The 144179-nt window shown below is 39.6% G+C and overlaps 2 protein-coding genes across 3 annotated transcripts; both read left to right on the forward strand.

The window, feature by feature from the left end:
• The first annotated feature begins 5554 nt into the window (after nucleotides 1–5554).
• Nucleotides 5555–109411, forward strand: ZNF385A (zinc finger protein 385A). 2 transcript variants are annotated; one of them, XM_053455961.1, is made up of 9 exons: nucleotides 5555–5712; nucleotides 36659–36818; nucleotides 75423–75565; nucleotides 85440–85550; nucleotides 94940–95102; nucleotides 105444–105728; nucleotides 106459–106637; nucleotides 107313–107408; nucleotides 107938–109411. In XM_053455961.1, exons 2-9 carry the CDS (start codon nucleotides 36809–36811, stop codon nucleotides 108157–108159), a joined length of 1209 nt encoding a protein of 402 aa, XP_053311936.1. In that variant the 5' UTR covers nucleotides 5555–5712; nucleotides 36659–36808; the 3' UTR covers nucleotides 108160–109411. The 2 variants fall into 2 exon arrangements, with proteins under 2 accessions (XP_053311936.1, XP_053311937.1); XM_053455962.1 differs by lacking the exon at nucleotides 36659–36818.
• A 16108-nt stretch (nucleotides 109412–125519) lies between these two features.
• Nucleotides 125520–131082, forward strand: GPR84 (G protein-coupled receptor 84). The gene is made up of 2 exons (XM_053455964.1): nucleotides 125520–125606; nucleotides 129675–131082. The coding sequence occupies exon 2, from the start codon at nucleotides 129703–129705 to the stop codon at nucleotides 130810–130812; it is 1110 nt and encodes a 369-aa protein (XP_053311939.1). The 5' UTR covers nucleotides 125520–125606; nucleotides 129675–129702; the 3' UTR covers nucleotides 130813–131082.
• The last annotated feature ends 13097 nt before the right edge of the window (nucleotides 131083–144179 follow it).

Below are 144179 nucleotides of genomic sequence, written 5' to 3' on the forward strand. Positions count from 1 at the left end.
TGTGTGGGGACCCAATCAACACACAACCCCCTTCCCTGAAGCTGCCTGTGGCAGCTGAAAACACGATTGCTGGTTTTCCTGCAACCGTGTTTTCAGCCTACAGGATCACTCCGTTGGAGTGATCTCAGGCTCGGGGGCGGGCTCGAAGTGGCTGTGCTGTCTGCCCAGACTCCTGGGCAGACAGCAGCAGCGCCCCCGCGTGGTGACGCAGGGGCAATTTTTTGTAGATGTAAGAGGCTGACAAACGCCTAGGCGCCTGGGATTTGTCGAGCCCTGGTATATATATATAATATATATATATATATATATATATATATGGGATATGTGTGTATGTTATTACAAACGTCTATGTATAAGTGTGTGTCATCATGAATGTCTATATGAAAGTTTTTGTATGTTAACCGTGTCAAACTGGGATATCTGAGATTACGGTGCAGGAAAGGCCTTTTTTGAACCATTTTTTACCATTACAAGGAGACAGGAACAATCTCCAAAACATGCCCATGTATAAAGTGGGTGGGGACAGTAATATCCAGAACCATTGGCCGTGGCTATAAATGTTTTAAGAAAATATGTGAAAAAAATTTTGTTTTTTTTGTTCCCATATTCCATGTGCTTGCCTATACATTTGTTATGTTTTAGTTCTGGCATTCCTTTGATATATTTGAATATGTATATGCAGTATTTGAGTTTGGTGGGTAAAACAATTATTGTTTGCGCTTACATTTTCAAGCACTTGCTGAACTAGGAGTTCTAGTTAAGAGTGGAAGGCATAATTATCTCCCCCTGATTACCGCAAAACAGCACATGGGATTTTACATCTCTTCCATTCTAATGAGGTATGTGTGTCGAATACTTTATCAGCCCACATGTCCTCACAGAAATTTGGGATACTTTACTTTGCAGATCCTAAGCCTCTTTAGTGAATTAGTTCAAGGTGCCTTCTATGGTTTGTGTACTTTGTCTCACTTAATGGTATGATGATCATGACACATAGACACTCCTTGGTCTCATCATTTTTATTTTTAGATATTCTTTTGCCTTTCCCATCCATGTTTCCATTTTCTTCTACCACTTTTCCTTGAAGGCTGTTCCACTCTATTCTACCACTCTTGCAGTGAAGTATGCTACACATAAGCCTATAGTTTTAGACTATAGATGATAGTTTGTCTGCAGATAAGAACCACTTGGCCCATTTTGATGGGTGCAACATTAATATTAAATTATATTAAAATATAGGCACAGACAGGCATGGTGACAGTTTTATTCCCCACTATGATTGTTTTAAGGCCAGCTGTAATAAAATATATGATTGAACTGATCAAACATGTTTGTTTAAACAGGGCTGGTGCAAGGAGTTTTGTCACCCTAGTTAAAAAATAAATAAATTATATTTTGCCTTGGCCCCGCCCTCTGTAAAATAGCATTTGGGGCGGAGTCATATGAGCGCATCATACACATGATACTTTGACAGCATATACATTCAATCACTACATAGATCAAAGATTGCGCACCCCAAAGGCCAACCCTAGGACTTGGTCCAGCACCCAGGTTGCACACACAGTATTTGTCCCAGCACCCGGATCTCCTCTCATCTCTCTTTAGCTCTCCCTTTTCTCCCTCTCTCCTCTTTATTTCTCCCCTTTCTCTTAGATCCCATCTCATTATCTCTCCTCTTTATCTCTTCTTGCTATCTGTCCCCTTTCTCTTTATCTCTCGTTTTTCTCTTTATTTCTCGTCCTGTTACTCTTTACTTCACTCTTTTCTCTATCTCTCACCTTTGGGTTTATCTCTCCTTTTTCTGTTTATCACTCCTGATCATTCTCTTTATTTCTCCTCCTCTTTCTCTATTTTCTCCCTACCCCACCTTTCTCTTTTATCTCTCCATCTTTTCTTTTATCCCCTCTTTCTCAGTAGCTCTTTTATTTTTCTTTATCTCTCCTTTTTCTCATTAACACCATCTCTCATGATCTCATCTCATCTCCTCTCTTGTTCTCCTCTATCTCCTCATTACCTACCTTCCTGAGATCCTGTGGTTGAAGTGCAAGGCCTCTGTTTCACTGCTATGTTGCGGTAAGCACGGCTTCACTGCCGAGCCAGGGGTGAATCCAGAGCCTAACCCCAGGAGGCGCCTTACGAAAAATTACTGCAGTTTTTTTCTGAAGTAATACTTCAGTTTGTTTGTAGAACTATGCTGTTTTTTGGACCTGAAAAAACTGCAATACTGCACTTTTACTGCAGTATTACTGCAGCTATTGCATCAATTCTTAATTCAATGGCTGTTCATTTTTGCAGGTGCAGGTAGTGAACAGCAGAGTGTGTTGGGCAGTCCATAAACATCAATAAAGTCTATAACGATGTGCCTTTTATGGACATTTTATCTATCTGACCTCATTTACACCCCAACTTATTTAACATCTCTTATTCTAATTTAAAAAGTAAAAACCATGCATTAAATGCAGTGCTATGTGGTGATGAAGTGTGTTCGGCCAAACACATCTCCTCCATGGAAAATAGCAAGGGGGTTGGAGAAGGTATAAATGCATATGAAATGGTATGGGGGCAATACGTACATTTTAAAGGAGCCTCCCAACTAGCATTTGCATTAAAGCCCATGATTTTGAAATGGGATGTTTGTAGATCAGGTATCCACATGGGACCGTGTAGTGTATATATGGTCATCCCGTAGAAACTATAGAACATGTGTTTTCTTTTCCTTAGACACTCAATGAACTTTATGAGCAATTTCTCAATACATCAAAGAACATAAAAGGGGTTATTCTATTGATTTTGACCTCATTATTATGTTGGAAGGTCCATACATATAAAATGAATTGAACTGTACTTATCATAATTGAATTGTTCCTCATGAGATTCAGGCAATAGAAATATTACATTTTTCTTTGTATTTATATAGACCTTGGATGACATTCTCTTCTTTTAATTCATTAATGGATTTTTCTACATCTTTTAAAAGTGACTTTATTGTTGATACCAATGTTGCGTGGGGGGTTGTAATGTTTAGCATTATTACCTGTTATTAATGATTTATCCCCATTTCAGAGTGGGTACTGTTTTAATTTGTATAATTTTTTTTTACAGATTTGTGGGAATGGTTTACAGGTATACAGTGTCCTTTCTCTTTAACCTCTTAAGTGCTGTGAGTTCAGACACATTTTTACTAATATGAGACCAGGTCAATTCTTGTAATTACATTTAAGAAATGCCTAGTTTTGTCATACTTCATATTTTAATGTAACATTGTGGCATAATGATAAGCATTTATGTAACTAAATAACTTTTAATTTATGAACATATTTCTGGCTGTTTGTATACACATTATTGTGAGCTTTAGATCTGTAGAACACTGCAATGAACTCATACCCAGCAAACTTTCTGATCTCCTAAAAAAGGACATAACAGAAAAATCAGTACGTTGGGATTTCCATATAAGCATAAGGCTTCTTGTATCTACGTTTAAACACTCAAGACTTTGTCAAGTAATGACATGGCAGCCCTACTTCTCCCCAGGGGAGGAAAGAGTGCCACCATCTCTAGGGACCACTTAGCTAACCACGTATGTTGTACATGGTTGATATTCAAACACTTGAAGGTGTTGTTTGATTATGGACCAAGGCATTACTTCAGATGCTAAATAAACTTTAGCAGAACTAAATCATTTTTTCCTGATGGTTCAACCATACATGTAATATTTTTGGCAAGTGGAGCCAACAATATCTGATGTGTTGTGGTACTGCAAGGTGTCCTCTTCATGATCACTAAAAGCGATAACTGGAAAAACATCTGTAGTTTAGTGAGACATTGTAGCCAATTGGCAACATTCTCTTACCTCCCCTCAACCAGGGCAGATTTCTGTTGTGGGTGTGCATGCAAGACCTCCTTTATTATTATTGTTATTATTAATACACATATTCAAGGGTATGACGAAACTAGAATTGACAGACTAAGACAAACCGATACATTAGGTGGAGAGTCCTTTAAGGAGTGATGGTTAAAGTTCTCTTATTTTGCCCTGATGTACTGTATAATGACACCAGTCCTATGAGGGGAGCTACACATATTTTTCAGCTTATCAAGAAAGTTAATTGGTATTTACTGTGATGGTAGTCACAAACCGTCAATAGAGAAACAGCATATTATAAGTAGGACATTGTTATCATCTGGGTATGTAAATCTAATACATTGTTTCTATGCAGCATATTATGTTGGCCAACACAAAAATAATAATTGCCAACATTCTATGCTGGTCCAATGAGCAGACAGAACAGAATATGGCAGTGACAGAACTCCTGCTGTCTGGACTGCCCTGAGAAAATCTGGATAGTTGGATGATGATGATATGCGTTGCCCAGCTCTATTGCAATCATTCGAGAAAATCGTTCTATTTTTGGTATTTCTCATGAGATTCCACATATGAATATTTAATACATTTCCTTAAGAATGCTCCATGCTACGCTTTTTTTTAACAGAGTCAACAACATACAAAATCCATATGCCTGCAGAACAAATTGTCCCAAGTGACAACCATAGTAGGAATACATTACATTATGTTTTGCTGAGAAAAAGTGTAGTGCTAATGAATACATAAGTTAAAATATGGTGGGTTACGTTTCTAAAAAAATATTCTGGTTCAAAGTTTGAACAGTACTTGTATCATCATAGCAACTTCACAATTGTTTTTGCGGATTGGATGCTTCTATTAGTTATACTACAGTGTAGGTCCGGTTTGGTTTCTGTGGGCGCTATTGAAGTTACAATACCTGCATACCAAATTTGGAAAACAGCTTAAAAAATAATGACCCTGTTATTTTTAAAATCAATGGAAATCCATGCCCATGAGGTGCTTTCCAATCATAACGAATAAATGAATATATTTGGGGTGATCATTTTAGCTGCTGTAGTTGTACTTATTATTCTATACAAATAATATGGGGAGAATGATGGGGTCTGCACTGTGTGGTAACCAAAGCTTATTGGGCATTTATGGGGGGAAAAGAAGGAGGTGCTGGAGGTCTGTGCGTATATATATATATAATATATATACGGTATATATATATGCATGTATGTTTTGGTAGAGGAGACAGAAAACACATCCAGAAAATCCTCGAGCCATTGAAATATAAGTGTAGTGAATGAGACAAATTATTCAAAAGTCCCGCTTGACCATACCCCTCTCCCTCCAGTCTCTGCAGAGGCTTGTGTTTGCAAAACATGTGCTACAGGGATAGATTTACCAGTGTCAGCGAAAGTCATCCTGGAATATGCTTAAACAGCCAAAGGGGAGTCTCTACCCCAGCAGCACACAGCTCCTTCTGTGACATCTCTGCCCTCACAACTGCCATGTCAGCTGGGATCAAAAATTCCCAACACAGCCTCTGACCCCCTGGGATATCCAATACTTCTTCTGTACTGAAAAGGGAACACAGCACGGGCAAGATCCTGGGAAATTCATAGCGCTTGTGACACAGAACCTGACTTGCTGATCCTGGACTATGCCCAACATCGAAATCATAAGACACTGAAACGTGGACACCCCAACACACATCGCATTAACACACTGGAGCTGAAGTCCTGTACTCTGACTGCGAGCTGGCTCCACACATAGTGGTTTAGAAGTTCAAGAATGGTTCTGTCCTCGGTATATTAGCACATTGAAAGGCTTTGATTACGACAGAGTGTAGCCACCTACAGGTAACATTCTTCTGATTCACATATGCATGCAAGGCTTATACCCTTCTTTCCTATTTAAGCATCTAACATTCTAATTCCAATTTTGAATTTATACCTCAATTGTTATTTGCAAATGTGATTTAAATCCTTCCCTTTTCATATATGTTTAGTTTTTTCATTTGTCAGTTTTTTCGCATGGTTACTTCTGCTTTTTTGGACATTAGACAAATATAGAGAAGAATGGTCCATTGTGCCATCCTGGTGCATTGTGATATATTGTAGTGCACTGTATTGAGTGTAATCTCACGGTTTTATACAGGTGTGAAATTGCCGACACAATTTTTGTTACAGATGGTGTGACTATACTTTAGGAAACAAAAAACATGTAAACTTAATCTTTGTTATGGAACAAACTATTTACAGACAATAATGCTAAGATCCTAGCATACTTAATTATTTCCTCCAAATGATATTGTTCCACAGTATTGTTGGGACATTATTATTTATTATTATTTATTGTTTTATATAGCGCCATCAAATTCCTCACTCGAGACAACGGGTGAGGAGATTATTGATATCTGCTTGGGGCAATTTAAAATTGGAGACTGCCACAATATTGTGTTTGTGTATATATATATTAAATCCTTCCCTTTTCATATATATATATATTTATTATGAATCTATGGATTTACAGTACAGTTGCTCGTAACTGATGTTATGTTCTGAGCCACTAGAGGTCAGTAAAGCATTTTAAGTTTTTTAACATCTGTTTCAGAGGAAAGTTAAACCCCATATCAGAGCAGCAGCTTGTTAATAGGCTATTCAAGTGAAAGTACAGGGGCTACCATAGCCCTGTGTCTGTACAAATTACAGGGATGATGTTCCTTCAGAGGTTCTCTTGAAGGATCGTACTACCTGTGCAATTCCACATCTGCAGCTCTTCAAGGGGTATAATTTACTTAAACTTATGTAGACACATTCAAAACTCCGAATGTAATGAGCTGCAAATAATGACCTGGAATTGTTGGATTTTCTCGTTTTCAATTCTGCCTTTTACTAAATTGACAATGAACGGCTGTTGCCCATTTCTCCTCTTACTTAAAATCCCCTTCACCACTAGATTACAGATGATATGCCATTGCCCTGTGAGCGTGGTAGGCTGATGAATCCAGCAATTGTTAGGATGTAGCAAAAAGCAATCATTATTCCACCAAGAAATACATTTTAAGAACTAGTTATCATCCAGACAAGCCAGGGACTGTAACACATCCCTTGCCAGTTACATTTAAATATTTAGGTTTGCAAAAGGCCTGTAGCCTTACCCCCACCGCCTTCCATCTTTCTGTGAGAAGACCTGTCCTGAAAGCTCAAGAACAACCTGTCCAACTTAGATCTACATTAAAGATCTTGAGACAGGGCTCATCAGAGGAGCCGGATTAATTAATGAAATTCATTACATTTGAAAGTATTTTGTTTGGGGTTTGTAGAGTCACTTAGTTTGGGGTTTGGGGTTTGTAGAGTCACGAAGCTTAGAAGACCTTAGAGGTCCCTTCTTCATGTGTCACATATAATGTCCCTCCAAATGTGGACCAAATTCTGGCAACTATGCAGTTTGCGTTCAGCTGGGAATTTGTTACTTCGCCACCTGCTGTGTTATAACTGATATAAACCTGCGTCCTTTCCACGGGAACCTGATGTATTGCTAATACCGCCTCTAACTAAATATAATAGCATTTACATTTATCAATAGATTTCTAAATGTTTTGCCATTATTAGCACACTGCTTTGTCCATTTAACTTGCTTTGTGTCTGACACAGCTCACTTGATCCCACTTAAGCCTGCCTCATGAGACTCACTTTGTGATGTATGACTCCACTGTTAATGGCAGCTTAGTGGGGCGATAACATAAACAAATTAGATCATTTGGATTTGAACCTTTTCAAGTGTCAGATTAGTGCACAATATAAAATATTAACTGCATTTTAATGCACTATATGTGTAAAGCAGTATGTATAAACTATTATACAATGAACAATATATACATTTGGTAAAAATAAGGTGTGCTTGGCAGTCATTGTTCATTGTATAATAATTTATACACATTGCATATATATATATATATATATATATATATATAAATATATATATATATATCATTTTTTACCACTGAGCATGACACAAAGTATGTTAAAATGAATTATTTGTGATGTCGTATAAAAATAATAATTTTTTTTATGCTTACTTTTTCTCTGTCTGAGAATTATGTCAAGCTGAATTCATTCCACTAAGACCGTTTGCAATCATATGGGGACAACCCCTTTAATTTTGATTTTGTTTCTCTCTTCCCCTCTCATATTATACTGCGGGTTAAGGTGCAAGATAACATGGTGAAATTCATGTTTGATCTAACTTGCTTTTGAAAATGTGTTTAATTCAGTTCTTTCTAATGGTAATAAAGTATGGTTCAGCCTACTTGAGTTACCTGTTAGAGAGAGGTCATCAGGGCTGTAGGAAGGGGGGGGCGAGGGGGTGCACAGCCGTCTGATCAGTAGCTGCAGCCTGCAGGGCTGTGATGAGGGAGCACGGAAGCCGTGGTCTGAAGTGACGGACCTCGTGCTTCCAAAATTTGATGGAGGATAGAAGATGAGAAAGGTAAGCAATAGAGAGAAAGGGGTGTAAGGGCAGTGTATGTGTATATATGTATGTGTTCATGGGCAGGTGTGTGTAAGAGCAGTGTATGTATGTGTAAAGGCAGTGTGTAAGGGCAGTGTATGTGTATATGCATGTTTATGGGGAGATGTGTGCAAAGCCAATGTATGTGTATATGTGTGTTAATGGGCAGGTGTGTCTAAGGGCAGTTTATGTGTATATTTGTGTTTATGGGCTGGTGTGTGTAAAGGCAGTGTATGTGTAAATGCGTGTTAATGGGCAGGTGTGTGTAAGGGCAGTGTATGTGTATATAGATGTTTATGGGAAGGTGTGTATAAAGGCAGCACGTATGGGTAGATGTGTGTGAGGACAGCGTATGTGTATATGTGTGTTAATGGGCAGGTTTAAGGACAGTGTACGTGTATATGGGTGTTTATGGGCAGGTGTGTGTAAAGGCAATGTGTATAGGCAGGTGTGTGTAAGGGCAGTGTATGTGTATGTGTGTTTATGGACAGGTGTGTGCATGGGCAGTCATGTGTAAGGGCAGTGTATGTGTATATGTGTGTAAAGGTAGTGTGTAAGGGCAGTGTAAAAAAAAATAGCTGGGGGCACAATATTTTTTGACTTGTAGCTTGGGAGACAGCTACTGCTCTTGGGTCATGTAGGACTAATTCAGTTATATGCAGAATGTTGGGTATTTTTAGGACCCATTCAGCCCTTTAAGTGGTGTTGTCATCAAATATATTAATCAGCAGAGCATTAAAAACTTGGATGGTGACATTCTAACAAGCCATACAGCAGATTTAAAGATAACGTGATAAAAGATAGGCACACACATCTGCAGTGTCTTCTGCCAACATGATATATGCCAGCGTGGAGTTGAGCTCCCGTTTCTTTTTTTCTATTTTATAACCGGTACAGAAAATATTAAAACAGGAGGAGGTTTAGCTGCGTACCTTACGTAAGCTAGGGAGAAATATTTTACTACAAATAAAGGGTGGTTCATTATTAGTGCATCATTCTCCCATTAATCATACCCCAAATTAATATTTTATTGCGAAAAATATTTTATGACTTTGTTATGATAAACAACCTATAGTTAGTTCCATAGATCTACCTCACTTTGCTAAGATACAACTATAAATTGTTGGCTCTATATAGATAAATGGGAACACAGTTACTGGTTCTTATTGTCTTCCCATTCACATCATCAGAGCCAGATCAATTCATCCCCATCCAAGCAGTCCTCTCCTACTGTCTCACTTCCCCCTCAACCACCGATTAGATTGTAAGCTCGCAAGAGCAGGGCCCTCTTTGTTATTGTATGTTTTATAGTATGTGTTTCTAAATTGTTCTTCTGCGGCATCTGCCAGCGCGTTATAAATAAATGTAATGTAATGTTCTCTAAATGTTACCCTGACCGCACATGCAATGCCTCGTTTATGGCTTCTCAATCAGTGGTGAGCAGTGGTGTTAAGTGAAGCAGGGAAGCCCGTGTCTCCGCCGCTCATGTTGCCTTACAGAGGGTATGCCTTGCTTCTCACTGAGATGCTCCTGCTGATGGTGGGTAAGTAAGATATTTGCTTTAGTTTTTCCTTTTAATTTGCTTTATTGTTATTTATTGTTTTATATAGCGCCATCATATTCCTTAGCGCTGTACAAAGGGTATACAGGACATAGCAATATGACTTACAGAAACAACAGGTGAGGAGAGCCCTCCTCAAACCAGCTTACACAAGTGGGTCCTGTTTGAGTAGGGGCATCATGGCAATAAAACATCTGCCAATGAAAAAGTGGTAGACTAGATGGGCAGATGGTTCCTGTCTGACATCAAATTCTATGTTTCTATAAAAATTAAAAAAACAACCACCACTGTAAGTTATATATATGGAATGATCACAAAACTTTACAGTTGACAGTTCCTTTTTAACACCATGTTTTTATACTGACAGTGCAAGTGTCATTGGCAGCTGAGACAATAAAAGAAAAAGTAGTATCATTATTATTATTATTTATTGTTTTATATAGCACCATCAAATTCCATAGCGCTATGCAATGGGTAGACAGGACATAACAAGTAGTATGTAATATAACAAATTGACTAACAGAGACAACAGGTGAGGAGGGCCCTGCTCAAACGAGCTTACAGTCTAGAGGTTAGGACAGTGTTAGGACATCTGGTTTTCCATTGCCATATACTTCGTTTGGTCCAGTATGACAGTGTTCTATTTACCTTCCACGTTGCCATAGCCATGACTGTGCCCACAGATGCCCCCTTCGTGGATGATGACATCACTGGAGAATACGAGGATGTGATGTCACATTGTTGCGTTCCATATCTTAAATGTGCACATCGCCTTTTACTGCATCCTTTGGTGACTTTGCCTCAGAGATCCCTCTTGTAACTAGCCCATTGATCAGTGCCCCACCAGGGGGCCTGATGGCCCAAGAGGAGATTGTGCCCATGTGGACCTTCTGCCCTAGTCAGCCCAGGCCAGAATAGATCACTAGTTTAAAGGGTAAGCACCTGGCCCTCCTGGAACTCAAATCATGGCTGTAACTAAATGTTATGCCATTTGCCATATGGTGTGATGCATCAGGAGTTCTAAGCAAATGTATAAAAAAAATACCCAGTGCTAAACGGGTTAACCCTGCTCTAATTTCAGTAGACAGATTACTTTTAATCAGTTGAAAGAGAAACCTGACATTTCAATGATATTTTTCAAACTGCACCTTTTCCACTTGGATTAAATTGTGAGCATAATTAGTGTGATTGCCAAATTGTTCTATGCTCAGGGGATAGGAGCTCTGGTGGTGCTCTTTAAATATTATCGATTTACGGAACTGGCAGCCATGGGATTTATAAACAAACCAGGATTTTGAGTTTTACTTCCTATGATTTTGTACTTACCATGTTATTTTACATCATACAAACCTCAGGTGTTGACAAGAGGGCCCACCTAAACTATAGCTGGTAATACACACAGGAAGGGAAATTGGGATTCTAGACTACTAGCTGTCGCCTCTCTTTATTGAGATAAAGACTTCATAACATTATATTTGTTCACATCGCACCAACAGATTTTGTAGCGCTGTTACAATACAGTGAAAGTATTTAAGTGACAACTAAAACAATATACAGCAATTATAATGACATTAACATATGTTAACTGCCTTCATTCTTCGTGGCATACTTTCTATAAGGTGCTGGAAACATTCCTCAGATAGTTTGGTCCATATGGACTTGATGGCATCATGCAGTTGATGCAGATTTGTCTGCTGCACATCCATGATGCGAATCTCCCGTTCTACCACATCCCAGAGGCCGGAGATGATGTGAGCTTTGTGACATGGTGCGTTATCCTCCTGGAAGTAGCCATCAGAAGATGGGTACACTGTGGTTAGAAAGGGATATACATGGTCAGCAACAATACTCCCTTACACCATTACACCACCAGCTTGAACCATTGATACAAGTCAGGATGGACCCATGCTTTCATGTTGTTTAAGCCAAAGTCTGACCCGGTCATCTGAATGTCACAGCTAGTGTCTGACAGCCCCTCACATTAATCCAGAGCTCGCAGGCGGCACAGGTTACAAAACATTAAGTAGGTTTATTACAGGATGGGACCCAGGGTCCTACCACTTAAGGGAGTTCTTCCTTTTCATTATTTTTTAGAGAAACATGAACAAAAAAAATGAACACTGGGTTATTTCTAAAGTCTCCTTCCTACAGGCTAATAAAACTGTCATATGGATTTGTGAGATATAACACTGACAAAACATGATGCATTCATGGTGGCCAGTAGGCAACACCTGTCTATGAGTGATTTAAATAAACGTACAACAGCTGATAAGACTGCGTGTTCTATGAAGCTATATTAGGGATCAACCTCTTTATCACCTTGCATCTTACTTAGCGTTAGCGTGTATTGGAAGGCGATTTCGGTTATTCTTCTTCTTGTGCTTTTCCACATTCAGTCTCTTTGTATCCTTTTTTTAAAAGGTACACATAAACTGTATGATTCATTTTATGGGTTAATGTCACATTTAATAACCTATAATCTTCATGGGAATGGATACCCCAGATATTATTGGTTATGTGTAGCAGACATCACTGTGGGACGCCATATCAGTCATCAGTATGTTAATGTAAGTACAAAGCTCTTCATTAGAGCTTTCATTATAAGAGGCAGCTTAGTTCTTGAGTCGTGTGTGGGTCAGGAGAAAAATGTCCTCTTACATGGCGGCAATCAGCACAATGAAGGCCATAAATATACACTTATGTAAAATTAATCATGCTAGATTTCCACTGTATATATTTGGAGTATCACTTATTGCTGAATTTTCCAGCTCGGACTCTGATTTCCATGTAGTGTCACGTGGCAATGGAACTTCAGAATTATACAGTAATACATTTGCTTGCTGGAATTCACTAGAACAATGTGCAGATTATTGTTACTGCTATATAAACCTGCTTGACATTAATTTAAAGTAAATAGTTCACATTTAAATTAGGAACAAGTCTAATTAAGCTAGCCTTAGGGATAAAGGGATACTCATGTGTTTCACGCAGCCCCAACATCAAGCTCACTGCCCCTGCTATCGTATTCCTTTTTGCTTTTGCACCACTGTTGGCTGCCTTAAGCAACTAATCCTCGTCAGGAAATATTTCTGTTAAGGTTGGTGGGATGGTTTCTATGCATGGAACTGTGACTCGTGGCAAAAACGGTGGTGAAGAATACACCGAGCATGCGCTTTGGTGAGCAGGAGGTACATTCGGCCAAACACTCCTGCGAGCTGGGGGGCAGAGAACTAGGCAAATGAATGTATAAGGATTCTGCATAGTCCTTAAATATATTTGGGGGGACCAAACACAAATGTAAAGGTACTACTCAGCTATCATATGCATAATTATGATCTTTTATTTATGTAGTGCAATATGTGGGATAAAGAGGTTCCTGCTCAGCATTAAAGTACTTTACCATATATAATTGTGGGCCATAACAAAACTTTATGTAGTGCAATATGTGAGATAAAGAGGTTCCTGCTCAGCATTAAAGTACTTTACCATATATAATTGTGGGCCATAACAAAACTGTCACCACTGAGACATTGCTTATGACTGCCCTGGTGTCAGTGGGAACTATGTGTGTTGGTTTTAAACCGTGGCTAACAAATATAGCCATCTATAACAGTGTTGCGTGAAGAAAGTGGAGGTTCAGAAGTTGCCTTCCAAAGTTTCATTTTTTATTGTTGAGTAAGCTCCAGAGAAGCAGCCTTTCATGTTTAATTCCATAATCTTGAACCAATGACAACAACCAAGAAGACAGAGCAGATGCAGCTAAATGCACACACAGGTATCAAAAAGCATTGGATTCAGGACCTGGAACTGTGGAAACATCACCGACATCAACAAAAAAAACCCTAGTCTCATTTCTGTAGGATATCCATGTTTCTTCATTGCTGCTTGTTACAGGCAAGTCTCCCCACTCCGCAGACAGATATAGTGCAATATGTTATTTTGTTTAGTTTTAAGATCCAAACAACGTAACAATCCACTACTGGTTGTACATTTACTTATGTTTCCACAAATAGAATCAACACCTAGCCTTAACTTTTACTGGGAGAATTTGTGATGTGTATTTAGGGCTCTTTGTTTTGAAGTAGTTTATCCAAGCAGTACGAGTGATATGCACGTTCACACAGTTCCCCTTCCAAACATTATTCAATTTTTACTTTTACTCACTCTTCACCCAAATGTTGTCCTGAAGTTCTGGTCCTTCCCTGAATATGATGCAATAACAACTCATAGACCCCTGATCTATTAAGTCCAGAGTGTGAAAAGTATCCCGTCCTAGAACTAATCAACTATTAAATAAATTAGTGTTCTTGAATAATGAAGAACAGATGTAATTATGAAAAGATTGTGACTGTTAACATTTTACTAATCATATGTAAAAATGAATAGTGACAAATTATAAAAAATCAATGATATTCAGCACTTTAATTGATACATCAAATGCACACCTCTACATCTGTTACCAGTTCCATTCAATAATATTAACGTTCTTTCAATTAATTTGTATTGACGACCAAATGTTTATATTGACATCTACTCGATGATCAGAGGTTCTTGAGATGCAAAGGAGTAGACTACCTATTAATGTTTCTTTTAACATTTCTATTGATATTTCTTTTAACATTTCTATTGATATTTCTTTATATAGTAACATACCACACGGCATATAGAATATCAGCACTTAAAGGCTTGCAGAAAGTGCTGTGTGTTGAGGTCTATGGGAGCTTGACTTCTTTTCCTGATCTCTAGATGTTGGTTTCCCCTAGGAATTATGGTACAGTTGGTTCAACAAAGCATCGAAATTCTATCTTAAGGTCTTTGCTTTAAAATCATAATTTGATGGGTGGGGTGGATGCTTGCAATGCAGGGAACAAATGGTATGCAGTGTGTGCAAATAAAAATAGTTGTGATATTCAGTGCGGTCCATAAAATATCACACATCAGCCTCTTCACACGCTGTTCTGCCTCTCACGGTTTCCCTAGGAAGCCCTGACACTGATGCTGATTTCATTACATGAGCAGCTGTAGTATTGTAAACTCATTAACAGTTTTGTAAATAGGTGGTTTCAGAGGCTTTAAATAGAATGGAGTTATTTGCGGTGCAGAGTAGAGCGACACGTGCCTTTGGCTCCAACTGTCAACCACAAATTTGTGAAGGTCCCTAGGAGAGCATCTCTGGACCCTCAATCTCAGTATAAATCCACATTAAAATAAAAAGTGTCCTCGTTATGTAATGCTGGATGTATACGTAAGTAGAGGGCCAGGATCCTTTAGTTTACACTGTAAGGGGTTGTAGGTTGTTACAGTGTGGTTCACTATGATTTACGGCAGTCAGGGGTTTAAGGCCAAACCAAACCTGTCTTGTCAGTTGTTAACCCAGTGTCGTGGAATGTGCGTTAGCGTTATACATAAGTAACAGTAGCATTCGGTGTGGCCTAAAATGCCTTTTTTCTGAAGATGTGCAGCTAAAGCCCTCCTAAGATTCTGGCTGACATGCGGAGGAACAAGAAGTGAAGGTGTGAGGGGTCGATCATTTCCCTCAGGTCACACCACCAATTGGCCTGGAGTCCTGCTTATAGGATCACCCTAGGCCTGGACCATATACTTGGGACAGGCAATCCCCCCGAAAAGTGGCGCCCGACACCACTGAGCGAGGCTGCTGGCAGTGCGTACACAGTGTCCGTCGGGGAGTGTTTGAGACGCAGGATGACGCAGGGGGACATAAACCGCCTAGTGAGGCCTGCAGCAGGCCCTACAGAGAGTTCTATATCATTGATAGCAGTTGTCTACACTAGAAGTATTACCGGATTTGCTCAATTATAAGACGACCCACCAAAATTAGAATATTAATTTAGGAAAAAAAGAAAGCCTGAATATAAGACTACCCTATAGGAAAAATGTTTTACTAGTAAATATTAATTCACATGTAAACTATTTTTCATATTTAATAAAAACTATGATTGAGAAAAATGATTTTTTTGTTTTTATTTGCCTACCTGCCCCCCAGTTTTGCACATCTGCCCCACGGCTTGCTACTCTGCCCCCAGATATGCCTTATATACCCCTATATGCCACTCAGCCCCCCAGAAATACCTTTTAACCCCCTATATGCCACTCTGCCTACAGGAATGCCTTACATCTCCCCATATGCCACACTGCCTCCCCAGGCTTGTTCCTCGTACTTCAGGCTCCCTGGTGTCTACTGGGGGCAGCGCAATGCGTATAGACAACCTCTGCTGCCTGTTAGTTCTGCCGGGGCTTCTATGAGGGAGCACCAGCATGACCTTCCGGTGCTCAGTCATAGAAGCCCCGGCGGAAGCGAGGAGAGGAGGTCTCCTGCAGAGCTGCGGGGGATCTGGATCTTATAGTCAGACCTCTATTTTTCTGAAAAAAACCTTGTTTTATAATCCAGCAAATACGGTATTTTATTTTAATACTTCTAGTTTTTTTATGTTTGAACTGCATGTTACCTGAATGTTATTCAATTCTACAAACCAAATTGGATTGCTACAGCCTGCAATAATTAGGTTATACCCCTTTATTTTTGTTGACGCATGGCACTTCTGTCTCTAAAGTGAAATTATGACCAGCTAAAACCAGTGTTATACAAGAGCAACAGCACTCCGACTAAACACTGATTTGAACTTTCTGAGATTCCTCTGACAGAAAAATATTCCTTTACTGAAAGTGTAGTGGATACATGGAATAGCCTTCCAGCAGAAGGGGTAGATGTTAATTCAGTGAAGGTGTTTAAGCCAGCATGGGATAGGCATAAGGCTAAGCTAGATATAAGATAAGGCCAGGTACTAAGGAAAGTATTCAGAGGTTGGGCAGACTGGATGGGGCCGAATGGTTCTTATCTGCCGTCACATTCTGCATTTTATGTTTCTATATCACAGAGGAAGTTCTTCCAGTGCACAGCCACTAAACAACAGTCTAAACCAAAGAACGCCTCCAAGCATTCTGAGGGGTCACCTCCTAGATTGCGACATGTTGACAAGCCCAGTAATGCCACCCTCAAACACCTTCTTAGATAGCAAAGAAGAAGTTATCAGGGCTATGTGGCCAACTACAGATTATCCGTGGATAATGCTAGCCAGCAAATACTGTACAGGCTAACTCGGCTAGAATTACCGCATTGAAAAGAGATAGAAAACCTCAAGCAGTCATCTGGAACACAGAACACCACCACCCAGACCCTGCTAGACTAAATTGACAAAATAACTTAAGGTTCATACGCTTGCCAGAACAATGATTAAATCCATGGTTGCTTTACTATATGCAATTCAGGTGCCATTAAATCAAGAAATACTTTTACAGGTTCCAGCAGTACCAGATTTGTGTTTTTAATCCATGTGTTTAATCGTTGTTTTGGTATAAATGATGCACTTGAAAAAACCATAAACAACAACAACAGCTTACACTACACTACTGATTGTGTGCCCTCTGAAATGCACCACGGTGATGGTGGCAAATTTGCTGTTTATGGTGCTTCAGTTTTTAGTTTATATAACAGGATTTATTGTTCGTGAACTTCATTGCACTTTATAAACGAGGATAATTTACTTGAATGATTTTTTTGGCAGATAAGCAGGACTGTCTTGTTCATTAAAGGTTTGGGGGGAAGGGATGTGTTTTCCATCCTCGATGACGACGTTGAAGAAGATAATATGCCTGAAGGTCAGTGTGTGCGGTTCTGGCGTTACGGATCTGAGCAGAGAAAATCAATCACGTTATTGAGTAGAACTGAGAAGAGAGGATATGGGTAATGTTAGATGAGAGACAGGTCCATTCTATATCAGCCATTACTTCCTGCGCTCACACACCCGACTGCCAAGCACATTGACAAAATAAGGTATTTTATTACCAGAATTGACTTCTTTCAAAGAAACAATTGCCCACGTGCCATGTGTTCAAAATAAAGTGGTTATTCCTTTTCCTATAGGCCTGCCGCGTTAAATAGGTCTAACTTGTATATTTCAGAGATAATCACGTTTTCATGGTTACTTTCAACTTGCGTCAGTGTATCTTACGTATTTAGTATGCTTATGGTGAACAAAAAATGGGAGACGTTCTCCACGATAGAGAATAATGTAAGCAAAATCAAATATGCTTATGTCCATATGGGCGAAAACAATCCGGCTCTGGCCTTGCGACATGTGCATTTTATTTGACATGTAGTGAATGGCCATATTGCAATGTGTATTTTATTTTACATATGTGAAGCACAAACAAATCACTACCAGTTTATAAAAAAAAGACGTCCAAAAACTAAATTCCAATAGTTTTTTTTCTGTAGGAGAATGATTCTAGGGAAAACTTCCTGGAAAAAATACTTTGTTTTCCTTCCTTTTAATGTGGGACAGGAGGCATTAAATATGAAGCTGCTGTTTGCCAGAGGAAAGGTGAAGAGGCCTCCTACTAGCTCACAAAGTACTTTTTGCATGCGATGCAAGCACTAGAAGTGGCGGGCCACGTGGTGGTGCACTGTGTGACTTCTCTGAGTGATTTCCTTGATGCTGCTCAGCCAACACTAGCTGTCTGATTGCCCTCTAAAGAGAATGAAGCATTTTCAACCCTGCCTACAAAAACACTAGCAGGCCAAACACCCCTATGGGTGAATGCAGCTTATCCTGAGCTAGGATTAACATGTATGTATATTTGTGGAAACACAGCTTTTAAGAGTGGGAGTACTTGGAAGATTTACTGTTCGCCAAGAATCTCCTGGCTTTCAGAAGTTCCCAGGAGTGCTTTCTGCTGTGCGTAGCCCTGGAAAGCAATGTGTGAGAAATACGGTGCCAGAGTTGCTGAGGGTTTCCCGTGACTTGAGGAACTTCTCAGCATAATTTGATTGACTATCCTGTCTCATTTATTAGGTTAAGGCGGCTGACTGCTCTAATTCAAGCTTAGTGCTAGGATATGCCTTTATGGGTGTCTCTATCGGACTGTTTCAGACCCTCAGGAGCAGCTTGGGAGCTACCTAGAGCAGCCAAGCTGCCCACTGCTGCTAAACTTCATATAACCAATTATCTTATAGTTTCTACATCTTTGTTCATTTGTTTCCATTGAGTTTTCTGAGACTGAATTTACGGTGATGTCCCGTTTTCTGCCTTTTTCGATAACCGTCTGCTAGAGGGCGCTAATGCTTGTCTCAAACATTATCCACCGAAATCTGGACTCTAATCCTACAATGTAATCTTAGATACAGCTCTTTGTCCTTCATCATTATCTTGCTTGCTTATCAACATGAGAGTAATTCAGTGTTTTGTGATTTCAGTCATATCTTAACATCATCCATTCTGCCCTGTGGTAACATTACTAAATCTGATAACCACCCTGAAAATACCACTGGCTCTCACAATCACTCTGTCCTATTACCACTAAGTAATTTGAAGTAAAAGGGTAATTATCACACTTGTTTATTTTACCCATACTCTACCGCATAACTTACTCTAACTTTAAATGGTCACTCAAATCCCTCTCCTTGCGTCTTTCACCCTTCACCGAGATTGCCAGACTGTAAACTTTCAAAAGACAGTATGCCTTAACATATGTTAAAAGTGAAAATATACAATCTGACAAAAAGATTAATGTTATTGCTAATTTGATCACCACCATTTCAACCACTGTTAACACCAATTAAGGTTTGCTGCATAATGTGTCCTGGTAGGCCTGGACTGGCTGACCGGATATAAATATAAAATATAATGTGCGGCTGGACTTATGTCATTTGTTGGCTGTTGGCTTTAAAGTGCCACGGCCCATCCCCAGTGTGGCCCTGTATACTAATGTAGAATTTATATCACTTAGATCCCTAGTTATTGAGTTATACATTTACCCTTCTTGTTTTTCTGATTAATTTTACTTTTATTTGTACAAGAGAAACTTTGCATTTTTCCCACTAATATATATAAAAAAAATTATACATAAACAAAAAAATGTAATTCTGATGAATAACTGGTTTCACACCCATTGGTCGTTGTGTGAAAATTGTTTATACAGATCAGATCTATTTTAACAAATCTATATATTAATATACATAAGGAATATAACATGGTTTCAGTTTTACTCTTAAGTATCTGGTGTGTAAGCAACTCATTACAAACAATGGAGGGCAGCTCATAAAGATTTGTAAAGAAAAGAAAAATATCAAGTATCCAAACGTTAAAGGATTCCATTACATCTCAGAAATAAAACATGACGAGACAGCCCCAGTTTACTACTGTCTTTTACAACAGGACTAAGTTGTCTCTCTACCTTAGTTACAGAATAAGTGCTTCCCATCTCGTTTTAAAGATCTTCCAAAAAGCAGAACCTTTATTTTATATCCAGAGTAACACGGCATTAAATGTTACAGATGAATTTGTTGTATATAAGTTGGTGACAATAAAGTGTGATAGTCTGGAGTGACTTAGCGGTGCTTGATTATCTATTATGGAAGATAGACTGTAACCTGCTATATACAATATACATTGGAAAAAAAAATAGTGTTATTACAGACATTTGGCGAGTGACTACATAGAATCTTCATGATAGGCTTTGAAAGTATCCATGTTACAAGGAGTCCCAGGGTCAGAAAGGTTTCCAGGTATGTAGTATAAGGGAACAGAACATGGTATCGTCATTGAGTAGTAGGCTTAAACCAGAGGTCTTTAAATCATTTTGAGTAAGGTGATGGGAACTGAGACAAGTAAAAACTTGGAGATGTGAATGCAGGCCTTGTGGAGGAGGGGAAATTCCATAAAATACATTTTAGGTGCCTCTTTGGCACAAAAACTACTTGCAAATGAATGAGTAGGAAGGCAGATGGGCTCACCGACCATGAGCAAGATATATGATTGTAGAAAGGGAAAACCAGTGATACCACTGAATTGAAGATAAACCTATGATGCTCATTAAACCAATTCTTTATATTTCAATCACCACCTGAAGCTACAAATAAATACTCATTAATATGATGCAAATGCATTATTAACATAAAGTAATGTAAACATTCACCACCGCTGCTTATGGTTCCCGGTGACCTCTGGTGCCTCATCAGATGATGGAGAGGAACGCAGATTTATCATATTATGCTTTTGCATTCCCTTGTTTGTGTGAAACCAAACGCGTAAGTTATGTTTGTCAAGGGCCCCGTTCCTATGTTCACTTGGGACCCAATCATCTATAGCCACTCATAGTTATTTAGAACCACTGATGTATATAGATAGTACTCAGCAGGCATTAAATGCGTTGTTAGTTTGACTGCAAGAATAAACTGATGTGCTCCATTGTTGCATCCTTTAAAGGTGCTGTTCCATTAACTCTGATGAATTTAACACTTCCATAACCAAATGCAGAATTTGAAACATGTTTCCTAGTACTGATACATGCCCAACTCTTCACAGAAATAATTATTTAATCATATATTTTCCTCATTTATTTGTTATCGGACACAAAAGCTGATGCCAATAGGTTGCTGCCATCTATGTGATTTTTCCGAGAAAAGAATAAAATGCCAGATCTGCTAAGTTTTAATTGCGTACCATGCTAGAGTGTGCAATTATCTATTTCTTTTTTAAGTGCAGCATAATATTTATGTCTGAAAATAAAATGTTTTGGCATGAGTTTTAAATCTGTTCATGGGATTTTTTGTATACGACAGATACCCACCTTTCCAGTTTTTAAAACAGGAATAAATCGTATAATAAATTGTATGATTTACAGCAGCTAAATAAAAGACGTTTCCATTCAAACGTGTTATTATTCTTTCAATCTCCCTTACATTATACTGCACACATTTTGCTTAACTGCTTCATTAAAAATCAACTGTGCCTGTCACGAAGAAACAACTTTACGTTAATCAGTCATAAAATTTATGAAGTAGAGTTTTGTTATTTTTTTTTTTTTATGGATCAGCAATTTTAAAGATTTATTGTAATAATATAATGAAGCCACCCTTCCTTGCCATTGCAAACAGTAGCTTGTAAGTGTGCATGCATGCTTATCATCACCTTCCCACGCTGCAAGATTTTATCTTGTCCAGAATCAGTTATAAAACGAGTAGAAATGTGCATGTTGGCAAAGCAAAATCAACTTCTATCTACATTTAGAAGATTATACCATGGCGAAGCATCATAATGGATCAGATACGACCAGTCTCTCTTATTATGTTTATTAAGGATCCAATTGATTCTGATCCTAATGTTTAAGTGTTGATGCTAAACAAAATCACTAAATATTAAGGCAATGGGATCTATGTTGACTGCTAGTACAGGGGTGTCCAGCCCGCGGCCCTCCAGCTGCTGCAGGACTACATCTCCCATAATCCTCTTTCAGCTAAGGGGCTGGCAGAGGAGTATGGGAGATGTAGTCCTGCAGCAGCTGGAGGGCCGCAGGCTGGACGCCCCTGTGCTAGTATCTATGACTATGTTACTGAAACCTGCTCCTGTAATATGACAGGGCACAGATCTAAATGAAACCATCATAGCTGTAAACCTGATGCACCATTTGGTTCCACGTGAAAGGTCACATAATAAGAAATGGCATCCTTTGAATGACCCCAATGATAGCGTATGAGCCCTTATAGGTTTGACTACTTACCTGTCGTCTACAATTCTAGATAACAGTTGACAACAGTAGCATACCTAAGGGGGGTGAGGGGGGATGGTCCGCCGGACCAGTAAAATCTGTGAGAGAGGTAAGGGGTGCACAAGATTGAATGGGCCAGTGGGTGAATGAAAGTTAGTGGGTGATTGAATGAATGAAGTTAGTAATGAGTAAGTTAGTGTTTAAGGGCGAGAATGGCACAGGTAGGCTGATTAGGGGCAGAGGTTTCACAGGCAGGCTGATTGGAGGGGCAGAGGTGGCACAGGCAGGGTGATTAGGGGGGCAGAAGTGGCACAGACAGACTGATTGGGGGCAGAGGTGGCATAGGCAGGCTGTTTAAGGGGCAGAGGCCTACCACGTCAATGTCTTGCTCAGTGGATAGTGGTGGGAATTACGCTGCACCATATCTGTTCAGTAAATGTTATTTATTTAAATTAATAATTTAATATAATAATTCCAGATTTCTATCTTTTCCAGTTGACATACAATAAAACATTTATGAAATAAGTATTCCTGCCAACATAAATTTTTGGTGTGTGTGTGTTTGGAGGGAGGGGGCTTCCACATACAGGATCCGCCCCGGGGGCCCAATACTCAAGGTACGCCCCTGGTTGACAATTAAAGATGTTTAGAGTTTTGTGCTTCGTACATTTCTTTAGATACAATTTAAGTTCTAGACACCAAAGAGTAGGCATAGATGGGTCCTATTTATGAATTACCACATGAATTGCAAAATAATAGCACTTTCATTCTTAAAGGGTCAGTTTACTAAAGAAAACATGAAAAAAACACACTTCACAATGAGGGACAGATAAAGTCTAAGGTAGAAGCTACCTGCTTTCTTGGTGGTTCAATGCAATGGAACCCTTTAGCTATCATAAGCATTAAAGTCTGTATGAAAGCCAGAGTTTTGCTTTAATGCTTTTTCTTCCTTGAACAAATTCTAACCTGTCTGCATTAGCAAAAGACCCGGCGTAATTCACTCCTATGGAATGACAATCGAGTAGTTATATTACGTTCCCAGATAATTCTAGTGACATTGCCCATAAACATTGTCCCTTTATGATGTTTGGTTTAGGTTCCTCGGGAACATGACAAAAAAAATTATATGTATCACAAGCAATGTTCACACTGGGAATCCAGCTGCGGATATTTGTGTCATTAATCCACTCTATTAGTCTTCTTTACCTGTCCCTTAAGCTTCATAAAAATAGCGAAAGGATGTTGCATTGGATAGAGATGTATACACCAGCATCATATTGAATTATTTGGCCGTGGCAGGGAAAGAGTGTCACATCAGTTTGTGTCCTCTCCCCAGTCCTGCCAGCTGGCGACTGTGGTTAGTAACCAGGATCCGGAAACCTTCTACTGTTACACTCTTTCTCCTCTTTACATCCATTAAAGTCAGGACTGGTGATGCTGACAATAAGGTAGGACAGCAAATTAGTAGAAAAGCTATTGAACACAACACTGACTCCCGTAAATTATTAATGGCCACTGCAGCCTAATCAGTAAGATGAGAAGCTGGGCAGCAAGGTGATAGCCCAACAAGGTCACTGGACCCGATGTGAAAGCCAGCACAGATACATCTTATAGAGATATGCTATGTATTCATACATTGAATGCCAAGAATTAGCCCCAATTAGCAGCTCATTCCTTCACCTATTCAGTCCAGGTGGTGACAAGGAACTACTCTGTGTGTAGGGTGAGCTTGGGGGCTCCAACATCTCACAGTGGGGCCCCCGGCATTTTTTGTTATGCCACTGCCTAGAATATTGTATATAATATGATATAGATATTCCGGAGAGTGCCCAAACTAGGGCTACTAAACATGCCTTACAGGCTAAAATTCTAGAAGACTCAACGGTTTCAACATGTTTAATTTGCTGGAGAAACTGAAAGGGGATCTGATATAAACGTCAAAACAGAACAAGTAGTTATTGCAGAGCTAGAAAGACGTGACAGTCTAAATGGTCAAAAGGCTAGATGTAAAGCCAAGAAGTGTTAATTCACTGCGTGTGATGAGTAAGTGGAACAGCATTCCAGCAGAAGTAGTACATAGTAATCCGGCAAATGAATACACAGTAGGGATAATGCCATGCTAAACACAACTTAAGGTCCAAGTTAAGGTCCAAGTCCAAGGTTTAACAGCAGGTAGAAATTGGGTAAGATAAATTGGCCGAACAGATCTTGTCTAAAATAAAAACATCTGCTTCTACTCATTAAAAACAAACATGTATATATATGATTTATATTTAATGTACCGTATATATCAAATGTTAACAAGAATATACGAGTATACAAGAATATATATATATATATATATATATATATATATATATATATATCCATTTTCTATCTCCCTGTTGATTAATAATACACATATCGCCCTGTTCCATGTTAAATCTACTCTTTTATTTTTTTTCTGGTATCTGCTAATATCATAGATCAAGGCATAAACTCTAACATTATTTCAGTTTTTTTGTTTGATTTAGTATTAAGACTTTTTGTTTCTCTTAGACAGGGCATGTGCTGATTATGCTCATTTCACTGCACCAGTTCCAAAAAATTTGGAAAGATTTCATATAAATAAAATTAGAAGGAGAGCCAGAATGAGCATCAATCTGCAATGCTATCAAACACATTTTGGGTATAATCCACCTGTATCACATTCACTGGCATAAAAGAGGCTTGTGGGATTTTGTAGGTAGCATTGATCTCGGGTGTCCAAATGGGAGAATTTGAGCCTTCACTATTTCTGTTCTTCAAGGTAAATAAACTGTATCTCACGCTCCGGCTTACAGAGATATGAGTTGGAAATTGGGAAAATAGCCTTCAAGGATCACAACACCTGAAGATAAGTGAATGATACTAGATTAGACTTTTTTTGCCTAGAGATAAAAGAACTGAAAATGTTTTTCTTATCTACACAAAGGCATTTTTTGAAAAACACCCTTGAGATGTGACCTCTAACCCTCCCAGTGGAAGGGAAGAAACCAAACTTCTGGCTGGGAAAAGGCAGCATGTTTGGTGTAGTTATTGCTTACAAGTTGAATTTGTTCTGTGTATAAATTGTGGTTTTGGCACTAATTCTGGAATCGGCACTGCAATGTCTCTACAAATTAATTATGGTATTAAATACACAGTTTGGAACAGACTGCAGTCTGCATGGCAATATCTTCTTCACAAAGGAAGGGTTAGAGTGGAGCGGAGCATAAGTCTATTTTGCATTTGCATTGGTGCTGCAAGTTGAAAATATTTTATTTTTTTATTTGTTTTATAAAATTTTCAGAATTTAAGGAAAAAAACAAGGTGGATATTGTCCAGAAGTATGGAAGTTTTGGACGGTATTTTGTTCACCAGTCATCCATAAGCCTGTGTGTGTTGAGCCAGAGCACAATAGGTTTTAAGACCTGAGGTCTATGTGGTGAAGAGTGTACTGTCCTAATCAGCACCAGATATTTCAGCAATTAACCCAGGAACGCATTGTTCCCACAAACCCATAACTTCATGAAATATATTCTTTATTTTTTTCGGCGATGTTGCTATATTATTAAAAAAAGATGAAGAGCCCAGCAGAAACAAACGCTTCCTCTGTTGTACCAGTAGTTTAGAGATTTGGTCCTACAGCAGGACAAGGCTGGGAAACAAGTTGGCCTCATTGTCCCCAGCTCGGCCATGTGATTCTGGTGTCACATTATAACGGCTACTTCCATGACATCACTGTGTGGCTAACATGGAAATGTACCTTTATTCTATATTGACTGCTTAGTACACTTTGTCTTAAGTAGTTATACAGAACTTCTCCATGTATATATAACGTACATTTCACACAAAACTTTTTGGGCCAATCCTACGTTCCTTAAACTGTCCCACTTTGAGTGTGATGATGAGTGTGGTGTGTAATTACTTACCGCTGTTGTTTTCTTTCATTGAATGCAGTCAATGCATTATTCCTGAGGACATTTAAATAAACGTAGCTAGCTGTTAAATGGCTCTTAATCGCTATCATCTATCACATGTTCTGGAATGACCCCCTCAGGTTATTATTGTTTCATTGGCATTAACTGAATGAATGTCCTTGCCTGCCTTTCCCCATCTAGCACAGTTATATCATCAAGCCCCTTAATCCATCCCTGCATCTTCCTGCCATTAGAGGAAGTCCCTGGGGGCAACTGTAACAGCAGATAACATGATATATCTTCCCTGATATTAACTTGCGATAACACTAAACCCAGCCTTCATTAACCTCTGGCTTACCTGTGTGAATCCGGGGTCCCTTCCTGTTACTTTGTGTTAATTATTATTATTATTATTATTATTACGGGCTCGCTATGGTGTTGATCCATAAATAAGGATAAATCTGTTTCCGAAGGATGTTGGACTACGGGGAGGAACTAAAATAACCACAAAAAAGATGCTCACTAAGCATATAAGTGTAGCAACTGACTTTCATGTTTTATAGATCAAAGTTGTTTTTGACATAAGAAATAAGATCCAGGAGTGACATAAATCTGAAAGCTTTCAAGAGACTAAAGAGTCATCTTTACAATAATATTTAATAGGAGTGGTAAAGATACGGCTCACTCTGCGCCAGAGTAAGAAGGCGGAAGGAAATAGAAATGTTTGGTCCTCTTAAAAAATCTGTTGGAAAACAAGGGGCCGAGGGGCACTCGTAAGATGCAACTAAAAATGCGAAATAAAAGGAAAATAAATTCAAAGTTAATGAGGTTCTCTTATGAAGATACGACGTGAACACCTGCTAGGGACAGAGAGGCGGAAAAGAAAACTTGGCATTGAAGTGAGACAAAAAACAGTTCAGAAGATAACAGGTCCATGTAACTTGACTACAGATGTTTTCGGCAAGGGGGAGGACTACACAAAACATACAGTATTTATATATATCTATATTAATATATACATTGCATATGCATGTTGATGTACATCTTGGGGTGTAGAACACTGAGATACACTCTTTCCTAGCAGAGTTTCTGAGCTCCTACAGAATAGGGATATCAGGGGAGGAAGGAAGAACGTGGGTTGGGTCCTGAAGAAGGACACCTGAAAGTTTTACAGTAACCGCCTTATAGCTACCAACCTATATTTTTACATGCGTTCATGGCACAGAGTTTCATAAAAACCAGTTCTGCTGCCAAACGAACTACCACTCCGCTGTGGAAGACATGTCACAGCAGGCTCCGTAATATGTCACGTCTAATTAACATAACCTTTAATTGCGTGATGATTTTTCCCTTAAAATTCTTTACAGCGCACACCCAAAAATAACCAAATGAGGAGGATGGATGCGTTCTGACAAGAATATTAATCACAGGAAAGTTATCAAGGTTTATGCAATGTCGAGCGAATAGCCCATGTCTGCCTCCGCTCCGGCAAATACCTTTTTGCCTCATTGCTTCTTTCTAGGGTCCTGGTATGTGGCTCCCTCAGAAGTGAAAGGATTAATAATACTGCAGCGGTGGGGTCACCTTGACTGATGCAGACACAGCAAAACCACAGCCTCTATAGAAGAAATACTGCAGACTTAACCCTTGTCTTGCTGGGACTAGAGAGTCACAACCCACTGCTAGCATAGAATGTTTCTTTAAGCCTACAGAGCAACACAGATTATTACATCAAAAGCAGCTATAAACTGCATGGTATATACTCTTTTCAATACATCAACTCATGGAGCAGTTATTGACTGAGAAACATATATAAATGAAATAATGCATTCGGTAATGTCTATATATTATACAGTCGCAATGTACCCTATATAGAATAAAAATGCTATATGATAAAACTGAACACACATATGTCGCCGGACCATTTTCTACTTCGAAAGGATCATAAGGTGTGCTAAAAAATCACTATTTTAATTGTTTCAGTGTAACCCATATATCATGGATTAAATGAATGTGTATTTTAATATAAATGCTCTACATAAATAGATATAAGGGGATATATGTACTTTAAATGAAAATATCATTATAACACCGCTCATCTGTTCCTTTACAGATACATTAGCCGGTTTACTGCAATATCGTGGTGTTACAAATATTCTTGGCTCTTGTCTCTTAGAGGAGAGACTCCGCAGTATTATCTCCTGTGTTTTAAGCTTCTGTACGTGCTTCAGATTTCAGTATCAGATAACCCTGGAAAATCACATCATCCTCCTGTGCCCGAGGTTTTTGTTATTGCGTCTGACAAATTATTCTCATAGAAAGCTTAGCCTGTGAGTGGTATAAAGTTGGCACATTTCATAAACAATGCCTGATCCAATGTGCAGTACTGTCAGAGGCGTATGTTGGCTGGACGCTGCCCTAGGTGTGACCCAAGACTCCACAATTGCCGTCTACTAATGCTGAACGTCAAGATATAACATCCCAGTGCAATGTATGTGTGTCCACGGAGTAAGGTCACTAAGGAGGGTGTGCCTGCCACCCTAGGCAATAATGTGCCACTGAGTACTGCACTCCAGATCAGGAGACCTCTAATTGAAAGAGTTTGTTCCTTTTGTAAGGCACATTACTCTGGGGACATGGTCGGAAGCTGCTACCAGACCGCTATCCCCTGGTGCACATTGGAGATCTCTAACACCATCTCACTTGTCTAACATGGACATTAGTGTAACGTGCATTATCAAGCCATTGTTCATGGCCACATCTCCCCCTAAAAAGGCATATACAAGATGTCACTGACACAAGTGGTCAATGTTAGCTGCACCCTTTTGTTTCTCGTTAGCAGTGATAAATGAAACACGGTGGCTTGTCAGTAATCTGCATTGTCTGATGGATGATATGCATTGCAGTGAAATATTTGGGAGTAAAATTTATGTCCAGTCCGGTGTGGATGAAAGGAAAAGCTTGGATAAGTCAAAAAAACCCTAAATGCTACGGCAAGTATGGACCAGTCTTGGAGGCGACATCCTAGTTCCTGTATTATTTCTCCTTCTTCAGTGCATGTGATTAAAGTATGTACTTTACCAGGGGTTTGCATCTTTGATGTCTAGCCATGCAGTATGAATGTTGTAGAATAAGGACTGCTGATTTGGAGAGCTTCCACTCGCACCAGAAACAAAGCCAACCACTACAATCTATAAACATACCCAAGCGACTAGCAGTCTCTATAGAGTGACAAGAATAAAGAAGAAGCCAGATTGAAATGTGGTGAACGTCACCAAAGCAAACAATAGCATTTATCTGAACAAGAATAGCTTATGACCCTCAGACTGTATGTGACTAGTGACACAACCCCTGCATTTCATGAGTTTTAGTAGATAGATATTTGAAGCTTGAAATGCCAATCTGGGTAAACCAAACAAAAGAATAAATGTTTCCCCCCTAAACAATCACAAATAGGCTTATCAAGCCATTGGTTTCTAGATTCAGGTTATGCAAACAAAAGTGGAAACACCTACGCAAGGTCACACAATACTGCGTGCTTTGTGATTACCTGCTCGTAGTCTAGTGAAATTTCAGCTTTCGGTGTCATGTTTTAACCGTGTATTGTTATTTGAGTACAAAGCTATATATTAAGAGTTCTTGCAGAAGCTATGGCAGAAAGTGTCTTCCATAGCTGGGTGAAGGAACCTGAACAAAAAAACCCTGATCAAACCCTGCCACAAAGAAAGCCCTGAAACGCTTCCGTTATAGCTTTTTCTAGAGCTGTCTGAATGATTGTGAATGTTACTAGAGTCGTATTCCCAGCAACCACATGATCCTCAGCAAAGATTCATTCAAATGCTAAAACCTGGGTGGGAGCTCCTGAGAGCAGCGCATGGAGTCAGTGTTCTAGATCCCTCAATGGATGGGGTGGCACCATGGGAGAGGTGGAACATGTTCTGTGTGACGGATAGAATCTGTATGCATTTTGTTGATACTACTATATCAACCGCCTGTCATAGTGTCAGAGAAGTGTTGTGTTTCTGACCACCAAAGGAGTCCTTGTCTTACTAGTGGTACATATGAGAAGTCCTCTGTTTTAATCTAACTAGAGAGCAATAAAGGTCTATGTGAGATGACTTAGTAGGGATCTACTAATCTCTGCTGCAGAGAGGAGACATGATCTGGTTATTATTTGCAACAAAAACATGTATTACCATTTAGGTTACAATGTTGAATTGTCACATTAACAATCCAAATCTTCAGCAATTGTAATACTGATACACTGTGTGACGGTTGCTGCGAAAAAGATCATTATATCTGTATTTGCATATTCATATTTGTACAAATATCACTTTTTATTAGTAAATAAGCAGAGCAGCACCACCAAACCTTTGTATGAAACTATTTGTGCTTATTATAAACTCTTGAAACTAAAGCCCTCTTGTTCCAGCTACTGACGTCACCCTTTAGTGCAATGAAATATGTGAGCCCTTAATAGTAATAGCACTTAACGAATAGTAGATTCATGGAAAAGACACCCTGCAGTGGTGGTGGGAGCTGAAATCTGAGGTATGTGTGGGATGTATTGAGAAGAAGAAGTAAAGTATGGTTTGTGTGCTGAAAGCTATCAAAAGTTGACTTTAAGTTGACCTGGATTTCCTTATAGCCTATGTATGTTTCAAGTGTTTAGCAGATCGTTTGATGTCAGTAAAAAAAAAAAAAAAGTGAAGTGGTTTGAATTTTAAGCCGTTTCCTTTGTAGCGTGACTCCAGTGGATTATTTAATCTGCACTCCAATGCAGGCGGCGTCTGGGCATGTAAAAACACACAGCTTTCTGGGTACTTGCGGCAAAGCATTACAATAGAGTTCTAATTAATGGAAAGAGGTCTCGTGTAATTGGAAGGAGCAGCATTCTCCAGCTATTTAGCAGACAGTTACAGTCACTCTGCTGTTATTAAAAGTGTTTTTTTTTACAATATTCAGCAGTTTCCCAGAGTCTGCGCTATCTGAAGAGCGAAGACTGTGATCCCCCATTTGGCTATTATCCAACGTCTCGATTGGTACCCCCCCTCACAAGAAGGATGGGCGAGGGTTTTCGTGAACTAGAGGAGGGCTCATGTTTCTCTAACCTGGTTCTGTAAATATGAGTGAAGGTTTATAAACACAATGTGGCATTGCTTTATCTTCTAGAATGCAGTTTTTGCAGAACTAGTAAAATGTTTTCCAGGGCCTTTTTATATTGATTGGAACCCCCCTACCTACATTCCCTAGTAACATGGACGGACTCTGCTTGTTTGCTTGCAAGTGGTGGGTGAAATATATATATATATATATGTGGCTGGGGGGGTCACTCAATGCAGGGGTCACATATACTTGCTGAATTGGCTTTGCAGATTAGGAGGGGACTGTGCAGTCTTCTGACCCTAGCGTAACTCCGCATTATTCCACACATAATATGTAAATCGCATAGTTTATGAATTGTGCAGGTCACTCGAAACGGGCGTGCAAATGTTGTCAAAGGTAGTGGCTTTGGGCTGGGGGCCGACTGAAGATGTTGTGCTGTCTGGGTCTAAGGATGAAACTCGGCCCCTCCCCCAACATACATTTAAAAAATAATTAAAAGTAAATATGTCCGCATCAAAGTCATACAAATAAATTAAATCAAACAGTATTTTTTAATTCATCTCTCCATTTTCTTCCTATGTCTCCCTTTTTTCAATATCCCTCTTTTCCTTTGCCCTTCTCTTGCCCTTTCTTCCCTTATCTCTCTTCATCTCTCATTATATCTCTTCTTTTCTTTATCTCATCTCCCCCTTTTTTATTTTAGCTCTTCTTTATTACTCCTTCTCTTTCTCATTATCTCTCCCTTTTCTCCCGATCTCTCCCTTTTCTCATTATCACTCCACCTTCTAATTATCTCTCCCCTTTTCCCCTCATCTCTCTCCTTTCTTCTCATCTCTCATTATACCTCTCCTTTCTGTTTATCTCATTGCTCTCTTTTCTCTATCTTTCCCCTTTGTCCTATCTCCCCCCTATTCTCGTTATCTCTCCTTTTTCTCATTATCTCTCCATTTTCCCCCCTCTCATAACTTCCTCAAGTCCTGTGGTGAGACCTTGTGGTCTGTTCATACAGACCTCTCTTTCAGTGCACGCAGCTTCAGTGCTGAGCGCTGGGTTATGACATCATTTCCCGACGCCTGGCATCAATAGCGAGAGAGCAGTGAAACAGACCTTGCACTCCTTTTATTTTGGGCCGGTTACAGGGAGACCAATGATCTCCCCAACGGGCCCTGGTCCTCTAGCGGCATGCAGTCCAGTCCTCCTCTGGAGAGAGCTGGCAGGGTGTTAGACACCACAAATTATGGGGGATGGACACCAAATCCCCCCCACCCAGGAATGATTGGACCAGGGGAAGCTGCTCCTTTTGCCTTGTGTTAAAGATAGCCCTGGTTTTCCACATGGAGATGAGGAGAATTTTTGTTTTGTTTTTGCATATACAGTATTTGTAAAAACTATTAGGTACATCAATGTGTTAAGGTTGTTGTAGAAGTTGTTGCAGAGAGAATTACCCATACTCAAAAATGTGAGTGTCCTGCCAGCAAACCTACATTTTACAATACAGTAGAATAAGAGAGAACGCATTAGCAGCATAATCGGTTTCTGGGCAGCCCTAGGTATTTTGCCCCAGCCCAAAAAAGTTTAGAGGGTCTCTTCTCTAATACAAGTGATGAAAATAATAATTATATATAAACAAAGGCACATAACACTCATGACCGCTATATTTTATAGTGTAATAACTTCTTTGTCTCACCGTCATCCATTGGAGAGCCCCCATAGACCAGCTACATGCTTGTATGATAGCACCACCTCTGTTAAAGGGGGACTCTGTGATAACTGATTTTAGGAATTTAATCGTGTCGATAGGTTTAAACACTTACCTTAAAAAGTTGAGTTTCAATTATTATAAATAGGTTTATTTATCTTACCAAACTGTTAAATGTAAGGTTTTTTAGAATGTAAGGTTTTTTAGGGGAATGTCAGAAAAGAGTCCAGAAGTTATTCTCACTAGTGAGATTCAGACTTGTGGGGCTGTTTCGAAAAGTCTTTTAAGACAAGTCTCGAAAAGTCTTTTTTTTAAGACAATATCAGCTCTACTTTTGGATCTGTGTTTTGTATTAAAGGCAGAGATTTAAGGGTCAGCCAAGATGCGGAGGGTATGCCAGGATTGGAGTTTCCGTTTCATTCTTGGTGCGATTGTAAGCCAGTAGATTGGTTTGCACAGTGGTGCAGGAGATGAAAAATGGCGTGTGAGGAAAATAAGCCTCGAAGCAGTTCTTCAGATCAGCTTTTATCTTCTCCAACTGTCTCCAACGCAAAAAGTTGGAGTAGACAAAAGCTGATTTGGAGAAAGTTGTATAAAATATGAGATGGTCAATAAATATTCAGTTTTTTTCTGTATCCTTGGGATATGGCTCATTTCTGCACTTTGTTTTTTATGCAGTGTTTACAGGGCAGGGTGAGAGTTATGAGAAGTGAACAAGCTGGAGTTAAATAATTCAGTGATAAATAATTTGGGCTTTACATGTAAACTAGCAGCTGATAACTGCGTGGTAAAAAATGATCATCTTGAATATATGTGATGCAATGTTTATTCTGCATCACAGTCCCTTTTTTATACCTAACCCAACTGCTGTTGAATTCTGCATTAACTCTAAAGTTCACCCTACCTACATAGGAACATGACTGTACCCAACTTGCTACTGCGATCCTAATCAACTCAAAACCCAAATCCCCATTAAAGTTCATGGAAATCAGGTTTACATAAACTTGTGCTCCTTAAAGTAGAGTGAAATAGCCAAATTCTGTCGGCTGCATAGTCCTTAGTCCATAGTAGTCCTACTGGCCTAGTGATTTTCACACTGAGGGCATTTTATACAGGGTATTATCCCAATAATATCCAGGACAGATATGATTTGTCAATAATTGACAAGTTGGCCCTAGTCTGGAAAATCAGATTCAGATTAAAACTTTAGAAAAGTATTGTGTAAAAAAGAGAGGTTGATCTAATGATTTATGATAAAGCAAACAGGGCATCTGCAAATAAAAAATGTTACAGCATGAATAAGAGAATGGAACACCGAAAGGTGTGTCAGTGAGACAGAGGTTAGATAAAACTGGAAACGAGTAAGCGAAAGGCTAAAAAAGGTAGTCGGATGTAAATCCCTAATCAATAACTCTCGGTTAAAAAAAAAAGGAAGAAAGTGAAAGTCAACAAAGCTATGGAATTTCTGGGCAGCAGCTCCTCCAGATCCTGCTGCATTTCTCCATTCATGGTCCAGAGCTGAGAGACGATCCAGTTCAGCATCTCGAACGTTTAGTATTCCGGGCACTTGTCACTGACTCACTGGGGGGAGGGGGTTTGGTGCACTGGCTGAATGGGAGGCTGGATGGGAGGCTGGAGGGAGGCTGAGATATACAGAGAGCACGCTGGAGATCGGTATGAATTGAGCCATGGCCATGATGAGAACGTCGGAGTGGGACACACAGGGTGGCATAGTGGACGCAATGCACACAAGTCTCGGCAGAAATAGTTCTAGGGATAGGTCTTATATAGAGTTGGCCAGATGAGAGAAGGGTGAAGGCGGAGTGCTCTTAATGGACATGGAAAGAGGGAACACTTTTATGCTTCATGGGGGGTAACGAGATACCAATAGAAGAAAGCTAAAGACCCGGCTAACTACACGGGCATTGGCGAGAGAATGCAAGCAGCAGGAGAAACAGGGGAGAGGTAATAAAGAGGTAGATGCACATGGCTAAAAAGAGGTAGATGTAATTACAGTAAGTCAGAATAAAGAGGGGGCACCATCTGATCGCAGGGCTGTGACGTACAATGTATGCATTATTTCATGCTTCAAAGTAAACAATGATAAATAAAATAACATGAAACTGCATGGGGAATGAGCCCAGGGAAAGCAGAGGGAAGTTTAGATAAAGGAATGTGTTGGGGGGGGCGATTATCCAGCAGTAAAAAGGAGGCAATATGTTAGGAACAATGAGACAAAAAAAAAAAAAAAAGAGTATGAATTAACCATTTAGTTGCTGGAAGATATCGTGCTGTTCAGCTGCCATCCCTAAGAATCAGCAAACCAAATGAGCTAATTAAAACAAAGGTAACTTGAAGCTTTCTTTTTGAACTACAACTCTGGTGACTTTGAACGGCAATATATCTGGCTAGGGTTAATAGGAGTAGTTATCTTAGAGCTGGAGAACTGCAGATTTGATGGGTTTGCATGGAGACAGAAAAGTAAAATTGTAAATGCTTGAGTAATGGGTTTGCAATGCCAGTGAGCAATGCGCTAAAATATGGAAAGAAAACACGTAGATGAGATGGGGAAGCCCTCTATTTCCTCTATACCCTTCTAATATTCGTTTTTGTTTTTTATAACAAGTTTGATTATAGGGCTGTTTTTCCGTATTACATCCTTTGACAGGTTGACAAGAGAGAGAGGTCTTAGTTCCGTCAGCTCAGTTTATCCCAGGGCTATACGGATAAGGTGCTGGCTGCATTCTCCTGTTACATTTCCTGCCAGGAAGAATTTTAGGTGGATAAGGTTAGCAGATTCCAATGCTAAAGGAAGGAGAAGGCAAAAGAGTTAAATCTATAGCATTACCAGTCCCCTCCTTTACACCCCCCCCCTTGGAAGAATAAGTTAGCCAATGGGAGGGAAGCACAGGTGAGACAGCCCTTCCCCTTACCTGGCACAGAGGAGAACAGAGAGATAGGAGAGGTACAGGGCGTCCGTCTGTCCCTCCCAGACTCTCTCCCTCTCCTTTTGGGAGTTTTCAGTTTTGTCCTGGCTCTAGGGTGGGGTACTGGGGTGAACCCTGCTCGGAATTCTGCCCAGCGCATCCCCGGCACACAGGAAGGAATGAAGAGCCGGATTGTGAAAGTGTCCAAAAAGTCTCCAGCTTGCCTTACTTCTGCAGCTGCCTTTGTGCTGGTATAGTGCAGCCATTCGTTAGTAAGAAATAGGGAAAAATACAGGATTTATAATCCCCTGCATGATTATTCCATCCCCGCTCCTGGACACTGGCCTGGCTTGTCAGGATTATTTTTAGGACACTTGTGCTTTAGAAATACACAAATCTTTCTCTCTTTTTTTTTTTTAATCCTGCACTCCCCCCCACCCTCCAGCCCGGGGCTTTCTGCTGCACAATCTGTCAGAACCCTAACACTTCCTCTCCTTTTCTGTGCTGGCGAAGGGCTTTTTCCACCGCTGCCCGAAGAACAGATCAGATAGTTCAGAACTGACGGAGAGAAAAAAAAGGGACTGAAAAGAGAATTACCCCTCCTTACAAGATCCAAGGGAACCTTTTCTGCCCTGTGCCTATCATACCCTGTGAGCCGAAGTCATGATTTTAGGTAAGTGAAAATATTTTGAAAACATTTTCAATATTTACCTTTTTTTTAAAAATATATATATACATTTGTCACATTGTGCCGTTTTGTAACTAGTAATGACCTATATTTTTGCCAATGTCCTACTTCGCTTGACAAGCCTCTCATCTGTAACAGAACCTTTTTTTGTAACAACTCACTGATCTTATGCGCTTTCCTGCTACTCTGCCCGTGTCGGTCATTATTCCTCCGCCGTTTTCATTTCTTCTGCTCTATTTCCATTTCACAGTCCGTTCTCCGTTCTCTTCTGCCTTTTCTCCAACGGTGTATTCAGGATAGTGTATTCAGAATGAACCAGGGGTTCCCACTGCATCTCTTTAAGCACTTGAGGAATCACTTTTATTAGTCTTGGAACCGGGCGATGGAATTTTACTTCTCTGAATAGAACCAAAGCTTTTTATAGCGTAAATGTAATATCCAGGACAGATGCTTCGCTTATCCTTTACTTCCATAAACATAACACCCCCACCTCTTCTGTAAGCCTTCTTCCTCATTTACCGCTTTGGTTCAGGATGCCATGCTGCTGGCTTTCCAAGCAATGCCATTTGTAAAGCACTCTTGTATTGTTTAAAGGATATTATTCTGCACAGTAACAGCTCTAACCATTTCTCGCTTACAACTGAGGAAATAACGCCCCCCCCCCCCGCTTACCCTCTATTACGGCTTAAAGCAATGTGTTACGGAGGCATAGCCCTAGATGATACATACGGAGAATACATACGCTGTGTTTTATCAGCTGCCGTAAGCTTTGTGCTGGCTGGAAGTGTATTCCGACTGTCCGATAGAAGCGGATGAGACCCCCCCTTGTAGAGGCAGCACCTACTGTGTATGGGGGTTGTGCGTTCCTCGGTAGCAGATGGATAAACACTATGTCCTGGTGTTACGTAATAACACTTTTAGAAATAAATGAACAAAGTCGTTCAAGACTTCCACCCCCTGTTAAATATACTAAAAAAAAAACCCTGCAGTGTCCCCTGCAGTCTAGCAGTGGATGTGTAGGTGCCGCAGTTTTTGGCCAACTGCACATTTCACCAGGGAACGGAGAAATGTCCTGTAACGGACCCGGCCCCACGTGTCCGTCCTCACCTTGGCCAGCGACCAGGGGGATGCTTTTTGTGGAGACGCTCGTTTTAAGCAGCTGTGCCTAACTAAGCTGCGTCGGCTTTGAAGGAAAGAGGCAAAGCTTCACCACTAATAAGGGAGGCACTAGATCTCAGACGCAGGCTGGATTTCTCACCGGCAGAATACATGCAAACTGCAGTGAATTGGATACCATGTTCTCTGACCGACGTCAATGTCGTGGTTATTATTTATTGTGTTTTATAGCTTTTACCTTTTTCATTATCTTATCAAATTTTTTTTCAGTAATATTACATAATATACTGGATTTACATTTGCTCATGCACTCTGCTTTGGTAAAAGAAGCTTCACTAAGCCTACACACGCTTCTTTGTTACATAAAGGGTTAATGGGTTTACTGGTTGCATAGAATAATTTTTCCATATAGAAATCGATATGTAATAGAATAAAGTCCAATTGTAGCCTATAATGTGAGCCAATGTGGGCATGAGACGGGACATTGTCTGGCTTGTGGAAAGTCTTCCACTTTAGTCTTTTTGTCCACGTAACCATCTTCATAGATGTAGCAAAAGCTGCTATTGTCCCAATCCAGGTGATTCATCAAATAATAATAGACAGAACTGAGGAACAGGGGATAGAAAAACTCAAAATTCAATATATTTTGTCTTTTGACGATAAGACTCTTGAATCAGGTTCCCTTAAGAGAACTCAAATAAATGTATGCATTCTATACATGTAAAGTTACTTTGTATTCATTTATGCAGGGTGGGAGTTGGTAATTTCTAAATTTATTATATTACGGCAATACACAGCAGTGATTACTATAATTATTGGACATGCAAGAGAGAGAAAACATACCCTGTCATTCACATTTCCTAATGGGTTCACATTGTCCCTTGGCGTGTGTCACTGACATGTTGAAATATAGACACAGGGACAACATACTAACCTTAACTCCTAAACGCTCAACGCCACAATAACGCATTTAACCGATGATCGTATTCAAAGGTTACACTACTATGTAAGTAGATGCTAAGAGATCCTTCATCCAAGGAGCCAGATGAAAGAATCACTGGAGGAACGTATTCAATAACATTATAACAGTAATGCAGATATGCTACATATTTAAAGATGCTGTCCCACTTAGACAAACACACAAACCCATCAACAGCCCATCAATGCCTAATTTTGTGTCACATACCAATCAGATTGTTTCTACAAAGGTTTCAGTGCCTGTAACAAGACCAGGAATTATGTTATCAAAGCTGCATTTAGTGATATGAAAGTTAAGTTTCACAGAGTAGGTGGAAAGGCATCTTGTGTTGTTAGGGGTCCAAAAATCCCTACATAACCTGTAACACCAAACTTTTAATATTATTGTGCTGATTTTGTTTCCCTCACTACCAACTAATGATTGAAACCAAAACTCCCTATAAAGCTAGTTAGCAAAAACTAAATAAATCTTTAAAAATATGCTAATTTTTGTGGCTGGCGAATAAAAAAACTGCCCAACGTGCGCTCCTCCTGTATCGGTACCAGCTTTGTCAGCCGGAATGATCAGCGAATCAGCAGCCATATTAAGCACAAAGAAAGTATTATTTAGAAAACCCATTAATGTATTGTGACAGGTACAGCGACCGCTGGCATCTCTTTTCCTTTGGTAGGAACGTATTGACTAATGACTAAAGGAAAGAACTGCTCTGAATTGGACATTGTTGAAATTAAAACAAAGAGTCCACTTTGATTTCAGCAGAAATGATTTAAAATAGATAAAATAACCCCTCAAAAAATGATGGCTAATCACAATTAGCTACCCCCCCCTGTGAGTTTGCGTGTAACCGTTGATCATGTTAGGGTTTTTCTTTATATAACATCCAGGTTTGCAAATAAGCCTCCCAAGCAGGGTCATGTCCTGTCTGTGACACGAGACTGGATGAATTGCGTATAGCCAATAGCCAATATGAGGTGGATACACCATATCTTCATTTAGAGCTCAGTTGAACGTAGTGATGTCATGAAGAACAGGGGGTTCTCACACATCAGACGGGATGAGTGGTTCTACATCTCAATATGATGGGGTCTTCCACCACCGAGAGGAAGCGGGCTGCATTTTAGTTGGTTGTAAATCAAATATTGTTCCTGGGCAGCTGCTGTTGGTCAATCATTTGTAAGATATCCAGGTACACCCAGGTGCACTTCAACTACCAGGGAAAATCTTTTAAACATGAGCTATATAATATACTATTGTTTATGATCATAAATGATTGATGAGCTTTGCAGTTTTCAAAGTTTAACTTTTGGCTACGCTTCCTTGTGGGATGCGGGTAGGAGGTCCTGCTGACGTTGGTGAGCTGTCCCGCTCACACATGTAATTGTTAGAGGGAAAGGGGGCGAGGGACAGGCCACGGTGCATGACCCAGAGGAACGGCGCTTCAACCGGAGTCTCCGGGCGAAGCCTAAGGAGTTTCCAGGTATGCCGATTACTTTATGTTCAAAATTTGTTAGTGGCAGCCATCAGCTGTAAGTAACCAGTAAAAGCTAAATGCTTTATTTTCATGGATGCCCCCACAGTATGGCAGCAATGAAACACAGCTGAGACAGTGACGTATCCTGGCCCAGGCCGACTAGGGGAATCAACCAACCTATTTATGCTATGGAGGCTGCGCTTGCATTAAAAGGCGCTCGGTGTCTTAATGCTTTTTATTGGATTTTTGATGCCAACCTTGGAGGGGGGCAACCCCAAAGGTAAATACACCACTGCTGAGACCAGCACATAAAAGATACTTCTCCTTAAAGCGAAAGAATGTTAATGCAGAGTCAGGTGTGTTAAAGTTGCTATAAAATATGCAAAATTCAATGTGTGACACTTTTTGGGTTTTGTATTGAACGTTAATGAAGTCTATATTATGCTGGCTGGTGCCCATCCTTGAGATTACTGGGAGAGTAAAAACAAATTATCCTGGGCCAAAGATAAGAATAACATTGCATTCGGCTTTTAATCATATACCAGACCCTGTTCATGTGGCTGTGCCCTAAGATTGCCAGCTCATAATGGTAAAGGAACCTACAGGTCAATATTAATTAGTTTTTGCATACTTCTTAATAATCTGGCAGTGTGTTCTGTGCCCAGAACGTGCAGATGAAGAGAACAGAGTGTGTAACACACGTTGGTATTGTGATATTCCTACGTTTTTTTCCATCTTTCTGCACTATATTGTTTCATAGCCGTGGTGATCATTCTACTTGAAGAAAAAATGTGTGAGAGGTGATCTAAAACGCTCTTGAAAATGTTGACATACCTTATTAAGTGAAGGAGAGGTTAGAACACAGGTGGACGTCAACAGCCCTGCGCTAACTAAAACTAAACATTTCCAAAAACAGGTATAAAGCAAGGGCACGTCTTCTGCCAAGTGGAGGAAGTGAGAGCGCTGCGGCACATAACTGTGGGCTCTTGGATTCCTAAGGGGAAACATCCTAAACCACACCTTAGAAGAAGATTGAAAGGCCCTTTCCTGTAATCCAAGAATCTATGTAGTTCTCTCAGGAGTGACTCTTCCAAGGTCATAACCTTGGCTGATGATGGCGTGGATTTTATTGGGACGCAGAATAAAATGCTAAATAAAAAGAAACAATGTATCTGCCTTTAGGTGTATTGTAAAAATCGAGCGGACCTTCCGGGTAAAACTCAGTCTTCGAGATCAAATACATTTCTCTGATTACCATATAATTGAGCAAAAAGAGAGAGCATTGGGCTTGATTCAATGGCCTGTCTAAAATCCACATGTAAAGATAAAGATTGCTTCTTTTAATGGTAATTGATGTGTTGTAGTCAAGGGCTGAAGTGACGCTGGTATAGTTTGCCTACGTGTGTGCAGTGTTTATGTCTGCTTTCTATCGTGTGCTAAACGTCTTTAAAGGTGCTTTGTGGATTCTAGACAAAGTTTTTTAGGTATATGCAAAAATGTAGCCATTTATGTTGCGCAAACTCTCTCACATTGGTGAGTAGTAGAAGTTGTTTAGTGATGATCATTATTTTGGGTTTATTTGGAGAGTTGCAGACCATGTATGTTTTAGCCGTTGCCACCAATAACGTGTTAACAAGAAACTGAATCAAGACTATTAAGTAAAAACAACTTTACTGTTCATAATTTAATTGTAAAATATCTTATCTTAAGTAATTATTTGCAAAACAGATATTTGCTAGAATTTGAAGTACTGAAATTTATCTGCATCATAAAATTACTTGTCTAGCTATGTTTTTGGTTTAGTTTGGCATCAAAATTGACAGAGCAGTAAATGTAAAGGTGTATATCTTAGTGTTGCAATGTTAATTAGAGGTCTGTAATAGGAATTGCATCATCAGTGGTGAAATGAAATCATAGCTAGTGCCATCACACTCTGGGAATTTTTCCTATCCTCTATCCTAGAGGCAGACCTGCAGACTTATGACGTTAAATGTTTGGGTTGGCCCTGATATTGCTCTAGTTATATTTCGTTACCTCTCTGATAGAAGTTGTGAGACTTGTATATCGTGTACTCTTGGGAGAAATGACTCTTAGCGTTGACCGCGTATTTTGTCACTTTTCTCAAATCCCACATTTATATAAACACTATACATGTATTCATACTGCGGATGAAGACGTTATAACTTCCGGTATGATTATCCTCGGTTTACTAGGTTGCTGATGGTTGTTGATTGGTTGAGGCAGTCTTTGTTGGGGTATACGAAGAGAAGGGAGAGCACCTCAGGACAAGAAGTTGCTTAAACAGTGCTTTAGTGCCACGTTAAGACACAGATCTCTTCTTCACTGACATAAAATAGTCCTTAACAATTAAACTTAAACAAAAAAGTAATAAGTAGTCTTGATAAATGAACTTAGGTATGTTCTAAACGCATGAAAAATATATACTAGGTTGGTAAGTTAAACATAAATTCCATTGTCTGTAGTTAGCGGTACTGCTCCTATTGGTGCCATACAATACAATTCCTTTAATGTATGGTGATATATATATATATATATATATATATATATATATATATATAGCTTCCCTGGGGAAGTGTACAGGACACTTGTCTTTATTGGATCTGATTAACTAAACAGAGTTAAAATGAAATTCATGTCACCGCATTAACTATATATCACAAATAGCCTGCAAGAACGTCCCTCGCTTACAGGTCATAACGGGCAAGTACGTAAAGTGAATAAAATGCATATTTACATATTTAAATTAACTGAACTTGCTTTTGTTCGTGGCTCCCAATTATTAATTGCTTGGAGCCGTATACCCAGTAAAGGTCATACGGTATTTTGGTTTGCGACATTTGTACATAGGCAGATGTGTCCCTACGGGAAATGCGGTGACCGCAGTAATATCTCTTTCCCTTGTACTACGCTGGACTTGAAACACAGAAGTGGGTTGTTTTCCATGTGAACAGAATGTTTTTTTTTTGCAGTTTCTTTCCCTATACAGCTCCGGAAAGAAACCTGTAATTGAGATCTGATTTAGCTGAAGAAGGCCCTTACTGAATATTACTTGAAAATGAATGGAATGTCATGGATAATGAATAAAAAGCAACTTTTACCGGTGACATCCAAAAACTCCAGTGTCCAACATAACATTTCTACAATAAAGAGCTACTGCAATATAAAAGCAATTCCAATGTAAAGGAGCGTCTGTGCATAAAACCGAAATATCTGCAGTACAGGTGTTCTAGTATACCAAGCAAGAACAAAAAAAACATATTTTAGGTGTTTTCTCTCCACGTGACCAAAAACATTATCAAACATGAGCTAAATTAGGGCAAAGAAGAAAAAAATAATGATGTTTAGTGCTTTGAAAGTTAATATGAATAATGTTTAAGATGCTCTTTAATTATAAGTGGATCCTGTAAAAAAAAAACATGCTTTCTTATTAAATGATACCAAACACTGAGAAAACAGCATCTGGGTAGAGAATTACCAGTTTACATGTTTTGTTTTTTTTTAAATTCAAGAAAGTCCGTCTTCTAGGAATTGTGGAAGTTGCATCATGGTTCATACGGAGCGGAATTTATATCCCAGGTACAAAGATTACCGATGACGCCATGCTTTAAACATTTAAAATAATTGTGTAAAATGTGTTTTAGGCAGGTCATGGCAGGAAAATGTGGATAACAAACAAGCCTGGGTGGAAGGTGGCTGACTGCTGGTGGGATATAGGCAGGAGTGTAAAATAATTGTTACTGTTATATGAAGTCTTTTTAGAGTGGGATCATATAGCATGACTTTATTTGACCCACCTATGGGAATTCCAGTACATCCTTCTTACCTGAGGATGGTCTTGCCTTTTGAATTTGTGGTCATTATTCATTGCAGGCACTCACATGCAGGCCCGGACTGGCCATCGGGCACACCGGGCATTTGCCCGGTGGGCCGGGCCACGGCAGGGCCGCATTAACTTAGGGGCTGATGGAGCTGCAGCTCCAGGCCCCTACCCTACCTACCGGGTCCGCCACTCTAAGGGGCCGGGAAGTCCCCACCAAGGCCGGCCTTACGGGTCTGCGGCCGCACAGGGTATAAATTAAAACATCGGGGTTTTTTTTACTTTATTTAACATCCTCCATGTTAAATAAAGTTTTTTTTAACTTTATTTAACATGGAGGATGTTAAATAAAGTTGAAAAAAAACCCCGATGTTTTAATTTAAACCCTGTGCGGCCGCAGACCCCTAAGGCCGGCCCTGGTGGGGGCTTCCCGGCCCCTTAGAGCAGGACCGGCCTTTGGGGTGTGCGACCGCACAGGGCGTCACACTCTAGGGGGCGGGGGGCGGTCACCACCAAGGGAGCGGTATCGGAGGTCTTTAACAGACCTCCGGCTCCCTTGAGTGATTTTAACCCCTTCGCGACCTTTGCCGGTTCAGGACCGTCATGACAAGAAGGTCACTAAATGACCTTTGACGGTCCTGAACCGTCAAAAAGTTAAATAAGCTTAGAAAGTGATCAAGGATCACTTTCTTCGCTTAAACGGCCTTGCTGCAATGCCTCGATGTCGAGGCATCCAGCAAGGCCGAGATCGGCATCGGGGGCCATGTCTGGCCCCTCCCCGGGGCGTCAACAGCCGCCATACATTGTATGGCGGCGGACGCCCGTTTTAAAAGCGTTTAGGAGGCGATCAACGATCGCCTCCTAAACTTAAATGGTGTCGCTGGAATGCCTCGATCAGGAGGCATCCAGCGACACCAAACACTTACCTTTAGGTGGGCTGTGACCGCTCCGGAGAGCGGTCACAGCCGCAGCTGCCGGTGATCTTCGCCATCAAGTAAGATGGCGGCGGCCCGGGAACTACAACAATAAAGACGAAAAAGTTCGCTAGAGGGTCTCCAGACCCTCTAGAGAACTGGCTCCACTTGCTGGTTGAATACAGGTACTGCATTCAACCATGCAAGTCAATGGAGCCCAGCTTTCTAATCACTATGTGATTAGTAAAATATTCAAAAAAAAAATAAAAAAATGGAAAAAAAAAATGTGCTAACATTTAAAAATAATTATGCAGTGATGTCACTAGATGAACCATCCAGTACCAGCACAATGTGTAAAAAAAAATATAAAAAAAGTATTAAAAAATATAAAAAAATAAAAAAATAAAGTTTATTATTTTGAGCAAGTGCTAAAATTTCTCAAAAATCTCAGAGTTAAAATAAAAGCACTTCAAATACCCAAGGGGTGTCTAATATATATAAAAAAATGGCTGATGGGGTAAATTGGAGTGGCCTAGCTCACAGATAGGGCATAGGTACAGACTGACCAAAATGGAGAAAAAAAGCGCACTTCCCAAATGTGGCATTTTAAATCTGAAACAACCCGACAAACCCATGCATGTCGGGTATCACTGCACTCAGGAGATGTTCCTGAACACATATTGGGGGGTTGTTTGACAGTGACATATACCAGAACCTGTATATCTATAACTAAAGTACAATTTGTGTGAAAAAAAATTACTATTACAAAGTTTGACAAAGTGTAGTTCTATAATTGGTGCATGGAAAGGGTTAAAATAACAGCATTCGGAATACCCTGGGGTGTCTAGTTTTCCAAAATATATGGTTTGAATGGGTTAAATTGAGTTAACCGGCTTCAAAGATATTCCAAAGAGGAGATGGAGGCAGAATGACCAAATGACCACCTGGATTACGCATGCCCCAAAAGTAGCCTTTTACCAGCCAAACAATCTGACAAACCCATGCATGTGGGGTATCGCTGTACTCAGGAGATGTTGCTGAACACACATTGGGGTGTTGTTTGATAGTGACATATACCAGAACCTGTATATCTATAACTAAAGTACAATTTGTGTGGAAAAAAAAATAAAAAAAATTACTATTACAAAGTTTGACAAAGTGTAGTTGTATAATTGGTGCATGGAAAGGGTTAAAATAACAGCATTTGGAATACCCTGGGGTGTCTAGTTTTCAAAAATATATGGTTTGAGGGGGTTAAATTGAGTTAACCGGCTTCAAAGATGTTCCAAAGAGGAGATGAAGGCAGACTGACCAGATTTGTTAAAAAAGATTTGGAAATCATAAAACGCTGCTTGTACTTATTGCCCTATAACGTACAAAAAACAGCAAAAAAACATAAAAACATTGGGTATCTCTAAACTCAGGACAAGTAGTAGAATCTAGTTAGCTAGTTTTTTTACTTGCTTTTTTAGGTGAGTAAAAGATTTTTCAAATAAAAGTCATAAAATGTCTTTTTTTTCAATTTTTCACCATGTTTTTTTTATTTTTTTTATAGTAAATAAGATGATACGATCAAAATAATGGTATCTGAAGAAAGCCCATCTTGTCCTGAAAAAAACAATATATAACTTATGTGGGTACACTAAATGGGTGAGGAGAAAATTACACCTGAACACAAGCACCACAAAAGTGTCAAAACAGCCTCGGTCCCACAGGGTAGAAAACGAAAAATGAGCCCGGTCCTTAAGGGGTTAAGCCGGGTTGAACCCGGCTTAAAATCACTCAAGGGAACCTGAGGTCTGTTAAAGACCTCCGATACCGCTCCTATGCGAACCTGCTCCTCCAGCGGCGGACATTACTGTCCGTCTCTGGAGGGGTGCCGGGTGCCGCAAGTTGGCACCCCCTGATGAGCGGCACCCGGCACCCCTCCAGAGACGGACAGTAATGTCCGCCGCTGGAGGAGCAGGTTCGCATAGGAGCGGTATCGGAGGTCTTTAACAGACCTCCGGTTCCCTTGAGTGATTTTAAGCCGGGTTCAACCCGGCTTAAAATCACTCAAGGGAGCCGGAGGTCTGTTAAAGACCTCCGATACCGCTCCCTTGTGATCTGCGCGGCAACAGCTGCTGTGCGCCGGGATCTGACAACAAACCCCGGCGCACAGCAGCTGTTGCCCTCTGAACCGGAAGAAGACAGAGAAGACAGAAGAACTGAAGAAGAGGAGCGAAGAGAAGGAAAAGGAGCTGTAAGGAGAAAAGAGGAAAGGTAGGAAAATATTCAGTGAGAGTGGATCAGTATATGTGTGTGGATTGGTATATATGTGTGGATTGGTGTATATGTGTGGATTGGTATATATGTGTGGATTGGTGCATGTGTGGATTGGTATATATGTGTGGATTGGTATATATGTGTGGATTGGTGTATGTGTGGATTGGTATACGTGTGGATTGGTATACGTGTGGATTGGTATACGTGTGGATTGGCATACGTGTGGATTGGCATACGTGTGGATTGGTATACGTGTGGATTGGTATGTGTGTGTGGATTGGTATACGTGTGGATTGGTATACGTGTGGATTGGTATATATGTGTGGATTGGTATAGGTGTGGATTGGTATACGTGTGGATTGGTATATGTGTGGATTGGTAAGTGTGTGAGAGTGATGGGTGTTATGCTGTACCATTTCCAATGTCTTTTTCATGATCTAATTATGCTCTAAAAGTACATCATAACTCCCATCACTCTATACTGTTCCATACAGTGGCAGAGCTGGGAGGCAGAGGCCTTGCACCCCCACCGCAGGACTCCTGAAAGGTAAGTGAACTTCAAAGAGGGAGAGGGTAGATAGTTAGGAGGGGGTAGATAGGGAAAAGGGCGTGAGACGGGGGAAAGAGGGTAGATAGGGAGAAGGGAGTGAGAAGGGGTAGATAGGGGAGAAGGGAGTGAGAAGGGGTAGATGGGGCAGAAGGGAGTGAGAAGGGGTAGATAGGGCAATCATACTCCTATCATGCCAAGTCTGCGAGTACATCCTGGAATCTGGGTATGCCTGGGCATGATAGGAATGTGATTGCTGTTAACAATCATATATATATACATATAATATTGTTTTTTTAATTGTTTTGTCCTATTTTGGTGTGTTACTTACTTTAAATTAAAGTGTTAGATTTTTTTATGGTGTGGGGAGGTCATTTCGGTTTCGGACAGGTAAAAAGGAGTAGTCCGCACAGGGCGCCAGAACACCTAAGGCCGGCTCTGCCTTAGAGTGGCGGACCCGGTTGCAGTTGCGGCGGGCTTAAGGGGCTCTGCCTTAATGCGGCCATATTTTAAGGTACTAGCCTGGAGCTGCAGCTCCATCAGCCCCTAAGTCAATCCTGCCCTGCCACAGGCGCGGTCGCAGTTGCTGCTTGCTCTGGCAACAAGGTAAGTAGGGTGAGGGAGGGGGCTGCAGTGAGAAGGGGCAGAGGGGGGTTAGGTAGTGAGAAAGGGGGAGAGGGGATAGATAAAGGCGGTACATATTGATAAGTGGGGAAGGGGGTTACATAGTGAAAAGGGGGAACATAGTGAGAAGGGGCAGATAAGATGATGAGAGGGGGTAGTGTGAATGCGTATGAGAATGAATGAATAAATGTGTGGATGAATTGTGTGAATGCGTATGACAATTAATGAATTCATGTGAGGATGAATTGCTTGAATGATTTGTGAGACTGCATTAATGAATGTGTTAATGATTTGTGTGAATGATTAAATGCAAGATGGTACCATGAAGGGTGGGCTTTAACAATAAATAAATAAATAAATAAATATGGGCTGCTCAGGCTTAAATGCCCGGGCCTATTTTTTGTCCCAGTCCGGGCCTGCTCACATGACAATCGCAGTGTTGATTATGTTTCGTGATCCTTTGGTTGGTGGGTATGGGAAGCATTTCGAAGCAATAGTAACAAAATAAATAGTAACAAAATAAAAGTTATTTCAGGGATCATTTTAACCCCTTAATGACAAAGCCTGTACACGTACGGGCTCAAAATGCATTGTTTTCAATGGCTTTAGGGACCGCCCATTGTCCTTAAGGGGTTAACCTCTAAATACACCATATTGACAAAGATGTTTCTTTGTTAAGTGCTTTATATATTATACACGCATAAAAAATACAATACTATACTATATAAAAAAAACTCTGCATAATAAAACTAAAAAAACTGCAGAATATAGGATATCCCGTTTTCAGCTGGTTTCAATGATCCTTGTTGTGTCTTATAGCCTCAAGAAAAAGGAATAAGCCTGTTTTTCTTGTTATATGGAATTGTAGACAATAGCTAGTTGTAAATAACATAATATCCATATTAGCATCAATATAGATTCAGTACCATCATTAGACTAACTGTGACCTCATCATGGAGTGAAATCAGTGATATCTTTAATTTTACCATTTTGGAGAATAAATATTAAGGCAGTGAAGTTTTTTCTCCCTGTTTGCACAGGGAACGCACTCGTTACTTCTTTTACACCAGCGGTAGGGGTAAGAGGATGCAGAATGCTTAGTATGGCTTATTTGTGCCCTGCAGACAGTCACAGACATATGGATGTGCACAGAAGTCTCACTGGAACCAGTTTCGCCTGATTAAATTTCCCCCCCAACTCCAGTCTAACATTTAATTAAAGAACACAATGAACAGACTGCATTCCAGCACTGATAAAATGAAAAATAAAGCAGCCCAGACAAAGAAAAGAAAGGAATGGATGAGGCTCCTCGTTTAACCCCTTTTCTGTCTGCTTCAGTGACAATGCAGACCTCACCTCAATGTACTATTGATAAATACCCTAAGTTAGTAAGAGGCAGCAACTTCAGAATAGAAGGTGCATCTCAACTCTTCTTTCAACATTCCAATTTAACTATGCATCTCAAAGAACGTACCACAGCAAGTCTGTAATGGTGGAAGAACTGAGTTGGCCCTTGTAAAGGTGTAGCATATGGTTGTGTACATCTCCTATCTTTACTGGATCCAGAAGTGCAGTGTGTGGTAGTGTGTATCCAGCAAGTAGCTGCATGGTACCTTATTATGGAAGTATTCAAAGCGGACTCTATGGCATTTATGGTGGTGGAACAATGTTTGGCCACTGGATCTAGAACGTTGGATCTTGGCTTTGTCACCTCCATAACAACGCATGAAGCATGGCCCACTTATCTTCCTGGAGAAATATTTTTAAGTTCGTCCTCCATTCAGCACATTCGTTTTACTGCTAGAAATGCTTACCTATCCTTCAGCCCTTGCTGGCTGATAACCTTTTAAATAAAGGTTCTTTGTATTTTATTTGCAACATTTAACAAGTACATCATCAGAAATAACAAGAAAATAAATGAAGAAAACAAACTTTTGCTTGAAACTTGTTTGGCCAAAATGATATTTGAATGGACTTATGTCTTTAGTTGAACTGCTTTCAGGTAATTCCATGTTAAGCAGCCCTGGGAGTGGAATGATTATGGGAAATCACTGCCATTCATTATAGAATTCTCTTGCATTACAGACAAATGCGAACAGTATTGATAGTACAATAAGGCTGACACATTCAAAGGAATTATTTAAACATTTACTTAGTGGGTAGGACACTGGTGAACCTTGATCACCTTTTACATTCTGCATTCACGGTTTGTTAGGGAATTTAAACTGACCTTAAGAGTACTAAGCATGTGTTGTTTTTAAACGCCTTTTTCAAGAATTGAATGATAAAGCATTAATGCAAAATAATTTGTAGAAAACTAAGCAAAACCACGTCATATATTTACATAAATGACTACCATATTCAATTTCTGGCTTTCAGTATATATATATATCCGCCGGGATTCATACGCAAGTACTGTATCTTTGTCTATTAGACAGGATAAAGACCACAGTTTGTGTTTAGTGACCCAGATAAATATTCTTACATTGCAAGCGGTTAATAATTCTGCAGCTCAGAACACGCGAATCGCAGTGCCAAAATAGGGTTGCCAAATCAGCCATATTTTCATGCAATGCTGGCTGCCTTTTTGTATGCGTTAGGTAACCGTCGAGAGGTTCCCATCACAGCCCCAGAAACCAGTGCTTTCTATAAATCTATGCAAATATCTTCTACCGAAACACAAAATATTTCCTTGCAACCTCGAGCTGATTTTTATTATTTACTTATTTAAAAAAAATGTTTTTTTTCGAAATATTTATTGTTAAAATAGAAAACGTACTTATAACCATTTTTCAAATATATTTTCCCAAAGTTATAATTTATTTGCAGTTAAGATGGCAGGGAAAAGTATATAAGTTGGTGATGTTTTATTTCAACCTGTATTGAGTCTTTGCCTTTGCATAGTTCTGGAAAAGTGTGAATGGTCCAATCTGCAGGGAGATCCATATGGCTGTTTTGGAGATATGACCACTTTCAGGTGGGCTTATTTTACATACAATCCCCGTTGTTTCGGTGCAAGAAAGACTAGCAGAATTCTATTAAACTTGACGTGACGGTTACATCCCTCAGCCCTGGTAAGGTGTCTTTAGCAGGTAACTTGGTGCTCTAAACGTTGCTTTCTCATCATTAGTCATGTTGGGTTGGCTGCTTGGTAGCTTGTGACTAGCACACGATCATAGTTATTACAGCTATATACAGTTATAATAGCTGAAGAGCTCCTAGTTAGCTCCCATTAAGATACACAATATGGTGGAACTCATGTCACGTAGCAAGGTCTTGTATTCAATCTAAAAGCCATTATGACAGGATGGACCTGCTTCTTCAGCAGCTGGATACCCCACAGGATGGCTGGCTCATGGGAAATATTAAACCCCCATTTGTTTATCTTCCCCTATCCGAGCCTCATGCTGAATTCATTCAGTGTTTGCGAAGCATTGACCTAAATCTCTTCAGACCTAAACAGAAAGAGACACAAGATGAAAAACGCTCGTGTGGGGGAGGGAGAGATACAGCTGGAGGCTGGGGTTATGTAGGGGAACTGAGATAAGGATAATACTTCTTTGGCATTCTTTCTATGTGGAATCTGTTATCAACGGAAGGTGCTTTTCAAGCCATACCTGTGCAATCTATCATGGCCATTGTGTCTAGAAATGTAATTTCACAATATTTAATAATATATCTTATGGACTGGAAGGACCACTCATGGAAGCATTATAGGCCATGTCACTGCTTTACATAAATGAGTGTACTTCAAAACAACCCCAAAGAAGCTTCCATTTGTTGTTTGGAAGCTTGTAAATTTGAGAACAGCTAAAGCAAGGTCCCTTCCTATCACATAAATTATTTTAACACACTTGTGTATTGCTATGAAAGGCTAGACACTTGACAAATGGGGCCAGATATTTTTATAGGTCAACTTGTAAAGCTGAAACTCAATGACACATGGAACACCTGTGTAGGAGCCTCATATATATATATATATATATATATATATATATATATATATATATATATATATATATATATATATATATATATATATACGTGTGTAATTGCTGCAGTGTTTCTCAATCTTTACCAAAACTATACCCAACTGTTTCAGAAGTGCTCCAAGGATTACACCCACTGCAGGCTCTCTCGCTGCAGATCCACCCATTATATTTCATGACCCTAATAAAACCCAGCCCTGAAAAAATAGATATAATTACATATCAGCGCATTATACTGTTGGATGTCTGGGAAAGTTTTCTGTCTGCTCATGCTTGATCTTCATTAATTGTTGGTATGTACTCTATTAGTATTCAGTCGCGCCACTGGATTTTCATATGTTGATCACATCAATAAAAGCTCATTGGAGATTACACTTTGGGGCATTTAACAAAAAGCTGTTTACACAGTGAGGGTATTATTTAAATAGTGATAAGTGAGAGGGTTATTTTGTTTCGACTGGCATCAAATCTTTGGTACTGTTCTAACACACCTATTGTATATGGCACCCTAAAGATCACAGAAGCAAATTGATGATTTGATGGCAAAACAACTCTACATATTTTAAAGTCGATAAAACGTAAAATGGTTTCTACGATCTCAATTCATGGACCAGCTTATAGTTTTACATTAACATTAGTGACAGTTCCGTCTGAAGAGTTTACTTCTTAAATCTGCTGATTGATAAGTAGGTCGCTTTAGGAGTGAAAAACCAAACCATATTTTACAAAGAATTGCTGTTTTTCATTTATTCATACAGGATATATTTTGGGGGTTATTGTTTGGATTTTAATGACACCTTTAATAAGATTTCTTTAGGCAGTCTCTGTGATTTACCTTGATGTATTGTGAAGTACAGAATGAATGGGCGAGGACATAATGCAGTGGAAGAAAAAGACGCCTAGGTGTGTCCTGAAAGTCAGGGATTAATTATTAGTAATTATTATTCCTACTTGTAGGTCACACAATGCCAGCCTGTCCTCTTTGAAAAAGAAAATGTGTGGACCTTATACAAACAATCATTGCAGACAACTATGTTAAGATGAATTGTTACATATAATTTGATCAGCTTTGTATTGCGTGCATGTCTGTATACAGTATGGCCATACATATCCTACAATAAAAGGGGTTGTATCTGGACTGGATCCTTTCTGTGTTCACTCGGCTTGAGCGTGTGGGTAAAAGAAGTAAGCCAGTTTCTTCTTATGTTGATGTTTATAATTGGAAATGGTGTGACTTGTGCCTCCAGATCCAACTAAACCTTAAGTACAGACACATGCCCAGTGCAATGCATTTCTTCATACACCCCTCTTTTTAGGGAACTTAGGCACATGCCTAAGACATGAATTTGCAAAGGGTTGATGATTTATAAGTGGCTCCATGAAGCTGCTTGTTATGTATAAATGCAAGAAAACGTTAATCTCTACCAAATCTGCCGGGAGGCGGTTACACTCATCCACTACTATCCTCTAAGTGCAGTAAAACTTTCCAACTTTATACTTCTTTCTTACAGCTTTACATTTGTCCTCTTCAGATAATGAAGAGAACTTTCTTAAATAAGTGCTTCAATATAAAAGTATTGCTGTAATGACTAGAACAGTCGCGGGGCAGTTATGTGCATATTGCCGTGGCTGGGTAGGAGGTTGTCTTCCCAGCTATGGGGTTAAAGGCTTAAAACAAATTCCATTTTTTTATACTGAAAGAATAATCAGAGCATTATAATATCTGCATGATTGAACAAACATCATTTCGGGCTGACAGAGCATTTCATTAAAATCTGGATTTTCACACGCTTCCAGCTCTAGATGCACATTTTGGATTGAACCCAAAATCATGTTATAAAAAGTATGTTCTTTTTCCTCTCCGGAGAAAAACTGTTTGTTTGTTTTAAAAAAAAATTTGAAGCTTGAAACTTGAAGGTCAGTTTTATAAAATATTGAGATTCTGCGTCACTGGTGGGGCTAACGTTAGATGTACCGGATATAAAGTATTGGGTATGCACTAAAATTAACTTGACCAAAGCTCTCCTAAACGTATAATACCTCCATAAGAACCCAGAACTTACAGACTGCAGACTATAAAGGTCCTATAGATTTAATAAATAATAATATATGTTTATTCCTAAATCTATGCAGACCTAAAGAGTTCAGATGAGTTTAGTAAGAACCTGAAAAGTGTGCAATATACTGAATTTATTAATTTGTAGTTTCCTCTACCTGCAAAGCCAAAGCCCATATAGATCATTATAAGGACCATTTTGTTCTGTTTCATTAGACACAAAAAATGCTCAATTATATATAACAGGGGTCTCCAGCCTGAAGCCCTCCAGTTGTTGTGGGACTACATCTCCCATAATGCTTTTTCAGCACGGAGGCTGACAGTAGTATGGGAGATATAGTCCCGCAACAGCTGGAGGGCCGCATTTTGGAGACCCCCGGTATATAGGATTCAGAAAAGCATGGGAAGCACTTACTTTAAAAATGGTATTCCTAAATGTTTAAAAATGTATTGCGAAAGTGAGCAGTGATATCCCTACACATATTGAATGCATAATAATTCTGACGATAGAGTTATTGAATAACATGGAATCATGGGTCTGTACAGATGGTAACCCTAACGATATAAAAGGTTTTACGGTGTTGCTGAAATTGCAGTAGAAGACAAACTCTGTGAAAGTAGATGAACTGTCATGGTTGACATCACAGCTATCGCTCCATCACTTTCCTGAGCTCCAGCAGAGCAGCTACAAGCAGGCATGTCTGCAATCATACCTGCCCTAGCCTGCCCAGTCTACCTCTTTAACTATTCCTCTCTTTGTGTATGTGTCTGCTTATACATGTTGCTTTCTTAGTCTTTTTTATTGTCTACAGCCAAAAGGCTTTTTTGTTTTTTGTTAGCTTAGTAACCTTGGCCCCCTTGTAAGGATTAAGATCTCCAGTAAAGACATGCAAGCCGGAGCACCTGAGCCAGGTGGTGAGGAGACGTACACAAAAATATATCCATACACACAGCCCCCAGGCACTGCTTTCTTTGTTCTGGAGTAGACTTAAGCATTTGTATAGAGCAAATGTTAGCCCCTGAGGGAGCAAGTGACTGAATTTTAACACTAAATAGAAAACGTTGGATTTTTTTTACTGTTTTCACTGGCATTTTGTAATGTTCCAAGGCCACAGATCCTGCATTTTATGGTAGACTATGTGTCCACAGCCCATGACTGCCGTAATGCTGGTAAAATATAACTATTAATGTTTTTAAAAATGCTAGACACTCAGTAATATAAATCCCTCAACTATCAGGTTAAAAAACAATTACAGGGTACAACTAAGCCGTACATCCTAGGGGTTATTTACAAAGGCTGTCCCCAAAATGTTAAATTTATAGAGAATGAATAATTTAATAACTCTTCGCGACCTGCATTCGGCTATCAACACCCAGTAACAGGGAATAAGGGCTTCCGCCCCCTGGACTTAGGTCTTAATACTCTGCTGGTGTGCACGGTGCTGGTATACATGCATGAGTGTGAGTATAGATCATGGGAAATTATCACCAAACAACCCTAAACATGAGCCGTTTCATTGGAGGTTTTATTAGCTGTATGTCATTATATCGCAGAGAGACACAGAACTGATTAAAGTTATAGAGAATGATAATACTGAACACAATTTTTGTTCTGGTAGAAAGCAATTGTGTGACCAAGCAGCAGATGAACTATGAGTTATGTGCAGCAGCCAGACTACGGGTTTGCTGAAAAGACAGTATATATATATAAAAATATATATATCATTACATAAGTTATGGTGGGTAAAAGGTGATGGAAACCCTTCCACTTAAATTTAAGGGGGTAGTAGAAGTATTATTACACACTCATCCACACACACCAGACAAGCCAGAAGGCTTGCTTTTCCCTCAGAAATCTCATGGTGCTTTCACAACCACAGGGGATTCTGGGTAGGCGCATGCAAACAAGGTTAACAATTATCACCTTTGCCTCTATATCCACTTTATACATGGATTCCTTGAAAGTAATTGCCTGCTGTACAAGACAGCTTTTAGACAAAACTCAGGAAGAGTGCCTACCCAGAATCCCTTGTGGTTGTGAAAGCACCATGAGATTTCTGAGGGAAAAGCAAGCCTTCTGGCTTGTCTGGTGTGTGTAGATGAGTGTTTAACAATACTTCTACTACCCCCTATATATATATATAAAGCAGCACTGAAACTGTATTATCCATCTAACACCCTCGATAGCTTTAGCTTGTAAGGTCTAACAACCAGGGTTCTTTTTTTCTCTGCTAAAATCTGTCTTTGGGGTCTGTTCACTAAATGGAGAGTCGAAAGGAGAGTTGTGTAGTAGTTCCTATACATCATGAAGGCAGTGAGCTTTTGCTACAACAAGAGCTTGGTTGTTAGACCTTGCAACCTAAGGCTATCCAAGGGATAAATATAATAAATAATAAAAATATAATAATAATAATAATAATAGGATTATTATCGAGCCTAGGATACATTTGTTAAAGCCTGCTGATGCCCATTTTAAAATTAGAAATTGTGATCGTGTGGTCCTCACGTTAAGCACCTGGCACAGATATCCAGTGCTGGCTTAGCCTTTCTCATGCTCTTTGGACACACTCCAACGTTTGGACATCTGGAAAATCAATTTCATAAAACGGTGAGCATGTATTACACGTACTTATAGCAGAAGTGTAATTCTGAGTAATATAAATTGAACACTAACTTATGGGGTTTCATTACTGTTGAGTAAACATTATTCATTGCACAATTGTTCTTGTCAACATACATTTATAATACATGTACTATTTGATGTACTGCTACATATAATATGTTCGTATAGTAGGTAGCTGAATCTTCCTTTTCATACAGATGTCACTTTAATAATGGCAAATGTAATTAGTGTCAAGGAAATTTATTTGATCCATGCATTGTTCTAGGTAGAATAATTGCAGATCTCTAAGCCATAATATATCTGATAATGCTTTGCTTTGGTAGGTTTGTAATAAACACATTAATCCCCACAACCAGAAATGATATGTTCTTCAAGCCACTGAAATCCAGTTGGCCCTCAATTTAATGAATGTACGAAAATCCCTGGGAATGTCCTACGCAGTACAAAATTAAAATATGGTTACTCTCATTATATCATTAACTGGCTTCTTAAAGGCATCATTTCACCATATATCAGTAGCTTTAACAGAAGAAACTGAATTTGTGTTGATTGTTCTTCTATGGTTAGCCATTAAAAAGAAATGAACTAGGTTCTGGAGAACAGGCAGTGGTGATGGTACGTTGGGTATTAGCTACACCTCGAAACAGTGACATTTAACCCAATTTTATCGAATAAAGGGTGGAGATTGGACTTTATGGGTCATAAACGTGGCATTTCCCTTATTGACATTTAATTAAACATTGTGAGAAATTTTACCGTGCAAAACACACAACAATCTGCATCAGGACTGATGTGTTCCAATACTTCTCAAACAGTTTTTATGAGAACAGAAGAAACGTGCAGTCTGAGAAGCACAATTTAAGCATACATATTATGACAATTTAATCTCTGGCTAGCCGAGAAATTGCAGGCTATGATGAACATTTTAAGGTAGAAAGAGAGTCAGAGGAAATTGTCAGACCATTAAACATAATTGACCTTCAGAAGCTTCATAAAACATCATACTGAGCAATATATTTTATACAAAAAAAATAATAATAGTGCACAATTAGTAAGGATATAGAAAATGGATCACCCATTTAATGGGAACAGGTAAAAATGACCAGAATAAACTATTTTATTCTGCTCAGTAAACACAAAGTTTTACACTAAATGGAGAGTTGAAATTCAACCCCTTGACTTCACCATATGTTATGAAGAGTCCACATAAGTAAAGTTCTGCTGTAGGAAGAACTTTGTTGGCCCTGGGTAATGTATAATGAAATCACTGAGATTTCTTAAAAGTGCCATAACCCACTGAATAATGCATTATACAGGACCAGCTTGGCCCTTTCAGCTTGGCTTGCGAGTGTTGGCCCTTCGTAACAAAGAGTGAAGTAAGAAAATTAAAAAACACAAATCTTCTGCAGACTCTCCTTCCAATGGTCCTCAGCAGCCCCAACATCAACACTGAGCAGACAACTGGGGGTAGGCAGCCCCAGGCTTGTGGCAAATGCCCCATAGAAACCAACAACATTAATAAGTATTGTCAATGGCACTGGAGTCCTTGTATGAAAATGTTCGGGGTCCTGTAGATAACCAGACAGACCTATAACTGTAAGGAAAGTCCCCCTGTCCTGCTGCCTAGCTGTCTCATCTATAACACCATTACCAATTGTCTAATAGGTTACAATCAACTAGTCCCCTTTCTGTGCTCTTTTTGTAACAGAATATTACCTGTTTCTGGTGCTTAGAATAGAACATTTCTTTTAACAAGGCTTGCTGCTCATTTTGTATCTTTCTTGAGTCAATGTGAGTTTGAAAACTCTAAAGGAGAAGGATTAGGTGATAGTTATACCAAAAAAGGAAAATGCGACTAGTGAAGACTCACGTTTTAGAGAATATCACTGTAATTATTCGTGGGGAAATCTAGGAGAAAATGAGTAGTTCTGACAGATGCAGAGTCAGGATCTACATCATTATAGGTTCCACGCTCCATTTGCCTACATAATTTGATGGCTTCTTGAGTCAGGGCCAAATTGAAGCAACATATTATTGTTTTTATGGTGCTTGATCTATAGGGGCAAACAGATACAAATGGTATCTTATTTGCCTATCACCTCAAATGATGAAGGAAGAGTTAATTGGCTTTCACAGGCGCTTGGTTTAACCTTGTCTGGAATGCACTATGAGGGGGCCGATTCCCTACTGAATAGGTTCCTTTATACCTCCTTTCCTGGCAGCAGCCTGGCCTCAGGGGAATGGCTCATTTAACATTATTGAGAATGATGGGTTCCCACAGTAGCGTTTTGTCACGGAATAAAAGAACATGCATTTTTGTGGATACAAAATTAGACTGGAGGTATAATGCTTAAATGTTTACGTTCCATCCAAAATATAGATGCTATACCCGTAAAGCATTACACATATGGCATATGGACTATTACTTGAAACAAGATCTCTGCCAAGACACTTATCAAATCTAAGGACACTAGGGGAGACATAAATCCAGTTGTTGGGACTGTTGGCAGCTATGACACACATAGCTGTATAAGTATCATGCTAACTCAGCCTGTAAAAGTAGTTGCATTGTGATTTATTTGTAAAGCTCTGACACATTTTACCTCACAGACGCGCAGTGATTGGAATATCCAATTGTATGTGGTGGTTTTACGGTTACTATAATGAAGAGGCCTGGTTGATCAATTAACCCCTGTGGTACCAAATAGCACCTTAATGTGCTAATGACATCATCGGCCATACCGCTGACATTTCAGGTGTCCAACCTGGTGTGACTAGAGGCAGGGAGGAGTCAGACCCGGGACTAGGTCGGGCCAGAACTGGCGTCAGAGGAGTTACCACCTGCTCACCTTTCCCAAAGAGCCACATTGCAGAACGTTGGCTACAGACCGTCTCAAGGAGGCCACGTGGAAGCTGCAAATGAGGCATTTGCTGTCACATCACAGGCCTCCATAAATTATACAGCTCCCTGAACAGGTCGGGGGGGGGGATGTCGGGTCAGAAACTCTTCAACTGGGCCATGAGCTAGTAGGTATCATGCGACAGCTATGTGGGAGAGCAGGGCAGTAAAAATCATGACCGTCCTCCAAACATCATAAAATAAGAAGATGCAGAGAGTTGACAACTAACCTAAAGTTAATTTGGCCTGTCACACTCACCTGGTGTAACGTGGCCGTGACTTTACCTGTCATATATATATATATATATACACACACAATACAATGAGAGAGTCATTAGTGTTACATGTCACTTCCTCCCACAGTTAGCAGTGAGACAGTCTGCCTCTCTCATAGCATGGCGAGCCTCATTAAGAGATGACTTATTTTTGGAAATAAATAATAGATGACATATTAAGAGGAGTATTATTCAAATTAGTTCTACATTTAACTGCCATAAAGTCTTGCTCGGTAAGGCATTTTAAACAAACGCTTAGTTTTATATATATATATATATATATATATATATATATTCGTATACACAGCATGTCAGTGCTTCTATCACAATATAAAAGGTAATTTTAGCTACAGGGAATATTTCCCTAATCGTGACAGCTCCAGACAACCTGTGCTTCGTGGTGACGTGAAATGACGTGTATTAGTGGTGTAAAACATACGCTAATCTACTCTAGCTGTTCACTATAGGTTTAAATCATCTAAATCATACCGCTGCCGGTCACTTGCTGGTAGATTCCCAATGTTAAGCTTTAATATTAGTTAATACTACATATCAAAGTCTGTTAAAGTCAATCAAACACTTCATGAGTCACTGACTTTGTTCGGAAAAATATATACAGCAGAAATATTTTTATCTAAATAGGATCCAAAAAATGTGTTGACTTAATTATCACATGGGCTCAGCACAGACATACATTTACGTAGCGCTTTACACTAAATGTTCACTCGAAATAAGTGGCCTATTTTTAAATAATTTAAAGGCACTCAAGAAACCTGAGCTGCTCTTCCAGAAAAGCAAAGTAACTGCTCCCTTCGACCTTATAATCTTATTTACAAAGACAAGCAATACCTAAAAAGACATTAGCCTTTCCGTCTGTCTATGCAGTTCTGGACATGTCTCTTCTCTCGCAGGTGCTACCTGTCCATAACTAGATCACAGGGGTGCCAAGCTCACATCTGTGAGACCACCCATGCCGCAAAGAAGGCACTTTAATAAACCCCGTCCCATGCGTTCTTTAGATGCCATTTCACCTTGTGCACAATAATCCTTTGAACTGACAATGAGATCGATGTTTTCTATCCCAGCTGTTCCACAGCTTCTGTTCTAATTTAATAAAAAGCCTTTAAAAACTTTAAAGTAAGGAGATATTACACATCATATGTAAGTAGGCATCAGCGTGGGACCATATGGCTATAGTATAAGTACTCAAAATAGTTGTGTGTGATTAAATCTAAAGCAGATAATTGCTTTGAGATTAGATGCCTTTCTATACATAGTCTTCAAGTCGACTGTTAATTGTTGCAAATATTGCTCTGATGATGTGTAATAAGACTTCAAGTGAAAGCAGAGGTTTCATCATATAACTCAAGTTAGTGATATCACTACCGCTTGCTGGGTCACTGTCCATCATATGTCTATAGCTTTGATTGATGGAGATTTATAAGGGTGTTTTTTAGCTCATAAACAGTAAACCAAGGGAAATGCGTGGTGTGCAGCTGCAAGTTTAGAGGATGCCTGCCTGTGATGGGATGGGCAGTCCAATTCTAGGCTAGTCTTTGACACGCACTGAAATATATTATCGGTGTCGGAGGTTTGTTAATGAGCTAAGGGAGCAATCAAATATGAGCAGATGCAAATTATATCAACACGACTCAGGAGTAGGCAACATCTGTCACGCCAACTGCTGCTGTGTATAACTCCCACACTGCTCAGCCAGCCAAGCTGGTCGTCCATAGCTCCTTGTGCCTGTAAACTGTTTCAGCACAACTAGGGCTGCAACCATCTCAATGCTATTTCCCAGACCTTTTATCATGTAAGTGCTAACAGTCTGCATATTTTGATTAATACTGAACTTAATGCTGAGATACGATGCTATACAGAATGCTGATGGATTAGTATGAAAGATTTTTTATTGTTTTCACTGTGTGCTGGTCAGTTTGTTACTTTGTATATAAGTCAACAGTAAAGGGCATATGCATTACGCAATACAATGTATATACTAAAGTTATTCACTTATAGAGCAATGTAGAAATATCTAACATTTCTTCTGATCTCTAGATACACATCGCAATAGAAGCATTGCTTAAATACTGTTGAGGGTTTCCCTAAACTGATATTAAACGTGCCACATGTGTCTTTTTTCTTTTTCAGGAAGCTGTAAATTATTTTGACATTGTACAGCACTGTGGAATCTATCGGTGCTTTGTAAATATGTGATATTAAAATAAAAGAATTCTTAAATTTCCCTTTCCTGGTATCTTAAAGAAACCATCTCACATATATGCTATCCATGTCTGTTGAGTTCTTTATTCTTTATGTTTATTCCACATACACATTCATACTCTTTATACAATGTTTATGTTGACCCTCGCTCTACAGAATTTCCCTATTCTTCGCACCCCCTTTTCCTGCTCACTGCTACCCTTTGACTCCCCTACTTCCCTGCTATATGTTCTCCTTTCACATTCTTTTCTGCATTGCTGAAGAAGTGTCCTAGTTTGTCAGAAATGATTAAAATAACTTCCACCTCATTACGCCAGGCAGCAGGATCCCAGAGTGAGGGGGTTAGAAGCATCGGATGAGAGATCCATGCAGTGCCTCTTTCTGCAGGTTGATGCGAATGCATGTGTGTATCTGAGTGTTTACTTGCAGCTCTGCATCGTTTGCATCATTTGCACCCGCTGATTGCTGCTTCCATTGTAAAGCTGTCATGTTACTTATGGATAGTAATGAGTAATGTGTCTCTCTAGTTAAAGCCAGCAGCGAAACTATAGGACAAGAGAAAAGTACAATATATTTAGGTGTTCCTGCTCCCTTGTGTCCCATTGACATCAGGTGTACTTTGTGTTACTCAGGTCGTCTGTTGAGTGTGATTAGAGGTGGACCAACCACAAATTGTGTGCACTGATCATGTGGGCATTGTGCAAATCCTGCGTCTTGTGTGGCCTGGCTTTCTCCTCCAGTGAAATGGCTACCTGCACAGACCGTGTAATGGCTTGGGTCAGTGCTAGTGAAGATGGGTGCTGCTGAGATATAATGATATTACCGTGTCTAAAATGGAGTACAGGTCAAATAAGTATCATCTCACTAAGGACACTAATATCTAGCTGCTGATTCTGTGTGAAGGAACAGGAAAAAAAGCATCCCTAGCAAATGTTTTCAGGAACATTGCTATATTTGTTCATCTTAGTTTTATAAAGAGAAATATACTACCCCTTAGCTGCCTTTATATTAGTGTCAGTTAGTAATATTAAGGACCATCAACTGTTAGGTGGGATACATAGCCCCAGATTGCCACCAAAATGTCCATCAGATGGAAGGTGAGGGCATTTTAAATGGGATCTCCATTTACTGTCCAGCCATAAAAAGGTTCTTGCATTCAAAGCTGCTCTGACCCAATTGCGTATTATCACACAAGCACTACATTTTTTTAAATCTGTACATCAAAGGATTATATGATGTGTTTTATAACAGATGTACTGATGTTTATGTAAATCTAATTAAAAGGCAGCACGGTGAGTACTAGAAGTAACATAGGTGTCAGCTCACATGATCTGCAATCTGGATTACCAATGCAGGAGTTGACTCTTCTTGATCACCACTAAAGTAAATAAAGTGGCAAAACCAGAAGCACAGTGGTTGATATATTTCTGCATCCTACATTGAATGGATGTGTGTAACCTACACTAGGCTCGCAGCCCATTCATTGAGACCGTGCAGGATAGACGAAGGTGGGGACTTGCCCTGAGATCTGAACGTCTTTGGGAGCTGGGTAAGATGTGGTAATGACGCAACAATGGACTGCAGTCATCGGTTACTTAAATATATTTTACGTGTTGGGACCTTGTGTCGGAAAGGGATTTTCAAGGCTGGTTTTGGGGTGTGTGATCCTATAGAGCGCTATTCTGGTGGAAATGAAAGCACAAAGTGTGTAAATATATTTTCTATATTACAGATGCTGGAGATCTTTTATATGTCATGGTCTCCTTACTGGACATCTTGTATAATTATGGTCTTCTAACTAGACATCCTTAATAATGTTATGGCCCCCCTGGCCACATTTAGTTGTCTATTTCTGTGTTAAATGGTTTCTTAGTGCAGGAAGAATCTGTGACATGTTCATCCTATCATTGGATAGAACACATAATAGCCAACTGAGATATCTCTCGGAATTACAGGACATGTGCCCACAATTGAAGTCTTTGTTGCAAAGTAACATATAACCTCTCCTCTGAAAAGACGGAGGATTCATGAAGCACTCTCCAATCACAGGTGCTGAAAGCTAATGCAGTAATGGAATTCAAAATTACCTGCACCGCACAGAGCCTAATCCATCAGCGTTCAGAAATATGGAACTGGAGATTAAAACGGAGTCTTAGATTTCAGGCTGTGCTGGGGGACAGCGCAGATTACCTGGGTGAACCAGTCAAATTAGATCAGTTTCTGTTTCTCTATGTAAATTAATAAGTAATTTCAGGTTGGGTGACAGCTGTGGACATGATTTGCCTCACTTTTTTTTACTGCACCTGGTCGAAGCTTTTTAAGAACAAAAGACAAGGGGCATAAAAAGAGGAACCGGGAAACGAAAGATTGCATAAGAATAGCAATAGACATTTTGATGGTAACAGATTCTGTGCCAGAAAGAAGTATGCTTGTAATTTGTCTAATGATGTCACTGTGGTTGAAGAGTACCCCTGCCATGAGCTTCACAAAGTAGGGTAAGGGTTGATTGTTGATTGTTGCTCAAGTGTCTTCAAGAGGGTGATTTATTTTCCAAGAGCTACTGCCCTAGGGATGATAGGGCCAAATCAGTCTTACTCAGCCTGATAGATCTGCTTGTGCTATAATCAGAGTAATTCATGACCAATATCTAAAATATCTGACTACTTAATAAGAGTAACAGTGCGTAGCTATCCATTCATATTTAGACTGCGTTTCCTATCACCTAAAGCCACACAAAAGCCCAAAAGGCTTCCCAACTGTCATGGGAACCATCCAAATGGCCACATGGCATAAAAAGATTGGTTATAGATGAAGCACAGAAAGAATTCAACCATGTTACTGCGTGAGTCAAGACTGGGCTGCGTCCTAATCCAAATGCCGATTATGAAAGTATTAGTACAAAAATGAAGCCATAGATCGTTTTTTTCCATATCCTATCGTCTTACCTTATTCAAGAATGTTGAAGAATACCATGGCGATATCCTGCAGTTACAAATAAATAAAATTACTATTGAAGCTACCAACTCAATTACCCTTATCAACTACAGTGGGCCATAAAGAAACATCAGGGTTGTAGACATTGTGATTCTATTCACATTTCTATCCGAGGTCAGTGCTTACATAGCCCAGCAACATTTACTGCTGTGTGGTGATTAAATTAGGTCTCTACTAATATTGTGATTTGTACTAAACACAGACCACATTCCTGAGGATTATCTGAATTTGTAACAGATTCAGTTCTCATTTGTCCCCAGGCTCCACAGCTGTCTTCCTACGACGTGTCCCAGATCCTGTAGGTCCAAGACAAAGATTCAGGGTCGCTGAGAGACACAATGTGCTGATGTGCAGCATTTCTCTCGTTACAGCGCCGGCCATGCTCCTGGAACGACTAATCTGCTATGAGTTACAGGAGACGTGATGTTTAAAATTAAAATGTATCCAAAATATAAACTGCTTGTTCTATTATAAAAAAGAATGTTAAGATCTCATGTCCTTGCACAGGTTTGGATAAATGCCATCGCTTGTTCAAGATAAACCAGTTTGCTTTGTCATCGCTTGTAAGGTGCTACAAGTATCTCATAATATATATATATATGTATATATATATTAAGTACAGTATATACATATATAAAGGCGCTTACAGGACTTTCATAAACAGTCTTTTATTTCAAATGACAAGTGATCGATGTTTCAGAAGTCCACCTAGCGGAGCTTCTAGTCAAGCAGCACAGAGGCAAATGATATTTGCAAGACACATCAATATATATATTTATACATGTGTGGGAATATTCTGTTATCACCTTCATGCGTATCTCCTCAACTGCTCTCTTTTTATGTATGTTGTGTGTATTTAAGATTACCTGCGCCTTACTTAGTATGCCACTTAATCTGAAGAAGACCTTTATATACCTGTCATACTTGTATGTGGTCTATAAAGTAATTAAAAGTCAGGTTCCTGAATCACTACGTTCTTGTTCTAAGATCAAGTGTGACTATTGTGTAACAAGACTGATATGGGAAAATAAAGCCTCACTAAAGTACAAAACCGAGTAAGAAAAGTATTAAAGCGTTGTGTTAATATTTTCAGCTCCGTAGGAGTTAAAGCTAAAAGCAATGAGCAAGCAACTAAGGACTTAGCAAAGTTTAATGATGTACAGAACACTTCTCCAGGTCTCCTGTGACCTTACATAACCATTGGGTTTTTTTGTTAACCCTTTATCTCCCTTAGCAGTCTGATAGAATGTTTAGCCAATAATGTGTATTTTCTTGGCAGCTTCACAAGGGAAAATCATTTTGCCTACAGTGACAAACATCACTAGAAAACTAACACATTAGGGATATAAGCTTGCAAAACGTAGGGTTCTCTTCATCTGTGCTAATATACGGATCTTAATGTGCGTTCATGTTATTGTTATTTTTTTATATTGTCAGTTTTAATGTTATTGGTAAGTTTGGGTTTCACTCTTTTGTGATTAAATCTGCCAGAACTCTATAAAAAAAGTTCCCATTATAGCAGAATTAAAGGCTGGATGATGAGTCTAGAGAGGTCACAGTGATCCGGTAAATTTCCTATTCATTCTTTCAGAGGTGTGCCAACTAAATTTTAATTTCCGTCTCAGTAAATCTTGTGAGGCACCACCGAATCAAAAAAACATTTTCCAAAAAAGTTTTTTTTATATTAAACCAAAGTTATGGTCTGTAAGATGGCATCCCAGGGGAAGTCTCCTAATCCAATATTGTCCCAAAAAGGACTTTTTATTTGTCAAATGTAATTACATGTATTATGTCAACGTCTATGTGCCAGTTCCATTGCCAGTTTTATATTGTATATGACCCTAACAAAAATATAACGAAACCTCCTAATTACGAAGACAAATTCCCAAAAAGTGTTGATAGCATTGATTCAATGCATGTAAAACCATCTCACTTCCCCCTCAATGACCAAATAGACTGTAAGAGCAGGACCCTCTTCTCCTTCTGTACCAGTGTGTTTTAATGTGTGCTAATGATGTCATTTTAAATTGTCTTTGTTGATTATGTTCTCTGTCCCCTATTGTAACAGCATTACAGAATCGCTGTATAAATAAATGTAATTTAATGTAATGAACTGATCAAGGCACCTAAAAATGAGTGGCGTAAACTGTAACGTTGGACATTGACGACATAGATGGAGTGGTTGGAGAGACTCTTTCCTGGTGTGTTACCTATAAAAACCGAGTGGTCTAAGAACACACCTGATCTACTTTATGAAGAATTAGTTGTATATGTACTCACAGACGAGATTAGCATTGCGATCGGTGATAAAGCACCCTCCTGACATCAGTAATCCTGCCCCAGCAATGGCAGCAAGAATGAACTGTCTGGCAATGGTTAATCTGTAGCCCAAACCACAAATTGCATTCTGTTTAAAATTAATAATCCCAAGAGCTCCATTCTGCAACAGTTATTACCAGCTGATGACAAAATGCTGCTTGCAAAGGTTTGTTATTTTCAGCGAGAAGACAAATATCCAGCCTGTAATTACTTAGCCCTGGAATTAGTAAAAAAGAAGGTTATCTAAACGGATCCATACATCCAGAAAACTGCAGGCTTTTCAAATGAAAGTGCTTTATAAGGAGGCACGATCGCTATACAAACTACTGCGACCGATCCAATGCTTTAGTGTGTGGCTACTTGCTACAATAGTCTAGCTGGGCAATCTACGACTCGCGGGTGTTTCTATCCAGAGGGTGGCCATATGTGAATAAACAGTCTCTAGCCTTAAAACGCTCGGGTCGATTTTCATCTCTAGTCCGACCCAGCCTATAAAAAATACGCAGCACAGCTAAAGATGGCTAATAATTAAAAATGTAAAATAAAAATAACAAGAATAATAAAGAAAATAAAATGTAAAATAACTGCAAGCAGTGTTTCTGACTAGTAAAGGCATCTATTCAAAATATAAAAAACACAAGGAGGATCATAAATGTTTTTACTTGTTTGAAGTCACGGTTTATGTATTCTGCTGGTGTATTAACGCTGGTCACCTGCAACATGCCAGGTGCTGCTGACAGATGCACAGCGTGACATTCTGCAAATCAAAACTAGCAGAAGAAGGTGTCTTTGGTATTATTATCTCCTGAACTCAAGGACTCCTAAAATCTTGGTTTTTTTTCTTTTTCATGACAAAAAGAAAGATGAAGAACAAGTACATATAAAGTGCATTCCAGTCTCCCTGAACACAAAGACTACTGATGCTATAAATGTAAATAAAAGAATGAATAAAAAAGTGTTTTGCCTCTTAGAGCTTTGTCAAGGGCACAGTAACAAGGCATTTGCCTGCTTTCCGTATATTCATGCCTGGGAATCAGTATCACAGCCAAGGAAAGGCTAGTATGTAAAGTCAAGTGGGCCAGTTCCCCCACATTTTTAAACCCTAACACCCAAACTTACCCACAGACCAACAAACACACACGCTAACACACAGACACACACATCCACATTAACACACACACTGACTCACTTAGCACACAGTTTGTGTATTATGTAAGCTACAACTGCAGGATGACATAACGTTGCGTTACATAACCCCACTAAGCCCCGTCATGAGCAGCCTGGCACTATTTACAGGACAAGGACTGGCCTAGGGGCAATTGCCCCTTGCCAGCTGGATCCTGATTGCAGCTGGTTGCTGGGCCTCTTCGGCAGTCCATTGATCTCCAGATCGGAATGTGCTGTTTGGTCTGACGCTCTCCAACTAGGATCTCCTTATATTTCATCTGTTTCCCCTCCCACTGAGACATAGCCCCACCCACTTATCCTGTCTCCGCCCCCTTCCATGTCCAGCATATATATATATACGGTATATAGAGAGAGAAAGACTTCTGTGCCATTTGCCAATTGCGGTTATAGGGAGTACAAGCCTAGATTAACACGAGTTTCAGGGACCCAGAAAGACTGAAAAATAGATTTTTTCCTTTCCTGATGCTTCCAACAATATTTAGGTCATGCTTTGTGAATGTGATTTTCCAACATTAGCGGCATTAACATAATAGCCTTAAATAGGATCTGTTGCTGTTTCGTATGAATATATCGGTGGTGATATATTCCGCCAATAAGTATTGTTCCAAATCCCTGCTCCACTTCTTAGTGACCCCAAGAAATCCATTCCCATCAAGGGAAAGAGTACTAAAAAATTCATACATCTTTTTTTCACCTGTGTATATACCGCAATACACAAAAGGCACCTTTTATTACATCTTCATTGCTTGTAGTTAAGTGTTAAATTTTGTATGATCTGCGAAGTACAAGCATAAACCATTAGCAACCATCTCGTTGTTTGAAAGAAGTAAATCTTAATCCACTTGGCTGCAGTCATTGCAAATGAGAAGTGGTTCTCTGCGCTCGCGCGTTCAGACGTATCAGCATGTGAGCAGTCAGGGGTCTCTGTGTAATAAATCACGCCGCATTGCATTCCATCTCACATTTCTCTTACCTCTGTATCTTTTACTGCTATATTATTTACCGTCAAGCCATCAAATGTAAAGGACAGGTCTGCAAATGGGCTAATGCCGCCTGCAATGTTCTCATCAAGATGAAACCACATCTGTGGGCTGATGTTACACCGTGTCTGGAGCTATGTTGTGCTCCTTCTGTGCCCTTTTTGGTCAGCGCCAGTCCGCTAAGTGTTTTAAGCTTGTTAGAACTACAAAACATACATTAAAGGACATTCCAATTGTTTGCTCAATGGATCTAGAAGCAATGATGTGTCTTTTATTTTTTATTTGTTTACTTTACATATAATTTACATTCAAATTCATATTCTACTGGATTCCATTTATTTTTAGATAAGAGATGTGTCAGACTTCCATAGATAGAATATCAGGTTAATATTGATTACCCTTCCATGGAGTGACAGATAATGCGTTTGCTCTTCCTACTTCTCAAGGTGAGATAACAATTTCATACACAAGCCAATACTAAATCTATTTAACCCTTAAGTGTATTTTAATGTATCCAGGGATATCATCCTGGGGTCAAGAAGGATTTTTTTGTTGCAAAATTGGAAAGAGTTACAAACTGGATTTTTTTTTTTGCCTTCTTTTGGATCAACAGCAATTAACAGATATGTGAAAGGCTGAACTTGATGGACGCATGTCTTTTTTCAGCCTATGTAGCTATGAGGCTTCAATAAAATATTCTTAAAAACCCAGCAATAATTTGCTTTCAAAGATAATTCTAGAAACAATCCAGAGTAGAGGACGATAGGCGTCTGCTATAACGTGAATCGATGAGACCCCAATCATTTCCGTTTAAGCGTATTATATTGACGCAGTCATTGTTGAAAAGTCATTTATCCAATACATGACCCGGATCGGCTTGGAAGCTTCTGAAGGGGAGAAAGGCGGAATAGTTTATTGTGTCTGTGCATCTGGATAAACAAAAGCCCAAATGAATTTGAATACTTGGCTTTATGGGAAAGCAAGGCGTAAAATACATTTGTTTTTCCTTTGGCATGCCTGCATGGTGATATAGGCAGCAGAGTGCCACGGCCCATCAATCCTGTCCATCGCACAATAGGATTACAAAGTGACTTTGTGAGCTGAAATCTATGGTCCACGAAGCCTGTCCCTTTTTTTGGGGGCAGTGATATTTCTACAGCTTATTGCAGTGACAGCTTCTAGCATTTGATGATCACCCGCTTTTTAGGGGGACAAATAGTATGTGACATGCGGCTTCTATAGATAGATGCGATCTGTGGAATTAAGTGGGACGATGAGAGCTTTCTGAATAATCCATAATCTTTGGATACATAGTAGCCGATGAATAAACATATAATAAGCAGGAAATCTGTTTCTGTAAGGTTGTTTGTAAATGAATATTAGTTTAGAGCGTTTTGTATCAGAATCCGGTAAAGCGTATTTTTCTCTATTCCTATCTTCGCAATTCAAGGGCTGCTCTTGAGGCTGTAGTTAATCCATGCTCTAATTGTGCAGAGGGTATTTGATGATTGAAGTTTGCATTAAAAAAACAAAAAGTAACACAAATAAGTAACGTGATTAGGATATTTCAAGCCTATCATTTACTGCTCTACCACTTCCCTGTAGTCCTTAGGTGATTCTTGCACGGGAAGAAGGACAAAGGTGTTAAAAGTTATTTTGTCGCTGTGAATAGGGTACCAGACTATGTGCAGATGTATCAAGTTGGCACTTTTGTGCTAAAAAATAAACTAGTACTACGCTGACAAACATGTCCCGCGTGCATCAAAAAAACCTGATCAACCCTCAAAGAGATGAGTGATGCTTCACTGTATTATAGTTCCCTCAGGTGGCAGATGAGCAATAAATATTACGCCTGATAATCATAGGATAAGGTCACGTCCTGCCATAGACTTAGAAAAAAATAGGGCTCGATGGCGTACATAACAATTATTTTATTCGCTGATATTATTTTACCCTTGATGGAAGAAGCAAACAATGTACTTGAGTCAGAGAAAAGCTTATGTAATAGACTGAGAACCTAAGTGTGAGTGATCATGTTTATGGTGTTCTGGCGCCCCCTATTGTCAAAAACACATCACAAATTAAAATAAACATGGAAGCCACATGTGATTACATAGCATGTGCATGAATATCGCTGGATTGTAGTCTCTGCAAAAATCCGATATTTATGTCCACAATTTTTTTTATTCTTAGTAAAATAAAAAAATAAGCATTCAATAATGAATAATGTCGCCTATTTTTGCCTCTATGGAAAAGTATAAACATTGTGAATTATATATAGCATATATAATCACAGTTTCTTTTAAGAATCCATATATCACACCTTGTCTAAAAGAGTAAGTGTTTAATAATTTGAAGTTGATGTAGTCTTTGGAGATATAAATTCATTATCAGTGGCCAACATTGAAGCATGTGTGGAAAGTCTTCCCCAGGGCATTTGTACAAAACCAGTTTAGAAATGATTATGGTGATTTACACATTAAAAGAGCAAAGTAGTTCTGAGGTGTAAATGCTGACATGGAAGCAAAAGCTTTTTCTTTTCACAGTACATCAGGGAACCTCACAAAGTGTTCAGAAAGAGTTTCATAAAACAGTTTATTTTATATTACACCATATGAACTGGCACACCTGAGGACAGAGCACTGCTCATCACTCAGGCACTAAAGTGTTAAAAACTTTGCTTTGCTTTATATATATATATATATATATATATATATATATATATATATATATATATATATCCAACATTTTATACAGGTATACAGCACTTCTTACAATACATATGTTCAAAGGATATGGGAAAGCTAGAATTTACTGTTAAATAGATACAGTAGGTAAAGAGAGCCCTACTAGGAAGCTTACAATCTAGAGATTGGCATAACCATCATCTAGAGTGCACAGCAAACTACAAATGCAAAATATGCATAGCCATACTGAAATGCACATTACTGATACGTGGAGCTCCATGCTGTAATCATTTGTCACAAAACAAATATTGCGCAATGTATAGATCAAAAGTTTTCTCTTTCAAAGGGAGCTTTTTTGCATTTCTGGTAGTTAGCTATAAAATACCATATATATATATATATATATATTTATATATACGGTATATATATATATATATATATATATATATATATATATATATATAAAATGAGTTGTTTCAGCATAAAAATAATTTAGTTTCTTCATAAATTGTTTCTTGATAAAGAAGTGCATGCATCAAGTTTGTATTTCATTGTAATTGCTGCTGCTAGATCCAGACTAAATGTTAATGTATTATAACCCTACAGATGCCCTTTCTGTAGCGACACCTGCTGGCGAGTAGTAAGTACTACAACAACACAAGAACACACTAAAAAGTGATACCATTTATAGAATAGATTAATGAGAAGAGTTGTGTTTAACAATATGCAACCTACATGTAGGCGCAGTAAGCTCATTATAAAAAGGAAAAACATGTATGCTTCCTTGAAATAATGACTGGGGGCTTTAGGCATCATTTTTAAAAGATAAATCATGTTTGTTCATTGTTCTTTCTATCCCCATATCTGACTGTAAAATGTGATCAAATCTTTGTCAGATCCCACGCCTGGCAGCTACGCAGCTAATTCCCACAATCCCATAGAAGCCGTTAAGAAATGATTTTATCGGGCTCTTTCAGCTCTGTGAGGTCTAGTGCTGTCATAAATTCAGATGCATTAAAAAAACAACAAGAAGGCTTCTTATAATGATGGGTTGGTGCATACCTAGAAACATCTTGTGAAGTTCCTAACCCTCTCGCATGCTTCTTACATCAAAAACAGGGCTTTTTACTGGGTCATTATACAGAAACCCAGTGATCAATTTCACTGTGATATCATTCCTTTCAAATATCTGAAACACAGCGAGCGAGCTTAGAAACCTGTCTGCTTTGTAAGAGCTGTTTTGATGTCCATTCTACAAACATGAATAGGATTTACTATCGCCAGAAAGAAAATGTCAATATTCTGCAAAGATTTTGTAGCCGGTGCTTGAATATGCGACAACAGAAACAAAAGCGGAAATGCGATTTTCCCTAATGCTTATCTCCAATATGTACCATGTTTATCTACTATATGTACTATGTTTATCTACTATATGTACTATGTTTATCTACTATATGTACCATGTTTATCTACTATATGTACTATGTTTATCTACTATATGTACCATGTTTATCTACTATATGTATTGCATTGTAGAAAATTGTGTTTTCGGATCCAATGGGAATTTGCTTTGTTTTTTGTGCGTTTTGGTTGCTTTTCGTGCGATGATGTGTATATTTTTGCCTGTGTTCAGGTTTTTAAGGCTGGGGACAGGTGCACGCTGTGCTTCGGACACACATTTAATTACCTGTAATTTATGGAAATCTGAGACCTCCGGCCTGCGGGGCTCTTGTTTTCTCTTATCAGAACAGAACTTCTTTTATTCCCTCGTTCCAGCATCAATGCCTAACGTAATCATTCTGCCTGATGAACAATTCCTCCATGATTTCTACTCCTTAACCCGATTCTTACAGTAAACAAAATATTCATTTGCTTCCTCTCTGCTAATCGTTACTAGGATGAGATGTAAAAGAGAAGTCCATGACCCCCTTGTTCCTGTGTACACCTTCAGTTTATTTGTCTAGGCTTATCCTCAGGTGTGTTTTTCAGTAACATGTTTGTGATTCCTGTTCCTTTTACACTCAAATGTTGGAGCTTAAGGGCATCACCGCCTCTCTTAAAGACCAACTAGAGGGTCACACACTCTCATCCGCATGTATAAGATCTTAGTGAGCCAGGGACATAGTAATCAATGAACGTCCTGCAATGTTATACACGCGTATCTATTGATTATATATATATATATACCGTATATATATATATATATATACTTTATAGCACTTCTATAAACTATCCCAGCCCTTATCCATGTCCAACTTGAAACCCAGGGCTTTTTAACACATTTCGATGGCGAGTCCATATTATTATTGTTATTTATTGATTTCTATAATGCCGTCATTTTCTGCATCACCGTACAATGCGGTCAGTACTCTCATGATACCCGTTACAATTATATACCCAGCGCCGGACTGACGGAGACGGGGCATTCCGGGAACTTTAAGGCCAGAGGCCGTCTGATGACATGAATGCCGCTAACCGCTGGATGTTATGTTTTATGCCTACATATCTTGCCGATCTGCCGCTAGAGTATACTAGAGTATATTCACGTTGCATGTTTGTATATAGTACACCCCGGGACACTAAACCTATGTTCTCTTTGCAGGAAGCATTAACAGAGGTGGCCCATTACCGACCCTGTTCCGGCCGCCTGCCGCCATGGTTCAGCGCCATTTGGATATAAAACCTCTGTTCTCTTTTCCTGTGGAACCACAGCCTGCAATTGGCCTTTTTCCTCGATTCAGCACGGTAGGTGATGCCTCTTACGGGATTCCGCTTTCTAAAGTCTCATGCTATTACCATTTATCCCTACAGACCGACTAGATCTATAGCAGCTTTGATGAATTTACCCCCTCTCTTCCATGATCCATTATCTATTGTTTCCAGTTCATCTATTCACAATGCAGCTATTACATTTTTATTTATTTGGGGGGGTGGCAAAAAAATACATTTTATCAGCTGGCTCGATGGGGTTACGTTGCTAGCAATGTTGCCTACTGTATTGTCAATCAAATCAAACAGAACCACCACCAATTTGACAAGTTTCTGCTCCACGAAGAGCTTGGTTGGAGCTGTATACTGAACAGCTAAATGAGTACCCCCCCCTTACAAGTTGAACTATGCATTATGCAGGGCCAGCTCATCCCTTCTTGTAGAAGGCCCTTGCCAGAGAGAGCCATTCATCATGTATAATGCTGTAAATGCATAACTACCCTGTGAGCTCCAGATTTAGTGAATAAACCCTTTGTTTCCGTAGATACAAGATAAAACGCAAAGTCATTTTTAAAATGTAATATCTTTTAATTTAATATTTTGAATTTTACTAAATACTTGGAACTGTTGGGTACACTGGCTGCATGAATTAAAAAAAAAAACAGAAAAAAGGACGGCAAAAACCTAGGTAAATTGTAACACAAAAATAACTCCTTTTTATCAGTTTAACTTAAAATGGGGATTGAAAATGCTTATTTTTTTCCATGGAATGTATTGATCTATTTGAAAAGGATGTTATCACTCCAGCCTCCAGCAGGGCAAACAGTCACGCTTACACCCAAAAGTGTAAATAGTCAAATTCCATCAGTTACACAAATAACGTTGGATAAACATTCCTCTGTGACCACGTTCATGTATATCACATGCAAATATCCGATTATCCGGCAAACATCACACAGCCATGAAAATACTTGGCGTGTATCCACTTCCCTATTTTTATATTTCAATTAGGAAATCAAAATATTTCATCGACTGCAGACTGTTAGTCAATCAAACAGAAACGTGCCTGACGTGAGCAATTGAACTATGGAAATAACGCTGATTTCTCCAAAGATTAAAACAGAAACATTGTTTGGCAGAACCCAGCAGGAAGGATACAAGAATCCCATCCAGCAGAATATTTGACGGAGACCCCTAACAAGAATAAAGAATTGGGGACAGTTCCATTCGTTATAAATGGGGGCTGTCACATGAACGATTATACCTCATCCTATTACTTACACTTATATTAATTATATATATATATATATATATATTATACCTTTTTACTGAAGTATTATTCTAAACATTACTTACTTTATCATGTTTTTATTCGTGCTTTGCCATAAGATATTAGTAATAATAGCATGGTAGGGACATCTGTTTCTAGAATTATATGTCATGACTGCTAACACAAAGTAAGTAAAGTTCTTGAATGCCTTTGTTTTGGGCCCATAGACTGTTGGCCTATTATATCGATCCATGCTTAATTTATAATTTAATATCAGTAATTAGAATGAATACATTTTTATTGATAACACTGAGGGAATGCTTAGAGGGATGTAGTACAAGACAACCTAGGGTTGGATGTGAGAGGCTTATGTACCGTGCAGCCGGGCAAATCCAGCTGGTGGCCGCACACTGCAGCGCCTGATCTGCCGCTGGAGTGCCGCAGGAGTTAATATGGAGCAATGTCGGCCAGTGGCCCACGGGCATTTGCCCATTGTGCTAGATGATTGGTCCAGGGCTGGGAGTATACTGCTGTGTTACGTCGGGCAACACCATACCTCTCAGTACCCAGTATCTGTACAGGGTGGCCGATATACTTAAGTTGGGAAAATTCCGCTCGGTGTACACTGTGCCTGCCCATATTACTTATATGAATGGGGCAGTTGGCAGCTATGCTTTTACTGTATTTCTCAAATGATATAACTGATATGGTTTGTAATGGTGGTAATTCAATCACATTTTCTGTGGGAGTTGTTAGAATGGCAGTGACCATGGGAGATGCATTTTATGGCAATTTGTCTGCTGTTTGGCAAAAGCAGAATTGTTAATGAAAGCATTGGCTGGTTCTGTGCCATCAGTTCTTGATCTAAATGCTCAATCTCACTGTTGGCATTCTTAAGCAATGCAAGGACGTTTTACCTTACAGAGATGGTAGGTTAATGGAGCAGCCTCCCAGCAGAAGTGGCAGAGGCTAACACAGTGAAGGAATTTAAAGATTTGGCTATCTTGAATATAAGACAAGACCAAAGACTGATTAAGACTTTACATCAGAGAAAAATGGGCAGATTAGATGGGCTGACTGGTTCTTATCCGCATCATATTCTATGTAATTAAAATCCAGCCATATAAATGTACTTTAGGTTTAAGGAGTCTTCAGGGGAGACATCAATGGGCTTGGAGTAACTGGTGGGAATCTCAGGGGACATATGGTCACCCAAAACCTGAATAATTCCACACAAAATGTATTGAGTGACATTAGAAGTGATGAGTTTATATTATACAAACAGAACATTCGGTCGATTCCTCTCAGTTTCCGTTGATAAGCTGTGAAGTCAATCGCTGCAGGCTTCTGATCTACCGGCGGCAGCGTTCTGTCATTGGAAGCGTTAAACTTATCGGCGTGCTTCGCTGAACCACGCCCACTGACGGCAAGCTGACACTTCATTGGCCGAAGCTGCAAGCTTACGCCCCCGGAGTGGCTGGGTGAACCCCCTGAGTAACCCTTTCCTTCCAGTGCTCTGGGCTCGCTGTGTCACCTGGGATTAAATGGGATTACACTCCGCTTTAGTGTAAGGCATGCTTGGGTTTTTGCCTGGGCAAATCTTTGCTTTAGTGCAGTTTATCAGTCATCTAGTGCAACAATACGTATATTAATAGTATGGACATAAAGGGCAGAGTTGAGGTCATGGGTTAAATGGTACTTAGTGGGATTTGAATTACATGTACAGCTGCAGTTACATATTAATTATTAGGTTTCTCATTAATACTAAGTTTATTATGAGATGGATCAATGATATGGTTAATAGGGTGGTTGCTCTGTTAACAGAGTTGACTTAAAGGGTTAATGAGATCCTACCCTGATACTGGACGCATTTTAATGGGCATAACCAGTAAGGGTATCAGTGATATTTTGTCCCGGGAGTGAGGAGGTTAATGATAATGGGTTCTGGGCTTTGGCTTGTGTCCTAGCAGTGAAAGGGTTAAGCGGGTTCTACAGTGACACCTAATGCAGTAATGAATGAGGGGTGTGGGGCAGGCAGTGCACTGCTCTCCGGCAGTGAAAGGGTGATGGCTGCTGCGGGGATGCTCTGAGCTCTGCGCACAGACTGCGGGATGCAGGAATCCATCCATAGAGGGTAAGAACACACTGCTGCCCCAAACTACCCCCCATCTCCCCCTGCCCCTCAATCACCTCTCCTCCTCTTCCCAGCTTTCTCTCCTCTCCTCTATTCCCTCTTCTTTCTCTCCCCATCTGTTCATTACGCCTCTCCCCTTCTATTTTCACCTTCTGCTGCCTTTTTTGTTCTCCCCACTTCTCCTTCCATCTTATTCTCCCTCGCTACTCCTTCTCTAAAAATCATGTTTTAACTCCATTTCTGACCCCCCCCCCACTGTGTCCTCTGATATCTGCCCTTCTCTTTCATCTAACTTTCTCCTAAGCAGTTCTTTCACACTTGTGTTCTTTGCATTTTATTATTTTCATCAACAGCTACACAACTAGGGCTTTTCACAGTCTGTATCAGTAAAAGTTTGCGTAGCCACCATGGCCACTTTGGGCTACTTTAAATGCACATCTACCAAGTGCATCTCACGTGCTAGTTCTGTCCCTTTGGGTAGACACAGTCTGGCAGTCAAATGGTTACTGCAGACATTCTCTTGCTCATATGCAATAACAGACTGTTATCCGCCTCGGCGTCATTATATCGTCTTTTCCACTTAAAGTCTGAACTAAATAGTAATAATGTGCATGTCGGCTTCATTCACAGTCTGGCTGCCTGAGGGTGATCAGAGTTCTCCTGTGTGAGCCATACAAGTGCTGGTCATATAGCCATGCTTCATGTGAATGGAATCTGTAATATTATTTTGGTCAACTGGGAGTGATGGGAGTTTTAGCTCACCTGCCAAGGCTGTCTATGACGTCTCTATATTGTCTGTGGAGAGGGGCAAAGATTATAACTTTGGGATCGAAGACTTAACCCTTTCCTCTGTATGTTTCCTTTTTTTTAATTTGCAGTTTGGCATTCCCCGTAACATTTGGGCCACTCATCTCACTCCATCCTATCCCCATATTTATTTCCCGTGTCCCTGCTGTCTCCCCTCTGTCACCGTGACCATGACATGCTGGCTTCTCTCCCACTCCCAAAAGTGGGGCATATGTGTTTTTTAGGGCGAGTCAAGAAGAGGTTAATAAAGGGTTCTAAATATATTATGATGCAGCAGAATGCTTCATTACTCATTCATTGCTAGGAAAACCTACCAGAATAGCGTGAGCAGCAATACCAGCCAGTTTCTGAATTCACTTAGAGGCAGGGGTCGTTCCAGTTAGAAGAATGAACTATAAATGTGAAAGGGCCAGCCAGGAATTATTATTATTATATTTATTATTATTATTGGTATTTATTGATTTATATAGCGCATATCAGATTCCGTAGCGCTTTAATAGAACCTCTGCATTAGGACGGTGAAGGCTTTGGGGTACTTTTTGTTTTTTGGGGACGTGTCAAGCATTAGCAGAAAAATAGAAGCTCTGGAAATCAAAAGGCGGCTATAAAAAGTGTGTATTTATGTTGCTTTTTTGGGAGTTTATAAAGCTGTTCTATTATTATGGGATAAAACAAATGAACAGCAGGAAGATCTGATGTAAGGTGGCGGTGCTGTGATCATAAATAGCCTAGCTGCGCTCGTGTCGCTGTGACATAAAAGCGCGTTTGAGGATTTCTCGGCGGCCTTAGCAGGTGGCATTTGTAGGCACCGTGTATATAGTACGATGTATCGCTGGCCTTTTATACAATGTAACAAACCGGGGGATACAAAGTCAAAAAACACAATAGCTTCTCATGCACTTTGTACATAGGGAGGATTTTGGAGGGAAAATAGGTTAATTCCACTTTTGGGCATGAAGGCCAGGAAGCCAAGATGGAAGGACGTGAGCCTTAGTAACGAGGACTCTGGCGATAGAATTGATTTCCCACCCGGTTACACAAAAACCAAATTCTGATATCGCAATAAAACAAGCACCGGTGTATCGTCTGGGATTAAACGTTGGCTCCTATGCAATAAACCAAGTGGAAGAGTAAAAGCACAATAGTCTATTCACAGATGTGCCTGGAAGCTAAAAATGATCATATTTTACACTATATTTATAGAGTGGCAGCAAATTCCGTAGCGCTGTTACAATAGGGGAGGAATAAAATAACAATAGCTTTAAAACTGACGATATACAGAACCGGAGAAGACATAATGACACGTGTTTGCACAGAAAGAGAAGAGGGGCCTGATCTTGTGGGCTTGCAATTTACTTAAAGTTGGTTGCTATTGTTAAAGATAACAGGGCTATGTGTTGCTTTTGTTACAGATAACAGGGTTAAGTATACAAAAAGCTATTTCAGGTCAAAATGGTGCAGTCACCATAGTAACCAGTGCAATGTTAATACAGATTGCTCCACTTGTATCTCTTTGGACCTATTTGTACTGTTGTGAATGTCCAAAGATAAAAACCCTTTTCCCCATTGAGTTTGCTGAACTTTTAAACAACTCCGGTGCTTGTTTGATGGTAACAGACCTTTCTTGGCCACGGGTATATTGACGGGAGTCTGTGTGTAGGGACGTATTCACTAAACTAGTGCTTTGCAGGTGCAGTGGCCGCAAGGGCCCGTAACGTCTTTATGTGATTCGCTGATGTCAATTTGCAGCGCACTGATTTATAACGGTATAGAACTCTGAGCTGCACAGCACTGTTTGAAAATAGTTAGCAGAAAGATATGACTACAAGACATTCAGACGTTTTTAGAAACATAGAATGTGCTGGCATGAGAACCATTCGATCCATCCAGTCTGCCCAAGTTCGGAATACTTTCCTTAGTCTCTAACCTTATCGGCATATCTGGGAACTTCTGGACTCCGGCTTGCGGGACACGGCCAGGACTGCCCACTGACATCAGGGGGTGGTCCCGTAATGTTAGTGGGAGGTCCCCCTGATGTCGGTGGGAGTTCCCGCTGACATCAGGGGCAGTCCCGCTGACGGCAGCAGGAAACACCACCATTTCAAGGGAAAATGGGCGTGGAGCGGGGCGTGTCAAGACCCCTCTCCCGTGATCCGGCAGGAACATCAACCCTGTTGCAAATCTTCGTATCATCAGTAAAAAAACATCCCTTACCTTCTGCAATATCACTAATAAAAGTAATAAAGAGGATGGGTCCGAGTACAGATCCCTGAGGTACCCCAGCAAAGCCTTTAACAAAGAGAAATGAAATGTTGGCAGATTTATGGAAAGTCTGTCTATGTTCAGTTTTCCAAGCTGCGCTTCGTATAGCATTTGCCATATGCCTTCTGTGTGTGGAGAATAAGTATCAAAGGCTATGATGCCAGTGTACCCTAACAGGATTAGAGGAATGCGCCGTGCTGCTGGGTCAGGATTAGCAACCATAGACTAATCCAGCCATTGGGATTAATTCTCAAATCCATGTGAAATCACTGAAATCACTCAATGGCAGTAGAGGAATTGGGTTGGTCCTGGAGGTTGGAAATGATGTCATTTTTTCAGTCCCTCAAGTTGCATCAAACCCTGTCTCAAATACAAGGCACGATGTGACCAGTGACCCCCAAGATGTGACCAGTATAATTCTGAGGACCATGAAAAAATGTATAGGGATCTATTTTCGATTGTGTTTTCTATATACATATTTCACACCTGTTAGCCAGATCGTGATCTCCATTTAGGGGAAAAGACCACCAATTATTGTAAATTCACAGATTTGCATATTGAGATTTCATTAGCAGAACGCAGGGCTGGGAAAAGGTTTATCCCTCGTCATATAAAGAACATTTCTGCTGCATGGTGGAGCAGTGACTAATGGAGCGGTGCTGCTGATGGTTCTCTATGTACCATGTTACGCTATGATTGCTCGTCACACATATACTGCTGCGGAACTGATACTGGTTCTCTTTGGAATAATCAGGTAGAATTGGACCTCATCATTCCTTGTTCATACGACCTTAATTATCTGTATCCGTGGTTGTTTTATGTGTTGTGTGTTATATGTTCCTGATAATTACCTAGAAAACACAATTTTTAGGATTCTCTGGCTGCTTTGCGAGTCCAGTTTTTATGCATATTTGAACCCATTTTAGATGAATTCCCATTTTTATATTCAGTCTCATCTTCCTCCTCCCCTCTTTTGTTGCCATTTTTTTGCCCAGTGTGCTGCCCTGATGTAGATCTAGTTTAACCTAAGCGTTAGGACAGTATATATTTGGGGCATATTTATATATATATATAAGTAAACTTACTGAAAGCACTTGGCGTACTTAAGTTTGCTTTCTAAACTCAACTGGCTAACTGAACGTTGTTAACCCTTTGAGCTCATCTCCTATTGACTTCAAAATGTGCCCTAACATATACTTTAAGTATGCTTCTGAAGAGTAAGGCACAGAAGGAGGAAAATAAGAACACATCTGCAATCCAGAATGGACTCCAGCATTGATCACTTAATTCATGATAATGCAAAAAAAGGTACATTTGCAACACAATCCACAGTGTTGAGAATTCCACGGCTATCACTGTTTTGGCTTTGTTGGGTGGGAGTAAATACATTCTTTGGGCTACAAATACACGCAGTTGTTTATTTGGATTTTTTAAAGCTGCTGTTACCATTGAGGAATGCAGCGTTATCCTGAAGAGGAGGTAGGAGGTTGACTCGTCCTGTCCATCTTTACCCTTCTCCTGCTGTCTGCTTTGTTGAAGTGTCCCTGGAGGACCCGCAACTCTGTTCTGTATTTACTCCCCAGCATAAACAGATCCTGCGTGCGCTTTGGGGTGAAATCAATGGAATGAAATCCAAAAATATTCCAAAAAAAGAAAAAAAGAATTTGCGGGCCTTATCAAAACATGAATAGGTCTTCTGTAAATAGTTTTATTTCTTCTTTCTTTGACTTTTAAATCAAAAGTAGCTACAGAACTTTATGATAGAAAATATGTGACCTTTTTGGAGCCGGTTATATTGATTAAAATGTTAAACTAATCACTACTGCTTTGGAATGTCATGCTGGCTTTCTCCTATCTGAATGTACTGTAAATATTATGCTCAGTTTATGAACACTTTGTGCTTCTTGAAAACTGAATGTTTAACCCATAAAGTGGACCCGAGGCGTTCACTACGCCGCATTGTTAAAAAAAAGGATAGAATTAGTTTTATTATCCACAGTTTGTGGGGGTGTCATTGTGCACAAAAAACAATTCTCAAACCAGAAAGAAATGTTAACATACACTTTAGACGTCAAATTGTGACAGATGCGCCTTGTTATAATGATGGTGTGTGCTGTGTTTGTTTTTTTGTTTTTTTATTTATTTTATGTTTTGGCTGACATAGGGATAACGGGAAATAAATAGGAATTTGCATGAAATGCTCTGTGTATGTCAGTGAAAGAGGGAGACGTAGTGAAAAAAGCTGGAAAATACACATCTATACAATGAAAAAATAGAATATTAAAACAATGAAAGTGAGATGTTTTAAATTCAGATATGATCTTCTAGTTCTAGTCCAGACATGTAGCTATGAGTTGTGACCTACAAGAGCATAGGTGAACATCAAGCAGTCTCAAGGGTGCTGACTCTGATGGTAGTCCAAGTCCACCATAGACAGAGTACTTCTTGGTGATTTAAACCAAGCCATTCTATTGTAGGTAGTATGATAAGGAGTTAGAGTATTTGCCAAGTAAATTGGGCCAAGATGACATATACAGTACATGACCAGGGCCGCACTGGCCAGCGTCCACCTGATGGCGTAGGTGCAGCCGAAGGATGGTTACACACCCTACGTTTTTATGCTCACGCAGCATGTGGACAGGGATACCCAACCGTTGGTCGAACGCTGCAGCGCTCAATCTGCTGCTGGCAAATAGGCTGAGTATGGAGCAACGATGGCCAGTGGCCCTTTGGTGTACTGGCCAGTGTGCCAGACAGGCAGTCTAGGCCAGTCCATGATGCATATGCAGCTGTGCAATTATAACAAATGTACTTCACATGAAGTTCATGTCCTGTAAAATGTCTTCTTTGTAGTTAAAACTTGATGTTGATAACTCATCTGAGATCAGATAGCTCCCTCTACTTTGGGGAGTATATTTTTTAATGAATATGGACCATTTGAGGTATTTTTGGTGATACTGCCGCTTTAAGGCATGGTTTATGTCAGCCGATTGGCTGTGGGTTTTGTTAGTTTATGGATGAATGATGAGGGTGGATTTCCCCAGGGGCAGGGTGGGAGAATCAAACATTCGCTCGAGTTCCTTTATAAAACATTCCTGCCGAATAAACCTTCCCTAAGCACTAACCCGGCATTCTTCCTCTTGCTCGAAAGGCAGAGCTTACGCCTGGACTGATCCGTTCTTTACTCGTAGAACCGTAGAACCTGCAGTGGACTGAGCACCTGCATCTAGTTTATTGGAGAGAGTTATTAGCAGTTGCGCGATCGCATCATTCATACTCTGGCTTTGTCTTTTCTCCTAACAAACCGAGTGGCTCTGGACAAATTTATCTAAGCAAAGCGGATTATAAGTTTTCCTGGCCGCTGACTTTTTTTTTTGTTCTGGCATGCGGTATTTAACTCTGAATTTCACTGAACTCTGCCTGCTGTTTCTATACAGATGGACCCTGTGCAGAAGGCTGTGATCAGCCCTAATTTCGGAGTCCCTTTTGTCAAGACCAAGAGGCCAGTGATCTCCTGCAATGTGTGTCAGATCCGCTTCAATTCCGAGGTAAGTTCCCACAGCTCTCCTAACCTTTCAACTTATTATTCATGGGCGCTTATGCCAATAATCATATTTTGTAATAATTAAATAAATGTGCAGGTCTTGGTCAGCCTAGTTTGGTACATCTTGTCAAAATGTCATGAATGCCAACCAGAGCCATCTAAAAACACCTCCTCCTCTTTGGTAGTTCCGCGTGTGTCCTGCAGCAGGTCCGCCCGGGGTCCTCTTCTTGTGAGCTCTGGCGAGCTCTTCTGCACCTTCTGTCTGTTTTGCTGAAATATGTCATTATATGTAATATTTTTCATTTTTATTTATTGTTTTATATGGCACCATCATATTCCATAGTGCTGTACAATGGATAGACAGGACATGGCAAGTAGTATATAACATAACAATTTGGCTAACAGAAACAACAATGCAGACGCTCATCGTACGGCCCTTAAGAGCAACATATTTATTTCTAACGCTGACCCTTTTTAGTGCATATGCAGCGGACTGCGGCCCCCAGCAGGGGCTTAGATATGTTTGCTGGTCAAGGGATTTATAACGGAGCTGATCTCCGATAGTAAGAAGGTAGAATGAGAATTAATTGCGGCAGAACCATATCTCTGTCTGATTGCTTCCCATGTAATCCGCCTCTGCTAGTTCTAGTTAACTGTCCTGCTTTTGGAACAGCTGTCTCAACAGCTGGCTTCCTTCTAATGATATTTCAGCTCCCAGCACCCAGCTGAGGGGGGTTGATAGAGAAGGAGGTTGGGGGCCCCTGAGATTGCTTTCTGTTTATTTCCCATCCGCAGCTGCAGACCCTGACCGAGGACAAAAATCCAGAGAAGACCACGGCAACATTTATACTCGCCAGTTAGGCTGTGGTGCTGCAGCTGCTGCCGTAATTACATATCTCACGGATGCTATTGATCCGTTCATTTGCTTTATGTATTTTAATGAATACGCTAGCCATAATTCTTCTATTAAAACAATAAAATAGAATTTGTAATGGGAGTTTTTATTTCTTTTATTCCTGAATAAAAAAAAAGGATAAATATTTGGAGTACAGAAAGCAATACCGTTGGAATGTGGGAGTGCATTCACAATGTCTACAGTCACACACACTATATAATGAATGAGTACACATTTTATGTTATACAGTATATCAGTATATCATTTAGTTATTTATGCCACTAAATGTCTTCAATGCTGCTTCTTCTGCCGGAGGGGCTTCTATTCCCTGTGTGGACAATTTCTACCCCTATATATATATATATATTTATATATATATATATATATTTATAGTTCAAGTAACAATGTATTTTTGTTTTATATTGGAAAGATTGGGGTGTATGGGTATAGGGTGTATTCACTAACCCAAGAGTTGGCATGAGAAGCCCAAGTGGGCTTCTAGTGGAGGAAGGGCTAAGATGGCCCTGCACAGTGCATAATTTATGCGGGGAGATGTCATTAAAGTAATTTCACTGATGTATGCAGTATGGGGTGTGCAGTAAGGTCAGGGAACTGAAATGCTCAACTCCTACAGACTCTCCAGAACTCCTATCTCAAGATTATTGGAGAAGGAGGGATGCATGAAATTGTTACACTGGGTGTTACTCCAACTGGCCCCAAAGATTTTCTTTAGCGATGGGTATCCAGCTTGCAGGGTCTGTTCACGCATTGTATTAGGGTATAATGCTTTAAAGGACTTGGAAATATATTTATATTGATGTAGCGTTAAGATAAATATCCACGGTACAGAAATACTTGCACTGTGTGCCGAATCATTGATCAATGTCTTCTCTGACTGTAGCACAGAACAGATGTGGCGCTTTACAGGAGAGCGGGGGAAATCCTTATCAGAAAAAAAGGGTGTTTTGGAAGAAACTGTGTGAAAGTTAGACTGGAGCATCACCGTCTCAATGAAATCCTTCTGTGTGCTCAGAAACCTCATTAATCTTTTTTTCTAATATTTTATACATAAGTGAAGACGCCTAGATTTTGAAAACTTTTTTTAAAATTAATTTAAAGAATTAAAACGTATTCAGTTCTTGGTCTTACTTTAGATTTAGGGTAATCATACGCCTACCTCATGCATGTTTAAATTCCCTTCCTGTGTTAGCCTCTACCACTTCTGCTGGGGTGGCTGTTCCACGTGTCTTCCACCCTCATCTAAAATGCATCATGGTTAGCTTGCCTAGAATTATATTCTGTCTGGAGTTTGTCGCGATCGAGCCAGGAGTCTCAGCAAAGCTTCCTATTTAAGCTTTTAAAACCTTTCATTTGTGTCTCCTTGATTATATATATCTCTGCAGTTGACTTGATCACTCCAATGATCCCCGGTTGAGATTCTTGGGAGTTGCAGTTCAGCAATACCTGCGCTGTCACACTTTTCATCAAGAAGGATGCTAATCAGAAAGCTCCTCTTTAGAAGATACCGAAGATCATCTTCTCTGAGTTGTTTTAAATAGGTAGACTCTTGAAATCAAGCACCACCATCTCCCAACAGTACTTGACATGTGCCGGCAACCGCTGCCGGTGTCTTGTACCCTGCGCGATTCTACTGAAAAACACAAAACTTAGCAAATCCATCAAAGATCATTCTATTCCTGTCCGCTGCTAAAATTATCCTCATTTGCAACTCAATTTTCCTTCAGTGTATAACAAGACGCGTCTAATTATATATAGCCACTGTTTGTAAGTGCAAAAAGACTGTAAAACCTTGATTAATTACCTCCCACATTAAGTGGGCTTTTCACACTAGAGCATTGCTGCAACTTGATTTTTCACTCATATCTCACAGAGCAAATTGAATAGATGCTTCTGAAAATGTCGCTTTTGTTGGTTCTTTAAAGAACATTTTAAAAGACGTTGCCCTAAAGTGCATGAGACAGGGATTGTAATTCTGTTTTCCATTGGCTCGGGTGTCTTGCTCTTGAGGGACGCTAACCAATCAGAGTTTTGGAAATATTATTAACTAAAATAATGAAAATGTGGGATCAATGACCTGAACGCAGTTGCGTAGTACCCAAGGCTAGAAAGACCAAATCTCCCAGACCCTGATCGAGACTTCTGTCTCCTGTCACCATTTGTCCCCGGAGCCATCACCTGAAACACGTCAAAGGTTCAATTCATGTTTATAAGCCATTAAAGGTGCTGTTCCACCTGCAGTACTTAAAACCGCTGAATCCCAAAGCCATTCCCTTAACTCTTGAATCATCCAAAATTAGAATTTTTGCCAGTAACACCTAATTATCACAAAAGCAGGTACCTTATAGGTTGTTGGCATAGAAACAGAAAAGGATGTCCGTTTCTGTGGTGTTTTTATGGGATTAAACTTTAAGATTACGGTTTCGTGACAGATCTGGTTTAATTGCTTAGTTTATTAGAAACTCACGGTTGATGTTGAAGTTGGACAGCACCTTTAGACACCTTGGCACAACAAGTTTATTTGGTGGTTTCTTCATACCACTAAATACAATGTATAATTTCCAATCCTTTATCTATAGCTTGCATTAGAAATGTCCCTGGGTTTTTATTTTAAGTCTGATGGTCAGGTTACTCAAGGATGGAACTTGACTATCCAATTTCTTTAACATGACAGGTTGCACTGAAATTCATAGACATGTATTGACTCTATACATGGGGGAAGCTATTTCGATCCTGCAAGTCAGGAATATCCCATATTTTTATTTACTGGCTGCTCTTCAGTCTGTGGCTTTTAAAGGATTAAGCCATTGGGTAAATTATAGCCCGATCCCACATAGGGCTGGAACAGGAGCGACTTGAATGGCAGCTGTCATGAATGTGGATTCTACCATGCCTACTCGCTTGTTTCATCTTCTACGTTAATAAGAACATAGATATGGGCTGGAGAAAGGATGTAGACATTGTCATGTCACTTATCAGAAGCTCTCTATGAAAAGCTGTTTATATAGGAAAGATTCAGAAAAGAATGGTAACTCCTCTGTATCAGAGGCTAGAAATATCAGGACTGCGTAAAATGGGAATTCCCGGAATTTGCCAATGTATTGATAAAACCCCATTTTAGTGATGGGGAAAAAAATGATCATTTTTTCCATTATTATTATGTCATTATTATGTTTTACGGTGGGAAATCTGTATCAGAACGTAAGGTGCTAATGAGTTGGACTAACACCAGAACCGCACTGTGATTATGACCCAAACCCACAGCCTTATTGCAGCAGACGTAATGAAGAGGTTTTGTCATATAGAAGTTATCTATATATATGCTATATATTAAGATGAATTGCAGCCAAGGCACCACTGCCATCCCTGCATGAGGCCTTCTTCTCCTTGCATGAGGCCTTCTTCTGTTGGTCCACCAGTAACTGTTACTGATGCGCTATGGAGGAGGCACGTCCACTGCTGAGGGAAGAAGAGGGACAACCCTACTGTCATTTTAATGTCTGGCACATCAGCTAGTATCGTATAATTCTCATTTACAAGTGAAGTGTTTCGGATGAGTAAATGAATTTTGTCTTTGTTGTAGTCGGGTCTGTGTCTCTTCAAGGCCAGTGTTTCTGGCAGTGAGGTGGCTGACAGATTCTCCTCTGACCCAGGAGGTTGCTGGTGAGCTGTGGCCGGCCAAGAATTCTTTGGAGGCGACTTCCTGTTAATCCCCAGTTATCTAAACACTGTGCTAGGGCTGCGTGGGGAGATATTAAGCGTATGTCGACTCAGTGGCAGCCAAAAGGGGGAGACTGCTTGCTCCTTCTGCTCTATTGCTATTTCTCTCCGCTCGCTTTGCATTTTTCTAGTCACATTGTCTCTCTTGTTTTTCTTTCCTTCGCTCGCAATCTGCTGCGTCTTCCGTGTCAGTGACTCCATCTCCTTCTGTTCTCCCCACATTACGTAAGATTCTGAGTTTCATGCGATGTCTCCAGACCCATCCTTCATTTTATTCCTCTATAAAAACACCTAGATTGAGTTGACTTATCCTGTTTTCATTCTGTCATTACGTTAACAGCATATGAATCCACAAAGGAGCTTTTTAAATCCACTTTAACAGCAGCCATTATTCCTCTCTAGCTTTAAGAATCAACTCCCTTGACTACTTAACTACTTAAAAAAAAAGTTATTTCCTATAAAAGTAGTATTTGTAAAGTTCTGCAAAAAATAACGAAAGACCCATCATCTATTGGCATTCCAATTCAGAGAGCTGTTATCAATAACGAATGGGGCCAGACTGCAGGAATGATCCCTGCGAGAGCTCGGTACGAGGCCAATAATGACATATAAATGTTTCTGGCACGTCATGTCGGTTCACTCAACACGTTACTGCGGCCAATGGCTCTCTCAATGGATCTGTAAGATCTTTGAAATCTGGTAAATGTGCCAGGTGGGCGCGTGTCTGCGTAGCGAGGTCATAAATTTATTTCTGTATCAGGACACATGTATTGTGTGTATATAAATATATATATATAGTGTGACAAACCCTATAGCATGAGGGCCATACATGTCACTTTTAGGGGTCCTAAGCACAGGGTCCCTCTAGGTCAATCAGAGTCAGGAACAGCAGCTTTGAACAGAACAGCACTTTATTTTAAACGCTTAAACCCCAAAACCAAATGATAAAAATAAAACCTAGCTCCCAATTGGAGCCCTCTCTAACTTAACTATGCTGGTCTAAACTGACCAGCCTAATCACCCACTAACTCAACCTCCCAGCCAGACCCAGCTACGCCAGGCTCTGGAAAACCTCCCCCAGACAGCACACAAAATGTCCAGGCAGTTATTGCCTCACTTGGCTCAGGGATTGTCTTCTTCAGGGCCTCTCCTTGCCCTGGGAGCTCAGGGAACCTCCTCTTCCCCCAACAGTCTCCCTGAGTATCAGGCTCCAGGGGTTTTTAATGTCCAGCACCTGTGCCTGATGCCGGCCTCATAGAAATCCCGTACTGGATCCTGCAGACTTCTAGCCACCAGGAAAACCCGGCATGGATTTTCCACAGAATGGGGGAATGGAGCATTGGCCCACCCTGCTCTCCAATTGCTCCACCCCAGGGACCCATATGTATAATCTGCATAGCAGCTGTACTCAGATGCCATGCTAATCATCTCCCTGGGGTTCACAATCTCACAATAGATATACCGTATATACATACACATCTATATGCAATCTGCCATGGATCTGGTATACAAAGCTCTCCATCTCATAAGTCCCTATTGACTTTGTATCATTTCTGTGTACGAGAAAAAATCTGGAAGTCATTGACCCGAGATTTCTTTACAAAGTATATACATAAATTATGCATGTCTGTCCATTTATGGTTTCCCAGACAGATCTAAGAATTTTGGACCCAACCAAACGCACAGATTTGATTAACAGTTATTTAAAGTTTAATAACATTTGATAACCAACGATGGTCCCGAGTCCTTCTTTCTTGATTTGTTACATAGAACCATAGAATCTGACAGCAGATAAGAGCCTTTCAGCCCATCTAGTCTGTCTATTTTTCTTGCTGTGAAGAATGAATCCTTGGTCTTGTCTTAGATTCCTATCCAATGTATGTATAACTGTCACTGTTTTACCACTTCTGCCGGAAGGCTGTTCCATTTGTCTACCACCCTGTTTTTTACAGTTTTACTCTAGCAAGGAGAGCACAAATTAAATGGCAACATAGAGCTGCAACAGTCCAGACAAAAAAGAGAAATGACTGATCTAGTCATAATGAACTAATGAACACTGACAACGTGTTCTTGGATCTAGATCTATGTGTGTTTTTATTGCCAAACACTAAACACTTGCAGGATGGTTAAAAAAGGCAAGTTAGCTTAATCCCTGTGTTTTGCACAAAAGTGTTTTCAAAATAAAGCAATAATTTATTGAGATGGGTCTGCAGGAGGTATAAATTCTTTCATGTCATAACATTTGTAGAAATAAAGCAGAACAAGTTGTGATGTTTCCACTGCCTGCGAAGATCATTTTTATAGAACGTTTTATTGGAAGGAGGGGAGTTAATGTCTTTGTGTCTAAAATGAAGGTTTATGAATAGTTTGCATAGCAGAGTGTTGACAAGTTCATTAAGTCATACATTATTCACCTCTTCTTCCACTAAAAGAATAACATGTATACAGCAAGAGAAAAACTATTTTATATACCGTATATTCCGGCGTATAAGACGACTGGGCGTATAAAACGACCCCCAACTTTTACAGTCCAAATATAGAGTTTGGACTATACTCGCCGTATAAGACTACCCCTCTACCCAGCGTACAACAACCAGCCAATCACGGCAAGCGATGTACCATACCGGTGATTTGCTGGTTGATTTGCTGACATATACATACATGCACTGCCCTTACACACACAAACACACACACATATATAATATATATATCTATATATATATCTACACATATGCCTGTCCATACATACACATTTATACACTGCCCTCACCACACACCCCTGCCTTTACACACACACATGTATATGTATATGTGTATGTGTATATATATATATATATATATATATATATATATATATACACACACACACACACAACCAGTATATATATATATATATATATATATATATATATAATTTCTCCCCCTTTGTCCCTTTCTCCCCATCTCTTACCTTATCTTCTGTCTTCTTTCTTTCATCCAGTTGTGAGAGCCCGATGTCTGGCACTTCAGACCTCGGCTTCCCTGCTCTCTAATCACTACGCGCCGGCTATTGATGCCAGGCGCCGGGACATGACGTCATCCCTGCGCTCGGCATCAATAGCCGGCGCGTAGTGATTAGAGAGATTGGTGGCTTCGTGGGAACCTCCGGCTTGGTAAGTACCCGGCGTATAAGACGACCCCATACTTTTAAGAAGATTTTTTGGGGTTAAAAAGTCGTCTTATACGCCGGAATATACGGTATATATATATATATATATATATATATATTAAACAAGCTCATTTGCATACAAGGTCATATAAGGTAATATTCTTTTAATGAGTGGAACCAATAAATGACTTGGGATTTTTTTTTCGATTGAAAAGTTTTTTATTGACATCCAGGCACAGCATACAACAGAATATGCAAAAAAAAACCATACAGGTCCGAGTAAAGCGGCGCCCAGACATCATTTTTTTTTTTTGTTCGTGTGATAACGATGTGCAAGTAGCAGAAACATCAGCAGTCATCAACATAGGTAACATGGAACAAAGGCATACAAAAAGTAATATCGACATCACTAATGTTGCGGAAAGTCACAGGTCTCAGCAATATAAGGTGGTAATGAGGAGACAAATAGGAGAAAAAAGGCCCAGAGACAGCGACACCCGGGACCATGCCCGGAAAACAAGAGCACGAGAACTTGTATTGTGAACAAGCAGGGGAAGGGAAACCCCAACAGGGAACAGGCCAACCCGTAGGCAGAAACCCCAGGCGGACACCTCGGAAGCCACCGGGCAGCAAAAAAGAGAGGCGGAGCAGCCCTGTTGGGCAGAGGTCCCAGTTCAGGAACCAGGGGAAAAAAAGGGGGGACTCACAAAGGGAGGGAGGAAGAGGGAAACCAGTGCGGAAAGGCGAGGGGCCAAAAAAAAAAAAAAAAGAGAGAAAGGGAGAAGGGGAAGAAAGAGACCACCCGATGGGCCAGAATGGTAGCTCACAGAGCAGCAATCCGGCCCGTGGAGCCGTCAGCGTAGGCGGAAGACATCCAGGGGGTCCACACCTTCCGAAAGCGTTCAGTAGTATTGTGTATGTATGCAGTGAGTTTTTCCATGTGCATAATATGCCACATTTTAGATAAAATTAGTGATCGGGAAGGGATGCATGTGTTCCAATGTTTAACTATAGAGAGTCGCGCAGCCGCGCATATCCTGTGAATGAGCCTGGGAAATCGGGGGTCAGGGTGATCCTTAGACTTATTTTTTAATATATATAAATATTGTGCGTGACACTCTTTCGCTTCTTGATCTTTACAACGCGGATTCTGTGCTTGAGATCCACACGCGTTAACCCTTACAGTGTAAAGGCGTACCTTAAAAATACCACCTTGAGCCATTTATCAAGTATTATTTGTAGCTCCGAGGCTGGTGAGTCATCATTGCTAGAGAAAATGTGGCATATTAAAGATTCATATTAAAAATAACTAGTATTTTCTTCCCCGAATCCACACCCTCCCGCTGTTACCAAATGGTTCCTGTCGCATGCAGAGCCATATATATGATTTCATAAGGAGTGACAGCTGGACGGTGTAGAGATGAAGAAGCACTAAATATGACAAGTGAAGACAAGTGCACATGTTAATGTAACGTGGTACGTACAAAATGCACACTGGGGGTTTGGACGTGTACATTTTGGTTTTGTACAAGCCCCAAGGGTTTTAAGCGTAGCCGGATCACGATAAAGGTTCGAGACAGATCTGTCAATTGCTTGCCTTGTCTCTCTGCAGAACCAGGCGGAGGCACATTACAAAGGCAACCGGCACGCTCGGCGAGTGAAGGGAATAGAGAACGCCAAGACCCGAAAGAAAGAGGGAGGGCAAGACGGGGACAGGACCACGCCAATGACCAGTCCGGTGCCCAGTGCCAGCGAGAGTGACACAGACAGCAAAGGTGAGTGAGACGTAGCTTGAAGAATGGTGGATGAGTTGCCCTTACTATGTGTTATATCAGACATGCTGTTAAAAGTCATTCTTTCAGTGCATGTCACTGGTTTAAAGACATTTGTCCATCTGTTTTGGAGGTACGCACCTCAGTATCGTATTTGGCCATTTTAGTTCATTTGGAGCAGAGCTCATTTGGTCTTCACAGGGTTAAGTTTGTGACGTCCCGTGTCATGAGAACCCAGCATGACGAGCAGAAGCAGCTGTGCTCCCATACATTGTGCATCCTATAGAGAATAGATTTAATGCTAAAATGACCTGGACTTCTTATATGGTGCCAACCCTTTGTTATATTTACTCATTTTTTAACCTGTTATATGAAGTTCAGCTCTATATAAATAAAAATACCCGCATGTACATACATAAGTGTGCACTAAATGTTAGAAGGGGCAAATCACACTCTCCACCACAAGAAGTACAGTAAGTTTGGAGTCGTATTCACTAAATTGCAAGCTTGCCTGAGTGGCTATGAAGTGTCGTAATTACTAGGCGCTTGCGGTGTGGCCAGGGGTCAGGGCTTTACCAACACGTTTTACAACACTTTGTGGCCTATTAGAAGCTATTTGTGTATTCGACACATGGATTTCACAATGTAATTGTCTGCTGATTTATACACTTTTTTCACTTTGTTTACTTGTTGTACAGCATATGATGGCGTTTTAGGGTGTTTCAGGATGTAGAACATTGTAATACATTCATACCCACAATCATTCTAAGCTCCTACAAAAGAGCAACACCCTGGGGGTGAAGGAGGGACTGTCCCTCGTAAACAGGTACACCTAGCAGCTTTGATGGACGCCATGGGAAACGTAGGTCTGTTTGGTCATTCCAAACATGGGGCCAGCTCACAACTGCACAATTTAGCAAATAAACATTGGAGTCGAGAGTAAAAAGGTTTCAGAATCGTTGATACAGTTTATGGCGTTATCTCGCTCACATTTTTACGTCTGATACTGCATGTACCGACTCCCACTGTATAAGCAACCAACATGTGGGATACGTTACAATCATTACCGGATCACGGCTCATCATAGCGCACACTACCTTCTGGTTAGGTTCAAATGTATTTTCTTTTTTTTCCCCAGCCTTTTTAAATAGAGCTATAATTGACTGTCAGACCCCAGGGACATTCTTAAAGAGTGTGGATTTAAGGGCAAATGTAATAGCTGCCATGTGACCGAGACAGGGGTAAAATTAGAAATTGTAATGGAACGTGACCTTGAAGTTATTATATGGGAAGCTTTCTGATCAACTGGCTTCAAATTACGTAAACCGCATTGGTTCGTTAAATCACAGTCCATTGTTTAATAGTATTACCGTTAGAAAAAATAAATTATATATATATATATATATATATATATATATATATACTGGATTCATAAAATGTGGCAAGCGTCATATAGGTCTCTAATTCAGTTAACAATGTGCTTTGTGTCCTAATGCCGAGACTTATATTAAGACATTGAACAAAAGGGGACGTATCCCTGTGGGAAATTCAGGCTTTAGCTAAAGAAGCCCTGTAGTCCTTTCTGTGGTTTGTTGGGGATAACAGAGACATTATTAGAGAAGAGATGAGGAAATGTAACTGCAGTGGTAAGGGAATATGTTATCTCGGGGATTTCCTGTATTACTTCTCAAAACTGTAAAGGCTTCGTTATAAAATTCAGAGCCAACCCACGCGTGGAGAAACTATGTTTCCCAGGACCCTCCTGCACTTCACTACTAACAAAAGAAGAGAATATGGTGGCATTTGTCTTAGTTATTTCCTCTTAGTTATTTATAAGGTTGTACAAAAATGCTGCCAAGTTGTGCCAATGTGAATCCCTGCTTGTGTTTTTTTTTCACCTAAAGCATTAAAGTGGAACTGCTGCTTTTCTTAATATATAAGAAACCACAACCTTCTGAATATACCATGTGGACAGCCATCGTAATTCAGCTTCGCCAAGCTTTGAATGTGTATTCATTAAGTTATTAACGATATTCCTCACCTTTTATTAAGTCAATATCTATGAAAAGTTTAAGGAGAAGTGAAAGGAAGTTGTAAAAAGAGAATGACGTGTTTGCCACTTTCTCTGATTTCCAATTTGCCGCTTTCCCCGTTTCGATGAGAGTGCTTTCCTGCCACTGATTGGCTGTTTCAAGCAGCCAGTCAGCGGCGAGAAATATCCGACCGCAACTTCTCGCTGAGGTAAGCCATTAAGTGTATTATTAGTTTTTCAGGTCAAATGCATGTGAAAATACTTACAAGGTAATTTTAATATATATTCGCTGCTCACAGGTCACTCTGGGACAGTGAAGTGTCCCTTTAAGTCTCATTTAGCTAGATTTAGCTAACATGGGCGTTCCTCCTGGCTTAGTTCCTTTCCAGAAAAGGGGTTAAATGAGTAATTTCTTTTCCAGCTGTGACCACTTATCAAGTATTGGACAAGTTTCCAGAGAAGCTAATCTTCCAAAATAAAATCCTCCCCCCCATTACATACTCATTGACCATCGGTGTGAGAAAAAATACTGTGTCCTCACTCTCACATCGTAGTGCATATGCACCCAATTATGTCCGATTGTGAATACAGTATTCTGTCTGCAGCGTGTCTTGATTTAATATGGAAAGCCTACATATGTTATATGTTGAACTCAACAAAATGTTTAAGTAAACTGAAGGTTGGAGGAATCTCGTAATCTAGCGAGGGGGCCTCCTAACCACCGTTGGCTGAACTGAAATAGGCATAAATGTGTTTACCTACAAAGACATGTTTGTGTTGACGTCTTTATTATAGTTTTATAGGACAAATGTGCGTTGCCAAAAATAGTCCACTATGCGTGTGCATTTGCATGCAGCTGAGTGTATATTTTATCCAAACAATTTTAATGGCCTTAAATCCTTCCACGGTAATGGAGCCAGCTGAGTAATGAAGACACGTACTGCTTGGGACTGTAATAACATTAAGGAACATAAAACACTTAAACCACATAACTCCCCCCATTATATCCAGAAATATTCCATTCAATTTCATTACTGGAATGCAAACAGTGTGTGTCTGTAGTGTGTCAACTGAAACCCCTACTTATACTCGGAGGTGGCAGTCTATGGCATCTTCTTATGGAGTCACGAGTTCAAAACTCAGGGCAACCTGGCTATAGCTGAGGGACACCAAATCAAAATTCAGTGGTAGTCATCCATTAGTTTCACAGATCTGTTCTCCTGGTACTTAGAAGTTCAGACACAATTCCGTTAAGGAATCTAGTCTGCCTCCAGAGCTTCCTTCTTAAGGTCATTTGTTTGTGGACTTTGTATTTAACTTAGAGACTTTCCAGCAGTAGAGGGACCTTGCTGAGTTCATCTAGAGAATTGGTTCCTGGTTTGCCTTGGTGAATTCCCACATTCACAATTGCCTGAAATGAGGCCTTTTTAGATGATGAATTGGGCCTTATTGTTAGTTTGTTCTATAAAAATGATAATCACTAGTATAGTGTCTGTATTTTTAGATCGGCATACATTACGTTATGTAGTTTGAGAAGATCTTTTGGACAGAAATAACACATCTGTCTCTTATAGTGTTCCCAGTCTTAAAATGCTCTAATGAATGTCATTTTGAGAAAAGTTTCCAGGGTGTACTTCCATTTTCTCAGTGTTCATTTTGGCATTTCATGCTTGTGTATTTTGTGTGCGTCCATTTGTTGCTTGGTAATAAGTATACAAATGTCAGTTAAAAACCTTAGGTTTATTTTTTCGGCATTCAGCATTATGTTTACCCATTGTATAGCACTATGGCATATGATGGCACTATATAAAACAATAAATAATAATAATAATAAGTTTGTGTTTTTGTTCTGTACTAAACTTATAATTCTGTTCCCAAAAACTCACATTTTAATATAATATGTGTACAAATAATGACCCCAGCACAAAATGACCTAGACTCAGCATTTGAACTAAAGGATTTTAGAAGGGAATTCAGCCGTGTTCAGCCAATGAGGCTTAGTCTACAGTTTCAACATCTATTAAAGTTTTACAAGGTTGAGGTCAGAGATGAAGAAAAGGCAGATGACGTATCATTTCTGGATCAAAATAAAAACCCAAGAAAGGAAGGATACACTACATACACGTGGGGTCTGTTTAAAAGCGATAAGGCATGGGAATTACGTTCCAGTTTAAGAGGAGTGCAGTGTCTGATGGTACCAGGGACTACCCTAATGGCATCTGTCCACGATTGTACAATATACTGTAAACCCAATAAGATAGGTAGACAAATCCTCTATAGAACTGCTCTGTTTTGTCGTTAAATCAGCTATTAGGACGCTAGCATGTATCTAATACTACTAAAAATAATAATAATAATAATCTTTATTATTGAAAAACATCAATTAAGCTACATAAGTCCTGATCTGTATTTGTTTAGCATGGATGACTATGGGCATTTAGTTACAAGCCGTGCGATGCAAGCATACCGTGACTAGTTTACTTGGGATTTTTTTTGTGTGTGTCAGGCAGGTACCAGATTAACAAACTGATGATTTTCACATCATGCAATAATACAACAACCACTAGCAAAATATTTAGCATGGTTCCTGCAAGATCCAGTCAATGTAAGACAGTGTAGTCTGTCTGTAACAAGTGAATCGTTTGCTAATTATGAAGTAGACATGAATGCCTTTGGCTTCAAGATTTCACCATTGTATTACCCTGTCTAAAGTTCTACAATGTACACAGTGCTGTAACTAGGCCTGGTGATCCAGCTGGCATCAAGAAGATACGTGGCTGCTCTGTGCCAGTCCTACCACACTGACATTCTGGGTGCCAGTTGATGACATTATCATTTGGCATTCTGAGTGCACTATTTGGATCGGAGAAAGAGATTTCTGTGCTAAGTGAGAAACAGAGCTCCCTGGTACCATTCTTGTTACTAGGTACTTGGGGACTTGCAAGATGCAACTGTGTCCCATTCCAGCCCTGTTGATACACCACTGGTTTAGGGCAGGGGTGCACAACTCCTGAAAACAAGTAGTGAAGAACACATTGATCACGCGTATCTCCTTCTGCTGGACAATGGTTATGTTCGAAACTTCCAACGAATCACTTACTTCAGGCTAGTCTAGGTGCCAAACAGCCTCATCTGTCATCTCAGCTTGTTTGGTGGGTAGTAGTTAGCCATCAATGTACAAACAAAAGGAATGTTTCCTGATAATCCTCAAGTTCTATGCTGCTTAATTTATTTTCTTCATTCTAATGTATTTATGTCCAACGGGTAGGATTTGGAATTTGTCTTCCTGAAAAACATCCGTTCCTCCTTACTCCTTACTCCCCACTGTTTAACCTGTTGTTGTTTTAATCCGGACCCCTTCTTCCCCATGGGTCTCTACATGGCTTGGTGCCAACCAACCCTCCTTCCACCATTGACCCCACTCCAATTATCCATAGCCGTTGCCCCATTGTCTTTTCAAGATTTATCTAACACCTTTAGGTTTTCTTGCTTGCGTTATCATACTGTGAGCTCTCAGACGATTAAACTGTAAACACATCCGTGTAATAGAGCGAGCCAGCAGATTTGTACAGTGTCCTCTCTGTTCCTTTGAGAATCCTGTATTTTTTTGTTTGTTTGTTGTCATGCATTCCTTCTTTCTCATAAGCTGCTGCTCTCTCTTGCTTACACATAGAAAGTGAACCAAGTTTCCTTGCACTGCGTTTCAGAAAGGCCGAGGCTTTGCTGGTTTCTACACTGGTTGCGCAATCTAAAACTGGACTCAAAAACCACTTGGCCAGGAGAACAAATATTCTTAAAAATAAGACTCCAAAAAGTGCTCAGTAATGGAATCAGATGTAAAAATTGACAAAGTGGCATTCCATTTTGTTTCATGTACTCTTTTTATCCTATTAAGTTGTACACGGCTGTGGAATATGTACGCTCTGTGAAAATAGTAAGAATTGTGTACTGTGATTTAAACAATTGTAAGAAACCATATTGCTTAGTGTTTCACCAGCTGGGCCTTACAACAGCCTCCTGCTCACTAATTGTTATTGTTGTCCAACCCTTCCTCAGTCTGATATGATTTGAAATATACCTTTATAAATCTGGATTTATGTAATCCATGAGTACTGGAGATTTATGGGTGGCTGACTTTCCCCATTCCGTTTTCAAAGGGCTATAATAATATGTCATAAATATCATGGAGCCATGGAACTGATTTAAAAATAGAGAATTTACTGCTAGCTTAAAATCAAATTCGGATACAAGAGCTCTGTTTTACAGCAAGCCTTACAGTGCTTATTCGTGAGTATCACTTATATTTACTCTCAAAGTGTGAAACACATTGATCTTCTTCCGCAGCAGGCGTTACTAGGTTAATCCTTTGTGATGGGGTCAACCTCTTAATTACCTAAAGTAATGCCATCTACTTTCTCTGAACTTTCTGAACCATTCTGAATCTTTTAACTCCATATTGTAACTTGTGATTGCATTTTCCACCTCTGTCCTGCTGCTGGCTTCTGCTTTCATACACAAAGTCACCCTTGCACCATGGCCTCACCTGTAGTGTTTATTGCCGTTCCCTGGCACACCCCACTCGTGCTGCAAATGACATTCGGTAATGCCAAAAGCACAGCACACATCTGACGCCAAACCCCCCTCCTGCACACACAAACACGCATGTTTCATTCCAGCACAGCACGCCACCTTCTGTTCTTTTTCCGATAACCATTCATTACGCACATCATTGGTCCTGTGGCACAATATCTAATTACACCCATCTTAAAAGCATTAAATATATACTTTTGAACGTGTGCCAGATTAGGGGATGGGGAGAAATACAGTAAAAAATACACATTTTAAACAGAAAAAAAGGACTTATTATTTAACGCAGACGTAGATGTATACCTTTATCGCTCATAAATATAATACATGTTTTGCTTCTTGTCTTCTGCTACAAATGGCTTCTAAATCCCCAGCCCTCCCTAGTTATTCTGTTCCTTTTATCTTTTCATTACTCACAGTAGGCGTTCTCTATCAGCTTCACCCTCAGTTTAGGTTTGTTCCATTTCTCAAATAGAATTATCTGTACAACGTATGTCCTTCTGCTCGTCTTTGAAGAATGTTATTGAATATCTAGCTGAAAAAGTCATTTTATGACTGACGAGTATTTGAATAGACCAATTATTTTTGGCCGTACAACCCAGCAAAGCAATATAAACCATTGTGTAACTATACAGAGGTTTGAGGCAATTCTTGGTGTTGACTGAAGAAATCCCTTTTGTTATATACCACATTGCCCTCATGAAGCCTTGGTCTCTTTTTTATGTCATCAATAAATCCAGGGCGAGTGTTCTGTATAAACATCACAGTAGGAAGAGATGAGCTCAGTGTGATGCCTGTCCTCCCCTTCTTGGCTTGGATGCAGCAATTTTCCGGGTGTGGAGGCTTCAAAACCATCTACTCCGAACATCTCTGTGCCCCTAAAACCAGCGCTGGAAGCTCAGCACTGAGTTTGCCTATCACAGTAACAATTCAGACTGAGTTTTTGTGTCTCCTTCAACCCCTTCCCCCTTGAACTTCTGAGTCTAGGTCAGAAATAGCACCAGATGTATCAGGCAATAAAAATGCTTTCAAAGTAATAGTTCCCTCCTACAACAGATGATGCTATTTTTACCCGAGTTTTGTAACCTGGAACATTAGTTTATTTCCTGGAGCCCGTGCCTCCTATCCTAGCATAGATCAGGGCTGTCTTCGTACTGCTCTGCACTTTGTTTTACGCCTGGCTGATAATAGCGATGATGCAATTTCCTCAACTTTCAATGGTGTTTTTAATCAACATACTTTATAGTAACAGTTTACATGTAGATAAATAAAAAGTTACCAATATCAATATATATTTGCAGTGTAGGATATTGCTAACGGTTGATAAATCTCATAGACTGTAAGCGTCAGACTGAAGAAAATAAAATATTCATCAATTCTCTGCATGCCTGTCAAGAACAAACTTTGTTGGATTTCTATTCCCATGTTCGCCGTAGAGATGGGTTTGTTATCGCTGGAAAATCATAATCTGTTCAATTGAATACCATTCAAAAAACACCCATCTGAGGCATAAATATTGGGGGATTCTGTCACGCTGTATGGCCATATATTGTTAAGTACCCCTATCTAATTCTTCCTGACTGTATTGCTTACTAAGGAGCTGAATCAGTGGGACTGTGCTGCATTTTAAGCCAAAAAAAGACTATCATGCAATTTAAAGCCTTCTCTGGAAACTCTGGCAAGTAAACACACTTAGTCTTGCCTTACTTTGCCTCAGAGGTATCATGCAAGCTGTGAGTGCTACATGATCTCCTGTGAAATTCCTGCCACAGATAGGTTCCTAACAAAAGTTCCTGTTACATATGGTAATCTTACGTAGAAAAAAAATGTTTTATGGGCCAAAGCTGTACGTCATATGGGCACGTGAGCATAAGAACTCAGCAGATCTCCGTTAACAACAGTTTTTTGTAGGTTGCTTTGCCCCCTGGCAGAGGCAAGTTTGTCGTTGTTTTGATGGAAAGGTGTCAGAACACACAGTATATCGCTGTTTGTCACGTAGCCGCAGACCAGTCAGGGTGCCCATGTTGACCCTAGTCCATTGCCGAAAGCGCCTACAATGGGCAAGTGAGCATAAGAACTGGACCACGGAGCAATGGAAGTGTCACATTCTACCACTCTTTTTCGACTGTAGAATACACAGCAGAACACTATTTACAACTGCTTTTTGTTGGTTGCATTGCCCCCTGGGGGGGCAAGTTTTTCGTTGTCACTGCTTCCTGACATTTATTTATTTTGTTTTCGTGTGCACACTTTGTATATGTTTTTTCCCCACAGCTCGCCCTTCCTGAACATTAGGTTGGGCTTTAATTCATTTGTTTAATATAGTCTCTAACACATGTTCTGGCTGCATGGCAATGTCACACCAGCTGACTTGTTAACATGTCTCAAATTGTTGGGTTTCACCCAAGTAAGAGTTCAGTGTTCATCTCATAAAATACACAAAAACACACTAAGTATCCCAGCCAACAACCCCTGCGAGCAGAACAGTTTAGTCACATAGCAACCATTATAAACTCTTTGAAACACATTTGGTGTATGGAAGACATCTACTCACAGGCCCATAATGCTGCTTACATTTACAGAAATCTGTGTTTAAAAAACCTTTCTAGGAACTGTTTCCCATATAATCTGGCTCCGTTTCAGCAGGGTCTGCTGGCCATATTTTTCTAATTTTAGGGGCTTTCCAGACCTTGAACTCACCACTATTTATTGCTGCTACAAAACTAGTGTTATCATTATTAATAATGGGGATGAAGAATTCCCTACCCATCAATCTCAGTTAATGTAGTTTATATAGTCATTGGCATTTCTTATAGTCCTAGCCTGGGACATTTATTTCTCGGTATGTACGTACGTCAGTCTAATTCATGGCCACTTATCTCCCCGCTGCAAGCAACAGTTGTAGAATATGGAAACCTGGCCCTATCAGCTCATCGGCTGAATTGGTGTCTTTTTCAAAGTGGTGTTAAAGGGGTCTCCATTGCGTTGGCATAGGTAACAATGCAAAAGAGTGATCATGAATGAAGCCTCTGAGCTAAGCTTCCATAGAGCGTTTAAAGATCGAGCAAATGTGCAATTCAGACCTATTATTTTACATCACCTAGACTATATAAGACAATTCTATATATCTATGTTTAGTTATGTGCTGGTCTGATCTGGATGTCACTGATCAATGAGCAATGAAATTATGCACCAGGAAACAACCCTGAGTTATGTGTTTCAGGTCAACATATTCTCAATATGACATATTGTCCAAACCAGCAGAAAACAAAATCTTCACAACTTCGCACTTTAGACAAATATACTATTCTAAAAATGATTTAGATTCTAAATTGTTGTCATATGGAAATTATATGTTTTATCTTTGGCAAAGTGTATATAAAAAGGCTGAAAGGCTTGAAGAACCATCAAACTGATTTGCTTGTATTATTGGAACTCAAGCAGGCAGCCTTAGTTGAGTCCTCATGATCTCAAGGCATTCAACTTGGGTGAATTAATCTTTGGTCTTGCAGATGTGCCAACTTAATCATGAGTATCAAAAAACCCTGAGATGAATGATATTAAAAAATAATAATTTGTGGTTTTGTCCTGGACCACTTTTTTTCGTGGTATGTTCTGGAAAATACCCACACTATAATGCAACCCTTTAACCATTTTTAGCGGTTAAATGCATTGTTTTACCAACAATTCAATTCATACATCATTTTCTTCTTCTACTTTAATAGATCAACACGGCAGTGATGGAGCTGATTTGCCACCCGCTGAGAGCCCTGATATACCAATGATGCCGTTGCATGAGAACCCGGCCCCACATCTAGAGGGGTATCAGTATGTGTCATCTGAGGCAGATATGGGGTGTTCAAAACCACTTTCCTCTTCAGCGCCTGCTAACAGTGGAACAAGCACTTCTGCATCAGAGAGTGATGATGACAGAGCCAAGAAACTGTTATACTGTGCCCTCTGCAAGGTGTCTGTAAACTCGGCGTCACAGCTCGAGGCTCATAACAAAGGTACGACCTCTTACAGCTTTAATTAAGTTGCGCCATCAAATGAGCATCAGCTGCTTAGATGTCAAAATAAGGACTGGAAGAAGGCAGATTTCTCAAAGATACATGTAACATAAGAAATTTGCTGTGCTTTGATGATGCATTCAAAATATATTAATCTTTTTTAAAATAATAATGATATGATTTTTTTGTTATAATGAGTTAATAAGGATTAATACAGGGCTTGCCAAACCCCACGTGCACGGTTGCCATGACAGCTATCCATTTTGGAGCCTAAAGTTTCACCTGTTGGACACACAAACTGATTCTTTAAAGCATATGGTTCTATATATACAGAACCAAGTATTTCTTTCCAAGCATTTCCAAGCGGTATCAGAAGCTCAGTGGGGTCATGTAATGTAACATCACTTGTGGCTGGCTCCTGCATGTGTTGGGCAATTGCAGAGCCCTGGATTAATATAATAAACAGATGGCATTTTTATTCAGATAGAAAACCCAAGGAGTTTTTTTAACTAACTAGGATTTTATTTTGCCCGACCAGTTTTGTGTAAAGGGCATACCTTGGTAAAAGGGTCAGGTTGGCCCAATATAATGCGTAGTTAATGTAGTGTATCCATTTTTATAACTCAACTACACCTCACTGTTCAGTAAATAGCAGTATTTGGTTAGCTGAATTTGACAGCTTTTGAAAGTTAGATTGGGTGGAATATTAATGCAGTCATATTAATTACAGGAACCAAGCACAAGACTATCCTGGAGGCTCGCAGTGGGCTTGGTCCAATCAAAGCCTACCCTCGAATGGGTGGTTTGAGCAATGGTTCCACTGGACCAACTGACTCCAATAACCAAGAGAGGACCTTTCACTGTGAGATCTGTAACATTAGAGTCACTTCTGAAGGGCAACTCAAACAGGTAGCCTATCGTTATGTTTAATTTATATATCACCAACAGGTTCTGCAGCAATGCCCATTGAGGTTATACAAACAGTGACATAGTTAAGGTGTGGAGATACCTGCTTAAGGAAGCATACAACTTAAAGTGAGAGCCTGATACCAGAGGAGTGATATAGCTAAAGACTGGTTATATGATAGGATGTGCTAAAAGGACATGTTTTGTATAGAACACATACATGTTTATGTGAATTTTGGGATACTTGAATATTGGTTTTATATGCAAGCAACAGTCCAGAACTGAAGCTTACTCTTGTTTCAGTAATATAGGTAAAGGTAGGCAACCCACCCCAGCAGTTGTTATTGGAGAGCCCCATAGTGTGTAACCAGCCCATGGAGTTGTTTAGGTTGACTTCCCTTTTAGTTCATGAATTAGTTCACGTTTTTTTTAGAGCCCTGTGAACCTCAGATGTTGGATCATAGTTACATAGTTATATAGGCTGAAAAAAGACATGCGTCCATCAAGTTCAGCCTTTCCTATATCTGTTAATTTGTTGCTGTTGATCCAAAAGATCAAATAATGAATTACATTTAAAAAAATGTTCAAATTAACGTGAGCCACAAATCACTTCTGTAAATTTGATGATCTCAATGCTCTTTTCTAATAAAGTACATATTCTTGCTGTCTTCCCACCAGCACATCTCAAGTCGCAGACATCGTGATGGTGTGGCAGGGAAACCCAACCCTCTTCTGAGCCGGCACAAGAAACAGCAAACCCTACAAGAGCTTACGGTAATGATCTAAGAGTCTCTCTTACAGGAACAATATATAGTAAAATGAAATCCCTGAATCACTATCTGGTGACAAAAATAACATTCCACACTTTAAACACATTACAAAGACTCACTTACATAAATCTATATTTTCTGTGTGGAACAGTAATTTCCTGTTTATATGGTAAAATAAGAGTAATGAGAATAAACAAGTGTTGAACAATTTCTTACATTGAGACATTACACATTATTTAGTGGCAATCTCTTGTTTTTTTATTAAAGTTGGTAGGACTTCTAATGTTGTAGGAACAAGATCCTGCCTACTAGGATTTATGCTACCAATTTTTACTTTATTATAATATAGTCACAATTTTCTTTTAGCAATCTATATTCCTTTTTCTTAAAAAAAACAAAAAAAAAACACATACACATTAAATACATTTCATGAGTAATAGCACAAGACATAGTATTGGTAATGTGTTTTGTGTTCTCACACAGTTGCAGGTGAACATTTTTTAACATAATGATATTTTGTGTTTCTATTGCAGGGTGGTCTTATGTTCCCCAAGAACCTCCACAAAACATTTTCTGCAGGCCTTCTTCCCAATCCGCTAGCAATGGCAATGGCAGCCGCTGTTCCTTCTCCGCTAAGTCTACGTCCAGCCCCAACACCACCACTTCTCCAAGCTCCACCACTTACACATCTTCTTCGACCAGCTCCCGGACCCATCAGAACTGCACATGGGACTTTTCTTTTCTCCCCTTACTAAGGAGCCATCTCCACCTTTACTTCCCACACTTATCCACTGGAACCTAAGCCTGCACACAGTGAACTGGGGCAGGACTTGATCTAACACCCCTATCTCAGCCCCTGATCTTTCCTCAGAAGTATTTTGTAACTGGAACATGCTCCCAATGCATAGAGTCTATTCTTACTAGTAGACCTGCAACACCAGAGAAGGAACTTAATTACCCATACCTGCAGTCATAAACAATGACCTCAAAAGAAACATACTGTTATTTTTGGACCTTCTGAAGGTTGAAATGAAGCAGAGCATTGGTTTAAAAACTCAAAACACTCATAAGTGGATGGATAGCTCAGGGTAAATATATATATATAGGGATACAATTCTAGGGCATTATAGGTCAAGGGATGCACATATGCGGTACTGGAACTGTTCCTTTAGCACTCTTACCAAGATGATAGAGGGGCGGGGGGGCTGAAACTTTTGCTTTGGTTAACCTGAAAGGTACAATGTCCTCGAAAAATGTAATTGAACAATCTGAGCAATCTAGACTCTTACAGAAAGAGATTGCTCACTGTAAGGCAAAACAGGGATGTCGCTTAACTGGATTGATGGTCCCTGCAGTATTCCGTTCAGCTGCTTTGTAAGATTCCACTGTTTTCTCTTGCATTGAGGCAGGAGAAGGCAGGAGTATAATTCAGTACAGTTACAATCGTCCTTGTATATATTCATGTGCACAGTTTATTATCAAATAATCCGTTTAGTACTTTACCCTTTAAGCACGAGGCTAGAATCCTAGTCACCAGTATCTTCAGGGAAAAAGCATGAATTCTTGTTTTCAGTCTGCAGTCACAAAGACATCTGGTATATAAGGGTTTAGCCTCTTCATATCTTGTTATCGCAGAACACACTCTGCTTAGTGTTTAAAATGAGAGCAAAACTTGTACTGGGATGTATACATTAGAGGGATAGTCTTTCCAAAAAAAGATAACTTCTTGTACCAATTGATAAGAACTTTCTTCCACAGTCCAAAGGTTGAGACTGTGGAAGAAAGTGTAAGTGCTGTGCGGTGTCTCGGAGGTAAAGGGACAGTAATAATAAAGAATAGTTATGGTTCCTCACACTTTATCCCACAGAGCACACACACACACCGCTGTGTTTTCTCCTAATAGCGCTTTGGTGACCGTTCCCCAGCATTGGCGGGGCTTTCTTTGACTGCATGTGGTCTTATGCACTGTGGTAAACCTTCAGAAATAAAGTAAAAAAACAAACTCTCTGCTGATTCCACACTTCCTGCAAACAGTGGTGCTGTAATAGCATGATAAAACGTAATGCCCCAAAACCAAAAAGCAGCTGAGGGTCTAGTGAATTATTTAAGCCTTTATTGCCACACTTGAGGAATATCAGAGAACTAACCTATAGCAGACATCTGATACAGATTGTGCTGAGAAATAAAGCCCCCCTAGATAACAGATTTATGGAAATATAATATATATATATATTCCAGGCAATGCTGGGGAGCAGATTTTAACCCCCTCACCTCTTGGCTGTGTCAAACACCAGGTTTAGACTGAGGTACCTAAGCCCTTTAAGTGCCAGAGGGGTGCAAAAAACTAAGTACACTTTCTCCATCCCTGGAAGGGATTGTGGGGCTCCAGGCACAGAGGGGTTTTTTCTGCAGCTTGTGTGCTTTGACAATCGATTTATTTATATGGCAAATTAATATTTTAAAGACTATGCAATTGTTAAAGCGATGCTTGTGCATTTTTTGTTGTTGCCATGAACATACATTTTTCTGTCGAAACTTATATCACTCACCCACTTAGATAGTTACTTGTGCTGTAGAAGAGAATGAATTAGCATTAATGTCTGAGTAAAGTCTATGTATGTCAGTACCCCAGCTGCTTTGCAAGCAGTGAATTTACCGTCAATATGGTGGGATAACTTGCTGTCAGAGTATTTTAACTGAGAATAGATGCACGGACAGGAGCACATGTCTGTGCCAGAAGGGAGAGTTGCTCTCGTGATTGACAGTGAAGGGTTAAAACAGTTCACTGCCACCATTACTCCAATGCAGTTCCTGTAAACCTTTGCCATTTGCGTGCAAAGGGGCAAACGATTACAGGAGCCCTAGTTTTAGTAATCTTCCAGCTAAACATTCTTATCTTGGGGGGGGGACAATGACTGTCTTTGTTAAGAATGATTTGAAATGGTGTTTTTAGTTGAACTTGACACTTTTTATTTGAGCAACATAGAGAAAGGTGCAACAAGTCACAAATGCTTTTAAGGACTTAAGAGGTTTCCATCTGAGAACTCTGAGGTCCGAAAGGCTTTTGCATCTTTTTCCATGTTGGCCTAGTAAAACTTATTAGCTTTGACTAAAGTCTTCTCTTCAGGATGCTACGGCTATATCCGTTTTCCTCATTATTATTACTAATCTAATAATATATCAGAGTTACAATAAGAAAGATCTTCACCAACTCATGTATTACTATACCGGTTCAGTGGGAACCCGTGAAAACTCATGAAGGCCAGTAGATACAACGGTATATTGATATCCTCTACATATTCATACACTACCAGAAAAAGCCATTAGCTACTCGGATTTATTCATGTAATTTGTGTTTGTAAAGCAGCCAGAGTTAGAGCACTTCTAATTTAAGGGATCTGTTATGCATGTTACATACCATGTTACAGATAACATATGTTTTGCTCCTTATTCACTGTTACCTTTGTGTGGTTAGGAAAGTCAACCAGATCTGGACTAAGCCTCTTGTATTATTTTGCACCCGGGTACACACTGTTTTGTCAGTGGACTGAGGGCGCTGCTGTGTGGGATAAATGAAAAAAATGCTACTGGTGTACAACCTACAGGACCAATGTATTGGCCACATTGTTGTCCCTTCAGAATCTGTGCTAGATGTTTATCTTAATAAGATAATTAGTAATAGCTTCTATAAGCTGCCATTGCAATAAGCTATATGTGTCATGGGTGGCACAGTAATGCACTCGGGAGTGAGCACTTCAGGTAACCTTATGTATTTTTAAAGAAATGGCGCCGGCTGATGAAGAAACATGGAATATGGAATGGGAGAGAACATTTATATGTAACGCGGACTGTTTAAGAAAGCATTGTAAACTCTCCTAATGTTTGAGAATCCTATAGATGTTACCTAGCTGCACCTATGGCTACTGTTTCTTACCACACCGCAGGCTCCTGGAGTCTCTGGCATCTTACTGACAAACCCGAATAAAACACGTGTCTTCCTTCTTTTTTTTAAGAATGTGTCATTTTTGTTGGTCTGGTATCACAAATGTCATTGGACAACTTTGAAATCTGGGATAAATGCAAGCAGTCATTTTAAGAACAATTTTTTTACCTCAGTGGCACCTGGGAAAAATATGAAAATCATGTTATTGCCATCTTAACATTCTTTGTTGGATTTTGCAAACGTAAACTATTGAAGTCACTATATATAATATAAAAAAAAATTTATGACATTTGCTGAGGAGGTTAAAATAGGGCAATAAAAAGGCACGTTGCAGTGCTATAAGACTAAGGGACAAAAATATTGGTTTTACTACCACTGCAACCAATGGAATATTTGTACTGACTATAATATTGCACTGGTTGCTATGCCGATAAGACCACTTTTCAAATTTTGCAGCCAAATCTCCTTGTATATATCAGCAACATAAATCAAAATCACAACATAAGTAAAACACAGGAGTCGTAACCCGTTCAAAGTTTTAAAAATACCTGGGAACTGCCTGGGTTAACACTCTGATCTCATGGTAAATTGGGATATTCTTAGATTACACCCCAGTTGGTGCTTTAAGAGGGCCATAGGTGAAAATGCTACGTGAGGTGAGAACATTAAGGATATTAACAACTTAGGCCATTCATGAGGAAGAGTATTAAAAGCGTTAAATTACAAAGTTTAATTAGCAGTCACATTGAATCTTCATGATATTTGCAGAGTCTCAGAGTAGGATCATTTAGTAGGTTCCTGAGGGTTCTTAGATTAGAAGCCAACACATCCATTTACATTTATTGGTGTGCAATAAATAATCACAAGGTCATCCCACCAACCTTGAGTATATGCAGCCCTGACACGTATTATTTGTTAATTGTCACATACCAAATTTAAAGTTAAAGCCCAGTTCTAATGAAAGCGGTCTTAAGCACAAAACAATTATTTCAATTATGCCTTTAAATTATTCATCTGACCCCTTGTTGTCCGGGTATGACATCATGCACAGTATAGATTCTATATCCTTCCTGATGCAAGGGGTTTGTTCCATTGGCACTTCCTGTCTGCTTTGTGTGTTGCCCCTCTTATGTGTTAAACACATGACAATGTATGCTGAGTTTTGCACACAAAAATACTTTATGCATGTGAAAAATTAGAGAAATATGGAATCAGTGTATTTTTAGGATGCACAGGGTTGCCTTTAATGCAAGGCAAAGAGTAGCAGCTGCCCCGTTAAAGAAGTCAGGCATGGTTGGGCTGGGCTAGGACAAGGCCACAGCAGGGCTTACCCCGGGTCCCATTATATTTAAAGACGGCCCACAGGATGAGTGTGACATAGTGTGAAGTGCCCTATAAAACAACAAGGTTGTATGTGATCGCATGGCCATGTATTGTCCTCCCAATTCCATAGGTTATATGTAGGAGTCCCAAGGTTTTCCTAGGACCCAATTACAAAAAACAGATATGGTTCTACTGAGTGACACTTAGCGGTGACATCTACTACAGGCATACCCCACATTAACATACACAACGGGGTCCAGAGCATGTTTAGAAAACTAAAATGTATTTAAAGTGAGGCACTTCATTTTTTCACTTATCAATGCACGTGCGGCACTGCAATGGGCAGGTCATTTCTCCACAAAGCTCTCAAAAGACGCTCCAAAGATGAAGTGGCGTGCTGGCGTCATGCCTGTTCATAGTGCCAGCCCGTATTATTGGGTCTTAGTTGGAGAACGGTGGTACTGTGGGTGCTAATTTTAAGAAACATTGAGTAACAGCTCCATGACTCATGTTTGGTTGCTATGATGGACATTCAGCCAGACTTTGTTACGCTAAGCCCCAAGGGTAGGAAATAACCAAAACCAGTGTAACAGGTCCAAGGATATTAATGTTTTATGACCAGTGAGGTCACTGCAGTCTCATACATTAACATAAACTGTTTCTCTAAAAATATATAGTCAGTACAGTTGTAAAGAAACAAAATACATTCAGCCTCATCAACTCCTCGTTTAGATAGTTTCTATACATTAAAACTGTTTCCTCAATCTGCCTCTAAATTAGTCTATGTTACTAGAAGTGATGCATTTTTGTTTTACTCCAAGCAACAGGCAGTTACTATGATCTTATAAAGGTCATGCAGAGCAGTCCATCCTGTATATCTTCCTACAGGAAAAATCTGCCCTGTCCTCATATACCCTTATCCCCAGTTCTGGGCAACAGCAACCCTCCTAGCTGGTAGATTACAACTGCCAAAGAACTGACTTAATCGATGAATATAATAAATGCAGCTGCCCCTTAGTATAAGGTACTGATTGTCCTGCTTGAAGAGAGGTGTTGTTTAAATACCCACCATGTTGACATGTTTTTATGATTACACATACCAATTACTCCACCACTGAGATGTTGATAGACATGGTAGCCGCTGAAGAAGCAGATGAAGAGATGAAGATGGTATTTTGGAGTGGTAGAGGAATAGAGAGTCTGAACTTAATCCGCCAAACAGCAGTACTGATGAGCAACTAGACACGCCACTCTTCAATATTATACTAGTATTCACTGTTACATAATTTAGTGGGTTTTGATGGCTTCTTATAAAGCTATCAGGGTGCTGAATATTATGAAGAGGGTATTTTAGAGGATACCAGACAACACCGTGTTTTTAAACACAGACAAGTTAAATTCTTCCATTATAACAATGGGGAAGAAAAAAACTTTTCCAGCAATTATGTAATCCGAGTGATGGTCCAGACATAATTCCTGCACTGACAAGACGCACAATTCAAAACACATGTCTACTGTCAACTAAATGTGTTAATCAAGCAGGAATTTTCCATACATTTTGCAAATATCACAAATATTGCATTGTTTCTTCTTTGGAATGCCTCAGTCCATAAACCTAGAATACAGGGGAAAAAAAAAACACGTCTCCATGGGTTTTTAATGGCATAATCAACCCATGCATTTCCATCATGTTTTAAAATTATTTTCATGAGAAGCCGATTTATACATTTGCTCAAATAGTTTACAAAATAATAATACGGGTGGCGCAATGCAACATTTTCAATATTCATAAAATAACCATATTAGTAGCTCCAAGGCAAATATCAAATAGGCATTAAATATAGCATTCTGTTTATAACCTGGATAGCCTTCTTTTAGATAGCAAGATCATACTCTACAAGCTATTTCACATTTCCTGCGCAGTGTAAAATCTGATTTATTTTTTTCTTTCTATAAATCATGAACCGATTTTATTGCTCTCATATGTGAAAATTCTACCAGCTCCACAACCACACTTCCATCTGTGCATATCTGACTCAAGCGTGAGAAATGTACATATTTCAGATTTGGGAGATTTATAGCAATCTGGTGATTTTGTACAAAATAGCTTGCATAAAGCTTCCCCCGTCATGGCTATTCATGGCTCCCATCCACTACCAGGAAGGACCTGCCCCCTCCTGACACTGCAACACAGGTGTGCGGCTTTCGACAACTGATATTTTGGTGGGGTATGAGAATAAGATAAATGTATCTTAATTAGATCATTTTATATTTAATATGTATGATATACACTCACTGGCCACTTTATTAGGTACACCTGTTCAATTGCTTGTTAACACAAATAGCTAATCAGCCAATCACATGGCAGCAACTTATTGCATTTATGCATGTAGACATGGTTCAAACCCAGCATCAGCATTGGGTATTTAAGTGACTTTGAACGTGGCAAGGTTGTTGGTGCCAGAAGGGCTGGTCTGAGTATTTCAGAAACTGATGATCTTCTGGGATTTTCACGCACAACCATCTCTAGGGTTTACAGAACAAAAAAATATCCAGTGAGCAGCAGTTGTGTGTTGACAAAAATGCCTTGTTGATGTCAGAGGAGAATGGGCAGACTGGTTTGAGATGACAGAAAGGCAACAATAAGTCAAATAACCACTCGTTACAACCAAGGTATACAGAATACCATCTCTGAATGCACAACACGTCGAACCTTGAAGCAGATGGGCTACAGCAGCAGAAGACCACACCGGGTGCCACTCCTGTCAGCTAAGAACCGGAAACTGAGGCTACAATTTGCACAGGCTCACCAAAAGTGGACAATAGAAGACTGGAAGAACGTTGCATGGTCTGATGAGTCTCAATTCCAGCTGCGATATTCAGATGACAGGGTCCAACATGAAAACATGGATCCATCCTGCCTTGTATCAACAGTTAAGGCTAGTGTTGGTGGTGTAATGGTGTGAGGGACATACTTTGGGCCCCTTAGTACCAACTGAGCATCGTGACAGCCTACCCAAGTATTGTTGCTGACCATGTCCATCTCTTTATGACCACAGTGTGCCCGTCTTCTGATAGCTACTTCCAGCAGGATAATGTACCATGTCACAAAGCTCACATCATCTCAAAATGGTTTCTTGAACATGACAATGAGTTCATTGTGCTCCAATGGCCTCCAGAGTCACCAGATCTCAATCCAATAGAGCACATTTGGGATGTGACATCATAAACGTGCACCCGACATAACTGCGTGACGCCATCATGTCCATATGGACCAAAATCTCTAAGGAATGTTTCCAGCACCTTGTAGAAAGTATGCCACGAAGATTGAAGGCAGTTCTGAAGGCAAAAGGGGGTCCAACCTGGTACTACACATCAGGGACATCAGGAGTAGAAGAAGGGAGGGGATACTTGAGTCTCAAAGAGGTACACTCAGGAGATATGTTGTCATTTAAACAGCAATGCTAACCTCAGGTAACAAATGAATAAAACAAAAGTTTATCTTTCATATTAATTGGAGTTAATTGACATGAAAATGTAGTTTGGCAAGGCATGTGCAGGACCTGCTTCTATGTATTGCAAACCTCATAGTCTGGTGGAGAAAATGCTATTGTTCATTAAAAACTATAGTTTAATTATTCGAGTTAGTAACTGAGGCTTAATCTACTTTTTGTTACAGGGAGAAGTTGTTCTTTTCCCCTCCGGCAGCTTCAATATGTAGTGTCATAACATTTTAAAGCCCAAGAGGACAATGCAATTTCCATTCTTTAGGGCACCATATATTAAATAAAAAAGAAGACTGAGTATTGCTTTTGAAAGAAAACACTTCTACCCCCTAGTGGAGATTTTTGTAAGTGCACAGCTGGAATTAACATACACATTTATTATTACATTTTATTTACTAAGCACCAACAAATTAGGCAGCCCTGGACAATTTAAATGAGGTGGTTAACACATACATAACAAATATACATTAATACAGACACAACAGGAGTGAGAACCCTGCCTGCAAGCTTTCCACCTAGCCTTGAAACTTTTACATAGAGTTCCCAGCATGAATGGTCAGCTTATGAGGTCTCAAATGTGTTTGTTTTGTTATACAGAAAATATATAAAATATTTATAGTAAATGTTTATCATATCCAAAGCTTAGTGGTTTGATTAATATTGCCAACAACTTTTGCTGTTTTCCAATACGTGCCAGTACCATCTTGTTCACAAAGCCTGCACATTATATGTGAGCAAGCTGGTTGACTAACACAAAATATTTCATCAGTTTTCTTCTAAATCATAAATACTCCTGTGTAATTCAGATATGATCCATGAAACGTAAAGTAATAGATACATAAACAGTGATACTACTGAAGAAGCTATGCATGCTCCCAGTACATAACTTCTTTAGAGAGGTCACCAAATATTTCCACTTAGGTTTACACGAAACGGCATACAACAGAACATAGAGACACATCGGCAAAATGTTAATTACACGGCACACATTACATCACAGCATTTGTTCTGATACTGTGACATCACTGCTGGCTTCATGTCAGCTTTAGAAGAACACTATGCAAATAGTCATGAACTAGATAATGCAGAAGTAATTAAAAACAAATGGGCTCAGAAACTTATCAAGTCAGGCCAACCAAATCCTAAAGGGACACTAGGGGATGACAAGAAGGAATGTGAGTGTGAAGAAGGAGTGGGATATATATAAATATATATTTTTTTTTCTTTAAAATAAATGATTCTGAAGCATAACTGATTGCCAGGATTTCCTGTTATTGATTCTTTCCACCATTTTCCACTGATGTGTAACTATAATTAAGCTGGTAGATAGTATTAATGATGTAGTGTTGTGCTTGCTGCCTGCTTGGATGGATGACACTGGCTTCTGTACAAGCAAGATGTCATCAATTGGGCGACGCTGACAGGTACATAAAAGTAGTTGACAGTTGTTTTCTTTGTAACAGTTAGCAGACATTGTAATAAAAAAGCATCAGTTACATATTGGAACGGTCATTGCATTTTTACCTTATTAAGGACCTAACAGATTCCTCTCCAATGCTAACAAACTACAAGATGCTGGTAGGGGGCACCTGAAACATAATTCATCTAGGTAGCTAGAGACACCTAGAAATCCTGGGGCCAGCCCTGTATTCTCATTTTATTTAAGATGTATCAGCCTTCCAGTGATCACACCTAGAATTACAGTTTGTGAATTTCTCATATTTCAGGAGTGCTAAAATTTGTTGGATCAGGAGCTAAAAGTCCAACATTCTTCCAAAATTTCCGATGTTGTTTCCAATAGGGCCCTTTGCATCTACCTGGGATGTAATCATACAATGAGTGCTGGACACATGTACTGGTCTTCCAACATACACAGAGAATTCAGGGACAGTTAGCTTTCTGTGTTTCAGAACTATGAAGAACTTTATTTTAAGACAAAAATAACTAAATGACTAATTAAAAGGAAAACAAAGATACCAGCATAAAAGCTCATATATATAGTGAGCAGTTCTCACCAACGGTCTCCATAAATATTCCTCTGATTTATGACCTTGCCCCTGGGTTCTTCATGATAAACAATTTGTTGCACTACCAGTTCATTGTATCTTTTTAAATACATTTTGCCCATTACACGTAACTGAAAAATATGCTAATGCTCTCAATGTGCAATGATAATAACAATGCTAATTAGCGAATAACAAAAAACAGTAAGCTGAAAAAAACTGTTTCAAAAATATTATCCTTATTGTTAAAAATGAATCATATACATTGATGTTGTGTGACATAATTTAACAAATTTCAAGGAGAACACTCTATGGACACAGAACTATATAAGTGATTATTTTATATTATGACTCAAACTAAAGCTTTTTGCTTTATTAGAATGGTTTTGTATTAGAATGATTTGTCTTAACTCATTTCTGCCACCTAGTGGAAATATGTTGAACAGCATCTCACTAAGATACTGTACCTGTATAAAATACATTTGCTTTGTGACAGCAGCTTTCATGAGCTTACAGTGCTGGAGTCAGTGGTGTAGTCTGGCCTAGGGGAGCAAGTCCAGGGGGCCACTTGAGTGATCAGGCTGTCTGTAGCTCCACTCTTAAATGAGCCGGGTTTAAAAAGGAGATCAATGATCTCCCCAATCGGTCTATTAACATTATGGAGGACTGTGCCTTGTCTGCAGAGCATCCATAGTTTATTTCTAGCTGACGCCATACATTTTTAACAGCGGGAGGACTGGGACATGATGTCATATCCTGGCACTCAGCAGAATGGACAGCCATACAGAGGGCACAGGTGGTGGCCTTGCCTGGCTTACGGCAGCAACAAAGATACTGTAGTCCACCAACAGCCATAAATCTTAAATTATTCTCTTTCTGAATGTACAAAGAGCTTTCTAGTAAGTCACCTTACTAATTGAACTGTGTATCTTCTGATAGGAGAAACCTGCCAATGTTGGCTTTCATAATCCATAGTTAATATGGTGACCTGAAACCACAGCTCTCCTGCCAACTCTTTATTTAATGCATAATCCCCAATAGGTGCGTTTTCATAGCATGGAGGGAGCTTTACATTGCATTATATTTTATTCATTGAACGGTAGCCCTGTTAAAAAATGTAAGGGACAATTAACAACCTTAAAACTCACAAAATATAAAATGGACAACAACACACATTAAGACATTCTTATAAAGATAAAGAAGAGGAGCTTGAGAGCTTACAGTCTATTAGACTTTGCCTCTTATCTGAGCTACACAGTGATGGAGTAAGGCAAGGTGATGATAAAGGAAAATTGGTGCTCCACTTGGCCTATAATTGGATCGTAGCTATTCAGTTTCCAAAAAGTCATTCAGGCACACTTGGTCTCATAGTTCTCCAGCAGTCCTGTCTCGCTGAGCTCTTAGCAAAGGAATAGGAAATACATTTCTACTCCAAGTTGCACATTGCTTCAAAGGAGCAGATCAAATGTAAAAAAAAAATGACAAGGGTAGTTTAGGCCAAAAGGTGTTTTTCGGAAATATCTAAATCCCTGGAAGCTTGAGAACATCTAATGGAATGTAGGTTCAAGCCAAAAATGAATAGGGCAATAATAAGGCTATCTGGGGACAATAATATATGACAATAGCAAGAGTATTCAGGGATAATAAATGTTAAGCAAGTAAAACTTCCTTACATTAAATGTAAGGTTCTGTGAGGGTAGTAGATACATGGAACAGTATGGTAGAAGCTAATATGGCAAAGGAATTTAAACATGCATTGGATAGGCATATGGCTATCCTGAAGCTAAGACGAGACTTGCGTTAGGAAATATGGGCAGAGTTTTCCTAGGAGTATAGATATTTATAGCATTATTAAAGGCTTCATGCGTGGGGTCAGGGATTACAGATTGATGCTACGGGCAGTGGGGTGACAGAGTCGTCCTGCCAATGAATATGAAGTAAGATGGGTTAGTCTTTTGTTTTGGATTACGTTCTTACGTATCAGTGTGATGACTCGTATACCTGGGAAATTCCAATGTTTGGAACTCACATTATTCTGGGGCTGTGGCTGGCATCAGGAAACAGGGCTATCTGTTTGTAGGAGTGGGACTAGCCTGGGTTAGATTTTAAAGGTGTGACAAGAGGGAACAGAGTAAGTGAGAAGTGGGTATTACCCAGGAAGTGAGTGGGGGTGATCGAATGGCACTCACACGCTCAGAGTCCCAACTGGCAAGTGGTATATTATAATTGGCTAGAGATTAAAGCACCACATACAATTATTAATACTAAACAGAGGCGGGCAAGTGGGACTGCTTTGAATTTTTTCTGTGTGTTACTTGCAGTTCCACATATTGCCACCAGGGTAGCGTAACAAGGATTTATTAACAATGTCACAAGCAATATTAACAATGTCACTGTATCATTTTATGCAGTCCATTTTTGGATTGTGAACATTGAACACTGTTGCCTTTGTTAATCAAATGCCTTGGAACACTATATTATTGGGAGTCTATATATATATTGGCCATAAAGAATCAGCTCAATGCGATGTTTGAACAAGGAAAGTTTATTGGAACAAAAGGAAATAAAACCAGACAGACATTTGCCAACACTATCCTATGTTACTGTATAAAACACTAATTTATAAAAAATATATTTTTCATAAATTAGTGTTCAAATAAAAATCGAGGCAGTATAAATACTGATCATGTGGTTTGACAAAAATAAATTCCTTTTTTTACCTTCAATTCTCTTTATTGAAAAATAAAAGTCATAAACACAGATGTACAGTGCAAGTGTGACAGCGTAACATCGATATAGCAATACAGCGGCATTGAGGTGCAATCAGGCGTAACGCAGAGTTTCAGGGCCAACACATATCACGATACAATCCAAAAGTACCCGAAGGCACCGGAATATGGAAGTGAACTTGATAAAGCACATTTACATTAATATGGAAACAGCATAGCACCCGACGTACAAAGCGACTCCGAGCGTCGGATACATTAGTTGCCAAAAGTACATGCATGGGCAGAGAAATGACAAAGTAAACCATGAAGAAAAAGAGGGGGAAATACAAAAGGAAAAAATACAAAAACTAAGAGAAAAATGAAACAAAAGAACATACACAAGAAATTGCCCTAAGTACCCCACCTGAAGAGTCAAGACACACATGAGGTTCAAGAGACACACTTAGAATAAGATACATAGTACCATAGCGTAGCGGAAATAGCAGGAAGTATCGAGGACAAAAATAAATTACTTGTGAAGCCATGTTCATATTTTTAGTTCGCATCAAGCATTCACCTTACTTTGTGACTCATACCAATTTTAGATTGATTACACGCAACTCTAAATCCCTAAGATCTTGTCCCATAACTACCATATTTAATCGTAATAAACTCTTCTGCTTTCAAATGTTGCTCTCCTTTGATGTGATCATGAACCAAAAAATTGCACATTCCAATTAAAAATGGGTGATTCATAGGATTTAATCATTAACACGACGCACGAACATCCATCTAAAAGTTGTTTTCAAAAACTGCTATTTGGTTTTATACCAGATAACTAAAAGCAAAAACCTAATGTCATGTATTCATTAAAACTAAAGAGACAATCTAATTCCTGCTGACAAGCCCCTCCAATTTTTATGTCTAATTTATTTTGCCCATTTCACACTGACCAGAACCCTGGGCACTGTGTATGTTAGTCACATTCCATACTCAGTAAAGCAACCCCTTAAACAATGCTGAATCATTAGCGTTGATCTACATATTTCTAATGGCCATCCATGTCCATCAATTCTTAACCCCTTAAGGACAATGGGCGGTCCCTAAACCCTTTGAAAACAATGCATTTTGAGCCCGTACATGTATGGGCTTTGTCATTAAGGGGTTAATACCTGGGCTGTTCTGACTTGGACAGAGACATAGCGACTTAAACCCTAAAGGAAAAAGTCTGGGTAATCAAACCTAAGGCACTTACTGATTTAAACACAGGGATTTTAATGATAAATGAAAAGGACTTGCCTATTACTTATCTCAAAAACTCTCCTTTGAGCTATGTCTCTGTCCCAAAAAGAGATAAGCACTCCCTAGATAGAGCTAAACCCAGGGGTATGGATAGTACTTCTACATACCTATATAGATATTTTATGTTATATATTTTATAAGAATTGCATTCATGCCCAAAAAAACATAAACTTGAATATTCCTTTAAACTACAATTCCTACAATTCTCTACCAACCTTCGTCAAACCAGCTACTGGCAGAAAACCCATACCCATACAAATAGGTGAATGTATCAACATTCTCAAACTCTAAAAAGCAGCATTCTGTGAAATGTTTGAGCATCCAGACTTAAACCAGACTCCTGCAGTTTTATGTGCCCCACCTCATGTCATGGTTGGGATTTGCATTAATAGGCAGCATAAAAGGAGCTGATTCATGATTAGAATGTATCCTCAATATAACAGGTTTCACAAGAAATGAAAATGTAAATTAACAATTTGGGTTCCAGAGAGGTAACGAGAATACCTTTTCTAAAAAAAAATCTAGAAAGGACTGAGATATAGTGGATCTGAAGCATTGTTTTGCTTTACTTTACCTGTGTTCAAGAAGGGATTTCACTTTTCATCTTCTTAGAGGCACATTGGTTAAGGTGCTAGCTTTATTGACATACCGTTGCCTCACAAGGGGTGAGTAGGGAATCAGAAGTTGATAGGATGGCTGTTGAATGAAGGATGGTGGTTACTATTTGTTAATACCAATGAGGAGGGCCTTGCTAAGAATCCAGGAGAGTTCTATGGGAATATGAAGGTGGTTTTGGGGGGTTTGCAGGGTCTGGAGACAGTATTATTCATCGTATGATTAATGGTGGGTGGTTTGAAGGGGACATCAGAAGAATAAAACTAGGTCATTAATGGGCAGCGGTATGCTTTGGTATTAAATACGATCTATTAATTAAGGTTATTAGTGCTTACATCTAATAATTGAAGCATAAGACTGGCAGCAGTGATGTAAAACAGTCTCATCCACCCTTGCATACTAATACCAGATACCCAGACAGGTTACAAGGTATGTAGGAAGGTAATCGGGAGGGTCACGTTAATTACATCGAGACTGGGGAATTCCTGAAATGTGTGTAGGAGTTTCATACAATGCAGCTTAATGAGTTTCTGCTCCCTATCTCCGCTGGGAAGGCGAAAACATAAATCATTAAATTGACTGGATTTGTATGTTGGTGGTCTTGTTATGCATATTTTTTAAAGTAATGCTGTATTTTATTTCTTTGCAAAACAAATATGGAAGGCAATACATTTTTTTTTTTGTTTTTTTTTACTTTATAATTTCATCCATACATTTTTGTATAACAGTCCATATTCATGGTGGGTTAGGATGATACTGATAATTACCATGGTTTCCATTGTTAGAATGTCCACCTTGCCTTATTACCGTATTGGCTCAATTTTGGGCCGCACCCTTAAAGTTTGGTGCTATTTTAAAGAAAACAAATATTTTTAAAGAAAAAATACACATTAGTGGAATAGTAAAACAGTATTTTATCTAATGAACAGGAATCCATGTATTTTAAAATGTTTGGTATCTAGTATGCAGTTAGTCAGCATATGTTATATACAAACAGAAACTTGGAAAGCCAATAGCCATTTTCATGTCCCCCCTTAATTCATAATGCACCTTACTTATAGATATGCCTACCTGCCCCCCTGATATGCCACTCTACCCCCCCACCAGACTTACCAATGCATCCCCAGACTTGTCCCCCGTGCTTCAGACTCCCTGGTGTCTAGTGGGGGCAGCCGGTGGACGTCTGCACGATGCGCGTAGACAACCTCTGCTGCTGTCCGCCACGGCTTCTCTGATGGAGCACTGTAAGGCTGTGTCACCCCGCGCTCCATCATAGAAGTCCCGGAGAAAGTGGCGGCAGCAGCGGAGGCTGTCTACACGCATCGTGCAGATGTCAACCGGCTGCCAGAGAGGACGATCCAGATCCCCTGCTGAGCTGTTTAACTTTTGTTTTGTTTTTGGTAAAAGAAAATTGTTATGCACTATTTATTATGTGCTGTTTACTGATTGTACTGCACTGTGGAATATATTGGCATTTTATTAATCAATAATAATGATGATAAAAAAAATCAACACCTGGAAACAAAAGCAGCACATGGTTGTGTAGATGAGAAGAGGGTATAACGATGATATCCTATTAGATGTTCAATCTTATGATTGCTCTATATGCATACGTGCCAGATGTCCTCTGTATACATGAGTTATTATGGCTTAAGTATGTGTCATGTGTGGTTTCACAATGCCCCGTAGTGAATGCATATATATATATGGTACAAGGATATTTCAACTCTAATCCTACTAGAACTCTAAGATGATCTTCAACAAAGGGTATGCCAATCATCCATTGCCATACGGGCCATTCTTTTGTGTGAATAAATAATATCCTTATTTACTTAAAGGCAACAAAGACAATTTCCGGGATAGAACATTTTAATATTTGCACCAAGTTTATAGATATATTTAAACGACACAAAATTGCGTAGCTATAATTAAGGAGCATAAAATAGCCGATGAAGGATGAAAGAATGAATTGAGATCGTGATAGCTATAGGGCCTATGGCATCGAGAGCCACCTTGAGGATATATTTTATGACTCTCTTAATTTCATTTAATATATGCACAAGTCAATGTAACATTTAGGGGTGCAAGTGTGTATTACCCAAATACTCTATTTAGAGTCTTTGGCTGTAGCTGTTATTTCAATAAACTTACTGCCATTTCTCTTTATAAGTATGTTTAGGGATCTTTTTTTATGTTTGGTAAAAGACAGATATCCATTATTACTGTTATGGCACTATCCATAGTGTTATTACAATACAAAAGAGTAAAAATATAGAAACAATCTAGAAATGTAACAGCTGTAAGACTTACTAGCACAGAAGGAGAGCCCTGATCTTGCTCTGTTACAATCTTTTAAAAATATTTACTTGCATCTGATTAAACATTATTACAGTACTTCTTTGTTACGATATTATAAGTCTAAACTCTGTATCTTCGTGAAACTACTCGCTTTCATAACTCAAGTATTTAGTGGAAACCTTTGAAATCGTAGTGTTCATTGCCGTAGTGTTATAACCCTATCGTTTATGTCAGACTAATGAGAGATAAGTGATAGACTGCGTTCCCTGAGCAGGAATGGGTTAAAACTCTTACAATCTGTTTACCTGCATGTCATGTCCCTGCCCAACCCATTCTGTTGTACTAGAAATGATCCTTCCCTGCCTCCCAGAAGAGGGCAGAAAGTTTTCAGTCTACTCTGAGAAGGCAGGATAAGTCTGGATACCCAGTAGCTCCAGCATCAGGCTTTGCACGAGGTGCCGGGATAAGCCAAGAGAAGGATCTCCATCCTTTGGTAGAAACCAGGTATGTAATAACCCTATCGCACCATTCACTAGATTGGGATATTGTCTGTGGCAAGTAAGATGTGTTTATTATGTAAAGCGGGACAGGGGAGCCTTTCTCTAGAACTGGGATGGAGCTTTCAGGCAAACCTTGGCTTAGTGTGATGGGTGTCATGTCTAAAAATGGCAGGATGGTTGTGTCTCCCCTGAGAGCTTATATTAGCGAGTGTCTAATTAAAATCTTGCATTGATATTTTTATTTTCTAATATGTGGTCTATATTTAACCTGGGAGTCACATTCACATCATTCCTATCCTTTTTAATTGGAATGCAACCATGCAATCCTGACGTGTTTTAACTGGTATTAGAGTTGGTGCTGTTTCAAACACATGCTCCACACACCTGTGATTAAGAATATGAGGGCAACCCTGCTTATTACTAGTGATCCCGGCCTGTCATTAACTTTAATGTTCAATGAGTTAATAGTAACGCTGTAGCCAACCTCTGCCTAAAAGAACCTGTAATTGTAAAACCAAATCACATGATGTTACTGATGTATGTAATGTGTGTTCACATAAATGGTTAATTACTGACCACCGTAAACCAGCTTGGTATTACTTTTTATACCCATGGCTTTTTACTCTTGATCCCCTATAGGTTTAACCGCTCACAATTTGTGGGGATTTTATTTTGTTCTTTTTCTTTCTTTTCACAACTTGTATCGGATCGTGTGTTTCAGACAAATTTATTTAAAAAAAATTAATGCTTGCTTTCTGTTGGTTTGATCACATTATCATGATTATCTTTCCAATTATGCATAAGCCATATACACAGAGAAGACCGAAAACATGTCATCCTTACTGTCCAATACACCTTTTATTAATGGTGTCATTTCCTGGCTTTATCGCGCTGAAGAGCCGTGAGTGTGTTTACAGAGGACAGTTTATTAATAGCGGTAGTAACATTTGCTCATATTGGTAGCTTGTGCCTTTGTTCCGGTACGTGTGACATAATCCTTTTTAGTGGTGAGGAAATGTGTAATACTATTGACTCATATCATGTGACTTGGGGGCTCAGAGGTTAGAATAGGGTTTCATCAACAGGTTGTTGAGAGGTAATAGGACTGTCATTCTACCTAATGGGGCCCCAAGCAAGCTTCCCTGATGATGATGATGACGCCCCTCAATCATACCTGAGTCAGAGTAAGTGCAGACATCATTCAGCTGCTGTAGGTTTCTAAGGTAAGCCAGCTGACTCTTTTGCCCCACAATGAAGATGAACTCTAGAACAAATATGTTCTAGAGTTCAGGGCGGGGCTCCGTGCCAGACATGTCAGGCAGCTGTCGGGGCTCCTGGATCAGGGGGCACCGGCAGTCACTATAAAAAGTGCCCCAATGTGTAGAAGTTGGGTTTGTACCTGACAGGGGTATAACAGTAGCCTCAATAATGCTTATGAGATATACACAAGAGTATAGGTGTGTGTGTGTATGTTTATGTATAATATAATTATATATATGTCATGGTGTGTGCGTGGGGTGATAAAAGGGCTTCTTCCCTGGGGTGGTATTTGTTTGAGGACTGGCCCTGTAAGAATTGCTGAACAAAAATCAGACACTATGAATTGTGATTTACTTCTGCTTATGGTCAGATGTTGCTATTGTTTAAATCTCAGTTTGGGGAAACCCCTTTCTGTGTCATTTTTCTATTGTCAAATATTGTGACTTTAAAAAAAATGTTTTTATGACTTTGACCGACAATGTAATGGAATTTATTCGTTCATATAGTTATTGATTACATGTTAATGTTAAATGAACTTCACAATAACTAATATTGAGAGTTATATGGTGAAACTAAAATCTGAGCAAATAGCAGGGATATGTTTAATTCTCCTGTGGACTATAATGCTCACTTATTCCCCATATTAAACAATGTAGAAAACAATTTTTTAGTAAGCATGTTGTGAATTGTTGTCCTTTAGGATCTACAAAGGCTTAGAGTGTTGGGAGCAGTAGTCCACAGCAGCTACAATTACCTACTTTTAGAAACGAGGATGATAAAGTGTGGCACAAAACTGGGTTGGATTCTAAGCAATGGCAAAATGTGGCATAAATCACTAAGATTCTTGGTGTGTGTCGGGAGTTCCAAGGTGTGAGTAATTCACAGGGGAACATATTGTTCCAGCAGTGCAAGGGTTGAAATCACATTCAGCGGGTCACTAGAAAAAAGTGCAAGTTAAAACAAGAAGTGAGGTTTTTACGGAAGTTATGGGAAATGATTGAGTAAGGTGGGGTTTACAAGACTTGCGCTGGGGAAGAAAGTATATATAGCCATAGGTTTCTTAAAATGCCAGAGACCTACAGAGCCTGACCTACAACGAGGTGAGTAAAGTACACATCCTGGCTTCTGCTGCTTATTGTAATTTGATCAGATTTAAATTTTGTAATTAGACCCTCGTCAAAGCATTACTACAAGAAGTTAAGACAGCCTCTCTCTTTTAAATAGCTTATTATCAGGTTGCGACATTCACCATACAAATGTCTATCTTAGTTTTACAGCCAACGTTTGTAATAATTATATGTTAATTTGCTGCCACCATTCTCTATATTTATACACCCATCGGGATTAACCCAGATACTGCAAACTGAATGTTTTCATGTTTCCAGAAAACCAATTGAAATGAGTGGCTAGAAGATTAATGTTTTAGAGCAGTGTTCTCCAGGACATCCAGAGCATGTGGACCAAATTGCTCCTTTAACCGGGCTCATCAAGGGCAACTTGGCCCACAGCAATGTATACAATTTCTATAGGTGTCACGGGTTGAAAGAGCTGATCAGGGAAAAATGGTCTGGACACTTGTATTTGCCATGTTGGCTCGCTCTCCACTTGTCCACCAAATCTTCCATGAAATTCAGCCTTGACCTGCCAGAAAGCTGTACTCCTTAAGCTTTTAGCTGATCTTCATAAAATGAGACTCTACAAGATTGTGGGAAGAATTCATTTTAGTGACTAACCAGATGGATGTTTGGAAGTTAGTAAATAAACAGTTGACTTTGGCACACACTGTGAGTCTGATGGATAGAAACAAAAAGGCATTGTTCTAACTACATTTTATGGTGTTTTAACAAGCGAAACAATGAGTCACATAAAGAGCATGTTCATGATTTTGGTGTAAGGTATTTTTCTGTGGTGGTTGCGTTAACCAAGTATATCTTGTTCTAAACTACCAACAGCCGTCATTTAAAGGCACAGAATGGATTTCTAATATTGTCTATTTAAATGTGCTTTTTAACATTCCTTATTTTGTCAGCAGTTATGCCCTGGGGTACTCGGTTAATCATTCTTATAGCATGTATCCACAAGTGTCTGGAGCAAATGGATTAGGCAATCTGTAATTCTCAGGTGACAAATGTTTAAAGCCTTCACAGAAATGTATAGCTGATGCTCTGATTTTCAGTATAAGGTGCTTTAAAAGTTCTGTTCTGCCTAATCTGCTCAATGAAACACCATTTGGAACCAAATGCAGAATTACGAATTTAATTGCGGGCAACACTTTGTCTTCCGACAAAAAAAGCAGACACTGATAGGTTACCATAAAACAAAAAATGTTTTCTGTGCTGTTTTTATGTGATTTAAACCTTAAAAACCGTTCTTTACTACTGCAAAATGCCTGGAAATTTCCATTAAGAAGGTATTGAAAATATGGCAACTGTTGAAAGCACAACACCTCCTGTGTGCTCTTAAAATGCAGACTTCCTGGAGCGATGAACCTAAAAATAGTCAAGTTCCATAATTTACCATATTTGCATTAAACAGGAAGTTTTACTGGCGCTAACATTATAGTTAATCATTACTGGCTCTATATCTATGTAGGCTTGACATAGATTGTACTATTCTATGTGCTGAGAGCTGCCATCTCGTCAATAACACCATAAGTGTTGATGAGACTTTGCTGTATACGATGCCAGATCTTTAACAGAACATATCACAACTTGGAATGCTAGTGGGACAATATAAAATGCATAGATATTTAAAACGCTGATGGGTATTTATGGATTGAGTGTTAAATACATTCTCGTTTTTCCTTTTTCAGATCTGGTGTGCTATACCTGCCTCCAGTAATGAATGACTCAACAGACTCCAACTTCTCCTGCTATAACCCTTCCATTGTGGAGTACCGCTACTTTGGAGTGACATGGGGAATCATTGTGTCTGTAGTGGGCACAGTTGGAAATGTACTGACTGTGCTGGCATACCTTTTGGATAAGAAATTACAGACACGTTTTAATTTGCTCATTGTCAATCTGACATTGGCTGACCTCCTGTATTGTACATTTCTTCAGCCCTTCTCAATAGATGCATACCTCCACCTTTACTGGAGAAGTGGTGCCACCTTCTGTCGAGTGTTTGGGATGTTGCTTTTTGTCTCCAATTCAGTGTCCATCCTGAACTTGTGTCTTATTGCTGTCAGCCGTTACATTCTAATTACCAACAATAAACTCTTTGACAGAATCTTCTCCAGGCTTGGAACAGCACTCATTCTTCTGGCAACCTGGGTGGTAGGCTTTGCTAGCTTTGCACCACTCTGGCCTGTTTTCGTTTTAGTACCTAAAGTATGCACCTGCAGCTTCCATCGCATTAAAGGAAGACCTTACACAACCATTCTCATGGCATTTTATTTTGTTATTGGCCTCAGTTGCATTGGTGTCTTTTATTTCCTTATTCACCGCAAAGTTAAATCTGCTGCCAAGGCCTTGGACCAATACAAACTTTCAATCAAGCCAAAAACCAAAGAACAGGTTGTTGACATCAATTCAACCACCCCAGGCTCATATCATGACATGGACAGTGGAGTAGATACTGCAGCTTCCAGTGAGATCATTTCAGAACAGGTTCTGTCCTCCAAAAGTAACATCTCTTCACAATCTACCGATCATGGAAGATCTGTCACACTGTCCCAGCCCAAGGACACCGGTTCCGACTTCAAAAAAGTCACACGGATGTGCTTTGTGGTCTTTATTTTCTTTGTGGTCAGCTACATCCCGTTTCTACTACTCAACATCTTTGATGCTAAAAGCAGAGCCCCACAGATGCTTCACATGATGGCTGCGAATCTTACCTGGCTTAATAGTTGCATCAACCCAATTCTTTATGCAGCCATGAACCGTCAATTCCGTGATGCTTACAGAAGAGTTCTTACGTTAACCATGAGCAAGATAACAAGATCATAAAGAAACCACCATGTGGTTGGTTGTTCCTTTTTTATTTTTTTAAACAAACTGGTGTCATTTATGAACTCTGGTGTTTATATTTAAAGCACATACAAATACTTAACTCTTAACAAAAGAGGTATTTTGACATATGAATGGCAGAATTTTTTTTCACTAATGTATTGCAGAACATTCCATTGTACCTTAGTTTCCCTTACTCTAAATATGTGTAAAAATGTATATAAAATGAATATTTCTAAATGTACATAATAAATCTTTATATTATTGTTACTTTTGTGTTTTTTTTTCCCCCCTACTTCTTTTGAAAAGAAAGCAATAGTAACTTGTCACTGGATTTAAATCCAATTGTTTATTTCCACAAGATAACACTCATGGCTTTTTTTAAAGAAATAACAGTTCATTTAAAGCTAACAACCTCACAGCCAATGCCTTTAAATGAGGTGAGGATTTGTACACATGCATTTCTCCCCGTTGCCCTAAGAAGGGGAAGGTCTGCTGTCCCTTTAAATTGATCGGCTAATATATTGTTGTGCAGCGTTATAAAACAATGATAAAAATAATCAATCTTTTATCACTCTCAGTCAAGAGAACACACAATAAAGTTAAAGATGACAACAGCAGGCAGTGTCCATTAGGACACTTTAAAAAAGAGATGCTACTCCTGTTGGAGATGTGGGGCATCCCCAGGTATAATCCTACATCTATGGTGGCTTTGTCCTAAAATAGTCCCCTTCTGGTCCCAGATCCACTCACTACCACATAAATTCACAGATTGCCATTTATGCCACAGTTTCTCCTCCTGCAACATACTACGCCCCAGTCCACGGTATAAAAAAATCTGTCATTTGTCATTTTTTTGACGGCAGCGAAAGCCCTGATCCCATTGCATTGGGGCGACCCATTCCCTCTCTCTTCAGGGAGTGGGTTCTTAGAGTCGAGCGGAAGCGCTAGCTGCAGGAACTGCTCCTCTTGGCTGATGACGCAGCAGACAGGTATTGAAATAAGTAGTTTCACTGGTTGGGGTCTGTGGTGGCTGCAGGTCCGCAATCTGCTGTTGAGGGATGGTGGTTAATTATATGAACAAATATTCTTTCGGTGATTTCGTTTTTTTTTCTTCTTTCCCCCAATATTCCTTTGACACCTACCTAGTCCCTCCCCCCACGGCTATGGCCCAAGTCTAAGCGGATTGCCCTGGCATAACTGCTCACATATACCTAGTTGGATTTATTCCATACCAAGGGCTTTTGTTGTTTTTGCTATAAAATGTTCATTGTCGATGCTGGCTGCACGGTGCTGGTAATCTTGCTGTAACATGTATCCTTTTACATCGATTTCATATTCTTCCTTGGAAAATAAAAAGTGATTTACGTCACATGGGATGGTTAAAACTAGCAACGTGAAATTATTGCACTGGGCAAACCATTTCATTTTCAGACTACGTATGGGTCTCTTTCTGTGACGTTATCTCTGTAAAAACATAGCAGAAAATGGGTCATGTATATTTAAATATCCTGTTACGTTCATCTGTGGTGTGGAGATATGTCTGACACTTAAAACGTGAATGTCTGTTGGGTTTCGATCTGCGCAGGTTCTGTACCCAAAGACCTAGTTATAGCTGGCAAGTAATGCAGTCACCACGGTTCAGCCACTACTTGGTTCAGCCACAAAAGGTACCAGGTCACCCATACAAAGGTATATGTCTGTGAAGAAATCAGGCTACATCCTCCTGGTAATGAAGGTTTCATAGAAGGCCACGCAATTAGAAGCACTTGACAAATGGAGAAGCTATTTCTTTTGTTCACCATAAGTAGCAGCTGGGATACTATACAGTCCATGTAATATTTTTCTCAGTGGTTTAATAATTAGCAGTAATTGTATTGCTCTATTCACTCTTCTATGGGCACAGCTTGGTTTAGCGCGGTTACTTACCTGATTATAAGTACGTTTCCATAATCTTTGTCATTTAAGTCTTTGGTTCAAGAGTTTAAAATCTATAAAATATGTCCAAAAATGTTGTTTTTCACTATCCACTTGGAATTGTTTGTCTGCTTCCTCCATGGGAAGTCACATTACTAACTGTATATTTTTATCTCAATCAACTTAACATTCTTGTGCTTTTGGCAAAAATAATAATAATTCACTATTCAGACATGATCTGTTGATTTTACATTCTATTTTATTTGGAAAAGTAGTTTCTGTAGCTCTATTACAAATTTGTGGTGAAAACAAACATTCAAATTGACAATATACAAAATATACAATAAATTTACAAATAATATGTAGGTGAGAGGCTGTTAAAATAAGGTAAGGCCTTTCATGGAATGGGAACAGCACGGCTAAAATCTTGGCGCTGCAAGTGGAAAGAAGTGTTAACCGATGAAGATAGACGCAAGTTGTGGGCAGAGTGAAGAAGAGGTTGGGTGAGTATTTGGAGTAAAGAATGGAGATAATGGGGTGCAGTAGTGTTACACACTCTAAGGGTTAACTTAGTTTAAATTTAATTCTGGAAGGTATTGGGAGCTATTGGAGGGATATAAGTGGAGGAATTACCTTTATTAGTAGGCAGCAGAATTTGGTGCGTGGTTGTATGGGAGGGTTATTATTATTATTTATTGTTTTATATAGCGCCATCAAATTCTGTAGCGCTGTACAATGGGTTGAAGGAGAGAGTTGAGAGAGTAGTGTAACACAAAGTGAACTTGCCATGTCGGTAGTGTGATGGGAACTAGGAATCTTTAGCTGGGTCTCCTGACCGTCTTGCTGATATTCTCCACAAGTCCTTTGAGAATGATCCTATGAAGCACCAACTCTTTAGGAGTAGAAACAGTCTTCTGGGCAATACTAGAGAAAGCCATATAACTTCTTTGCTTTCATGGGCTTGATACCATCTTTTTCACCTAATATTAGGAATAAAACCAGGTCTTTTAAATTCTGCAGAACAATGAGAAGATGATTAAACAATCAATAATGATTTAAATGAATCATCAGAACAAATACAATAAGTGACAGAGGTGGTGAAGAAGTGGTACAGTTGAATAGGCAACAAATTATAGCTCAGGGATTATGTTCTCCACATGAGTTCACATCTAATATTATAATTTCCAATATGCAAATTACTCTTTCCTGATTTGGTTTATTTCCTTCATTGCAACTGTTTCTTTTATTTACCTTATAGGTGTATCCTATTCAGTTTCATCCATACCTTGGTGTTGAGGGCTTGTGATGGAAGATGAGTCACAGGTCAGAAATCCCATTTGCACCCTATCTCTGCTTGTTTAGCTGTAAATCAAACATTGATTTACTACTCACTATTATTATTATTTATTGTTTTATATAGCGCCATCAAATTCCGTAGTGCTGTACAATGGGTAGACAGGACATAACAAGTAGCATGTAATATAACAGGTTGACTAACAGAGATAACATGTGAGGAGGGCTCTGCTCAAAGGAGCTTACAATCTAGAGATCTACCCCCTCTCCTCCCCCTACTCACTATCTACCCCTCTCCCCCTTCTTACTATTTACCCCCCCTTTGCAGTTCACCCGACCTATTGATGGCTATTTATGTAATTAAATGATTCAGAAGAACAATATGTGTTATTCCCACAATTTATAGAAACATTTTCCGATGATTATTTACTGTACACAGTTAAATGTATTTATTAAAAGGAGAGTTGTGGCTTCCTCACGTCACTCACTCACGTCACTGTTCAATAATAAAGTTCAACCCCAGTGAGGTTCTAGTGCTAGAAGAGCTTAGTTGGCTTTACATGATGAAACCTTGGGGAAACCTTTGCAGTTCACTTACCCTGGTGAAGTCCTGTGGTGGGAGCACGAGGCCTCAGTTTTGCTGTCTTGCCACGGCGCACGCAGCGTCACCGCTGAGCATTGGGATATGATGTCATATTCCGGCGCTCCGCAACCAAGGTTTCGAGCTTCCACCACTGCAGTCAGGGTGGCTGTGCGGTTGCTGAAAGCTTTTTAACGTGTGACCACTCTCTCTCCTCCTCTCCCTGACGCCTCGGCGTGGCCCTGGCCTTGGTGATGGGACGGGCGCATGGCCCCCCTGCTGCCATGGCACCGACCATATATATAGGGAGACATTTCTTGCATAGAGAAGCTGGGGTGGGATGGTATAATGTAAAGGATGTGCCAAATCGATGGGTGGGTGCAAGGCATCATGGCTGCAATGGTGGGGTGCTGTTACTAATATGCTGTCTTTAGGCCATTTTTTCTGTTTTGAATCTAGCAACCCTGTGCCAGAGTCAGGAATTCCTAATAATTTCAGCACTGGGCCAGCATAGAGTATCATTCTGCAGAATGCACTCTGAAAGGGAAGGTTGGAACGAGTGACCTGCAGTTAATCTTACACTGCAAGAAATTTTGCAATAATTTCAAGTATTTTTGTGACCTTCCATCTTTCTACTTCCTTCTATTCTTTGTGAAACTGTATAGACCTCATAGAAAATGGGTTACTAGGGTACACCACAAAAAATGTATAAGACATGCAAATTATATAGTCTACATAGGCTTATAGGGAAAACAAAAACTATGAAGATATTTTATAAAAGAATACATATCCACCCCAGAACAAAACAGCGTGTGTATGGTTGCGTGCGATAAGTGTTAGTTGCACAAAAAGGCCTGATAATACAAGCATGCAACAAGAGTGTAAGAAATAAATATTTATACTTGAAGAGTAAGGGACCGTGTCATCAAACATGAATATAAATGAATGAAATTACTACTTATGTAATGTAGTTTCTTGTGTCATGCATGTACTCAGGTCCTCGCTATAATTGTTCCATGGCCCCCAACAAAGCCTTGCCTTTACTATACGGTCATGTCACCTACCCACAGTATTACATTTAGACTCTGTGGCTAAAACATCCATTTGTGGGTTTCCACAGGAAGTAGGGAAGATATTTGGACCTATGTCGCAATTTAACAGAGTTCATTAGTCATAAAATTTAAGTTTGTTTGGAATTCTTTCATTTTTCAGGATGCATAATGCCCAGTAAAGTTGCTTAATTGAAATGGAAACTCAGAGTAGACCCCTATAGCTTGTATTAGCTGCAAGTTGGCATTTGCCTGCTATGGGTGACCAAGGCAAGCCCTAAATAAGTTTTTTTTGTATTTATAGTAAATGACTATTGTTTGGATCGACCCCTTAAGGACCATTGCTTTTTTACATTAAGACCAGAACAATTTTTGTGTTTTTGCTTTGTGTTTGTATTCAACTGTTTCCCTATGTCTCACGCGATATACATATATATATATTTTGGGACAAGTAGGGGTTTCTTAAGACATTATTTTTATGAAAAAAACTAAAAGATTTCTTTAAAAACAATACAACCTTAGATGAACAACAACATATGGCATGTAAAACTGTGTCATGATTTATTAAACAAGAATAAAGACAAAATGGAGAAGCCATGTGTAAAAAAACTAAGTGCGTCTTATGATTCAAAAGCTTGTAATTCAACAAGCCCAAATCATCAGTTGGCCTGAGGTGTTTGTGTTGATATGCTGTGTTTGGTTTTCGCCAAAAGTGGCGTTGTACATTATGGCAAAACATCTCCACTTTGGACTCGTCTGTCCAAAGGACATTGTTCCAGAAGTCTTATGGTTTGTTCAGATGCAACTTTGCAAACCAAAGCCTTTGCTGCCGTATTTTTTTTAGAGAGAAGAGGCTTTTTCCTGGCAACCCTTCCAAACAAACCATATTTGTTCAGACTTTTTCTAATAGTACTGTCATGAACTTCCACATTTAACACGCTGAGGCCTGTAGAGTCTGAGATGTAACTCTTGTTTTTTTGTAACCTTTTTTGCAGAATCTGACCTTGGGGTGAATTTGACGGGACGTCCACTCCAGGGAAGAATGTGGCAACTGAATGTTTTCCACTTTTGAATAATCTTTCTTACTATAGAATGATGGACTTTAAGTTGTTTGGAAATTACCTTAGTTATAACCCGTCCTAGATTGATGGGCAGCAACAATTACTTCTTTAAGATCATTGCTGATGTCGTTCCTCCTTGGCATTGTGCTAACACACACCCGAATGCTTCAGACCAGCAAACTGCACACAATTCGGCTTTTACAGAGGTGGTCACACTTGCTGATGATCAACTAATCAAGTGGATTTGATTGGCAGCACCTGTCTGCTGCCTAGTATCTTAATTCCTATAGGTGTAGTAAGGGTGTATTTAATTTTTCACACATGGCTTCTCCATTGTGGCTTTATTTTTGTTGAATAAATCATGATACTGTGTAATATGTCATGTGTTGTTGTTCATCTGAGGTTGTATTTGCCTAATTAAAGATGATTATTATTATGTCCTGATATGTAAAGCCATAGAATTCAAAAAGAATGTACGTTCTTTCTCACACGACTGTATATACTATAAATGACAAAAAATGCCTCCAAAAATATTCTTGCCCTGATTTGGAAGCCCCAATACTTTTCATTTATTTTAAGTTTTCTTAATTTTTTCGTTTTTATTCTTAACCCCTATCTAAATCTAAATCTAACCATATCTAACTGATTACAAATTACATTGGACATTAATTGATTTGCACATTATTAGAACTGGCATTATAATGTAGCCTATAAAATCTATATTACCATTTTTCCCGCTCATTTTGTTTAGTCCGTTTTTCATGGCTAAGAGAAAAATGCCTGTTTATTTTGTGTGCTTAAATATTGTGAAATGTATGGTACTTCTTGGTTCCTATTGCTATAATTACACCCGTGATTTCTGCAAAATCATATGGTGCGTTTACTTCCCGATTACTTAAAGAGAAAACACATCCAAAGTACTGGTGACATTTGATCAAATCTATTTCAGGGGACTCTTGCACCTTGCTTTCCTGAGACTTCAGAACTTGTAGAGGTTTATAAAATACCGTATTTGCCCGATTATAAGAAGGGGTTTTTTTCAGAAAAAAACTTCTGAAAAACCGACCTCGTCTTATAATCGAGGTCGTCTTGTAATCAGACCTCAGATCATCCCCCACGATACCTCACAATTACATCGGCAGCCGCCGCCGCCGTATCTGCCGCAGCCACAATTTGTGAAGAGGAGCATAGACTGTCAGGTAGGAATGATTTGCATAGCTGGTTCAATTAGGGACACAACCTAGAGAACTACATTTCCCATGATTCCCAGACCCCTTTAAGCGTGACTGAGGAGCATGGGACATGTTGATGGGACAAGTTGATGGGACATCTATAGATCTGCTATTCCCACTGACAGGTGAGCAAGTTTTTTTGCACGTTTGCTATTTTACAGATAATCTGGTTGTTATATGTTAATGATTAAACTATTTTTATGACAAAAACAGTGGTTTTGATTTTTTTTCCCATTAGGGTCGTCTTATATTCAGGCATTTTCTTTTTTTCCCCAATAAGATCCAAAATTTGAGGGGTCGTCTTATAATCGGGGTCGTCTTATAATCGAGCAAATACGGTACATCATCAGTTCTCAAACCAGTTATCAAGGATCAATATTAGTCCTGATTGTTTTCCATTTCTACACCAGTGTGGTTTTCACCTTCTAGTCCTCATGGACTGTGTGTATCCTTACCTGAACACAGGTAACTTAATGGTTTGTTCTTAAATTAAAATGCCAGTGCTCAAGCATGGGTGTTTAAAAAATGGAAGCCTGTTTGTGGCCCTCAAGTTCTGACTATTCTACACCAAGGTATCTTTAAGTCCTTTATGTCGGATGTTTCTGTAGGTATCATTGTATCACATCATTGGTTTAGTAATGCCCTAGAACAAGATTCAGAATATAATATGTTTCTCTGCATTTAAGGAGTTGGAAAATATTACGTATTAGGTATGGGCAAGTTGGGCTCACGGTCTTGGCATATGTTAAATATTTATACGCCTAACACCCTAACCTCTTGTTCTGTTGAGAATTGGAGGTCTTTGTTTATACACATATTGGTGGGTGTAGATTTTAATACATTCCTGCGCTAGACATAACTATTTTAAGCTCCCCAGTTAACTTGAGTCTCCAGGATCCATCCACTAATGATCTTACCTCATATACATTGCTGCCTGTAAGAATAATATTCATGAACTATGTCATCCCGCTACATTCCTGGTTGGTTGATATACGGGATGTCTCGATCCTGATAAATATGCTTTGACACCATAGTAACAGATAGAATGCGCATGTAGAAACCGCCCTGTGTATGGTATTGGGTGTTATTCCTGGCAATGAAGACATGCGTACACAGGGTTATATTTTGTAAATTGTGACTGGCAGCTTGTCAAGTCACATATCAGCCTGTTTATTATATGAAGCAGTTTTCCTAAATTAAGAGAGGGTATTGTGAAAATAAATAACAGTCCAAAATTTTAATAAAACGCACAGAATTCATAAATTATATTTTATAGTACTATATATGTACAATAAAACACAACATTATGTTGTGCTTTGGAATATGATTGCATTATATATAAATATAATAATAATAATAATAAAATATAAATATAATGTTTTTATGTATTGTTGATTAGAATATATGTAAGCCAAATCTACTACACATTAAGCTGGAAACTTATCAGCTTTCACCTGGAGTCTCCTGGTGAAACTTTGCTTCGCCAGGCATTCTAGTTTGTGCCTTCAGTCTCCAGTAGGACGAACACACACTAAGGTTCTACCAAATCTGGGCACAAGACGATTACAACATATATCATCAAAAATATAAACATGTAAAAATAATATCAAAATAAATAAATATAAACATAGAATTTGACGGCAGATAAGAACTGTTCGGTCCATATAGTTTTCCTGTTTTTCCTGATGTAGAGACTCAAGCCTTAATCAGTCTTTGGTATTGTCTTCAGGATAGCCACATGCCTATAAAATGCATATTTTAATTCCCTCACTGCCTTTACAACTTCTGCTGGGAAGCTGTTTCACTTATGTACTACCCTCTTAGTAAAATATGATTTATACATTTAGTTACAAAAATAGAGATGCTCAGGAGAATTATTTTACACAAGTATAAACTACAACTGTGCTCAACATTTTGTCTGTTCTATATAACATAATAATGATAATATTAGTCTGATCTTTAATCTAAACACTGGATTGTGACATAATTTGTTCATACACACCAAGAAAGGCGTGGTAAAACCTGGGGAAAAAAAGAGTTGTGAAAGATTACTTATGTTCATGACATCAAGCAATAGAAATTTGTTATCTTTAAGAAAATATTTTACGAAATTGTTTAGTTATTATGTAATATAAATAATTGTAATTCTATTATAAATAATATCAGAAATATATAATAACATAAACATTTAACTCTCTCTTGTATATTATTCCCTTTTAAGAAAGCGCTACAGGAAGAATCCTTTAATCGCCGTTCTGGGAGCTAAGCCATGACATCATACAGTTTTCTGATAATCCATGTAAGCAGGAGACTTGGATCCCTGGAGGTGGTTTCAAGGGAGATCGCTAATCTCATTAAACGGCCCACTGAGCAAAGACACACGAAAGATCCAATCACCCCAGAAATTCTACATTCCCATAATGTCTGGCCTAGGCTACAACATGCCTCTGCACAAGCTTATGGATCAACATGCATTAAATCATATCATATATGATTATAGGAAAAAGACCTTGATGTTTACCAACTACAACCCTTGCTAGCCCGGTTAAGAAAGAACCTGGTTGTCAACTTGTTCTGGTCTTTTGACATAACATTGTCAACAGGGCCGGCCCGACAATGGAGCCGAGTGGGGCAACCGCTCCAGGCGGCACTTTTGAAGGGGCGGCACTTTGCCGCCCCAAGCCCCCTTTTTTTTTTTTAAAGCGAAAGAGAGAGAGAGGGGCGCCGAGTGGTTTTCACTTACCAAGCTGTCAGTACCCGCTCGGCGCCCCTCTCTCTCTCCTCTGTGGCGAGTCTCCCTGTTCGGTCTCGGTGCCGGCTTGTAATGCTGAGTGCTGAACAGGGAGACTCGCCGCAGGACTGCTGAAAGCAAGGTAAGTATAAGGGGGGGCGGTAGGAACGGAGGGAGAGGAAGGGTAGATAAGGGGGGGGAAGGGTAGATAATGGGGGGGAGAGGAAGGGTAGATAATGGGGGGGGCGGCAGGGACGGAGGGAGAGGAAGGTTAGATAAGGTGGGGGGGCGGCATTTTAAAATTCGCCCCAGGCGGCATTTTGCCTTGGGCCGGCCCTGATTGTCAAGCCATATTCCTATCCTTATGCAACGTGTATTCTCAGAAGAGACTGAATGGAAAGCCCATAAACAAAGCACAGAAAGGATCCATTAATTCTGTAACTTTTGTCTACAGTTACTTGTTACTTGTGACACCCCAATGGTTCTATATGAAATTGTTGTAAAAACAAACAAAAAAGTGTTTTGCTAGTGGCATCAATCATCGAAATCAGAGCAGGCTAGTGGGATATTGCCCTTTAAGCTTGCTGGAAATCACTACTCACTGTGTGAGCAACTTCTCTGGGTGCCAGGGCTGACATTCCGGGTGAGTGACCTGTGACCTGAGATAGGTGTACATTGTACGTGCTTGGAATGATGTCATTGAAATCAAGCAACTAACCTGAAATATGTTATTGAAGTTGTTATGAGTGCCTCACCCTATTTTGAATTCTATGCCATGTAAATAATTATTGGTATAAAATACATAATTAAAACCATATATTATATTTGTACATTTTCTTTACTCCACCCTGAGTTACTGGCTGCAGTAACTCCGGTGATGTACGCACAACGTCGAGAGATCTTGCCAAAAATAACTTGTGTCCATGGCCTCTAATCTACTGTTAGCTCAGTTCCTATGTTGTCATTTGCATCATTACAGCCTCTTAAGTGTGTTTCATTAAAGAAACATGGTTTGGAGCTGTCCCCAAGCTGTCTAACCTTGAGAGATATTTTCAACATTTTCAGGTAACATTATGTTGTCAATTGAGTAAAAAAGAAATGGTACCTGTAAATTGATCTTTAGTATATTTTACCCAAAAAGTCATGGAATTAAGAGGTAAGCCCCGGGTCCTAAATTATTTTCCTTATGTCCTAGAAAATTCTGGCAATATTAGTCTAGTAAAGTGGCTATTTGCTACACTCAGCTGGAATGCAGTACAACACATGCAGAGTGAAGAAGCTCCGTGTGGGAGGTTGACATACGTGAAGAAGGTTGAGTAAAAGAATCGGGGTGTGCAGGAGAGCATAAGTAAGTGTCATTGCAAATTCTTTAGAAAGGGCTGAGTGTCTGACAATGTTTGCCGTAAGGTATTGTTTCATTCATTTTTTTAAGATACAGTATCTCACAAAAGTGAGTGATATGATATCTTTTCATGTGACAACACTGAAGAAATGACACTCGGCTACAATGTAAAGTAGTGAGTGTACAGCCTGTATAACAGTCTAAATTTGCTGTCCCCTTAAAAATAACTCAACACAAGTGGGGGGCAAATATGGTACAGGTAGGTTGTTTGGAGGCAAAGATGGCACAGACAGACTGTTTGGAGGCACTGAAAAGCTGTTTGGGTCAGAGGTGGCAGAGACATGCTCTTTGGGACAAAGTTTGGAGAAAGTGTCTGAGATAACCGCTCTGAGCAACTTGGCCTGGGAGGGGATTTTAGTCCCCCTGGCAAAGGGCATGGTAAGGTACACCTCAGAGCAACTTGGCCTGGGAGACCAATGGCTTTTGTGCCAGGATTTTAGGGACTAGGAACCAGATGGACACAAAACGTAAAGTGCAAAACACCTTTTATTGTAAAAAGCAAGCACACAAAGCCAAATCAGCTGAAAGTTTTTCAGGGAGCATAGCGAAACTGTCCTCTGAAATCACATACCCCAAGAAGATGACCTGTTTGCAGTGGAACTCAATCTTTTCCAGTTTGAAAAATATATTATTCTCTCGTAACCTTTGCAGCACAGGGGCAATATCTGCGTGGAAGCAGAATCGAACAGATCTAGGTATACCACCACGCATTGTTGGAGCATGTCCCGAATGACATCATTTATGAGCTCCTGGAAAACCGCAGGAGCATTGCAGAGACTGAAGGGCATAACGAGGTATTCATTAAAAGGTATGGTGGATTGCCTGCGCCTTCTGGGTTCATGGGCCTTGTGTAATGTTAGGGACCAGGAATCAGACGGAGTCAGGAGCATGGAGATCAGAGAAGTCAGGGTACAAATGCCAGGAATTACCCTTACAAAAAAATTACTGCAGTTTTTCTGCAGTTTTTTGGACATGAAAAAACTGCAATACTGTACTTTTACTGCAGTATTACTGCACGTTTACTGCAGTGTTACTGCATTTGTACTTCACTGTACTGCAGTTGTACTGCAGTTATTTTTGTACGGAAGTACAATTGCAATAAAGCTGCAGTACATTGAAGTACAATGCAGTATAATTGCAGTAAAAAAAAAAAGCGCAGTAAATACGCAGTAATAATGCAGTACAGTGAAGTACAAATGCAGTAAAACTGCAGTAAACGTGCAGTAATACTGCAGTAAAAGTACAGTATTGCAGTTTTTTCATGTCCAAAAAACTGCAGAAAAACTGCAGTAATTTTTTTGTAAGGGATTAGTGTGGCGTACTGGCAAATCTTCAATTCATTTAGTAGTCATCATATGGCAGAAAACAAGACATATAGACAAGGAGGGCTGGCAGCCTAAGGCCTGGGGGGCAAGTCTAGTCAAGTGGCCCATTGCGCCACCAAACCGGCTGCGAGCGACATTGAAAGCGGCCATCGTGCGGCAGTCACTCCGCCGGCGCCTAATGAAATTAAAGCGGCCCGGCCGGCACACACCCCACCACCCAATGGCCGTGCCTCAGCTCTTCGTCCCACCCCTTTTAAGCTGAGGCATGGCCGTTGGGCCTGACTGCCGTAAGACCCAGGGGCGTACCTAGAGTATTTGGCACCTGCGGCGGATCCTGATAGCCAGACATTCTCCTTCAGGATTTAGGTAGAGAGCAGAATTCATGGTTCCAGCAATAATGGAAAGTCGCCCGGGTCCTAAAGCAGCCCCAGACCATCCCATTACCACCACCGCGTTTGACTGTTAGTAGTCTTATTATGGAATGCTATGCTAGCTTTGTGCCAGATGTAACAGGACCCATGTCTTCCAAAAAGTTCCACTTTTGATTCATCAGTCCCCAGAAAATTATCTCAAAAGTCTTGGGGGTCATCAAAATGTTGTTGTTGTTTTTTTAGCAAATGTGAAACAAGCATTTGTGTTCTTTTTGGACAGTAGTGTTTTTTGCCTTACAACTCTCCTATGGATGCCTGTGGAATCATTAACACTGACCTTAACCGAGGCCTGTAAGTTCTTTACATTTTAGTCTGGGTTCTTTTGTGGCCTCTTGGATGAGTTGTC

This window comes from Spea bombifrons, chromosome 2 (genome assembly GCF_027358695.1).
Source record: "Spea bombifrons isolate aSpeBom1 chromosome 2, aSpeBom1.2.pri, whole genome shotgun sequence".
NCBI classification, from domain to species: domain Eukaryota; kingdom Metazoa; phylum Chordata; class Amphibia; order Anura; family Pelobatidae; genus Spea; species Spea bombifrons.

Bases quoted from the DNA above. Each gene is read 5' to 3' on its own strand.
- ZNF385A (XM_053455961.1), top strand. The intron at 75,566-85,439 runs GTAGGTGATGCC...GTTTCTATACAG, and splicing joins TTTTTCCTCGATTCAGCACG to ATGGACCCTGTGCAGAAGGC. The intron at 105,729-106,458 runs GTACGACCTCTT...TATTAATTACAG, and splicing joins GCTCGAGGCTCATAACAAAG to GAACCAAGCACAAGACTATC.
- GPR84 (XM_053455964.1), top strand. From the start codon at position 129,703: ATGAATGACTCAACAGACTCCAACTTCTCCTGCTATAACCCTTCCATT.